Source organism: Hordeum vulgare, chromosome 3H (assembly GCF_904849725.1).
Source record: "Hordeum vulgare subsp. vulgare chromosome 3H, MorexV3_pseudomolecules_assembly, whole genome shotgun sequence".
NCBI lineage: Eukaryota > Viridiplantae > Streptophyta > Magnoliopsida > Poales > Poaceae > Hordeum > Hordeum vulgare.
In genome coordinates, this window is record NC_058520.1 from 158,387,176 (window position 1) to 158,531,354 (window position 144,179).

Here is a 144,179-nt window from a genome sequence, read left to right on the forward strand (position 1 = left end):
TCCGTAAGGGGCTGATTTGGATCCTTGTGTTTAATGTTATGGTTAGAATATATTCTTAATACTTTCTTATAGTTGCGGATGCTTGTGGGAGGGTTAATCATAAGTGGGAGGCTTGTTCAACTAACGATAGCATCCAAGCACCGGTCCACCCACACATCAAATTATCAAACTACTAAACGCAAATTAGCCCGACATGACGTAAGTGACTAGATGAAATTCCATGTGCCCTCAAGAACGCTTTGCCTATTATAAGAAACTGTTCCGTCCTGTCCTTTTCCAAAAGAGGATTGGGCTACCTTCCTGCATTTATTGTTACTATTGCTACTCGTTACTTGTTATGTCTTGCTACTACTATTTTAGTGCTTGCACAAATTACCTTGCTGAAATCTACTTGTCATTTCCTTCTGCTCCTCGTTGAGTTCGACACTCTTACTTATCAAAAGGACTATGATTGATCCCCTATACTTGTGGGTCATCACGGAACAAAAAAACCGTTTGATGAGATGGGATGGGACCACCAAAAAAAACATCAGTGAGAGGAACGATTGTGACCCAAGCCCGTGTTGATAACAACCTACAATCCGATAGCTTAGTTTTATAGCACATTCCTTAATGTCTCATAATTAATTACCAATTTATTATATGTTCTTGACAGGTAAAATTATGCGAACGCATGCCATATGGTTGTGGTCAACTCGGGTGTTCACGAAATACGACATCCACATGTGCAAGGGAGGCGCGCGGGGACCACTCTTATTCTCAACTCTAATAGCATGTTGAAACTTAACTCTTATAAAGGGTGTCCACTCTCTTGCACTCATGAGGTGGGATAAAGCTTCCCACCAACATGTCATGAGACATATATGGGCCTTGAGATTTTTCAAAATTATTTCATATATGTGCCCTTGGTGAAAGTACGTGAATGTGGCCTAGAGAGCTGGCGGTGGTGTTGAATAGGCACTTAAAAACATTCTCGTTTAGGCTTGAACAAATGCGGAATAAAACTATTGTTTAATTTGTCAAGAACAAAATCTAAATCAACTAGGCTCACCTATGTGCACCAACAACTTATACTAAGCAACATAAAAACCCAAGTGATATCAATTTATATAACATGGAACACTCTCGCAATCACATAGTAAAGTGCATACATAAAGAGACTAAGATAACTGATGCACACGAAGACGATGATGTATCCTGAAATTCACACCCTTGTAGATGCTAATATCCTTTGAGGCGGTTTGGAGGCAGAGTGTTTGCCAAAATGCCACCAGGCCACCGTAATACCCTCATGCCCTCGCACAATGCAAGATGTCATGATTCCACCAAGGAACCCTTGAGGGCGGTTATCGAACTTGTACGAGTGACGACACTTCGGGGTTGTCATCGAACCGGTGTAAGTTGCATGGGGTAATGTCCACAACTTAATTGGACACCCTGACGCTTGCCCGGAGCTTTAAACCACAATGATTGAGCTCCAATACACCACTAACTGCCTAAGGTGCCCAAGTACCAAGATGCAGAAGCTCTAGGGTGCCCAAACACCCAAGAGTAATAAGCTCCTCAAGTTTGCACTTCCATGTATCACTCTGGAGAACTCAAATCGAAGCAACTAGTGCAATGAGAAGAACACACCAAGTAATCAAGTCCCTCAATACAAAATACCACCACAACAAGAAAATCTATGGAGGAATGTAAGAGGAAGAACAAGGATAACTCAAAGGAACTCCAAGATCTAGATCCAAAGGGTTCCCACTTAGAGGAGATATGGATTGGTGGAAATATAGATCTATGTCTCCTCTCTCTTTTCCCTTAAATAGAAGCGAGAATCATGGGAGGAATATAGAGAATGCAAGCTCCAAGAGGTCAACAATGGCCGGGAAAACCTTGCACAAGGACCTTGGGGGCAATGGGGGGAGGGGGGAGAGGACCCACTTTTATAAGAATCCACAAATCTTCCTGTTATGCTGCAGAAATACACAACAACAGTAGAACTGGTCCCGGGAGCGATACACGTGCTATTTGCGAGATACCAAGGTGCCAAGAACACGGTGGTACAACCTTCGGTAGCACTCATAGTACCAATGAGATGAACTCAGGGGGAACTACCGGTATGCCACCGCCAAGTAGCATAGTGGTACCCGAATTGTGGCAACCCACCACCGGTACTAGACCGGTATTTGGTGTGGTATGGACACCATATGCATACCATGGTGGTGGCTATGTCTGGAGCGGTATAACCGCTCCAAAATACTGGTACTGTTGGGTTGCCGAAGCCATACGAGAACTATGAGGCCACCAGTGCTGAGTATCACACTGGTACCTAAAAGGTGGTCACTTTTAACGGTACCAGGGCGGTAGTTTGACGGGTACTACATCCTCGTAGTACTCGTGTTGGTGGCTAAGTCCTCGGTGGTACAACTGCCAAGGACCTCGTGGTACAACCACCCTGCAAGCACCTCAAGCACTATAGCTAGAGGGAATCACCCCTTTGGCGGTAATTACACCGAAAGGACCAGACAAGCCTGTACTATGTTTCGTGCAAGCGATATAACCACCTCAATAAAATAGGGAAGAGCAAAAATACCATAACTTCTGCAAATCAACTCCAATTTTCAAAAATTAAAGCTTGATAGAAAGCTAACGACAAGAGCTGTTAAATTCAGAAGTGTGAAGAGAGAATTTCCGATGATATGGAGGTGAAAAACCTCCATCAGTAAAGTACAAGCAAAAACTCCGACATTGAAAACACAATAGATGATGCATCCGAGATCCATTTTCGATGAACTCGAAATTATCATGAAGATGATCACAAGATCCAAACTCACTTAGATAAAAAGGCAAACAAGAACCAAGAAATATGATTATGCCAAAAAGTCAATGGTTCGATCTCTCTATGAACCATACGATCAATCTACTCTCTTGTTTCATGTGGCATGTTTTGCAAGTCTCAAGTGATTCAAAATCAAGCGAGTCCAAACGATACATCTCTATGGAGTTTTTTCATGCATTTAAACCAACAGGTATGCTTTACATGTCTCAAGCGTTTCAAAAATGAGTGAGTACAAAGATCCATCAGCATGGAGCTTCTTCATGCATTTTATACCAACATGACTCAAGTGGCATTGCCACAACTAAGTGGTACTATCATTATTAGTTTGCATCTTTTGGCACCAATATTATGAACATGTGTAACACTACGATCGAGATTCAATAATCCATTGAGGGTATTTATTCAAGCAAATAGAACAACTATTATTCTTCTTTAAATGAATAATCGTATTGCAATAAACACGATCCAATCATGTTCATGATCAACGCAAACACCAAATAACAATTATTTAGGTTTTACCACCAATCCCGATGATAGAGGGAGCGTGCTACGTTTGATCATATCAACATTGGAAACACTTACAACACGTATCGTCACCTCGTCTTTAGCTAGTCTCCGTTTATTCCGTAGCTTTCATTTTGTGTTACTAATCACTTAGCAACCGAACCGGTATCCAATACCCTCGCGCTACTAGGAGTACTAGTAAAGTACACATCAACATCATATATATCAAATATACTTCTTTCGACTTTGCCAGCCTTCTTATCTACCAAGCATCTAGGGTAGATCCGCCTTAGTGACCGTTCCCCTCATAACAGAAGCACTTAGGCTAGGGTTTTGGTTTAATCTTGGGTCTCTTCATTAGTGCAGCAACTGTTTTGCCATTTCACGAAGTATCCCTTCTAGCCCTTAACTTTCTTAAAACTTAGTTGTTTTACTAACCATCAACTATTGATGCTCCTTCTTGATTTCTACTTTCGCAGTGTCAAACATCGCGAATCACTCAAGGATCATTGTATCTATCCTTGATATGTTATAGTTCATCACGAAGCTCTCACAGCTTGGTGGTAGTGACTTTGGAGAACCATCACTATCTCCTCTGGAAGATTAACTCCCACTTGATTCAAGCGATTCTCGTACTCAGACAATCTGAGCACACGCTCAACGATTGAGCTTTTCTCCTTTACTTCGTGGACAAAGAATCTTTCCGGAGGTCTCATACCTCTTAACAAGGGCACAAGCATGAAATCACAATTTCATCTCTTTAGAACATCACTTTTGTTCCATGATGTTTCAAAACGCCTTCTGCGCCTTGTTTCTAAGCCATTAAGTATTTTGCACTGAACTATCGCGTAGTCATTAGAAACGTGTATGTTGGATGTTCAAAACATCCACAGACGACGCTCGAGGTGTAGCACAACGAGTGGTGCATTAAGGACATACGCTTTCTGCGCAACAACGAGGACAATCCTCAGTTTTACAGAATTAGTCCGCAAAGTTTGCTACTATCAACTTTCAACTAAATTTTCTCCAGGAACATATAAAAACAGTAGAGCTATAGCGCAAGCTACATCATAATTCGCAAAGACCATTAGACTATGTTCATGACAATTAGTTCAATTAATCATATTACTTAAGAAATCCCACTCAAAAAGTACATCTCTCTAGTCATTTGAGTGGTACATGATCCAAATCCACTATCTCAAGTCCGATCATCACGTGACTCGAGAATAGTTTCAGTGGTAAGCATCTCTATGCTAATCATATCAGCTATACGATTCATGCTCGACCTTTCGGTCTCATGTGTTCCGAGGCCATGTCTGCACATGCTAGGCTCGTCAAGCTTAACCCGAGTGTTCCGCGTGTGCAACTGTTTTGCACCCGTTGTATGTGAACGTTGAGTCTATCACACCCGATCATCTCGTGGTGTCTCGAAACGAAGAACTGTCGCAACGGTGCACAGTTGGGGAGAACACAATTTCGTCTTGAAATTTTAGTGAAAGATCACCTCATAGTGCTACCGTCGTTCTAAGCAAGATAAGGTGCATAAAGGATTAACATCAGATGCAATTCATAAGTGACATGATATGGCCTTCATCATGTGCTTCTTGATCTCCATCACCAAAGCACCGGCACGATCTTCTTGTCACCAGCGTCACACCATGATCTCAATCATCATGATCTCCATCAACGTGTCGCCATCGGGGTTGTCGTGCTACTCATGCTATTACTACTAAAGCTACGTTCTAGTAATATAGTAAACGCATCTGCAAGATCAAATGTTAGTTTAAAGACAACCCTATGGCTCTTGCCGGTTGCCGTACCATCGACGTGCAAGTCGATATTAACTATTACAACATGATCATCTCATACATCCAATATATCACATCACGTCGTTGGCCATATCACATCACAAGCATACCCTGCAAAAACAAGTTAGACGTCCTCTAATTTTTGTTGCATGTTTTATGTGGTTGCCATGGGTATCTATTAGGATCGCATCTTACTTACGCAAACACCACAATGGAGATGTATGAATTTCTATTTAACCTCATCCAAGGACATCCTCGGTCAAATCCGATTCAACTAGATCTAGAGAAACCGACACTCGGCAGTCATCTTTGAGCAACGGGGTTGCTTGTAGCGATGAAACCAGTCTCTCGTAACCGTACGAGTAATGTCGGTTCAAGCCGCTTCGATCCAACAATACCGCGGAATCAAGAAAATACTAAGGAGGGCAGCAAATCGCACATCACCGCCCACAAAAACTTTTCTGTTCTACTCGAGAAGACATCTATGCATGAACCTAGCTCATGATGCCACTGTTGGGGAACGTCGCATGGGAAACAAAAAATTTCCTACGCGCACGAAGACCTATCATGGTGATGTCCATCTACGAGAGGGGATTTCCGATCTACGTACCCTTGTAGATCGCACAGCAGAAGCGTTAAGAAACACGGTTGATGTAGTGGAACATCCTCACGTCCCTCGATCCGCCCCGCGAACCGTCCCGTGATCCGTCCCACGAGCCGCTCCGATCTAGTGCCGAACGGACGGCACCTCCGCGTTCAGCACACGTACAACTTGACGATTATCTCGGCCTTCTTGATCCAGCAAGAGAGACGGCGAGGTAAATGAGTTCTCCGGCAGCGTGACGGCGCTCCGGAGGTTGGTGGTGATCTAATCTCAGCAGGGCTCCGTCTGAACTCCGCAGAAATGCGATCTAGAGGAAAAACTGTGGAGGTATGTGGTCGGGCTGCCGTGGCAAAGTTGTCTCAAATCAGCCCTAAAACCTCCGTATATATAGGTGGGAGGGGAGGGGCCTTGCCTTGGGGCTCAAGGAGCCCCAAGGGGTTCGGCCTAAGCAAGGGGGGAAGTCCTCCCCTTCCAATCCTTGTCCAACTAGGATTGGAAGGTGGACTCCTTCTCCACTTTCCAACTTCCCCTTTTTTTCTTTCTCCTGCGCATAGGGCTTCTTGGGCTGTCCCACCAGCCCACTAAGGGCTGGTGTGGCACCCCTAAGGCTATGGGCTTCCCCCGGGTGGGCTTGCCCCCCGGTGAACATCTGGAACCCATTCATCATTCCCGGTACATTCCCCGTAACTCCGAAAACCTTCCGGTAATCAAATGAGGTCATCCTATATATCAATCTTCGTCTCCGGACCATTTTGGAAACTCTCGTGACGTCCGTGATCTCATCCGGGACTCCGAACAACATTCGGTAACCAACCATATAACTCAAATACGCATAAAATAACGTCGAACCTTAAGTGTGCAGACCCTGCGGGTTCGAGAACTATGTAGACATGACCCGAGGGACTCCTCGGTCAATATCCAATAGCGGGACCTGGATGCCCATATTGGATCCTACGTATTCTACGAATATCTTATCGTTTGAACCTCAGTGCCAAGGATTCATATAATCTCGTATGTCATTCCCTTTGTCCTTCGATATGTTACTTGCCCAGGATTCGATCGTCAGTATCTGCATACCTATTTCAATCTCGATTACCGGCAAGTCTCTTTACTCGTTCCGTAATACAAGATCCCACAAGTTACACTAAGTCACATTGCTTGCAAGGCTTGTGTGTGATGTTGTATTACTGAGTGGGCCCCAAGATACCTCTCTGTCATATGGAGTGACAAATCCCAGTCTTGATCCATACTAACTCAACGGATACCTTCGGAGATACCTGTAGAGCATCTTTCTAGCCACCCAGTTACGTTGTGACGTTTGATACACACAAAGTATTCCTCCGATGTCAGTGAGTTATATGATCTCATGGTCATAGGAATAAATACTTGACACGCAGAAAACAGTAGCAACAAAATGACACAATCAACATGCTACGTTTATTAGTTTGGGTCTAGTCCATCACATGATTCTCCTAATGATGTGATCCCGTTATCAAGTAACAACACTTGCCTATGGTCAGGAAAAATTGACCATCTTTGATCAACGAGCTAGTCAACTAGAGGCATACTAGGGACATTGTTTTTGCTATGTATCCACACAAGTATTGTGTTTCCAATCAATACAATTATAGCATTGATAATAAATGATTATCATGAACAAATAAATATAATAATAACTAATTTATTATTGCCTCTAGGGCATATTTCCAACAAGGGGCTGCCCAAGGGAGAGGGTGAAGGAATTGGTGTGTGGATGCTACCACCCTTCCTCTATTGATAGGATCAAGGGGGAGGGGTGCAACCCCCTTTTCCCCACCTCCAAGGAGGCGACGGTGCCCCCCCTAGGGAGGAGGAGTGCCCTCCAAGTCAAGTGGAGGGCCCTCCCCCTTTGGTTTTCCCTTGTGGGGCTGGAGCCCGTGGCCAAGGGCGCCCCCATACAGCCGATGAACACTCTAGGGGCTTGAGGGACCCTGTTGGACTCCTCTGAAATGTTTGGAACCTTCCTGAACCTTCTGGAAGCTTCCCGATACAATACCGAGAAAACATGAAACTTTTTCGGTAGCCATAATATGACTTCCTATATAAATCTTTACCTACAAAAATTTTTGGAGGTCCTCGTGACGTTGAGGATCTCATCCGGGACTCCGAACAACTCTCGTTTCCCAATGTACATATCCGAATACTATAGCATCACCGAATGTTAAGCATGTGGACCGTACGGGTTCGAGAATCATGTAGACATGACCGACACACCTCTCCGGTCAATAACCACTAGCGGGAAATGGATGCCCATATTGGATCCTACATATTCCCTGAAAATATTTATCGGTCAAACCATGATGTCACGGATTTAGTCAATCCCATATGTAGTTTCATTTGTTCAACTTTATGTTACTTGCCCGAGCTTCGATAGTCAGTATCTCCATACCTAGCTCAATATCATGACCGGCAAGTCTCTTTACTCATTCGATAATACAAGATCCAGCGACTAACTCCTTAGGCGCATTGCTTGCAAGCTTCTTGTGATGATGTATTACTGAGAGGGCCCAGAGAAAACTCTCCGTCATACGGAGTGATAAATCCTAGTGTTGATCCACACCAACATAGACCCTAGGAGATACCTGTAGAGCACCGTTATGATCACCCAGTTACGAAGTGACATTTGATAGCGCACAAGGTGTTGGGGATGTTCCCCACCATAATGACCCGACACAACACATGACCCAACATAGATGTATAGAATGTTGGGCCACTCCTTGGCCTGGGTTAAGAGAAGTGATACCAAGTTTAAGATAAGGCCCCATTGAGGGGCCGACTCAACGAGGAGTTTGTGGGCCGGCTTGAAGAGAAGGCCCATATGAAGAATTTTTTAATTCGGAGAAAGATGAATAAGATTTAGACTAGGATACGGGTTGGTAATATGCAAGGTTGTCAGAATCACGATTCTGAATCGGATCTGAGTTCCGTTGGTAGGATCGGGAATCGTAGAATGATAACTACTAGGATCGTAGAAACTTAGATTCTATGAGCAAAATTGTAGAATCGGAGGGGCTTGTTTGGATCGTAAAGTCGTAAGATTCTAAGACTTGAGTAACGGTTCTGAAAACTTTGGTAGTATGACCCAGAATCTCTTTTAACCCTAGGGGCTCAGACTATTATATAAAGGGGACTCCCTTGGACGAAAGGAGGAAGTTGCAATCTCTCGAGAGCTAGGTTAGCGATTCTTAACCCTTGTAATTGAGAATACAATCAATATCAATCAAGCAGGAAGTAGGTATTTACCTCCACCGTGAGGGGCCAAACCTGCGTAAAATTGTCTCCTTCATTCCCGATCAACCCCGTTCAAGCGACTACCTAGTTGCGATGGCTTCCAGACTTGTTCGGTTCTTGGAGGGTTCTTGGAGGGATCCCTTCATGAGGATATCTGCCATGAAAAAACTACGACAGTTGGCACTACCAGGGGGCCTACGCACAGTGTTGTTCGGTTCTTGGAGGGATCTCTTTCAGGGATCAAGAAATACATGATCGCCCAAAGAGCCGTCGCGGCAAGCTCTACATCGACGAATCTTGATGGGGCCCCAAGACAGACACAGTCGCTTAAGTTACCCGGTCCCCTTCACCAAGATCCACGTATTCATTGGCAAGTTCGACGAATCTGAGCTCGAGCTAGACACCTTTATCGCCCGGTCGACCCGGGTCACCACTCTCAAGCCGTCCTGGCATAAGCTGGTCGGAATCACATCTTCACCAGCCTCACTCCAGGGATCGATCTGCCAGGAAATTCCAAATTTAGTGGAGTTACCCTCGTCTACTTTGATTGTGAATCCTCGATAGGCGAAACTGAGTTGATTCTACCACTCTTTGATGATAGGCTTGGGGGCTATACCGATGATCACCTCGACCTGGAGGCCTACGAGTCGCCCGCCACACATTTTTCTATATGGCTGGAGGAGCTGGCACTATGGCGGCTCAAGACACTACGATGTTTTGTATAGTAGGGACGGGCGGCCCGTGAGCGGCTGCTCATGACGCGACCGGCACAAACCAGACATCGTATCAAGCTCTCATGAGCTTGGAAACTGCTCTACGTGCTCTCTTGGCAGACCCAGTAACCATGGAGAACATCGTCGAGTGTAACACGAAAGTGGCCAAATTACGTAGTAGATGGATAATGTACATGAAGATATCAATGCGGAAAACAATCGTATGATAGAGCTACAGGGTCGCATCCCTTGCAAGACGGAGCATCTACAAACTGTAACACCCTGTGTTTAGCTTTCTTGACTAATTAACTTATTTCAAAAACTAGGACCAATTAATTTTTTTCTGAATGATTCTCATGCTTGAAGTGACTATTGTTTGCTTGATTGCTTGTATGCTTGTGTTTGATTCTCAATAAATCTTGTTACTCTCCAGACTTACCTCCTTAGCCCAAAACTCCTGCCTAATGATCATGCCATGTGTTTAGGACCAGGAACTATTTTTACCAAATATTATTTTCACCAAAAATCATTTCTTTGAATTAAGCTTTCAAAATCCCTTAGATGAGATTTGTACTACAAGTCCTCAAATTAGGGAATTTATTTTGCACCAATTATTTTATTTAAAACCCATTATCAAAATTAATTCCCAAACCACAATATTATTATTTTAAAGGTTATTTTACTATTTTAATTAAATGCCTTCCTGTGAGGCGAGAAATGGTCTCTTATGAAGGAAAGTTATTTTTATTGCTTTCAAAATATTTGAGAAAGTTTAGGGAAACTTAGTGGGCATATATATTTCATATATCTGAGTTTCAACACATTGTCATGTTCAAAATATTGGGCAAACCTCTTCAAGCCCTTCCTACCTATTTCAAGCTTTTGGAATATTTCTATAAGAAATATTCTCAATAAATTCATGTAAAATTCTTGCATGTTACATATGATATATTGATGATCTTGCCAAGTTTAATCTCAATCCATGTTGATTTGATTCCCCTAATTATTCTAAAACCCTATCTGTCTAGATCCATATTTGAGCAACTCTACATTGCCAAGTGTTTCCAATTGTGCTCAAATTTGGTAGTCATGTTCTGATACTCTATTAATGCATCCACACCAAGTGGTGCATCAAGGATAATAGAAGAACTTGTCCCAAGGCCCTCAAAACTCTCTTTGTTGATTTTTGACTTTGGGAAACTTTACATTATAAAGTTTCTCCAATCGACCGCAAACTTTTTGGGCATGCCTTAATGCTCAAATAATGTCCCCACACCAAATATTGGATTTGTGGGAATTGCTTTGAATGGTTTTGTAGGCAGAAAGCCATTTCTGCCCATTTCATGGTTTTTCGAGGTCTACATTGGAAACCTTCTCCACCAAATCCCAAATTTGGTGTCCAAGCTTATTTTTGTCTATTATTTGATCCTGTTAAGTTTCATTACCATTGAAGTCCATCTGATTGCCCTGCCAATCATCAAACACCTTGTGTGCACTCACCAAATTGGTCAGTTTGACCCCTTCCACTTTTACCCTTGAGCTCAACTTTCTACCACATCTCTCTCTAGTTACCTTTTACATATAGTAACATTTCCATGACCACCGGTCTATTATTGGAGAGAGACCCCTTGTAGCTATTCCTCATTTTTACCCTAGGATCAACATCTTTACCCCTCTTGCCCCACCTCTGCTTAAGCTAAGGCCCCCAATTATTTCCAGAGCCTCTCTAGTATGCCAATGCTTCATTTCAAACCAAGCGATGGCATGTTCATGTGGAGAAAATGAGCAGCACATCTACAACTAGATTTCTGGCTGAAATGTAGCTTTGTACAGCAAGTACTAGCTACCCTCCTTTTCTTGAACTCAAACTTGGCAGTGTTGTAGTCCTTGCAATGTAACACTGCCACACATTTATTTTCCCCAAGACTCTAAGACCCACTTTTATTAGCTCTAAGTTTGTTGTTACAAACTTAACCCCAGTGAAAGACCATTCAAACTAACTCCACTAGAGATCAAACTCCTCACTCACCCTCCAGATATCATGCCCCACATCTGAGACACCTTTGACTGGTCAAGGTGCTGGTGTAGGCACAGGTGGCCATGGTGACCACCACCCTGGCATGAAAAATTGGTGCTCTGTACCCTAACCTTGCCCCACAGCTCGAATAAGGCAGCCACGCCTTGTCCCAGCATGCCACAGCCCTTCCTCTTTACCGTTCCAAGCGCTTCCACCCACCAGCTAGCTTCCAAGTTCCCTCTGGGGTGCGTGGAAACCATGCACTAGGAAGCTCCAGAGAGCTCCCGAGCTCTCTCTCCCTCTCCCCCTCTTACCTCCTCTTCGCCGAGCCTCTCTGGCTCCCACTCAGCTTGTCCTCCCTCCCAAAAACCTCCTAAGCATCTCTCCTTCTCTCCCAAGATTCCTCCTCTCCTCCCATGACCAGGTTCGGCCTTGCTCAAGTTCTGGCGCCCCCAAGCCCCTTCTCTCCCTTGGGGATCGCCAGGACCTCCCTGGGATGGAGCTGACCTCTCCCCCCGCGCCATTTCTCCTTCCCAACGGCCGGTGCGCCATCACCCCGGCCGCTAGCACTAGATCCTCCACGGCCAAGAACTCGCGCGCCTCGGAGCTCCCCGACGAGGGCAAACGAGCCAGGCGGACAGGCCTCCTCGCCCCGCACGAGCCGGTGGCCGGAGCGGTGTCAGGGACGGCCTTAGCCACCACGGACTGCGCCGGGCGCTGCTCTGCCCCGCCTCCCCTGCATCTCCCTATCGAGCGGGAGGTTGGGGATGATCCTGATGGGTGGGCCCCGCCTATCACTGACCAGCCGCCAGGCCCACGCAGGATAAGTGGAGACGGGCTCCTGTCGTAGTCATTTTCGCATGCGGGAAGCGCACTAGCGGAATACGCCTTTGGCGTGGCCTCCTCCGGTGGCGCCAGCAAGCGAATGTGCTGGCCTGCGGCCTATCTAGCGCGCTGAGCGCAATATAACCCCCCGGTAGCCCTTCTTTGCTTTATTTCTTTTCTTTGAAATTTCAAAAATCTATAGCAAATTCATATGAGCCCCAAATTTAATTATTCAAATCCCGTAGGTTCCTAAAATCAGGGACTATCCAAAGATGTGCTTTGCACATTTTTCCAAGCAAATTTCTGTCATGTTATTATTCAAATACAGATTTGAATACTCCCACCTTCACCTTTCAAAATTCCTATAGCTTTCAAATCAACTCCAAATGGAGTGATTCCAATTTCCAGGGACTTATTATATCATACCCTGTTTTTAGAGCCTTAGCCAACATTTTTATGTGGCATATTTCTGTTGCAATAAATAAATGTCCCTCTTTTCCTATTTATCCAGTATTATAAAATCCCTAGAATATTCAAATCAACTCCAAATCTCGTGAAACAACGTCCAAAATATTTCTAAAATTATTCTCTATTAAATGAGTGCCTCCACTCATTTTTATCATGATATTTTCTGTAGACTTCCTTTAAGATAACCTATTCCTCCCTTCGTCCAGAAAAAATTCTCTGATGACCCACACCTCCTATAGCAAGCTTCAGGTATTTTTCTTATGACCAAAGAGGTCCAAGAAAAATAAAACTACAATTTATGTAGCACTTCTGTTTCTGCTTCCTGTATAGCTTACCGTGTTGTTTTCGATGTTAGTTTACGTAGTACTCGGAGTTGGACCGGAAGAACTCGAATACCCCAAGAACTTACAAGAGCAAAGGCAAGCAGCCCTTTGACCATGTCTGAGCATATGTTATATTGCATGCTAGTAAAGAAAATATTTCCATTGCATGTGATCATAAAAGATTCGGTAAATCATTGAAGTGATGTTACAGATGGCTCCTCTGGAGCACTTGCACTTTGAGCATGATCCTACCACCTATTAGGATCACGCTAACATCATGTTGACAAGTAGAGCTAAGCATAGTTGAAGCATGAGCATGATGATGGTAAATATCAAAAGTTTATGAAAACCTCGTCAGGTGCCACTAATGCCCGAGGGTGACGATGAGTTAGGTGGCTACTTTTGGTGAAGTGGCACACTGGGTATTTTGGTTCGAGTGGTTTCGAAAAGTGGATTAGAATTATGATGTGTCGATCGTCCCAACCTTACATGTGCGACCACGTTACCCTTTGTGGGACGGGGCTTTCTTGATTACTGTGGTTGGTGCTAGGAAGGAGCCACATTACTAGTGGCGGGAGTGATATGTGGTCACTCTCGTGACAGTGTCATGCCAGGTAGGACGAATATGCCGTTTTTACGTGTTCCGGGATGGGTACCAATCGAGTGGACCTCTTTGTCTAGGATCGTCAGGGCAAAGGCAATGATCGGGTACTTACCTTGGGCATGTTATATACCGCGAGTCGTGGATGACACGGAAGTTTCCCACATCTTGTGGCTACAGTGTACAACCTCTGCATAGTGTAAAACTATTCTAATAGCCGTGTCCACGGTTAAGAACAGTTGGGTAATCCCGCTTAAACTACGTCCAGTCGTTTCCGCATAAACCAATTGTGTGTGTGTTTTATGGTGTTATCTGAGAAAGGGTGGATATGACCAAGTTTGGTGACTTGACTTATCGGGTGAACCCGGAGTGTTCAGCCCCTAACAGATATATTGATATCTATAACCCGTTCTTCTACATACCATCTAGCTTATGTTGCACATCCATAAACATGTTTATTTACAGTTAAGCTGCTATCCACCGAAACTGCATATTACTTGTTATCCTACCAAATGCATTATTCATATCATGGGTTGTTTGCGAGTACATTCAAAGTACTCATTGGATTGCTACTAGTTATTTCATTGATCAGGTATGAGAGAACATGATATGGTGAAGAGTAACTTGGTGACATTCCTACGAGCCAGGCCGCTTCCCAGTTAGAATGCCTATAGGTTAAGGCTCATGGCATGAGTTCATGCTTTCGACCAATATTTCTGCTATTGGTCAAGTGTGGTGTGTTGGCCCTCAAGGCCCTATATATGTAAGATTTGACCGATAAGGTCAATGATTGTATCAAACGATATGTATCGATGTAAGACTCTTGTTATTCAGTATCTGGGTGTTCGGTGAGCATTGATCTCTGGGATCACTAAGCACGTTCATTCGGCGATCCCGACCCATAAGTCGGGGTCCCCACACAAACAGAGGCAGTTCATCTTGGTTTCCGTCAAAATGAGAACACCATTATCCATAGAAGAAGGCATCAGAATCGCATGCCATCGACTTTTAAGCCAACTCATCTATTCCATACATCTTTGAGTGCAACTCGCCAAAGGTGGCGACACTGGTGCACCAGGAGGAACCTTGTCATACCTCAGTTCACTCATCGGCAGGCTCGACAAGATCAGTCGGCATCATCCCTACAACATTTCCCCATCGTATCCATACTCCATCGGGTCATTATTCTAACCTCGTGGATAATATGATGACTGCGACCCACAACCTTGTTGTGATCCCAATCACGAGTTATAGCCTAGTCAATATTGAGGCTAGGAGAGCCATCGAAATGCTCAAAACTACGGCTATTTAGCAGGCCATCTATTCCTACAACACACACCGACTTCATTCCACCCCTCACCAGAGTCGAACCTGGCACACAGAGTCACCGGAGTCGAAGTTGGCACATAGAGTCACCCGACTCTGCCGTAGTCGGCTGGTCTAGATAACCAAGCAATTGTCAACGCCACACCTTCTTTTTGAGAAGGAAGCGATAAAACAACACATGCTCAACCGCTGCCCTACCACCAACCCCCCGTAGCTAGCTGACTTCACTAAGAACTGGCTTATCTAGTAGGACTTCAGGGATGTCGTGTTTAGGGCCACATCTACGCAACGAGAGTATGCCTCCTGATTTCAAGGGCCTTCGAAAGGTTCCTAATTATACATCACATCTCGAGCCAGCAGGGTGGACTGAAAGCTATGAGCTGGCCATAGACAGGTTGGAGGTTAGTGATGCGGTCTATTCGAAATTTCTAACGATGAGGTTGGAGGGGCCTGCACACACGTGGTTGAAGAACATACCCCCAAACTGAATCAACACTTGGGAAGAGTTGAAGGAGCATTTCATCAAGAATTTCCAAGGAACATGCAAACGTCCAACCACGATCGCTGATATAGAGCATTGTGTTCAGCGTAACGATGAGTCTTTGCAGCACTGATCACGTCATGTTGTGGAAATTATACACTCTTTAGATAATATCACAGTCGTTCAAGCCGTCCTGGTTTTGGGAAGGTACTGTCACTTCCAACCCCTAGTTTAGAAGGTTGGGCATTCGAGGAGGAAAGTTAAAGACAAGGGTGATCTCATGGCCGTCCATACTAGGTACGTCGAGTCAAACATTTCCAAGGACCCGTCCTCCGACAATAACAAATCTGGCAATGGATAGAAAAATGGTGGGGGGAAAGTCACCAACACAACAATCAGGGTCCCCACAATGACAATGGCAACACTGGTGGGAATAAGCACGAGAATACCGATGGATCTTCAGAATTTGTCGCCAACACCAACACCAATTTCAAAAACCAATTTCGGAATAATGGTTTTGGTTGCCCATACAATGGATATTGCTCCCGTAATTATGAGGAAGCCCTTAAATGCCCCTGCCTAAGCATTGTGTGGATGGTAAGCCATCAAATCATTCTTGGGAAAACTGCTACATCATGCATGGAATTCCGGAACCAAGTCTTTCAGAGTAGTAACAATAACGGTGGCAACAGACCTCCCTGGAGCTCTAAAGCCGAAGGTTCAGGAGCCGGATTCCCTGGAGCCAGCTTTCACGGGAACTACCCTGAACCGTATTTCAAGAACTTGGTGGCTCAGGAGTTGGCTTCTGAGGAACGGGTCATAATACCAATGGGAACCATCGATCCGGGAAAGAAAATCCAAATCAGGGAAATCGGAACCAAGGGAATCATTATGGATTTCGAAGTAACCAAAAATAGCTGAAAATTGGACAATACCATGTCTTCACCACGAGCACTTGCAAGCGTGAGCGAAAAGTGCATAAATGGATAGTCAACATGGTTGAGTTTTCAATCGAGAGTACTTGCATTGGTCAGATCAACCAGTGGTCTGGAGTCATGAGGATCATTCCCCTCGGATTGACAACCCAGGTAGTCTTGCTCAGGTGGTGGCACCTCATGTTGATGGATGTAAGCTCACCAAGATACTCATGGACGAGGGTAGCAAAGTCTACATTCTTTATTATAATACTTTTAGATGAATGAATCTACCAGAGATCCATATTAAACCTTTCTCCACGGTATTTTATGGAATAGTTCCTGGAAAGTCGAAATATTCCATCGGCAGGATTTTCTGGAGGTAGCTTTTGGCGATGGGATGAACTAGAGTTCCGAGTTCCTTTCATTTGAGGTGGTAAGAATAAAAAGTCCTTATCACGCGCAGTTTGGACGGCTGGCTTACGCTCGATTTATGGCTCGCCCTTGCTATGTTTACCTTAAAATCAAGATGTCATGATCGGGAGGAGTAATGACTGTCAATAGGCAATCCATTTTATTTTCTCCCGTCGTATTTAGTTGTTCCCGTGTGAAACTCAAGAGGGTCACGTCGGGATCACAAGCATCATACAATGGGTCTTCAAGTCTAGCTCGAGTTGCGCCAGCTTGGGCTCCTCTCTAGAAACAGATCTGTCCTTATCGTCCTCTTGCAAAGAAGGTCTCGCACATGTGGGTCTCGCATGGCTGAAATTAGTAGGGACGAATAATGTGGCATGTTCGTGTATTCTCCGTCATGTCCGACCTCTCCTTTGCCAGGTCCAACCTCTTCTACGCCATGTCCGGCGCCATTTCCTATACCGTCTTATTTGGGCCCATTTTTTATCATCTCTTCATCTAGGCGCATGTCGTTATTTCCTGCCCCATCCTCATCATCATTGTTTTCACTTATCCATCCAGTATGGCTATCCAAGAAACCATGCACGAGCAGATGCACCTTGATTTGCTAGCCTTAAAGGGGTCCAACCATACTCCTTCTTTGCATGTACGACACAGACATAAACCTTCCGTCATTTGTTTTCATACATGTCGTCCACCACGGATTGCCAGTATCTTTCAAACTTCCTTCCATTCACCTGCATGATTGCCTGTGCGAAGCAAAATAATTATAACCACATACGCATGCATGCATGCAACAAACTCATACAAAATTTTGACATGACCTTCCCAAATCATAGGACATATCGAGTTTGCCGGAAATTCGTTGAAACACAAATCAATCGACATTTGGGAAAAACATAGGCCATTCATGATACACACATTTCAACAAATACAAAATATAGGCAACTCATATGCCATACACACAATTCGGTATCATCAAGTATATATAGCTCAGTCCTATCATGCGCACGCACAAACACGTACACATATTTTCATTCTTGCACGTTAACTCTTCTTTTTTCCTCACCTATGTTGAGAGGGATCAAGCACGATATGAAGATATTCAATTATCCTTCTCAATTAGCTAGTAGATCTAGAGAGCGAGGTAACTAGACAGATCTAACAAGGGAGATATATAGAGAGAGAACAAGCTAGTGTTGGGTTAAGATATTACAGAGAGGGGTTAGGGAGGTCAATAATTAATGGAGGTGGTGGAGGGCATTAATTAATGGAGGTGGGAGGGCAAAGACAGAGAGAGGGAGGAGGGAGGGTATTAATGGAGGTCATGGAGGGGAAAATAAGAGAGAGGGAGGAGGTAGAGCATTGAAGGAAGAAGCAAGTGGAAGAAGAGGTGGGGAGAAGGGGAATAAGGGGGAAGATTTGTCTTGTTTTCAATGGCGTGAGGATACCTTATGCAGAGGATTACAATGGTGTGTGAGATGTATATCGACAGTCCATTTTTAGATTGTCTTGGTAATGAGTACTTAGGCCTCCATTTATATAGCCAAGAGTGGCCTAGGGTTTACACATGGCGGGAGGTCAGATCAGTTCTCCCGCCGCCATCTATCGCTGGGAAGATTCTCATTGCCTTTTCCTTCTTCGGGTTCCCTCGTAATCCTTGGGTCCTTTGGGACCTAGTCAAGGCTGAGGCCGGGCTCCCTTATGTCAGCTACCCCCGGGTCAAGGAACCCGTCAGTGGACAAACCTTTAACTATAAGTCAAAGCAACCATTAGTCCATAGGGATCGTCATCAATTTCTAAAACCAAAATGTGGGCACCATGCTATTTCACTAGTCCCACCTATAATTCAACATCTCCATAAGCACTCGCTACCAAACCTTTTACTGATTTAATTTTTAGATGAACATGGCTAATCTCCTCTGGTACATTAACTCGTATGAAACCATCCATTAGATCAGAACAAAGGTAGCAAAATATAAAAACACAAAGCCCAGAAGGTATAACAAGTTTAGAGAGACAAAATGGGACAAACAAGATTGATGGCGCACGCAAGTTCCTGGGATAAATACCATACTCCAAAAGTAAATAAGATGATAAAGTCACACTTGTTGTAAGAGATCTTATTGCCTCCCATGGGAGTGGGGGAGGGGTGGGGCGTCTGGGCCAGCGACAACAAGGTGATGTTGATGACAGACTCTAGGCTTGTAACAACATGAAATTCCAGCTTCTTCATCACGTGTCTTACCCTAGGTGCCAACATCGACCATCGATCTTGAACTTGTCTGAAGCTCGGGAGAGATTGTCACGAGTCACCCACAATAGTAGTCTGAATCCTCCCTATCACCAGCTTCATGTTTGACCATGAGTGTTGTTAAAGGTCATGGAATTTCGAAATTTCATGAAACACCACATTGTAGAAGAACAAGTTGTTGGCGTTCTGGGAATGAGGATACCCAGACCTGCCTCCATGTGGCCCAGGGCCGGCCCACTTCGTCAAGCAACCAATGGGATCTGCATAACTCAAGGCAAGGCCCTCGTGAGGGACCAAGCCTCATTAGGAGGTATTGGAAATATGCCTTAGAGGCATAGATAAAATAGTTATTATTATATTTCCTGTTTCAAGATAATCGTTTATTATCCATGCTATAATTGTATTGAGTGAAAACATAAATGCATGTGTGGATATATAGACAAAACTATGTCCCTAGTAAGCCTCTAGTTGACTAGCCAGTTGTTCAAGGATGGTTATGGTTTTTCAAACCATATGCAAGTGTTGTCACTTGGTGACTGGATCACATCATTGGGAGAATGATGTGATGGACAGGACCCAAACTATAAACGTAGGATGTGATCGTGTCATTTTGTTGCTATTGTTTTCTGCATGTCAAGTATTCATTCCTATGACCATGAGATCATGTAACTCACTAACCCAGGAGGAATACCTTGTGTGTATCAAATGTCGCAACATTACTGGGTGACTATAAAGGTGCTTTACAGGTATCTCCGAAGGTGTTCGTTGAGATAACATGGATCAAGACTGGGATTTGGCACTCCATGTGATGGAGAGGTATCTCGGGGGCCACTCGGTAATACAACATCACATATAAGCCTTGCAAGCATTGTTTCTAAAGTGTTAGTCATGGGATTTCGTATTACGGAACGATTAAAGAGACTTGCCGGTAACGAGATTGAAATAGGTATAGGGATACCGGCGATCAAATCTCGGGCAAGTAGCATACCAAAGGACAAAGGGAATGGTATACGGGATTATATGAATCCTTGGCACAGATGTTCAACCGATAAGATCTTTGTAGAATTTGTAGGATCCAATGTGGACATCCAGGTCCCGCTGTTGGATATTTACCGAGGAGTGTCTCAGGTCATGTCTTCATAATTCTCGAACCAGCAGGGTGTGCACACTTAAGATTCGGTGACGGTTCGGTATAGTTGAGTTATAGGTGTTGTTGACAGAAGGTTTTTAGGAGTCCCAAATGAGATCGCGGACGTCATGAGTGTTTCATGAATGGTCCTGAAACAAAGATTGATATATAGGATTGTTTCATTTGGCCGTTGGAAAGATTTCGGGCATTGCCGGCAGTATATATACCGGGAGTGACAAATGGGTTCCGGGTTTTTACCGGGAGGGGGCCACACACCCGGGAGAGAACCTAAGAGCCCATGGGCGACGCACCAGCCCTTGGTGAGCTGATGAGGCCAGCCCAATACGGCTATTTCGGCTAAGGGAAAAATCAAAGGAGAAAAAAGGAAGGAAGTGGGAAGGAAGGAAGGGACTCCACCTTCCAAACCGAATTGGAGCAGGAGTCCCTCCTCCTCCCTTCGGACGATGCCCTAGGGGCTCCCTTGAGCCCCAAGGCTAGCCCCTCCCCTCCTCCTATATATACTAGAGGTTTTAGGGTTTTTGATAAACAACTTTGCCACGTGCAACCCTAAACCTCTACTTCGTAGTTCTTCCTCTAGATCGGTTTTCTGCGGAGCTTGGGCCGAGCCCTGGTGGAATAGATCATCACCATCACCGGCGCGCCATCAAGCTGCCAGAGAACTCATCTACTTCCCCATCTCTCTTGCTGGATCAAGGAGGCGGAGATCGTCATCGAGCTGTGCGTGTGCTGAACGCGGAGGTGCCATCCGTTCAATGCTAGATCGGGACAGACCGTGGGACGACGGTGATTTGAATCACAAAGTTGTTCCACTACATCAACCGCGTTTCTTAACGCTTCCCGCTTAGCAATCTGCAAGGGTATGTGGATCCGATCTCCCTCTCATAGATGAACATCACCATGATAGGTCTTCGTGTGCGTAGGAAATTTTTTGTTTCCCATGCAACGGCCCATAACCCATAGTGGCATCATGAGCTAGGTTCATGTGTAGATGTAATCTCGAGTAGAACACCGAAGTTTTTGTGGGCGTTGATGTTCGATTTGCTGCCCTCCATAGTCTTTTCTCGATTCGGCGATATTGTTGGATTGAAGCGGCCCGGACCAAACTTACTCATACGATTACAAGAGACCGATTTCATCGACTAACATGCAACTTGTTGCATAAAGATGACTGGCGGGTGTCTGTTTCTTCAACTTTAGTTAAATTGGTTTTGACCGAGGCGGTCCTTGGAGAGAGGTTAAATAGCAATTTGCACATCACAGTTGTAGTTTTGCGTAAGTAAGATGTGATCATACTACATACCCATAGCAGCCACGTAAAACATGCAACAACAAATTACAGGACGTCTAACTTGTTTTTGCAGGGTATGCATGTGATGTGATATGACCAAAGACATGATGTGATATATTGGATGTATGAGATGATCACGTTGTACAAGTTAAATATCGACTTGCACGTCGATGCTACGGCAACCGGCAGGAGCCATTGGGTTGTCGTTAAACTAACGTTTGTGCTTGCAGATGCGTTTACTATATTTCTAGGTTGTAGCTTTAGTAGTGATAGCATAGATAGCACGACAACCTCGATGGTGGCACGATGATGGAGATCATGATGATGGTGATCATGGTGTGGCGCCGGTGACGATGAAGATCATGCCGGTGCTTTTGTGATGGAGATCAAGAAGCACAAGATCATGGTCATATCTTTCTTAGAACGACGGTAGCATTATAAGGTGATCCCTTACTAAATTTCAAGATAAAATTGTGTTCTCCCCGACTGTGCACCGCTGCGACAGTTCGTCATTTCGAGACACCACGTGATGATCGGGTGTGATAGACTCAACGTTCACATACTAAGGGTGCAAAACATGGCCTAGCATGTACAAACATGGCCTCAGAACACAAGAGAACGAAAGGTCGAGCATGAATCGTATGGTTGATATGATTAACATAGAGATGTTTAGCACTGAAACTACACTCAACTCACGTGATGATCGGACTTGGGATAGTGAATTTGGATCATGCGACACTCAAATAACTAGAGGGATGTCTTTTTGAGTGGGAGTTTATTAGTAATATGATTAGCTGAACTCTAATTATCTTGAACATAGTCTAAGTACACTTTGCATTATTTTATGTTGTAGATCAATGGCTCACGTAGTAGCGACCCTGAATTTCAATACGTTCCTAGAGAAAGCTAAGGTCAAAGATGATGGTAGCAACTTTGTAGACTGGGCTCGTAATCTGAGGCTTATCCTAAAAGTTGGAAAAGTATTATGTCCTTGATGCAGCGCTAGGAGATGAACCACCCGCTACGTCTGAACAAGATGTTTTGAACGCTTGGCATGCACGTAAGGAGGACTACTCAGTAGTTCAATGTGCAGTCTTGTATGGCTTAGAACCGGGACTTCAACGACGCTTTGAACGCGTGGAGCATATGATATGTTCCAGGAGTTGAAGTTTATCTTTCAGAAGAATGCACGGATCGAGAGGTATGAGACCTCTGATAAATTCTATGCTTGCAAAATGGAGGAGAATTCCTCTGTCAGTGAACATGTGCTCAAAATGTCTGGTTACTCAAACCGTCTAGCTAAGTTGGGAGTTGAAGTCCCACAAGAGGATATCACTGACAAAATTCCTCAATCACTGCCACCTAGCTACAAGAGCTTTGTGTTGAACTATAACATGCAAGTGATAAGTAAGTCATCCGACGAGTTATTTCCGATGCTGAAAGTCATAGAGTCAGAACTCCCGAAAGAACATCAAGTGTTGATGGTCAATAAGACCACTGGTTTCAAGAGAAACGACAAAGGCAAGAAGGTAAACTCCAATAAGAGCGGCAAAACTGTTGCCCCTCCGACGAAGAAACCTAATGTTGGACCTAAGCCGGAAACAGAGTGTTATTATTGCAAGGGGATGGGTTAGTGGAAGCACAACTACCCCAAGTATTTGGCTGATAAGAAGGCGGCCAACGCCAAACCAGGTAGATGTGATATACATGTTATTGATGTGTACCTAACCAACTCTCGTAGTAGTGCGTGGGTATTTGATACCGGTTCTCTTCCTCACATCTGCAACTCGAAGCAGGAACTGTGGAATAAACGAAGGCTCGCGAAGGATGAAGTGACGATGCACGTGGGAAATGGTTCCAAGGTTGATGCAATCACCGTCGGTACGGTCTCACTTCAATTACCATTGGGATTAGTTATGAACTTCAATAATTGTTATTTAGTGCCTGTGTGAAACATGAACATTATATCTGGATCTTGTTTATTGTGAGACGGTTACTCATTTAAGTCACAGAATAATGGTTATTCTACTTTTATGAGTAATACCTTTTATGGTCATGCACCCAATGTGAGGGGTGCTGCGGCAACAAAAGTCCTTCCCTGGCACGCAGGAATTATTCTTGTTACTTCTCTGGTTTGTGTCGGTTTTTCCCTTGAAGAGGAAAGGGTGATGCAGCATAGGAGCAGTAAGTATTTCCCTCAGTTTGAGAACCAAGGTATCGAACCAAAAGGAGGGACTCGTCAAGTCCAACGTACCTGCGCAAAAACAAACAAGCTTGCACCCAACGCTTCAAAGGGGTTGTATATCCCTTCAAGATTGTTTGCAAAAGTGAGATCTGAAGGCGGAAAGTGCAATGAAGTGAAAAGTCTAAGGCTGAAAATATGGTGTGGAGTAGACCCTGGGGGCCATAGTGTTCATTAGAGGCTTCTCTCAAAAGAGCAAATATTACGGTGGGTGAATAAATTACTGTCCAGCAATTGATAGAACCAGCAAAGTCATGACGATATCTAAGGCAATGATCTAGCATACAGGCATCACGTCCGAGACAAGTAGACCGATACTTTCTGCATCTACTATTATTACTCCACACATCGACCGCTATCCAGCATGCATCTAGTGTATTGAGTTCATGACGAACAGAGTAACGCTTTAAGCAAGATGACATGATGTAGAGAGATAATCTAAAACCAATGATGAAAACCCCATCTTTTTACCCTTGATGGCAACAACACGATACGTGCCTCGCTACCCCTTTTGTAACTAGGTGAGGTCACCGCATGGTATGAACCCAAAACCAAGCACTTATCCCATTTCAAGAATCATAGATCTAGTTGGCCAAATAAAACCCACAACTCAAAGAGAATTACAAGGATATGAAATCATGCATATGAGAGATCAGAAGAAACTCAAATAAGATTCATAGATAATCTGATCATAAATCCACAATTCATCGGATCTCGACAAACACACTGCAAAACAAGATTACATCGGATAGATCTCCATGAAGCTCATGGAGAACTTTGTATTGAAGATCCAAGAGAGAGGAGAAGCCATGTAGTTACTAGCTATGGACCCGTAGGTCTATGGTGAACTACTCACGCATCATCGGAGAGGTCATGGTGTTGATAGAGAAGCCTTCCGTGTACGAATCCCCCTCCGGCAGGGCACCAGGACGTGCCCCAGATGGGATCTTGCAGAGACAGAAGCTTGCGGCGGCGGAAAAGTGATTACGATGCTGCCCTAATTTTTTGGGAATATTTGGGAATTTATAGGCGCAAGATCTAGGTGAGGGGACCTCCAGGGGGCCCACAAGCCTACATGGCGCGACCCCCCGGGCCGCGGGATGGGGTCTTGTGGGGCCCCTGGGGCTCTTTTGGCATGGCCCCCCAAGCTCTCCGATCTTCTCCCGTTCCAGAAAAAATCTTTTCGGGGATTTTCTTCCTTTTGGACTCCGTTTCCAAATCTCCTCTGAAAGGGGTCAAAAACATGGAAAAAAATAGGAACTGGCACTTGGCACTAAGTTCATAAGTTAGTCCCAGAAAATAAATAAAAGGCATGCAAAACATCCAAAGTTTGACAAGATAATAGCATGAAACCATCAAAAATTATAGATACGTTGGAGACGTATCAAGTGGTTTGTTCATATTGAATCTTGATTGTGATGACACACATATCGATAACACTGAGACCAAGAGATGTTCAGTTAAGAATGATAGCACCACCTTTTTGTGGCACTGCCGCTTAGGTCATATTGGTGTAAAGCCCATGAAGAAACTCCATGTTGATGGGCTTCTGGAGTCACTTGATTTTGAATCAGTTGACACGTGAGAACCATGCCTCATGGAGAGGATGACTAAGACTCCGTTCTCTGGAACAATGGAGCGTGCAAGTGACTTGTTGGAAATCATACATACTGATGTGTGTGGTCCAGTGAGTGTGGAGGCATGCGACGGATATCGTTATTTTCTCACCTTCACTCATGATTTGAGTTGGTACGGATATATCTACATGATTAAGCACAAATCTGAAAAATTTGAAAAGTTTAAACAATTTCAGAGTGAAGTTTAAAATCATCGTAACGAAAAGATCAAGTTCCTATGATCTGATCGAGGGGGCGAATATCTGAATTTTGAGTTTGGTGCTCACTTAAGACAATGTGGAATCATTTCACAGCTGACACCGCCTGGAAAACCACAACGCAAAGGTGTGTCCGAACGTTGTAATCGTACTATGTTAGATATGGTGTGATCTGTGATGTCTCTTACCGATTTGCCATTATCGTTTTGGGGTTATGCATTAGAGACAACTACATTCACTTTAAATAGGGCACCATCAAAATCCGTTGAGACGACACCATATGAGCTATGGCATGGGAAGCGACTAAAGTTGTCGTTTCACAAAGTTTGGGGATGCGATGCTTATGTCAAAAAGCTTTAGCCTGAAAAGCTGGAACCCAAAGCGGAAAAGTGCGTCTTCATATGTTAGCCAAAAGAGACAATTGGGTATACCTTCTATCTCAGATCCGAGGGCAATGTGTTTGTTGCTAAAAATGGAGCTTTTCTAGAGAAAGAGTTTCTCTCGAAAGAATTAAGTGGGAGGAAGATAGAACTTGATGAGGTTGTGGAACCTCTGCTCCAACAGGATGGTGTGGCAGGGTAGAGGGAAATCTCTGTCGACGCAACACGAGTTGAGGAGGAAGCTAATGATGATGATCATGAAGCTTCGGATCTAGTTACCGTCGGACCTCAAAGGTCGACAAGCTCACGTACTGCTCCTGAGTGGTACAGGAATCCTGTCTTGTCTATCATGTTGTTAGACAACAATGAACCTTCCAAATTTGAAGATGCAATGGTGGGCCCAGATTCGAACAAATGGTTAGATGCCACGAAATTTGAGATAGGATCTATGTATGAAAACAAACTGTGGACTTTGGAAATATTACCTGAAGGTCGCAAGGCTATTCAGAACAAATGGATCTTTAAGAAGAAGACAAACGCGGACGGTAATGTGACCATTTATAAAGCTCGAGTTGTCGCAAAGGGTTTTTCACAAGTTCAAGGAGTTGACTACAACAAGACGTTCTCACCGGTAGCGATGCTTAAGTCCGTCCGAATCATGTTAGCAATAGCTGCATTTTTCGATTATGAAATCTGGCAGATGTATGTCCAAACGACATTCCTTAATGGTTTTCTTAAGGAAGAGTTGTATATGATGCAACCCGAAGGTTTTGCGGATCCAAAGAATCCTAACAAAGTATGCAAGCTCCACTGACCCATTTACGGACATGAGCAAGCATCTCGGATTTGGAATAAGCACTTTGATGAGGTGATCAAGGCGTTTGGGTTTATACAAGCCGTTAGAGAATCTTGTATATATAACAAAGTGAGTGGGAGCTATGTAGCATTTCTACTATTATAAGTGGATGATATATTGCTGGTTGGAAACAATGTGGAGTTTTTAGAGAGCGTAAAGGATTACTTGAACAAAAGTTTTTCAATGAAAGACCTAGGATAAGCTGCTTACATATTAGGCATTAAGATCTATAGAGATAGATCGAGGCGCATAATAGGACTTTTACAAAGCACATACCTTGATAAAGTTTTGAAGAAGTTCAAAATGGAGCAATCCAAGAAGGGGTTCTTGCCAGTGTTACAAGGTATAAAGTTGAGTAAGACTCAGTGTCCAGTAACTGCAGAACATAGAAAAAGATGAGTATCGTCCCCTATGCTTCAGCCATAGGGTCTATCATGTATGCAATGCTGTGCACAAGACCGGACGTCAGCCTGGCCATAAGTATGGCAGACATGTTTGAAAGTGATCCAGGATTAGAACACTGGGCGGCGGTCAAGAATATTCTAAAGTACCTGAAAAGGACTAAGGAAATGTTTCTCGTTAATGGATGTTACGAAGAGCTCGTCGTAAAGGGTTACGTCGATGCAAGCTTTACACTGATCCGTATGACTCTAAGTCTCAAACCAGATACGTATTTATTCGTAATGGGGGTGCGGTAAAATAGTGTAGTTCCAAGCAAAGTGTCGTAGCAGATTCTACATGTGAAGCGGAGTACATGGCTGCCTCGGAGGTGGCTAAGGAGGGTGTCTGGATGAAGCAGTTCATGATGGATCTTGGAGTTGTGCCGAGCGCACTAAATCCAATAACTCTGTCATGTGATAACACTAGTGCCATTGCTCTAGCCAAGGAACCAAGGTTTCACAAGAAGACCAGACACATCAAACGACGCTTCAACCTCATCCGCGACTATGTCAAAGGAGAGGACATAAATATTTGCAAAGTGCACACAGATCTGAATGTTGCAGATCCGCGGAATAAACCTCTTCCACGAGCGAAGCATGATCAACACCAGAACTGTATGGGTGTTACATTCATTCCAATGTAAATGCATAGCAATGTGAGACTAGATTATTGACTCTAGTACAGGTGGGAGACTGTTGGAAATATGCCCTAGAGGCAATGATAAAATAGTTATTAATATATTTCCTGTTTCAAGATAATCATTTATTATCCATGCTATAATTGTATTGAATGAAAACATAAATGCATGTGTGGATATATATGCGAAACTATGTCCCTAGTAAGCCTCTAGTTGACTAGCTAGTTGATCAACCATGGTTAAGGTATTCTGACCATATGCAAGTGTTGTCACTTGATGACTGGATCACATCATTGGGAGAACGATGTGATGGACAAGACCCAAACTATAAACGTAGCATGTGATCGTGTCATTTTGTTGCTATTGTTTTCTGCGTGTCAATTATTCATTCCTATGACCATGAGATCATGTAACGCACTAACACCGGAGGAATACCTTATGTGTATCAAACGTCGCAACATTAATGGGTGACTATAAAGGTTCTCTATAGGTATCTCCGAAGGTGTCCGTTGAGTTAGCTTGGATCAAGACTGGGATTTGTCACTCCGTGTGACGAAGAGGTATCTCGAGGCCCACTCGATAATACAACATCACATATATGCCATGCAAACGATGTTCCTAAAGTGTTGGTCACGGGATCTTGTATTACGGAACGAGTAAAGAGACTTGCCGGTAACGAGATTGAAATAGGTACAGGGATACCGATGATCAAATCTCGGGCAAGTAACATACCGAAGGACAAAGGGAATGGTACACATGATTATATAAATCCTTGGCACAGAGGTTCAACCGATAAGATAGTAGAATATGTAGGATACAATATGGACATCCAGGTTCCGCTGTTGTATATTGACCGGGAAGTGTCTCAGGTCATGTCTGCATAGTTTTTGAACCCGCAGGATCTGCACACTTAAGGTTCGGTGACGTTTCGGTATAGTTGAGTTATAGGTGTTGGTGACCGAAGGTCTGTTTGGAGTCCCGGATGAGATCACGGACGTCACGAAGGTTTCCGGAATGGTTCGGAAACGAATATTGATATATAGGATTGTTTCATTTGGCCTCCGAAAAGATTTCGGGCATTGCCGACAGTTTATCGGGAGTGACGAATGAGTTCCGGGTTTTTACCGGGAGGGGGCCACCCACCCGGGAAAGAACCTAATAGCCAATGGGTGGTGTACCAGCCCTTGGTGGGATGGTGAGGCCAGCCCAATAGGGCTATTTTGGCTAAGTGAAAAATCAAAGGATAAAAAAAGGAAGGAGGTGGGAAGGAAGGAAGGGACTCCACCTTCCAAACCGAATTGGAGGGGGAGTCCCTCCTCCTCCCTTCGCCCGACGCCCTAGGGGCTCCCTTGAGCCCCAAGGCTAGCCCCTCCCCTCCTCCTATATATACTAGAGGTTTTAGGGTTTTTGAGACACAACTTTACCACGTGCAACCCTAAACCTCTACTTCGTAGTTCTTCCTCTAGATCGGTTTTCTGCGGAGCTCGGGCGAAGCCCTGCAGGGATAGGTCACCACCATCAGCGGCACGCTGTCACGTTGCTAGAGAACTCATCTAGTACCCTGTCTATCTTGTTGGATCAAGAAGGCAGAGATCATCGTCGAGATGTACGTTTGTTGAACGCAGAGGTGCCGTCCATTCGGTACTAGATCGGGACGGATCGTGGGACGCGGTGATTTGAATAACGAAGCTGTTTCACTACATCAACCGTGTTTCTTAACGCTTCCCGCTTAGCGACCTACAAGTGTATGTGGATCTGATCTCCCTCTCATAGATGAACATCACCATGATAGGTCTTCATGTGCGTAGGAATTTTTTTGTTTCCCATGCAACGTTTCCCCACACGAGGAACGACATAGAGACCTGCGGGGGGCCTCCTCAGGACCCTTACGGAGCGACGGATATTCCGAGGCTAGGCCCGGCCTCAGGATGCAAGGATGACGCAAGGGAAGGACATGTGAGCAGGAGACATCAGAGCAGAGAAGTTTCCCCTTTTGTGCAAAGATGGGCAAGGACGTACCATGGTCCCAAAGGCACCTTCCAAAGGTTTCCCATCTGGTGCAACAAGGCCGTCGTAACCCGCTAGCAGGACAGACGTCATCACCAACCCCGTCCCTGCAGCACGGGCAGCCACTTTGCAGTCGAAGACCACCTTTGGGTAGGGGAGCATGTTCCCCTGTTCCCCTTCAAAATTGGCCGCTGTGGGATCCCTTCCCGCCAAAACGATAAGGGAAGAGGACCGGGGCCATCACTATAAATAGTGGATAGGTTGCTTCGTAGAGGGGGATCCGATCCCCGAACCATTCATTCACCCACTAGCATCACGCAAGGTCACCCAAACTCCGGAGGCGCCCAAGCACTGTACTAGTTCATCCACGAACCTACGTGAGAGGCAATCCACAAAAGCAGGAGTAGGGTTTCACGCCTCACAACGGCCAGAACCTGGGTAAATTTTTGTGTCCTCTGTTTCCTTCACCATCGAGTGAGTTTCCTTCCATCCAAAGTGAGTAGCAAGCTTGGTGAGGCGAATCAGTAAGAGATCTTCGTACACGCCCGTGAGTTCAAATTTTAGGGTTTAGCGGAACCCGAAATCCGACACAAGTAACATTAAGGACAAAGTTCTTTTTATTAGCTATCCAAATATAGAAATAGAGAAATAATCAAAACCCAAAATAGTTCCGAAATGCTCATTGATGAATGTACAAATGTATCTAGCTACAACATAGTCAAACAACAAGTGATGGATTGATTCACCTCAGAGCAAAAAACATAGTTGAAGGGTTTTATTATATGTCTTTTCCCAAGCTTATCCCAAATAATGGTTTTATTATATGTATCTTAGGAGGTACAAGAAGTTTCGAAACAACATGAATGAATACTGGTTGCGCCCCCTAAATTTAATTGCATATACAAGGAGCTACTGGAGCATTTCGCATTGCTAGCTATCCCCCAAACTAACGAATCAATGTTATCAATACGATTAATAGATTTGAAAATCTCATCAACTTTGTGAGAGTCTGGGATTTGTGTCCCCAAGCTTCTTCAGGAACGAGGTTCAAACACTTGGGCTTGGCCTGTGACCTGCAACACAACGACAAACACAACAAGGTTGATGGAAAACCTACTGCTCATCACCAGAAACAACCGGAACACACGAGATACCCAGCTTCGTGCAACCGATGGTGTAAAACCCTACTCCTGCGATTTTGTTTCCTTCAAAAAGGAAGAGCTTGAGTCTCCAGTACATGGGGTGTTGGGGGGAGAGAATGGCTCGATCCCCTTACATGGACGTCCTTCCCCCCTTTGTAGTGCCCTTGTCCTCTTTCCTAAAATGTCGATGAGAATGGGTGGCCAAAGAGCGACAATTCGAAGGGGGATAGGAGATATGCCTATCCTGACTAATGGTGGTCTTTGCGTGGTAAAGTAGTATTTATGACGCATCTGTGGGCTGAGCGATCACTTCCATCCTGCAACACTGATCCGCTTTGATCCCCTATCACTGAAGTAGTAACCTTTGGTTGCCTGCATTCGGATGAGCAGTTGGCGTTGCCTCCCAATCAACACAGGGGAAATCGTCCATGTCTGTGTCGACCAACACGGTGCCTGCTGCCCTTTTCCACGCAAGCACGCCACTCATGTGGTGGGCGCGGGCCGTGCGATTAGCACCGTGTCCCAAGCCTCGCGAGGGCGGGAGGGGGGTGGGCTCATGAGGCTACCTGGGGCTTGAAAGCCTCATGGATGCATGAGCCAACGACAAGGGGAATGATGAGACTCACCCCTCATGAAGCGGCCTTCTCTGTAGTGGCCGGGGCATGGCGATGTCCCTCAGATCAACCCATGCGTCGTCCTCTAGGCCAGCGACGGACGGGTCGTGGTACCCTAGTTTCCACTAGACCAATAGTAGCCCCGGGCCCGCGGTGCGCATATTCCATGAGTGAAGCATGAAACGACGCGGGCCAAGATGCCATGGGCCCTTACGAACTATGTGGCGAGGAGGTGGCGCGTGTCATCCATGATGGGACGGGACGTTTCCACTTCCCCACGATGCCCTGGGAACTGCGCCCACATAGAAAACTAATGTGTGCATGTGGCGAAACTTTCATTGCTTGACTTCCCCATACGCCTTCCATATGCACCACTCCTCCTTCCTCTCTGCATCCTCTACTGCTTTCCATCCCAATGGTGCTGAAGAGGAGCTTCACCGTTGTTGGAGCATAGATGGAGCCTGCGCTGCCACCTACCTCCCCTAGAAGCGGGGGTGACGTCCCTCTCGATGCAGAGGCGTTGTGCTCCTAGAAGCAGAGACAGCCAGCACCCTCCGTCTCTCCCGGCGCAGACGATTAAGTTCATTAGTCTTCACCATTTATCACCGCTCGCCGCCAATGAGGATAGTGGACTGAATTACTAGCCGCTACAAGGCACCCGCGCACAAAAGGCAAAGGGTCACCTCATCCACTCCGCCCTCACTAATGTGACCCGTCAAGGAGACCCTTGCACCGTGCGGCAACCATGTTCTGGGAGTGACTGGCTTCGAGGGCGCCGACCGGGGAGCCACGGCCAGCCCCCAACTCAAGGCTGGCGGCGTTGCCCCGGCCAAGGGAAAGGGGCATGCGAATGGAGAGACTCCCGCGGTTACCTTAGCCATGCGTGGGGCCTTCCTAAGTGATGCACCACGCTTGACATGCTCGAGGCCGACCTCCGGGCGGAGGGCGCCCAACGCCGGGACGCCGAATTCCACACCCGTAGGGCAGACGAGCAAGGCACCCTCCATGTCCAGGAGCTCCGGGCATTCGAGGATGCTGCCGCCACACGCGAGCAGCAGTGCACCGCACGTGAAGGGGAACTGACTTACTGGGAGGACGCCCTCAGTGGCCAGGAGGCCGACGTGGCCCTTCTCGAGCGAGAGGCCATCCAAACTGCTTACAATCAGGAGTGGAGCGCTCCACCTCCTAACCATGGAAGGTCAGGCTCTTGCTGAAGGAGCTTCCCTCGAGGCAGCGCGTGCTGCTGCCAACACTGAGGTTGACGCAAGGGTCACCAGAGAGAGGGAGGCTGCCCTGGAGTAGTACCATGGTAGGCTAGAGCTGCAGTAGGCTCGCTTGCAGCTCAAGCATGATGACCTCTAGAAGGAGGTTGATGAGCTGAAGGCCCAACTTCAAGACGCTGAGAGCGACCTCCATGCAACCCTCAGGGGCAAAGGGTTGCTAAGGCAGAGTTGGTGTCGCTCCAGGCGCAGGTTTGGGAGGGCTATGACGCCATGAAGAGGACCCTGAACAACAAGACGCTGGCACGGACGATGTAAGTGAGGCGTGCCAAACTGTTTCTGGGCCTCATCATGCGCGCCAACGACGCGTTCATCTGCTTCTTCAAGGATGTCTCAGCGCTGCCCCACGCGAACTCCGACGGGGGCTACCTCGACTTCTTCGTGAAAGTGGTGGAGGTACTGGAGGCGTAAGTCTCCAAGGTGGACAAGGCGATCAATGGGGGCGCCCATGAACTCGTGGACTGCATGGTGACATGCATCTTGTCCAACCTTCGCCGCCATGATGCCTCCTTCGACCTCTCCCTCGTGGTGGAGCCGGTGCCCATGGAGCCCCACGTCCCACTCAGGGACGTGGTGCATGAGCACGTGGACTCCATGATCGAGCAGTTCACGAAGGTCGAGCCATCTGAAGAGGCAGGCAGCCTTGCAGAGGACCTCGTGAGTGAGCATAAACGACGTGACGCCTCCTCCGCTTGAGATATTATTTTCTTCCTTTCATGTTGTATAGTGGACCACTCGGCCCCAAGGCGGCGTAAAGACATTCATACTGAACTTTTTCTCTAAAGGCTAGATGCCTAATATGTTTAATGTGCTTCCGCCCTCCCTCTGAGATTTCCTTTTTCTTTTCACATTGCCTTTCTGCCCTACATCGCTCGGAACCCCAAGGCAGGCTTCACTATCACTCGTATGCTTGAAGCAAGGGCTCACCAAGGCCACATAGTCTAGGGCTCTTAGGGCTGGTAGGAGACCCTGGAGCATGATGCCCAACCCCCCCCCCTATGACATATAGGCGCCTCGTGTGAAGGAAGTTGCGATGCCTGGGGGAGTGTTGGGGATAATATCCCGCTGTATGACCCGCCCTGAGAGGCCGAGTCAAGATGATGGTGGCTCAGCGTTCTTACTCAAGATGGGTCGTGACTGACAAACCATAAGGCGCAAGGCAGTTCACCAAGGAGAGCCGGCGGCGGCCCAAGATACTAACAGGGCGACTCTTGGCCCACAAGGAAGAAGTTCGCCCAGAGTTTCGTTGCCTAAGGAGTAAGGCAAGTTAGAGACATAACGGGTCACAGATCATAATGTGACCTGGACTCTTGTAAACCTAGGGTCTTGACGTGTATATAAAGGCGAGTCTCTAGGGGTGGTAGACTTAAGTTACAATACATACGCTTGTAATCGATTCCATCATCAATACACACAAAGAAAAACGTAGGCTTCTACCTCCATCAGAGGGACCGAACCTGGGTAAACTCGTGTGTCGTTCCCGATCAAATCCTTTGAGTCTGCCCATGGTTGTGATGGCCGCACCTCTACGTCCTTTCTCGAGGACATCTGCCGTGATAAAACCACGACAGTTGGCACCCACCGTGGGGCCAGCGGATGGTGGAGTTGAGTACTCAATGGGAGGCCCTCCAGGTTTCGGGAGCTACGCGGTTGGTCTGATTACTAAGAGCCGCCATGGAAAGTACTACATTGACAATTCGAGGTGGGGTCCCGAAGCCGGTTCAGTCGAATCTAGTTACCCGGTCACCTTAGAAAAGATTCACATTTTCATCGGCAAGATCGGTGTGCCCGTTCCCGAGGCAGCCATCTACACCGACATCGTTGAGCCGGCTCGGTTCGCCCAACCTGCCAAGCGTCAGATTAGGAAGCGTCACGTCTTTGTTGGCTTTACGCAGGGGGTCAGCCTCCCGGAAGAGCCATCGACTGATGGAGACACCCGCGTCAACTTAATCGATGAGTCGTCCATGGGGGACACATACTCGATCTGCCCTCTCTATGAGGGAAGGATCGGGGGCTTTCGTGAGGCGGTGATCTCTGAAGGTCCGCAAGAGCTGCCTCGCCAGGTCGCCATCTACATGGTAGGGGCGGCGGTGGCTCAAAATTAGCCAGATGCGTGGATTGAGAGTTACGAGCTTGCCATTAATATGTTCGATGGCGGAGATATAGTATGCGCCAAATATTTCACGATAATGTTGGAAGGACCGGTTCGCACGTGGTTGAAAATTTTACCACCCAACTTCATCAACACCTGGGCAGAATTGAAGGAGCGATTCATTAAAAACTTCGAAGGAACTTGCAAATGCCCAATGACGATTGTAGACACGCAACATTGCATTCAGCGTGCGGATGAGTCGGCCCACCATTGGACGCGAAGGGTTGGAGAGATTATCCACTCGTCGGATGGCATTACGGCGGCTCAAGTTGTGCTGATCTTGGAGAAGAATTGTGACTTTAACCCTATGGTATTGAAGCTTGGTCGTCTTAAGCGGAAGGTCCACGATATGGGCGAGTAGATGGACACCCTCACCAGATATGCCGAGTCGGATGGCACGAAGGATGCCGGATCAGATGATGATAAACCCAGTGAAGTCAAGAAAGGATATGGAACCAAGGGTCATCCCCAAGCTCATGGACGCAATGGTAACGAGGGAGGTCAAGGAAAGAGAAGGCAGCAAGATGTTGTGTCAGATTTGTTGCCAATACAAGCGTCGGGCCAAGAAACCAGCATCGGAATACTGGTCAAACTCGGGGTTATAGTGGGAGAAAACCACGTAATTATGAGGAGATGTTCAAGGGACCCTGTCCTAAGCACAATACCCCAGATACCCCATCTAACCATTCTTGGGAAGACTGCTTTGTGATGCAGGAGTTTCGTCTTCAAGCGTCCAGGGACCACCAAAGGGGGAACGGTGGTGCACATCCGGGTCAGTTTGGTCCTGGCGGATCACAAGGGGGATCGTTCGGTGGGTTCCCTGATTCCGACCCTCATGGGCAAGGCGGCTCTAATACTGGCGGCGGACATCATTCCTGCGAGAGTAACCAGCAGTACAACAATCAAGGCGGCTTTTACCAGCAGAACAACCAAGGCGGTTTTCAGCAGCCGAAAAACCAGGGTGGCTTTCAAAGCAATCCTAAGCAGCTAAAAAGTGGTTAGTACCATGTTTTCACCATCAACACCTGTAAAAGGGACAAGAAAATCAAACAAAGGGTGATCAACATGGCTGAGCCAGCGGTTCCCAGATATCTCAATTGGTCTGAACAACCCATCACATGGAGAAGAGTTGATCACCCGCCCCTGATAATCCCGGCGACTTAGCATTGGTGGTGGCGCGACAGGTTGGGGGATACACCCTCTCCAAGGTTCTCATGGATGGAGGCAGCAACATCAACAACTTGTACTATGATACCTTCCGGCGGATGAATTTTTCCAAGGGCGACTTGATGCCTTCGACCACGGTCTTTCATGGCATTATCCCACGCTAGTCAGCGTATCCAGTTGGGCGGATCAAGTTAAATGTCGATTTTGGTGATGAATCCAATTATAGGAGCGAGGCTCTGATGTTTGAGGTGGTCAAGATCAAGAGCCCTTACCACGCTCTGTTCGAGCGGCCGGCTTACGACCGCTTCATGGCCTGGCCCAGCTATGTGTACCTGAAACTCAAAATGTCGGGTCTTAAAGGTACCATCAATAGGGTCTTAAAGGTACCATCAATAGTCAATAGGGGACCGAAAGATAGCATATGAATGCAAAGAAGGAGACGCTGCCTACATTGAGTCGGCATGCGCTATTGAAGGGTTGAACTTTCACAAGGCCAATGTGGACCCAGCCGACATGAGTCTGCTAAAAAACAAACTGTTTATTCTCAGCCTCCCCTCAAGTTCAAGCCGGCAGATGACACCAAACAAGTTGATTTCACCCCATGCGACTCTTGTAAGCAGTTCACCACTTGGACAGTCCTGGATCCCAAATAGGAAAGCGCGCTCATCGAATTTATCCATGAGAATTGGGACATCTTTGGATGGAAGCATTCTGACATTCCAGGAGTACCGAGAGAATTCACCGAGCACCACCTCAATGTGGATCCTAAAATGAAGCCGGTTCAACAATACCTTCGTTGTTTTAACAAGGAGAGATCTCAAGCAATTGGGGAAGAAGTCGCCCATCTCTCGGTCGCTGGGTTCATCATCGAAGTTTTTCATCCTAAGTGGTTGGCTAACCTGGTCTTAGTTCTCAAGAAGAACGACACTTCACATGTGCATCGATTATATAGATCTCAACATAGCTTGCCTGAAAGATCCTTTTGCCCTCCCCCTATCGATCAAATCATTGACTCTACGATGGTTTGCGAGCGTTTGTGCTTTCTAGATGCGTACTATGGTTACCACCAGATCAATATGGCCAAGGAGGATCAGGAGTAGACGGCTTTCATAAGTCCCTTTGGAGCTTTCTGCTTCATCTCTATGCCCTTTGGGCTTAAGAGCGCGGGGGCGACTTATCAATGCCGTATTTAGAACTGTTTGCACAGTCAGATTGGCCGCAATGTTCATGCCTACGTTGATGATATCATGGTGAAATCCCAGAAGAAGGAAACACTTTTAGATGATCTCAAGGAGAGGTTCGACAACCTTCACGTGTACCAGATGAAGCTTAACCAAGACAAATGTGTTTTTGGTGTTCCTGCAGGCAAGTTATTGTGCTTCTTGGTGCCAGAGCGAGGCATTGAAGCTATAACGGATAAAATCAAGGCAATAACCTCGCTTGGTAAGCCGGCGAACATCAACCATGTCTAGTGCATGGCGGGTCATATTGCGGCATTGAGTCGTTTCATAAGTCACCTCGGTGAGAAGGCCATCCCCCTTTACAAGTTGCTCAAGAAAACGGATCATTTTGTTTGGACGGATGCAACTAACGAAGCTTTTGAAGCTGTCAAGAAACAACTTGCTGAACCGCCTGTGTTAGCCGCCCTGAGTGATAAGGTACCTATGCTCCTATACATTGCTGCTAATTCAAAGGCAGTAAGTGTGGTGGTGGTTGTTAATCACAAGGAAGAAGGCAAAGAATATCCGGTTCAGCAGCCGGTGTATTTTGTTTGTGAGGTGTTGACTTTGTCTAAGCAACGGTACCCGCATTGGCAGAAGCTGGTCTTTGGGATTTTTATGGCAAGCCGGAAGTTGAAGCATTACTTTTCAGGAGCACCCAATCACTTTGGACATCATACAGAACCGCGAAGCTACTGCGCGGATTGCTAACTAGGAAATTGAGCTTGGTCCCCACCATGTGAAGTATATGCCTCGCATGGCCATCCAGTCTCAGGCTTTGGTTGATTTCATCAATGATTGGAACGAGTTGCAGATTACACAAGATAGGCCTGATAACACGTACTGGACTATCCACTTCAATGGTTCTAGGCAATTGGAAGGCTCGGGGGGTGGCATGGTGTTATCTTCTCCACAAGGTGACAAGTTTTCTATGTTTTGCATCTCATGTTTCCTTGCACCAACAATGCGGCTGACTATGAGGCTCTTCTCCAGGGGCTCAGAATAGCTAAGGAGATGAATCTTAGTTGGGTCAGATGCTTGGGCGACTCATATTTAGTGGCTCAACAAGTCTCTGGAACTTGGGGCTCCAAAGATCCACTATCTGCCCTTTGGGAATTGTGAGAGACGTAGAAGTCCTGTGTGGTAAGACGAAGTATCCTACTGATTTCCTCGTCCTTGATACTACACAAGATAGCTTTTGTCCCATCATATTTGGTAGACCCTTTCTCAACATTGTCAATACTCACATTGATTGCATTAAGCAGACTGTCATAGTTAGTTTCGAGGGTGTGTCTCATGAATTTAACTTCTCTAAGTTTGGAAGACAACGCCATGAAAAAGAGTCGTCTGGTAGAGATGAAATCGTTTCTCTTGCCTCTATTGCCGTACCTCCTACGGATCCCTTAGAGCAATATCTGCTTGAGAATGAAAATGATATGCATATGGAGGAGAAAGATGAGTATTCTCAAGAATAATCTGCCTGTTGAACTGCTTGGGGATCCTCCTCCACCAAAGGGTGATCCTTTTTTCGAGCTTAAACAGTTGCCTGATACTCTTAAGTATGCCTATCTTGATGAGAAGGAGATATATCCTGTCATTATTAGTGCCCTCCTCTCAGAGCACGAAGAGAAGAAGTTACTAAGAACTCTGAGGAAGCATCATGTTGCTATTGGATATACTCTTGATGATCTTAAGGGTATTAGTCCTGCTCTATGTTAGCACAAGATTAAAACCGATCCTGACTTTAAACCAGTTGCTGATCATCAAAGGAGATTAAATCCTAAGATGAAAGAGGTCGTTAGAATAGAAATATTAAAGCTTCTGGAAGCAGGAATCATTTATCCTGTTGCTCATAGTGATTGGGTAAGTCCAGTACATTGCGTACCTAAGAAGGGAGGTATCACCATTGTTCCTAATGATAAGGATGAACTAATCACACAAAGGATTATTACCGGCTATAGGATGGTGATAGACTTCCGGAAGCTGAACAAGGCAACCAGGAAAGATCATTATCCTTTGTCGTTTATCGACCAAATGCTAGAAAGGCTATCAAAACACACACACTTTTGCTTTCTAGACGGTTATTCAGGTTTCTCGCAAATACCTGTTGCACAATCTGATCAGGAGAAAACCACTTTCACCCGCCCCTTCGGTACCTTTGCTTATAGACGTATGCCTTTTTTCTTATGCAATGCACCTGCCACCTTTCAAAGATGTATGATGGCTATATTCTCTGACTTTTGTGAAAAGATTGTTGAGGTTTTCGTGGATGACTTCTCCGTTTATGGGTCTTCATTTGATGATTTCCTCAGCAACCTTGATCGAGTCTTATAGAGATGCGAAGATACCAACCTCGTCTTGAATTGGGAGAAGTGCCACTTTATGGTTAATGAAGGTATCGTCTTAGGACACAAAATTTCTGAAAGAGGCATTGAAGTTGATAAGGCTAAGGCTGATGCAATTGAGAAAATGCCTTGCCCCACTAATATCAGAGGTATACAAAGTTTCCTAGGTCATGCTAGTTTCTATAGGAGGTTCATTAAAGACTTCTCTAAGATTTATAGGCCCCTTACCAACCTTTTGCAGAAGGATGTTCCTTTTGTTTTTGATGAGGATTGTGAGGAAGCTTTCGAAATACTTAAGAAGGATTTGATAACCACACCTATTGTTGAACCACCTGACTGGAACTTGCCCTTTGAAATCATGTGTGACGCTAGCGATTATGCTGTTGGTGCTGTTCTAGGACAAAGAGTTGATAAGAAGTTGAATGTTATTCACTACGCTAGTAAAACTCTAGAGAGTGCCCAAAGAAACTATGCCACTACGAAGAAGGAGTTTTTAGTAGTCGTGTTTGCATGTGAAAAGTTCAGATCTTATATAGTTGACTCCAAAGTCACTATTCACTCTGATCATGCTGCTATTAAGTACCTTATGGAGAACAAGGACGCTAAGCCTAGGTTGATCAGATGGGTTCTCCTGCTACAGGAATTTCATTTGCACGTCGTTGACCAAAAGGGTGCTGATAACCCTGTAGCAGATAACTTCTCTAGGCTCGAGAATGTCCTTGATGACCCACGACCTATTGATGACAGCTTTCCTGATGAGCAATTAAATGTCATTCGCACTTCACATAGTGCACCGTGGTATACTGATTACGCAAACTATATCGTAGCCAAATACATACCACCCAGTTTCACCTATCAGCAAAAGAAGAAATTCTTCTTTGATTTGAGACACTACTTTTGGGATGATCCTCACCTTTATAAAGATGGAGTAGATGGTGTTATTAGACGTTGTGTGCCTGAACATGAACAAAGACAGATCTTGCAGAAGTGTTATTCCGAAGCCTATCGAGGACACCATGCTGGAGATAGAACTGCCCATAAGGTATTGCAATCAGGTTTCTATTGGCCCACTCTCTTCAAGGATGCCCGTTAGTTTGTCTTGTCTTGTGACGAATTCCAAAGAATAGGGAACATCAGTAAGCGTCAGGAAATGCCTATGAACTATTCACTTATCATTGAACCATTTGATGTCTGGGGCTTTGAATATATGGGACCCTTCCCGAGTTCCAGTGGGTACACTCACATCTTAGTTGCTGTGGATTACGTCACTAAGTGGGTAGAAGCTATCCCCACTAAAAATGCTGATCACCACACCTCTATTAAGATGCTTAAAGAAGTCATTTTCCCAATATTTGGAGTCCCTAGATAGCTGATGACTGATGGCGGTTCACACTTCATTCATGGTGTTTTCTGTTGGAATTATGCCCTAGAGGCAATAATAAATGTATAGTTATTATTATAATTCCTGTATCAAGATAATAGTTTATTATCCGTGCTATAATTGTATTGAATGAAGACTCATTTACATGTGTGGATACATAGACAAAACACCGTCCCTAGCATGCCTCTAGTTGGCTAGCCAGTTGATCGATGATATTCAGTGTCTTCTGATTATGAACAAGGTGTTGTTGCTTGATAACTGGATCACGTCATTGGGAGAATCACGTGATGGACTAGACCCAAACTAACAGACGTAGCATGTTGATCGTGTCATTTTTTTGCTACTGTTTTCTGCGTGTCAAGTATTTATTCCTATGACCATGAGATCATATAACTCACTGACACGGAGGAATGCTTTGTGTGTATCAAACGTCGCAACGTAACTGGGTGACTCTAAAGATGCTCTACAGGTATCTCCGAAGGTGTTAGTTGAGTTAGTATGGATCAAGACTGGGATTTGTCACTCCGTGTGACGGAGAGGTATCTCGGGGCCCACTTGGTAATACAACATCACACACAAGCCTTGCAAGCAATGTAACTTAGTGTAAGTTGCGGGATCTTGTATTACGGAACGAGTAAAGAGACTTGCCGGTAACCGAGATTGAAATAGGTATGCGGATACTGACGATCGAATCTCGGGCAAGTAACATACCGAAGGACAAAGGGAATGACATACGGGATTATACGAATCCTTGGCACTGAGGTTCAAACGATAAGATCTTCGTAGAATATGTAGGATCCAATATGGGCATCCAGGTCCCGCTATTGGATATTGACCGAGGAGTCTCTCGGGTCATGTCTACATAGTTCTCGAACCCGCAGGGTCTGCACACTTAAGGTTCGACGTTGTTTTATGCGTATTTGAGTTATATGGTTGGTTACCGAATGTTGCTCGGACTCCCGGATGATATCACGGACGTCACAAGGGTTTCCGGAATGGTCCGGAAACGAAGATTGATATATAGGATGACCTCATTTGATTACCGGAAGGTTTTCGGAGTTACAGGGAATGTACCGGGAATGACGAATGGGTTCCGGGAGTTCACCGGGGGGGCAACCCACCCCGGGGAAGCCCATAGGCTTTGGGGAGACACACCAGCCCTTAGTGGGCTGGTGGGACAGCCCCAAGGGGGCCTATGCGCCAAGAGAAAGAAATCAAAGGAAAAGAAAAAAAAGAGGGAAGAAGTGGGAAGGGAGGGGGACTCCTCCCACCAAACCAAGTCCAACTCGGTTTGGGGGGGGGGGAGTCCTCCCCCCCTTGGCTCGGCCGACCCCTTGGGACTCCCTTGGACCCCAAGGAAAGGTCCCCCTCCCTCCTCCTATATATATGGGGCTTTTAGGGAAGATTTGAGACGACTTTCTCACGGCTGCCCGACCACATACCTCCATAGTTTTTCCTCTAGATCGCGTTTCTGCGGAGCTCGGGCGGAGCCCTGCTGAGACAAGGTCATCACCAACCTCCGGAGCGCCGTCACGCTGCCGGAGAACTCTTCTACCTCTCCGTCTCTCTTGCTGGATCAAGAAGGCCGAGATCATCGTCGAGCTGTACGTGTGCTGAACGCGGAGGTGCCGTCCGTTCGGTACTAGATCGTGGGACTGATCGCGGGATTGTTCGCGGGGCGGATCGAGGGACGTGAGGACGTTCCACTACATCAACCGCGTTCTCTAACGCTTCTGCTGTACGATCTACAAGGGTACGTAGATCACTCATCCCCTCTCGTAGATGGACATCACCATGATAGGTCTTCGTGGGCGTAGGAAAATTTTTGTTTCCCATGCGACGTTCCCCTACAGTGGCATCATGAGCTAGGTTCATGCGTAGATGTCTTCTCGAGTAGAACACAAAAGGTTTTGTGGGCGGTGATGTGCGTTTTGCTGCCCTCCTTAGTCTTTTCTTGATTCCGCGGTATTGTTGGATTGAAGCGGCTTGGACCGACATTACTCGTACGCTTACGAGAGACTGGTTTCATCGTTACGAGTAACCCCCTTTGCTCAAAGATGACTGGCAAGTGACGGTTTCTCCAACTTTAGTTGAATCGGATTTGACCGAGGAGGTCCTTGGATGAGGTTAAATAGCAACTCATATATCTCCGTTGTGGTGTTTGCGTAAGTAAGATGCGATCCTACTAGATACCCTTGGTCACCACGTAAAACATGCAACAAAAAAATTAGAGGACGTCTAACTTGTTTTTGCAGGGTATGATTGTGATGTGATATGGCCAACGATGTGATGTGATATATTGGATGTATGAGATGATCATGTTGTAATAGAAATATCGACTTGCACGTCGATGGTACGGCAACCGGCAGGAGCCATAGGGTTGTCTTTATACTAACATATGTGCTTGCAGATGCGTTTACTATTTTGCTAGGATGTAGCTTTAGTAGTAATAGCATAAGTAGCACGACAACCCCGATGGCAACACGTTGATGGATGATCATGGTGTGGCGCCGGTGACAAGAAGATCGTGCCGGTGCTTTGGTGATGGAGATCAAGAAGCACGTGATGATGGCCATATCATGTCACTTATGAATTGCATGTGATGTTAATCCTTTTATGCACCTTATTTTGCTTAGAACGACGGTAGCATTATGAGGTGATCTCTCACGAAAATTTCAAGACGAAATTGTGTTCTCCCCGACTGTGCACCGTTGCTACAGTTCGTCGTTTCGAGACACCACGTGATGATCGGGTGTGATAGACTCAACGTTCACATACAACGGGTGCAAAACAGTTGCGCACGCGGAACACTCGGGTTAAGCTTGACGAGCCTAGCATGTGCAGACATGGCCTCGGAACACATGAGACCGAAAGGTCGATCATGAATCATATAGTTGATATGATTAGCATAGGGATGCTTACCACTGAAACTATACTCAACTCACGTGATGATCGGACTTGGGATAGTGTAAGTGGATCATGAACCACTCAAATGACTAGAGAGATGTATTTTTTGAGTGGGAGTTTAGCATATAATTTGATTAAGTTGAACTCTAATTATCTTGAACATAGTCTAAGTCCACTTTGAATATATTTGTGTTGTAGATCATGGCTCACGCAAGTGTCATCCTGAATTTTAATACGTTCCCAGAGAAAGCTAAGTTGAAAGATGATGGAAGCAACTTTGTAGACTGGGCTCGTAATCTTAAGCTAATCTTACAAGCTGGAAAGAAGGATTATGTCCTTAATGCTGCGCTAGGAGATGAACCACCTGCTACGGCTGATCAGGATGTTAAGAACGCTTGGTTAGCGCGTAAGGGGGACTACTCAATAGTTCAATGTGCAGTCTTGTATGGCTTAGAACCGGGACTTCAACGTCGCTTTGAGCGTCATGGAGCATTTGAGATGTTCCAGGAGTTGAAGTTTATCTTTCAGAAGAACGCCTGGATCGAGAGGTATGAGACCTCCGATAAATTCTATGCTTGCAAGATGGAGGAAAACTCGTCTGTCAGTGAACATGTGCTCAAAATGTCTGGGTACTCAAACCGTCTAGCTGAACTGGGGATTGAACTCCCGCAAGAAGCTATCACTGACAAAATCCTTCAATCACTGCCGCCAAGCTATAAAGGCTTTGTGTTGAACTACAACATGCAAGGGATGAACAAGTCTCCCGGCGAGTTGTTTGCGATGCTGAAAGTCGCAGAGTCTGAACTCCGTAAAGAGCATCAAGTGTTGATGGTGAGCAAGACCATTGGTTTCAAGAGAAACGGCAAAGGAAAGAAGGGCAATTCGAAGAAGAGCGGCAAGCCTGTTGCCAATCCGCCGAAGAAGCCCAAAGCTGGACCTAAGCCTGAAACAGAGTGCTTCTATTGCAAGGGTATGGGTCAGTGGAAGCGCAATTGCCCCAAGTATCTGGCAGATAAGAAGGCGGGCAAAGAAAAATCAGGTATATTTGATATACATGTTATTGATGTGTACTTAACCGGCTCTCGTAGTAGTGCCTGGGTATTTGATACCGGTTTTGTTGCTCACATTTGCAACTCGAAGCAGGAACTGCGGAATAGACGAAGGCTGGCGAAAGACGAAGTGACGATGCGCGTAGGAAACGGTTCCAAGTTTGATGCAATCGCCGTCGGCACAGTGTCACTTCAGCTACCATCGGGATTAGTGATGAACTTAAATCATTGTTATTTAGTGCCTGCGTTGAGCATGAACATTATATCTGGATCTTGTTTATTGCGAGACGGTTACTCTTTTAAGTCTCAGAATAATGGTTGTTCTATTTCTATGAGTAACATCTTTTATGGTCATGCACCGAATGTGAGAGGATTGTTCATATTGAATCTTGATAGCGATACACATATACATAACATTGAGACCAAAAGAGTTAGAGTAAACAATGATAGCGCCATATTTTTGTGGCACTTCCGCTTGGGTCATATTAGTGTAAAGCGCATGAAGAAACTCCATGCTGATGGACTTTTGGAGTCACTTGACTTTGATTCACTTGACACGTGCGAACCATGCCTCATGGGCAAGATGACTAAGACTCCGTTCTCCGGAACAATGGAGCGTGCAAGTGACTTGTTGGAAAACATACATACCGATGTGTGTGGTCCAATGAGCGTGGAGGCACGCGACGGATATCGTTATTTTCTCACCTTCACTGACGATTTAAGTAGATATGGTTATGTCTACTTGATGAAGCACAAGTCTGATACATTTGAGAAGTTCAAGCAATTTCAGAGTGAAGTGGAAAATCATCGTAACAAGAAGATCAAGTTCCTGCGGTCTGATCGTGGGGGTGAATATCTGAGTTTCGAGTTTGGTGCTCACTTAAGACAATGTGGAATTGTTTCGCAGTTAACACCACCTGGAACACCACAGCGTAATGGTGTGTCCGAACGTCGCAATCGTACTTTGTTAGAGATGGTGCGATCTATGATGTCTCTTACTGATTTGCCGTTATCATTTTGGGGTTATGCATTAGAAACAGCTGCATTCACTTTAAATAGCGCGCCATCAAAATCCGTTGAGACGACACCATACGAACTGTGGTATGGCAAAAGACCAAAGTTGTCGTTTCTTAAAGTTTCGGGATGTGATGCTTATGTCAAAAAGCTTCAGCCTGAAAAGCTGGAATCCAAAGCGGAAAAATGCGTCTTGATAGGTTACCCAAAAGAGACAGTTGGGTACACCTTCTATCTCAAATCCGAGGCCAAAGTGTTTGTTGCTAAGAACGGAACTTTTCTCGAGAAGGAGTTTCTCTCGAGAGAATTGAGTGGGAAGAAAATAGAACTTGATGAGGTTGTCGAACCTCTCATCCCTCTGGATGGTGGCGCAGGGCAAGGGGAAACCTCTGTCATTGCGACGCCGGTTGAGGAGGAAGTTAATGATGATGATCATGAAACTCCAGTTCAAGTTTCTGTTGAACCACGCAGGTCGACGAGATCACGCGCTGCTCCAGAGTGGTACGGTAATCCCGTCTTATCAATCATGTTGTTAGACAACAATGAACCTGCAAATTATGAAGAAGCAATGGTGGGCCCAGATTCCAACAAATGGCTAGAAGCCATGAAATCCGAGATAGGATCCATGTATGAGAACAAAGTGTGGACTTTGGAGATACTACCTGAGGGCCGCAAGGCTATTCAGAACAAATGGATCTTTAAGAAGAAGACGGACGCTGACGGTAATGTGACCGTTTATAAAGCTCGACTTGTGGCAAAGGGTTTTTCACAAGTTCCAGGAGTTGACTACGATGAGACCTTCTCACCCGTAGCGATGCTTAAGTCCGTCAGAATCATGTGAGCAATAGCTGCATTTTTCGATTATGAAATCTGGCAGATGGATGTCAAAACGGCGTTCCTTAACGGTTTCCTTAAGGAAGAGTTGTATATGATGCAACCCGAAGGTTTTGTCGATCCTAAAAATGCTGACAAGGTGTGCAAGCTCCAGCGATCCATTTATGGACTGGTGCAAGCATCTCGGAGTTGGAACAAACGCTTTGATGAGGTGATCAAAGCATTTGGGTTTATACAAGTGGTTGGAGAATCTTGTATTTACAAGAAAGTGAGTGGGAGCTCTGTGGCGTTTCTAATATTATATGTGGATGACATATTACTGATTGGAAACAACGTAGAGCTTTTGGAGAGCATAAAAGGTTACTTGAATAAAAGTTTCTCTATGAAGGACCTAGGAGAAGCTGCTTACATTCTAGACATTAAGATCTATAGGGATAGATCGAAACGCGTGATAGGACTTTCACAAAGCACATACCTTGATAATGTTTTGAAGAGGTTCAAAATGGAACAATCCAAGAAAGGGTTCTTGCCAGTTTTACAAGGTACGAGATTGAGTAAGACTCAGTGCCCAGCAACTGATGAAGATAGAGAGCATATGCACTCCGTCCCCTATGCTTCAGCCATAGGTTCTATTATGTATGCGATGCTGTGCACTAGACCGGATGTTAGCCTAGCCATAAGTATGGCAGGTAGATTCCAGAGTAATCCAGGAATGGATCACTGGACAGCGGTCAAGAATATCCTGAAGTACCTGAAAAGGACTAAGGAGATGTTTCTCGTGTATGGAGGTGACGAAGAGCTCACCGTAAAAGGTTACGTCGATGCAAGCTTTGACACAGATCCGGATGACTCTAAGTCACAAACCGGATACGTATTTATTCTTAATGGGGGTGAAGTAAGCTGGTGCAGTTCCAAGCAAAGCGTCGTAGCAGATTCTACATGTGAAGCGGAGTACATGGCTGCCTCAGAGGCGGCTAAGGAGGGTGTCTGGATGAAGCAGTTCATGACGGATGTTGGAGTGGTGCCAAGTGCACTGGATCCAATACCCTTGTTCTGTGACAACACTGGTGCCATTGCCTTAGTAAAGGAACCAAGGTTTCACAAGAAGACCAGACACATCAAACGACACTTCAACCTCATCCGCGACTACGTCGAGGAGGAGGACGTAAATATATGCAAAGTGCACACGGATCTGAATGTAGCAGACCCGCTGACTAAACCTCTTCCACGGCCAAAACATGATCGACACCAAAACTGTTTGGGTGTTAGATTTATTACAATGTAATTCACATGGTGATGTGAGGGCTAGATTATTGACTCTAGTGCAAGTGGGAGACTGTTGGAATTATGCCCTAGAGGCAATAATAAATGTATAGTTATTATTATAATTCCTGTATCAAGATAATAGTTTATTATCCATGCTATAATTGTATTGAATGAAGACTCATTTACATGTGTGGATACATAGACAAAACACCGTCCCTAGCATGCCTCTAGTTGGCTAGCCAGTTGATCGATGATATTCAGTGTCTTCTGATTATGAACAAGGTGTTGTTGCTTGATAACTAGATCACGTCATTGGGAGAATCACGTGATGGACTAGACCCAAACTAATAGACGTAGCATGTTGATCGTGTCATTTTGTTGCTAGTGTTTTCTGCGTGTCAAGTATTTATTCCTATGACCATGAGATCATATAACTCACTGACACCGGAGGAATGCTTTGTGTGTATCAAACGTCACAACGTAACTGGGTGACTCTAAAGATGCTCTACAGGTATCTCCGAAGGTGTTAGTTGAGTTAGTATGGATCAAGACTGGGATTTGTCACTCCGTGTGACGGAGAGGTATCTCGGGGCCCACTTGGTAATACAACATCACACACAAGCCTTGCAAGCAATGTAACTTAGTGTAAGTTGCGGGATCTTGTATTACGGAACGAGTAAAGAGACTTGCCGGTAACCGAGATTGAAATAGGTATGCGGATACTGACGATCGAATCTCGGGCAAGTAACATACCGAAGGACAAAGGGAATGACATACGGGATTATACGAATCCCTGGCACTGAGGTTCAAACGATAAGATCTTCGTAGAATATGTAGGATCCAATATGGGCATCCAGGTCCCGCTATTGGATATTGACTGAGGAGTCTCTCGGGTCATGTCTACATAGTTCTCGAACCCGCAGGGTCTGCACACTTAAGGTTCGACGTTGTTTTATGCGTATTTGAGTTATATGGTTGGTTACCGAATGTTGCTCGGACTCCCGGATGAGATCACGGACGTCACGAGGGTTTCCGGAATGGTCCGGAAACGAAGATTGATATATAGGATGACCTCATTTGATTACCGGAAGGTTTTCGGAGTTACCGGGAATGTACCGGGAATGACGAATGGGTTCCGGGAGTTCACCGGGGGGGCAACCCACCCCGGGGAAGCCCATAGGCTTTGGGGAGACACACCAGCCCTTAGTGGGCTGGTGGGACAGCCCCAAGGGGGCTTATGCGCCAAGAGAAAGAAATCAAAGGAAAAGAAAAAAAAAGAGGGAAGAAGTGGGAAGGGAGGGGGACTCCTCCCACCAAACCAAGTCCAACTCGGTTTGGGGGGGGGAGTCCTCCCCCCCTTGGCTCGGCCGACCCCTTGGGACTCCCTTGGACCCCAAGGCAAGGTCCCCCTCCCTCCTCCTATATATATGGGGCTTTTAGGGCAGATTTGAGACGACATTCTCACGGCTGCCCGACCACATACCTCCATAGTTTTTCCTCTAGATCGCGTTTCTGCGGAGCTCGGGCGGAGCCCTGCTGAGACAAGGTCATCACCAACCTCCGGAGCGCCGTCACGCTGCCGGAGAACTCTTCTACCTCTCCGTCTCTCTTGCTGGATCAAGAAGGCCGAGATCATCGTCGAGCTGTACGTGTGCTGAACGCGGAGGTGCCGTCCGTTCGGTACTAGATCGTGGGACTGATCGCGGGATTGTTCGCGGGGCGGATCGAGGGACGTGAGGACGTTCCACTACATCAACCGCGTTCTCTAACGCTTCTGCTGTACGATCTACAAGGGTACGTAGATCACTCATCCCCTCTCGTAGATGGACATCACCATGATAGGTCTTCGTGGGCGTAGGAAATTTTTTGTTTCCCATGCGACGTTCCCCTACAGTGGCATCATGAGCTAGGTTCATGCGTAGATGTCTTCTCGAGTAGAACACAAAAGGTTTTGTGGGCGGTGATGTGCGTTTTTCTGCCCTCCTTAGTCTTTTCTTGATTCCGCAGTATTGTTGGATTGAAGCGGCTTGGACCGACATTACTCGTACGCTTACGAGAGACTGGTTTCATCGTTACGAGTAACCCCCTTTGCTCAAAGATGACTGGCAAGTGACGGTTTCTCCATCTTTAGTTGAATCGGATTTGACCGAGGAGGTCCTTGGATGAGGTTAAATAGCAACTCATATATCTCCGTTGTGGTGTTTGCGTAAGTAAGATGCGATCCTACTAGATACCCTTGGTCACCACGTAAAACATGCAACAAAAAAATTAGAGGACGTCTAACTTGTTTTTGCAGGGTATGATTGTGATGTGATATGGCCAACGATGTGATGTGATATATTGGATGTATGAGATGATCATGTTGTAATAGAAATATCGACTTGCACGTCGATGGTACGGCAACCGGCAGGAGCCATAGGGTTGTCTTTATACTAACATATGTGCTTGCAGATGCGTTTACTATTTTGCTAGGATGTAGCTTTAGTAGTAATAGCATAAGTAGCACGACAACCCCGATGGCAACACGTTGATGGATGATCATGGTGTGGTGCCGGTGACAAGAAGATCGTGTCGGTGCTTTGGTGATGGAGATCAAGAAGCACGTGATGATGGCCATATCATGTCACTTATGAATTGCATGTGATGTTAATCCTTTTATGCACCTTATTTTGCTTAGAACGACGGTAGCATTATGAGGTGATCTCTCACGAAAATTTCAAGACGAAATTGTGTTCTCCCCGACTGTGCACCGTTGCTACAGTTCGTCGTTTCGAAACACCACGTGATGATCGGGTGTGATAGACTCAACGTTCACATACAACGGGTGCAAAACAGTTGCGCACGCGGAACACTCGGGTTAAGCTTGACGAGCCTAGCATGTGCAGACATGGCCTCGGAACACATGAGACCGAAAGGTCGATCATGAATCATATAGTTGATATGATTAGCATAGGGATGCTTACCACTGAAACTATACTCAACTCACGTGATGATCGGACTTGGGATAGTGTAAGTGGATCATGAACCACTCAAATGACTAGAGAGATGTATTTTTTGAGTGGGAGTTTAGCATATAATTTGATTAAGTTGAACTCTAATTATCTTGAACATAGTCTAAGTCCACTTTGAATATATTTGTGTTGTAGATCATGGCTCACGCAAGTGTCATCCTGAATTTTAATACGTTCCCAGAGAAAGCTAAGTTGAAAGATGATGGAAGCAACTTTGTAGACTGGGCTCGTAATCTTAAGCTAATCTTACAAGCTGGAAAGAAGGATTATGTCCTTAATGCTGCGCTAGGAGATGAACCACCCGCTACGGCTGATCAGGATGTTAAGAACGCTTGGTTAGCGCGTAAGGAGGACTACTCAATAGTTCAATGTGCAGTCTTGTATGGCTTAGAACCGGGACTTCGACGTCGCTTTGAGCGTCATGGAGCATTTGAGATGTTCCAGGAGTTGAAGTTTATCTTTCAGAAGAACGCCCGGATCGAGAGGTATGAGACCTCCGATAAATTCTATGCTTGCAAGATGGAGGAAAACTCGTCTGTCAGTGAACATGTGCTCAAAATGTCTGGGTACTCAAACCGTCTAGCTGAACAGGGGATTGAACTCCCGCAAGAAGCTATCACTGACAGAATCCTTCAATCACTGCCGCCAAGCTATAAAGGCTTTGTGTTGAACTACAACATGCAAGGGATGAACAAGTCTCCCGGCGAGTTGTTTGCGATGCTGAAAGTCGCAGAGTCTGAACTCCGTAAAGAGCATCAAGTGTTGATGGTGAGCAAGACCACTGGTTTCAAGAGAAACGGCAAAGGAAAGAAGGGCAATTCGAAGAAGAGCGGCAAGCCTGTTGCCAATCCGCCGAAGAAGCCCAAAGCTGGACCTAAGCCTGAAACAGAGTGCTTCTATTGCAAGGGTATGGGTCAGTGGAAGCGCAATTGCCCCAAGTATCTGGCAGATAAGAAGGCGGGCAAAGAAAAATCAGGTATATTTGATATACATGTTATTGATGTGTACTTAACCGGCTCTCGTAGTAGTGCCTGGGTATTTGATACCGGTTTTGTTGCTCACATTTGCAACTCGAAGCAGGAACTGCGGAATAGACGAAGGCTGGCGAAAGACGAAGTGACGATGCGCGTAGGAAACGGTTCCAAGTTTGATGCAATCGCCGTCGGCACAGTGTCACTTCAGCTACCATCGGGATTAGTGATGAACTTAAATCATTGTTATTTAGTGCCTGCGTTGAGCATGAACATTATATCTGGATCTTGTTTATTGCGAGACGGTTACTCTTTTAAGTCTGAGAATAATGGTTGTTCTATTTCTATGAGTAACATCTTTTATGGTCATGCACCGAATGTGAGAGGATTGTTCATATTGAATCTTGATAGAGATACACATATACATAACATTGAGACCAAAAGAGTTAGAGTAAACAATGATAGCGCCATATTTTTGTGGCACTGCCGCTTGGGTCATATTAGTGTAAAGCGCATGAAGAAACTCCATGCTGATGGACTTTTGGAGTCACTTGACTTTGATTCACTTGACACGTGCGAACCATGCCTCATGGGCAAGATGACTAAGACTCCGTTCTCCGGAACAATGGAGTGTGCAAGTGACTTGTTGGAAATCATACATACCGATGTGTGTGGTCCAATGAGCGTGGAGGCACGCGACGGATATCGTTATTTTCTCACCTTCACTGACGATTTAAGTAGATATGGTTATGTCTACTTGATGAAGCACAAGTCTGAAACATTTGAAAAGTTCAAGCAATTTCAGAGTGAAGTGGAAAATCATCGTAACAAGAAGATCAAGTTCCTGCGGTCTGATCGTGGGGGTGAATATCTGAGTTTCGAGTTTGGTGCTCACTTAAGACAATGTGGAATTGTTTCGCAGTTAACACCACCTGGAACACCACAGCGTAATGGTGTGTCCGAACGTCGCAATCGTACTTTGTTAGAGATGGTGCGATCTATGATGTCTCTTACTGATTTGCCGTTATCATTTTGGGGTTATGCATTAGAAACAGCTGCATTCACTTTAAATAGGGCGCCATCAAAATCCGTTGAGACGACACCATACGAACTGTGGTATGGCAAAAGACCAAAGTTGTCGTTTCTTAAAGTTTGGGGATGTGATGCTTATGTCAAAAAGCTTCAGCCTGAAAAGCTGGAATCCAAAGCGGAAAAATGCATCTTCATAGGTTACCCAAAAGAGACAGTTGGGTACACCTTCTATCTCAAATCCGAGGCCAAAGTGTTTGTTGCTAAGAACGGAACTTTTCTCGAGAAGGAGTTTCTCTCGAGAGAATTGAGTGGGAAGAAAATAGAACTTGATGAGGTTGTCGAACCTCTCATCCCTCTGGATGGTGGCGCAGGGCAAGGGGAAACCTCTGTCATTGCGACGCCGGTTGAGGAGGAAGTTAATGATGATGATCATGAAACTCCAGTTCAAGTTTCTGTTGAACCACGCAGGTCGACGAGATCACGCGCTGCTCCAGAGTGGTACGGTAATCCCGTCTTATCAATCATGTTGTTAGACAACAATGATCCTGCAAATTATGAAGAAGCAATGGTGGGCCCAGATTCCAACAAATGGCTAGAAGCCATGAAATCCGAGATAGGATCCATGTATGAGAACAAAGTGTGGACTTTGGAGATACTACCTGAGGGCCGCAAGGCTATTCAGAACAAATGGATCTTTAAGAAGAAGACGGACGCTGACGGTAATGTGACCGTTTATAAAGCTCGACTTGTGGCAAAGGGTTTTTCACAAGTTCCAGGAGTTGACTACGATGAGACCTTCTCACCCGTAGCGATGCTTAAGTCCGTCAGAATCATGTTAGCAATAGCTGCATTTTTCGATTATGAAATCTGGCAGATGGATGTCAAAACGGCGTTCCTTAACGGTTTCCTTAAGGAAGAGTTGTATATGATGCAACCCGAAGGTTTTGTCGATCCTAAAAATGCTGACAAGGTGTGCAAGCTCCAGCGATCCATTTATGGACTGGTGCAAGCATCTCGGAGTTGGAACAAACGCTTTGATGAGGTGATCAAAGCATTTGGGTTTATACAAGTGGTTGGAGAATCTTGTATTTACAAGAAAGTGAGTGGGAGCTCTGTGGCGTTTCTAATATTATATGTGGATGACATATTACTGATTGGAAACAACGTAGAGCTTTTGGAGAGCATAAAAGGTTACTTGAATAAAAGTTTCTCTATGAAGGACCTAGGAGAAGCTGCTTACATTCTAGACATTAAGATCTATAGGGATAGATCGAAACGCGTGATAGGACTTTCACAAAGCACATACCTTGATAATGTTTTGAAGAGGTTCAAAATGGAACAATCCAAGAAAGGGTTCTTGCCAGTTTTACAAGGTACGAGATTGAGTAAGACTCAGTGCCCAGCAACTGATGAAGATAGAGAGCATATGCACTCCGTCCCCTATGCTTCAGCCATAGGTTCTATTATGTATGCGATGTTGTGCACTAGACCGGATGTTAGCCTGGCCATAAGTATGGCAGGTAGATTCCAGAGTAATCCAGGAGTGGATCACTGGACAGCGGTCAAGAATATCCTGAAGTACCTGAAAAGGACTAAGGAGATGTTTCTCGTGTATGGAGGTGACGAAGAGCTCACCGTAAAAGGTTACGTCGATGCAAGCTTTGACACAGATCCGGACGACTCTAAGTCACAAACCGGATACGTATTTATTCTTAATGGGGGTGCAGTAAGCTGGTGCAGTTCCAAGCAAAGCGTTGTAGCAGATTCTACATGTGAAGCGGAGTACATGGCTGCCTCAGAGGCGGCTAAGGAGGGTGTCTGGATGAAGCAGTTCATGACGGATCTTGGAGTGGTGCCAAGTGCACTGGATCCAATACCCTTGTTCTGTGACAACACTGGTGCCATTGCCTTAGTAAAGGAACCAAGGTTTCACAAGAAGACCAGACACATCAAACGACACTTCAACCTCATCCGCGACTACGTCGAGGAGGAGGACGTAAATATATGCAAAGTGCACACGGATCTGAATGTAGCAGACCCGCTGACTAAACCTCTTCCACGGCCAAAACATGATCGACACCAAAACTGTTTGGGTGTTAGATTTATTACAATGTAATTCACATGGTGATGTGAGGGCTAGATTATTGACTCTAGTGCAAGTGGGAGACTGTTGGAATTATACCCTAGAGGCAATAATAAATGTATAGTTATTATTATAATTCCTGTATCAAGATAATAGTTTATTATCCATGCTATAATTGTATTGAATGAAGACTCATTTACATGTGTGGATACATAGACAAAACACCGTCCCTAGCATGCCTCTAGTTGGCTAGCCAGTTGATCGATGATATTCAGTGTCTTCTGATTATGAACAAGGTGTTGTTGCTTGATAACTGGATCACGTCATTGGGAGAATCACGTGATTGACTAGACCCAAACTAATAGACGTAGCATGTTGATCGTGTCATTTTGTTGCTACTGTTTTCTGCGTGTCAAGTATTTATTCCTATGACCATGAGATCATATAACTCACTGACACCGGAGGAATGCTTTGTGTGTATCAAACGTCGCAACCTAACTGGGTGACTATAAAGATGCTCTACAGGTATCTCCGAAGGTGTTAGTTGAGTTAGTATGGATCAAGACTGGGATTTGTCACTCCGTGTGACGGAGAGGTATCTCGGGGCCCACTTGGTAATACAACATCACACACAAGCCTTGCAAGCAATGTAACTTAGTGTAAGTTGCGGGATCTTGTATTACGGAACGAGTAAAGAGACTTGCCGGTAACCGAGATTGAAATAGGTATGCGGATACTGACGATCGAATCTCGGGCAAGTAACATACCGAAGGACAAAGGGAATGACATACGGGATTATACGAATCCTTGGCACTGAGGTTCAAACGATAAGATCTTCGTAGAATATGTAGGATCCAATATGGGCATCCAGGTCCCGCTATTGGATACTGACCGAGGAGTCTCTCGGGTCATGTCTACATAGTTCTCGAACCCGCAGGGTCTGCACACTTAAGGTTCGACGTTGTTTTATGCGTATTTGAGTTATATGGTTGGTTACCGAATGTTGTTCGGACTCCCGGATGAGATCACGGACGTCACGAGGGTTTCCGGAATGGTCCGGAAACGAAGATTGATATATAGGATGACCTCATTTGATTACCGAAAGGTTTTCGGAGTTTCCGGGAATGTACCGGGAATGACGAATGGGTTCCGGGAGTTCACCGGGGGGGCAACCCACCCCGGGGAAGCCCATAGGCTTTGGGGAGACACACCAGCCCTTAGTGGGCTGGTGGGACAGCCCCAAGGGGGCCTATGCGCCAAGAGAAAGAAATCAAAGGATAAGAAAAAAAAAGAGGGAAGAAGTGGGAAGGGAGGGGGACTCCTCCCACCAAACCAAGTCCAACTCGGTTTGGGGGGGGGGAGTCCTCCCCCCCTTGGCTCGGCCGACCCCTTGGGACTCCCTTGGACCCCAAGGAAAGGTCCCCCTCCCTCCTCCTATATATATGGGGCTTTTAGGGAAGATTTGAGACGACTTTCTCACGGCTGCCCGACCACATACCTCCATAGTTTTTCCTCTAGATCGCGTTTCTGCGGAGCTCGGGCGGAGCCCTGCTGAGACAAGGTCATCACCAACCTCCGGAGCGCCGTCACGCTGCCGGAGAACTCTTCTACCTCTCCGTCTCTCTTGCTGGATCAAGAAGGCTGAGATCATCGTCGAGCTGTACGTGTGCTGAACGCGGAGGTGTCGTCCGTTCGGTACTAGATCGTGGGACTGATCGCGGGATTGTTCGCGGGGCGGATCGAGGGACGTGAGGACGTTCCACTACATCAACCGCGTTCTCTAACGCTTCTGCTGTACGATCTACAAGGGTACGTAGATCACTCATCCCCTCTCGTAGATGGACATCACCATGATAGGTCTTCGTGCGCGTAGGAAATTTTTTGTTTCCCATGCGACGTTCCCCTACATTTTCCGCAATATGCTCGCTAAGTATGATGTCAACCATAGAGTTGCATCTCCTTATCATCCTCAGTCTAGTGGTCAAGTGGAGTTGAGTAATAGGGAGATCAAGTTGGTCCAACAAAAGACCGTCAATAGATCTCGAAAGAATTGGTCTAGCAAACTTGATGATGCACTATGGGCTTATAGGACTGCTTATAAGAATCCTATGGGCATGTCGCCATATAAAATGGTTTATGGTAAGGCCTGTCACTTACCTCTTGGAACACAAAGCTTATTGGGCAATCAAAGAGCTCAACTTCGATTTCAAACTTGTCCGTGAGAAGCGGTTGTTTGATATCAGCTCGTTAGATGAAGGGAGGGCCCAGGCATATGAGAATGCCAAGTTGTTCAAGGAAAAGGTTAAGAGATGGCACGATAAACAAATACAGAAACGAGAATTCAATGTAGGTGATTATGTCGTGCTATACAATTCTCGTTTGAGATTCTTTGCAGGCAAGGTTCTCTCTAAATGGGAAGGTCCTTACGTTATCGAGGAAGTATGTCGTTCCGGTGCCATCAAAATAAGTAACACGGAAGGAAATTTTCCTAGAGTGGTAAATGGGCAAAGAATCAAGCATTACATCTCTGGTACTCCCATAAATGTTGAGACCAATATCATCAATGTCATAACTCCACAGGAGTACATAAGGGATGTTTATCAGCCAGTTTCAGACCCTGAAAATGAAGAGGTATCTGTTTCGGTAAAAATTGGACTCCGACGCTTTTCCAATAGGAAATTTCCTCCGTTTTGGAATTTTTGGAAAATTAGAAAAATAAAAAGCAGTCTGGAGAGCGCACGAGGAGGCCACAAGCTTGGACGCCGCCCCCTACCCCCTGGTGGCGGAGGGAGATCTTGTGGAACTCCGTTTTCTTGCGGAGCACCCCTTCTGGTCCAGAAAAAATCAATATATATTCACCCGAAGGTTTTTATCTTCGTATCATGCAGTCCTCCTCTGTTATCGTTTTGAGCCTGTTTCTGTGGCAGATCTAGATCATCATGACTTTCCCAAACACTCCTAAGGACAAGATCTTCGAGAAGGTCATCAATCCCTACCTCATGGAAGTGCTGAAACACCCTCAATCTATCAAGATGAGCGAGGGGATGTTGCACATTCATGATGTTGAGGGGCCTAAGAAAACCGGAAGCATGGAGACGAGGCTCGAAGCAGTGGAGCAACAAGTCTTCAAGTGCCAAGGGATGGTGGAGTGTGGACTCAACGCCAACCACATGATGATCACGGAGTTCACTAGCAATCACAAGAGGGATGCCATTGACATTGGGAAACACCTCTCCAGGCTCTATGACAGGGTTGATCAACTTCAGGGCCACATCTATGACCTGCAGAACCAAAACTGTGAGTATGAGTACAGATTTAAATCAATAAGGTTGGCTGCAGATTTGAGGATTCCGGCGACTCATTCATCCTGCCATGATGGAGCACCTATGCCTTGGAAGACGGAGGATCACACTACTCCAACAACTCCACCACCATCACCACCAAAGGAAGACAACTAAGCATTGGTATGGGCAATCCCCTTGGCTTCTGCCAAGCTTGGGGGAGTTGCCCTGGTATCGTATCACCATTATATCTGTTGCTTTTACCTTTGTTTTAGTTCTTTCCTTTTTAGTTTTTATTTTCTTCTCTTAGAGGAATAAGTCTTTAGTATTTAGTTTGAGTCTTTTGCTTTTGTCTCTCCCCCGATGTATTCGAGCTCACAAGCTATATAATAAAGAGTATCTTAGTAAAGGGCTTTGCTTTGTGCCATGATCAAAAGTATGGAAAGAACGATAGCATGAAAGATCATGAGACGATCTTATGGAAAGTGATAACTTCACATATGACACGTATGATGATCGAAACTTGTTGAGAATAAATCAACATAGACCTCAGTCATTGTTGCAATTAATAAGAAGTAATAAGGAAAGAGAGGTTCACATATAAATATATCATCTTAGACACTTTTTACAATTGTGAGCACTCACCAAACTATTACATGCTTAGGAGTAGATGTTGGACAAGGAAGACAACATAATAAATTGTGTTTGCCTTGTTCCAAACAATGTTATATGATTAGAGATCCCTTAGCATGTGACGATTGCTTCCACCTGATGTTAGCCAAAAATCCCGCACCAAGTAGAGATACTACTTGTGCATTCATAAACCTTCAACCCAGTTTTGCCATGAGAGTCCACCATACCTGCCCACGGATTGAATAAGCTACTTCAAGTAAGTTGTCATCGGTGCAAGCAATAAAAATTGCTCTCTAATATGTATGATCTATTAGTGTGTGGAAAATAAGCTTTGTACGAACCTGTGATGAGGAAGACATAAAAGTGACAGACTGCATAATAAAGTTCTTCATCACAGGAGGCAATATAAAGTGACGTTCCTCCGCACTAAGAGGACACACATTCAAACCTCAAAAGTGCATGACAACCTCTGCTTCCCTCTGCGAAGGGCCTATCTTGCACCTTTACTTTTTACCCTTGTAAGAGTCAAGGTGATCTTCACCAATTCCCTATTTTGCCTTTGTCTTGGCTACCGTCACATGCTTGGGAAAGATCTATATTCATATATCAACTTGGAGTTGAGTGCTCATGCTTTATTATTGTTGACTTTACCCTTGAGTTAAATCGTTGGGAGGCAAAACTATAAGCCCCTATCTTCCTCTGTGTCCAGCTGAAACTCTGATACCATGAGTACCACGTGAGTCGTAACAATTGATTTGGACTATTGTTGGTTACTTCTCGGTAAGGTTTTTGCTTCATGCTTTGCTTTGTGAAGGAATTGTTACTTTCCCATAAGAATCTTTATGATGTATTGCTGTCCTATGTGTGATCATGATGCGCTCATGTCCGTATTATGTTTTATCGACACCTTCATCCCTCAACATGTGGACATGTTTATGGAACTTGGTTTTCGCTTGAGGACAAGCGAGGTCTAAGCTTGGGGTAGTTGATATGTCCATTTTGCATCATGCTTTCATTTTGATATTTATTGCTTTATGGGCTGTTATATTACTTTGTGGTACCATATTTTTGTCTTTTCTCTCTTATTTTGCAAGGTTTATTTGAAGAGGGAGAATTCAGGAAGCTGGAAATCTGGACTAGAAAAGGAGCAAATCTTAGTCCACTATTCTGCAAATCTCTGAATGCCTTGAAAAGTTAAGTGGATTTTTTTGGGATTATATAAAAAATACTGGGCGAAAGAAGTACCAGAGGGGGCTGCCAGGGCGCCACAAGCCCTACCACCGCCACCCCCTGGTGGCGGAGGGCAAGCTTGTGGGCTCCTTGACGGCCCACTAGCCCCCAGTTTTGCTATATGAAGGGTTTCGGTCCATAAAAATCAATCGGGAGCTTTTTCGTAGTTTCGCCGCCGCCACAAGGCGGAACTTGAGCAGATCGAATCTAGAGCTCTCACACGATGATCCAGCCGGGGAAACTTCCCTCATGGAGGGGGAAATCGTCGCCATCGTCATCACCAACACTCCTCTCGTCGGAGGGGAGGCATCTTCATCAACATCTTCATCAGCACCATCTCCTCTCCAATCCCTAGTTCATCTCTTGTAACCAATCTCCGTCTCACGACTCCGATTGGTACTTGTAAGGTTGCTAGTAGTGTTGATTACTCTGTGTAGTTGATGCTAGTTGGATTACTTGGTGGAAGAGTTTATGTTCAGATCCTTGATGCTATTCATTACACCTCTGATCATGATTATGATTATGCTTTGTGAGTAGTTACTTTTGTTCCTGAGGACATGGGATAAGTCATGTTAATAATAGTCATGTGAATTTGCTATCCGTTCAGTATTTTGATATGTTGTATGTTGTTTTTCCTCTAGTGGTGTTTTGTGAACGTCGACTACATAACACTTCACCATATTTGAGCCTATAGGAAGGCATTGGGGAGTAGTAAGTAGATGATGGGTTGCTGGAGTGACAGAAACTTAAACCCCAGTCTATGCATTGCTATGGTTAGACGTTGTCTTAATTCTTCTTTTGTAGTTGCGGATGCTTGCGAGAGAGGATAATCATAAGTGGGATGCTTTTCCAAGTAAGGGCAGTACCCAAGCGCCGGTACACCCACATATCAAACTATCAAAGTAACGAACGCGAATCATATGAACATGATGAAACTAGCATGACAGAAATTCCCGTGTGTACTCGGGAGCGTTTTTCCTCCTATAAGACTTTGTTCAGGCTTGTCCCTTGCTGCAAAAGGAATTGGGCCACTTGCTCCACCGTTGCTACTACTTGTTACTTGTTACTTTTCGCTTGCTACATTTCACCTCACTACACCATCACTTGTTACCGCTACTTTCAGTGCTTGCAGTTATAACCTTGCTGAAAACCGCTTATCAGAGCCTTCTGCTCCTCGTTGGGTTTGACACTCTTACTTATCGAAAGGACTACGATTGATCCCCTATACTTGTGGGTCATCAGTCTTGAGAGTGAAGATTGTAGAAGTGCAGGGCGTCTCGAAACAATTTTGATACAGGGAGTAAAAGGCCTCGTTCAAGGTGATCGGTGAAGACCACAACCTCTCCTTCGGCGGGTTGCGGACGTACTTCTCCAGTGGCGGCTCGCCATCTGATTTCTTCCTTAGGTGGCAAGACCCCTAAGGTCACGTATTGCTTAAGGGAGACGTCAGAAATTTCCGACGGCATGCAGTCGCATTTGGAAGGCTTTGACATAATGACAGGTTCAGGACAGAAAAGAGCTGGAGAAATATGGTTGGTTGGTTATCTTGATGAACGGATTTGTTCTGAAAATGCAAGTAATTCGAGAAAGAAGGTAGCCTACAATGTTCAAGTCACCCTAACATAAAGAATAATACCAATATGGCGAGTTACAATCCTATTAAAGAAGACGGTATGAGCATAAAGGCGGCTTAAGGAAGAATGGTGGCCTCAAATTCTACTAAGTGTGGGACAAATAGATTTCTACCAAAGGGCATAAAAATATAGATCTACCAATGGTTCCATAGAAATAAAAAATTCAGTGGAGCTTGGATGACAATACAATGTGGAGTAGGAGTAGTTCATTATTTGAATTAAGATTCCTCAAGGCATTTCAGAAGAGTTACAGGAAAATGGATCCCTACATCGTCCGCAATACAAACCGTGGGGAAAGCTTCATCGACGAACTAACCAAGTCTGCAATGGCAACAGACACGGATGATCTTCGATGAACCCGACTAAACTATGGTGGATTAACAACCGGACATGGGAAAGAAGAGAACTTACCTCACAACGCTAATGGAGGAGGAGAAGACCCGCGAATCGAATGAGAAGTTGTCCGACGAGGGGCGCCTGGATCAGATTGTGTGATGAAGGGGGTTGCACGAAGGCGGCGTGGTGAAGGTACGGGCTCAATCAAGAAGGAGATGGAAGCGAGGTAAAAATAAAAAGATGCCCTCATGAGTACTTAAAGGCCAGAGCTGAAGTGAAAACGGTAGGCGCGAGAATCCAGGACGCGCAATAAAACTCGGAACTGATGGTGCCTTGATTTTTTGGCTAAATGGATAAGCCAAGAGATCGGAAGATCCTTGAAATCTCGTGGCGGGTGACGTCACTTACAAATAGAGCAACAGCCTCAGGGGACATATGGAGCTGGCATTTTGTGCCTTGGAAGACGAAACTTGGGTTGCATATGAGCCGCCAAGATTAAAAGTAAAGTCTATTGACACGAATAAATTCAAGATAATCTAGGGACTAATGTTGGGGATATTATCTCGTTGTATGACCCACTTTGAGAGGTCGAGTCAAGAAGGTGGTAGCTCAACATTCATACTCAAGATGGGCCATGACTTATGAAGCATAGGGCTCAAGGCGGTTCAACAAGGAGAGCCGGCGGCGACCCAAGATATGAAGAGGGCGTCTCTTGACCCACAAGGAAAAAGGTCGCCCAGAGTTTCCTTGCTTCAGGAGTAAGGCGACTTAGAGACATAACGGGTCACGGATCTTAATGTGACCCGGAATCTTGTAATCCTAGGGTCTTGACGTGTATATAAAGGCGAGTCTGTAGGGTTGGTAGACTTAAGTTACAATCAATCGAGAGCTAGGTTAGGTGAATACACACCCTTGTAATCGATTCCATCATCAATACACACAAAGCAGGACATAGGCTTTTACCTCCATCGGACGGGCCGAACCTGTGTAAACTCGTCTCTCGTTCCCGATTAACCCCTTTGACTCGCCACATGGTTGCGATGGCCTCACCTCTAAGTCCTTTCACGAGGACATTTGCCGTGATAAAACAACGACAAGGAGTGAGAGGAGGAAAGCCTGAGAGGCAAACTTATACATGGCTTATTTAGGGTGTGCGGCTCCTCGCAAAGCATCCCTTCTGCAGGACGCTCCTTAGGAGACCTCCGGGGGCTTGTGAGCTCTCAAAAATCCTACATCAGGGAAAAGAAACTGCCAGGCGATGGTGCGGGGCGCGCTAGGTGGGTCGCCTATGGGTATCATGCGAGGTTGTAAGAGCACCAATGACCTGGTGAGGTGACGTACACGGAAGCAAGCCCACGAACCAGATCTTGATCACCTGGATTTTGCAGCGCTGCGGGGATTGAACCGAGCAGAGTTGATGTCTACTACAAAAATTATTCTTGTAGACATTGTTGGGCCTCCAATTGTACTGTTTTGTAGGACAACAACTAATTTTCCTCAAGTGGATGACCTAAGGTTTATCAATCCGTGGGAGGTGCAGGATGAGGATGGTCTCGCTCAAACAACCCTTCAATCAAATACAAGAAATTGCTTGTGTCCCCAACACACCCAATATAATGGCAAATTGTATTGGTGCACGAGTTTGGCGAAGATATGGTGGTACAAGTGTAGTATGGATAGTACAAATAGATTTTTATAATCTGAATGAATAAAAACAACAAGGTAATAAATGGTAAACAACATGCAAAATGTTCTATAAATGCTTGGAAATATGGCCTAGGGTTCATATTGTCACTAGTTCAATCTCTCAATAATGCTAATATAATAGAATAATATGATCATCTCTCAATGTGTAACAAAGGATCACTCCAAAGTTCATAAGTATCAGAGAACATAAGATGAAGTCATTGTGGGCAGTGAACTACTTCAAAGTTATTCTTTGTGTTCAATCTTTTGGGGTATTCCTATAGGTGTCACAAACATCCCTAGAGTTCATACTAGAATAACACCTATGATACATATCAATCAACCCTAATGTCACCTAGATACTTCAATATCACCTCAAGTATCCATGGGTTTGTTATTCGACATGCATCAAACAATTTCAGATTCATCATATTCATGCCAACACAAACAACTTCAAAGAGTACCCCAATATTTTTATCACGGAACATATGATGAAACGTGCAATCAACCCCTATGGATATATCCCTAAGGTCACCAAAATTCGCAAGTTGATGCCATAACATATATCAAGTGAATCAATAGAATACCCCAATGTCACTATGTGTATCCGCATGGAAAACGTACATCAAGTGTTCTCGAAGCCAAAATATTAAATCCAACATAATGAGATCTCAAAGGGAAAGATTCAGTTCATCACAACAAGATAGCAAGGGACGAACACCATATGATTCAACTACATTAACAAAACCCATGTGTAACATCCCAAATTTTCGAATGTTCATATAATTGTTAGAATGATTGTTTGTTTACTTGAGTGATTGAAAACTTGAGTGAAATTCGAAACTTTTCAAAAACTTTTGAATGAGAGGGAATAAAATGACTTTCCCCTTCTCCGGTAAATTCAAATTCAAAGGCAATGAGAGAAGCTGACATGACTTCTTCAACTATAAAGAATTTGAATCATGGTGGCCGTTGAATTTCTTTCGGTATTTGATTTCGAATTCATTTCGGCAGAAGATTTCAATCACAAAAAAAATAATCTTTCTGACGATATTCTTGCCAAGCAAGAAGGAGAGGAGGTAACATGACACCCCAAAATAAATAAAAGTCAGAAGAAAATAGTGCCAAAAATTTTAAAGGCAAAATTTGTATTTTATTTGGATTTTTTAAAAAAAATAAATTTTTATGAAGTTTTTCTTTTGTGAAAAATGATATGCCCACGTGGTGGGAATTATTTTTTTGAAAATCTCGATATATAATACTTATATATTTGGAATTTTATTTATTTTCTTTTATACGTTTTTCTTTCCTAGTTTTGATAAATAGGAAACAATCTTTTATTAGGAAACCTATCTCGGCCATATTAGGAAAACTGTGTGGCCCATAACACAGCTTCTTCTTCCTCACGACGTTTCCTTCTGTAGCCATGGAAGAAGCTTCGAGGAAGGTCCCTCCCCTGATTTCGCGAGCTTTACTGCCTCCCCACACCTCCCTCGCCCATCCCAGGAGTGCCCCCCTCCTCCACCGGCCCCCTCCCAGGAGATCCCCCCCCCTCGCCGGAGTGCCTCCACACCCTCGCCGGCACAGCACCATCGCGAGGAGCAGCTCTGCTGCGTTTCAGCCATGGGAGGTAACCCCTCCTTCCCTTTTTTTTCTTTTGCTTGTATTGTTTTTTCTTGTTTTGTTAGCCTACCGTTAGATCTAGATCCAACAGATCCCATTAAAAGAAACTTACCCCTTCGGTTCTCGTAAAAGAACCGGTGGTTTTTCTTGTTAGCCGACGTGGATTGGTTAGTTTATGGCCGTTTTCTAGATAGCCAAAAACGTGGAGACGTATTAGCCAATCAGATCTCGCCATGTCACCGTTTTCGTTTTCAATTTAATTCTGTAATAGATTTAGTTCCGTTCTTGTTTTGCTTATAACTTTTGATCTAGAAGTCCAATGATGTTGATTTCTTTTGCGTTAGATCACAATTTTCTTGTAGGTTCTGAAAATATATAATTGAGTTAGATCAGATTTGAATTAAAGCTTGTTTTGCTTATTCCGGGAGTTTAAAAATAGCTTTTAATTTGATTCTTTTTGATACTGATCACTAGTGATCCTATCTATCAGTGGTAAAAATTTCAGAATTGTTTGAGTAATTTAACTCATTATTTGTTGTGAAACAGTTTATGTTCATTTCTTTTAGGATTATGACTATATTTCTTTCTTTAGTTGTTTTTAAATTATTTTTCTTTCATATTTCAGAAATATTATGTTTTGTTTCTGTTAGTTAACAGTAGGTTTGCAACAAGTTTTGGTTTTATTTTTATATGTTATCATGAAATCAATTCTAGTTCTCTAATAACTTGCAATTGGTTTCTCTACTGTTTCAAATCCCGTTTGGAAATACTTTCAAATATTTTTGTGAAAAATACTTTATTTTATCTTGATTAAATTTATATCTTAGTTATCAGTTATGTTAATGTTTTATTTTTCAGTTAGAACAAAAACTATTTAGTGTTTGATGTAGTAGAAGACTCCCTAGTTTATTTGAAGTTTCTTTCGGATTCTTATTCGCTCTCTCTTATTGTTTTGATTGCTAGAATGATTGCTAGTATGAGTGCTTATGTGAATGATATGTTTGTTATATAGATTTCATCGGAGAGTGACGAATAGTCTATCAAGTTATTTCTCGAGAACGATAATTCTTCTTCGTCAACATCACCAGACAAGTCATTTGATCATGTATCACCTATGTTTTATGCATCGTAGTTCTACCATCCTATGCCCAATTGCATGATGAGTAGGTACTTAGAAATTATGGTTACATATTGTAGTATCATGTGGTAGGCACCCAACAACCCCGTTACTTGGCCCGGGACGACAAATTTCATATTGCTATGCTTGAGTAGACGGGATTATGGTTGAGAGTTTATCATGAGTGATGCGAGAATAATTTAATAACCAAGACCGGTTAAGTCAAGACTTTTCAAGACCTCGTGATGCAATGCAACTCTGGGTGAAGGACGGTTGATCGGCTCCCTGGAGAAACCAGTGGATGACCCGGGATGCTGGAGACGTGCCATGACATCTTGCGGAAAGCTTCACCCAGGCTCAAAGATACGGACGGATATTTTCAAGACCCAAGGCTTACCTGCACAGCAACAAGTCATTATGGGCACTGGCTTGGTTCGACAACGCGGCGACTCTGGACAGGCGGCGCCAGCAGATGTAAAAGAACGGTAGGATTTGGATGGGTACCGACAAGGATTCAGAGGGACCCGTTGAAAGACCATGTTTTGATCATCCGGTCTTCAAACACCCTGAAGTGCAAGGACATACACGGAAGCGATCAAATCTTGTGGGGAACGTGTGCAAAACTCTGCAGAGTACTCAAATCTAATCGATTAGCCGTGTCCACGGTCATGGACAATTTGAGCCAAAGGTACTGAAGTTATCTGGAATTCTCAACACCATTTATATATATTTGATGTGGGTAATATTGATAACCTGGTTATGAGAACTGGTTGGCGGAACCATCTCATTAACAACCAACAACATAGTAATATTTTGCTTTTAGCCCCTCTTGTTGTAGCAGAAAATTTGCTTTACGCTAAAACTTACAACACCACCTGCCATATATCCATATTGTATAAATGATATTTTACCCCCTCTCATATGTGTTGCGAGCATATTCAATATGTTGACCTACACGGCTGCAACGTCTTTTGTTGCAGATATTTTTCTTACACGAGTAAGAGTACGATTCAGGGTTACGGTCTACACTCAACTTGCCGTTGGTGTATATTGGGACTCCACTCCCTTGACTGCTTCCGCTGAGATATTTAAGGTATATATCGGTTTTACGCTATTTCCATGTGATTGCACTTTGATATATACACTGATGTACTGTGTGTGCCAGCATACTGATCCAGGGATGGCACAGATACACAAAGGCTTGACTCCTTTTGAGTCGGGTCGCTACACCATGATACATCAAGATCATGTCATCTCAAGAACACGATAAAGAGAGAGAGAGAGAAATTGAACACATAGCTCATAGTACATACCTTCAGCTTAGAGGATGTACTACTCCCTCCTCGTCATGGCCTCCGCTGGCTTAACACCTCGAGACAGACGCTCCAGAAGATGCCCTTTTTATTTTTTTATCGCCATGTGATTTCTTTGGTTGTCGCCTTCATCATCGTACTATTCGCATAGCATCGGCACTCCGTTGCCGTCATTTTTTCTAAACATGCATCCGTTAGTAGTGGCTAGTACTCTCCGTTTTTGTTGTTAACTGTTTGATGACCAACCACACAAGCACGGCCCCTGACATCTCTAAAATGTTGTTTTTAGAAGTGTGTATAAAATTTCCTTGGTATGGGTCGAAAGTTGGTGTGCGGTCTTAATTTAGTGTAGGTAGACTCCCTGGATAATTTCATCGCATTCACAGGTCGTTTGTTACCCGAACCGTAAAACATATAGCGGCACTATAGTCGTTTAATTTGCTAACATTTTATATTTGTTAAATTCTGTCATGGGCCTCCCACTTCCCTCTCTTCTCATATCAACCCCCTCTACGCATCCCACCTAGGCCAAGCTGCCATATCCTCGCGACCGGAGCCGTCCGATTGCGATTGAAGAACTCGAAAACAGAGTAACGCCTCCTAAACCTAATTACCCCGCCTATATAAGGGAAATTATTCCTTCCTACTGGCCTAACCCTATCCCTAACCCTTCACCTAGCTGTTGCCAGAGTCACCTCCTCGAAATCCGTGTTGTTGCTACGTTTCCACCATCTGTCCCATCGGGAGCCAGCCACAACAGCCACATGAGCCGCGATCCAGGCCGCCCGCGGCTAAATTTGACGGCGAGAGATCGACCACCTAGTCATCCAGTTCCCACCAACTATAGCTAACTCCGCCGTGCTGCAACCCGCCCAACCCCAGGGCAGGCCCGCTTGGCCCGTTCCCCTCGCTGCCAGGACCCGAACACCCCGTATCCCGAGCGGACACGTCGCCCGAGAGGCTCGTCAGAGCTCCACCGGAATGCTCCACCACTGAACACCCTGCGCCTCACTTTTCCCTTCCCCCACATGCCACCTCACCAGCTCCCGTCGCCGCCTTGCCCAGCACCTATAGTGCACCCACTCGTCTTCGTGCTCAACCGCGCCGCCCGACCTCCTCACACAGCTCGCTGGAGTGCAATGGCTGTTGGAAATATGCCCTAGAGGCAATAATGAATAAGTTATTACTATATTTCCTTGTTCTTGATAATCGTTTATTATCCATGCTATAATTGTATTGATCGGAAACTCAAATACATGTGTGGGTAGATAGACAACACACTGTCCCTAGTGAGCCTCTAAGGACTAGCTCGTTGATCAAAGATGGTCAAGGTATCCTGACCATAGACATGAGTTGTCATTTGATAATGGGATCACATCATTAGGAGAATGATGTGATGGACAAGACCCAAACTTTGAATGTAGCATATGATCGTGTGAGTTTATTGCTATTGTTTTCTACATGTCAAGTATCTGTTTCTATGACCATGAGATCATGCACTCCCAGGCACCGGAGGAATGCCTTGTGTGTATCAAACGTCACAATGAAACCGGTGACTATAAAGGTGCTCTACGGGTATCTCGAAAGATCAAGACTGAGATTTGTCACCCCATATGACGGAGAGGTATCTCTAGGGCCCACTTAGTAATACAACATCACAACAAGCCTTACAAGCAATGTGACTAAGGAGTTAGTCACGGGATTTTGTATTACGCAATGAGTAAAGAGACTTGCCGGTGAAGAGATTGAACTAGGCATGGAGATAACGACGATCGAACCTCGGGCAAGTAACATACTGATGGACAACGGGAATAGTATACGGGATTAACTGAATCCTTGACATAGAGGTTCAACCAATAATTAATTCGTAGAATATGTAGGAACCAGGATGGGCATCTAGGTTACGCTATTGGTTATTTACCGGAGAGTGTCTCGGTCATGTGTGCATAGTTCCAAACCCGCATGGTCTGCACAATTAAGGTTCGGTGACGTTTCGGTATAGTTGAGTTATGTATGTTGGTGACCGAAGGTTCTTCGGAGTCCCAGATGATATCCCGAACGTCCCGACAAGTTTCGAAATGGTCCGGAGATGAACATTGATATATAGGAAAGAGGTATAGGGGTTCCCGAAAGGTTTCAGGCACTATCGGTAAAGTACTCGGAGTGACGAATGGGTTCCACGGGTTCATGGGGATGGTCCACCCACCCCGGGGGGCATATAAAACTAAGAGGTGGTTCACCAGCCCCTGGTGGGCTGGGCGGCCATCCCCTATGGGACTATGCACCCAAAGTGAGAAGATGTAGATGAGTGTGAAAAGGAGAAGGACTCCTCCTAGCGTCATGGCCCCAATTTGGTCACGGAGCGCGGCCCGACCCCAAGAAGGCCATGGCGCGCGGTCGGACCCAATTAGGTCATGGTGCCACCCCTTTCCCTCCCTCCTATATATAGTGGAGAGGAGAGAGGTAGACGACCCTGAAAAAGTCATTGCATGCAGCCAACCCCAATTAGGTAATGGCACAACTTTCTCTCCCTCCTCTAGTTCGTTCCACCTCTAGATCGCTTCGGCAGTACACGTCGAAGCCCCGCCGGATCAGCTCCACCACCATCGCCGCCACACCGTCATGCTGGCGGAGAACTCATCTACCTCTCCATCCTTTCTTGCCGTATCAAGGAGTTGGAGATCTTCATCGAGTTGTACATGTGCTGAACACGGAGGTGTCGTCCGTCCGGTACTTGATCGGGATGGGATCGCGGGACAGATCGTGATGAGATCGCAAGATGGACTGCGATTTGGATTCGACTACATCAACCGCGTTATATACGCTTCTACTTAGCGATCTACAAGGGTATGTGGATCCGATCTCTCCTCTCGTAGATGGTCATCACCATGGATAGATCTTATGTGTGCGTAGGAATTTTTTTGTCTCCCATGCAACGTTCCCCAATAGTGGCATCATGAGCTAGGTCTATGCGTAGTTGACATCTCGAGTAGAACACAAAGGAGTTTGTGGGCGTTGATGTTCAAATTACTTCCCTCATTAGTCTTTTCTTGATTCGACGGTATTGTTATTTGAAGCGGCCCGGACCAACCTTACTCATACGCTCACGAGAGACCATTTCCATTGATTGACATGCAACTTGTTGCATAAAGATGGCCGGCAGGTGTCTGTTTCTCCTACTTTAGTTGAATCAGATTTGACAAACGCGGTACTTGGAGAAGGTTAAATTGCAACTTGTGTATCACATTGTGGTTTTGCGTAGGTAAGAATCGTTCTTGCTGGATACCCATAGCAGCCACATAAAACATGCAACAACAAACTACAGGATGTCTAACTTGTTTTTGCATGGTATGCATGTGATGTGATATGGCCAACGACATCATCTGATATATTTGATGTATGAGATGATCATGTTGTAATAGTTAAATATCGACTTGCATGTCGATGCTACGACAACCGGCAGGAGCCATAGGGTTGTCTTTAATTACTTTGCGCTTGGTGTTGCTTTGCTTTATCGCTAGTTTAGTAGCTTTTGTAGCAACAACATAGTTAGCGTGACAACCTCGATGGTAGCACAATGATGGAGATCATGGTGTGGCGCCGGTAACGATGGAGATCATGCCGGTGCTTTGAAGTTGGAGATCAAAAGCAAAAGTTTATGGGCATATCATGTCACTTATGATTTGCATGTGATGTTAATCCTTTTATGCACCTTATTTTGCTTAGGATGACGGTAACATTATAAGGTGATACCTCACTAGAATTTCAAGATAAAATTGTGTTCTCACTGAGTGTGCACCGTTGTGAAAGTTTGTCATTTCGAGACACCACGTGATGATCGGTTGTGATAGACTTTATGTTCACATACAATGGGTGCAACACAGTTGCACACGTGGAACACTCGGCTTAAACTTGACGAGCCTAGCATGTACAGACATGGCCTCGGAACACAAGAGACCGAAAGGTCGAACATGTGTCATATAGTAGATATGATCAACATAGAGATGTTCACCATTGAAGCCAACTCAACTCTCGTGATGATCGGATTTTACTTGGTGAATTTGGATCGTGTGTCACTCGAATGACCAGATGGATGTCAATTTGAGTGAAAGTTCTTAAGTAATATGATTAAATGAACTCATTATCATGAACATAGTCTAAATATCTTCGCAAATTATGTTGTAGATGATTAGCTTGCGCCGTAGCTCCCCTGTTTTTGATATGTTCCTAGAGAAAACTAAGTTGAAAGATGATAGTAGAAATTATGCTGTCTGGGTCCATAAACTAAGGATTGTCCTCATTGCCGCATAGAAGGCTTATGTCCTTAATACCGCTCGGTGTGCTACCCCCCGGGCATCGTGTGTGGATGTGGCGAACATTTGATATACACGTTTTTGATGACTACTTGATAGTTCATTGCGTCATGCTTTATGGCTTAGAATTGAGGGTCCCAAGACATTTTGAACGTCACGGGACATATGAGATGTTCCAAGAGCTTAAATTAGGATTTCAGGCTCGTGCCCTTGTTGCGAGCTATGAGACCCCCGACAAGATTCTTTGCCTGCAAGGTAAGGGAGAAAAGCTCAATAATTGAACATGTGCTTGGATTGTATGGGTACTACAATTACTTGAATCAAGTGGGAGTTGATCTTCTAGATAAGATAGTAATTGACATAGTTCTCCAAAGTCAGTGCCATCAAGCTACTGAGCTTCGTGATGAACTATAACATACTAGGGATAGACATGATGATCGCTAAGCTATTCGCGATGTTTGACACTGCGAACATACAAATAAAGAAGGAGCATCAAGTGTTGATGGTTAGTCAAACCAATAGTTTCAAAAAGGGCAAAGGGAATGAAGAGAAACTTCGAGAATGACAAGTCAGTTGTAACTCCAATTAAGAAACCCAAGGTTGAACCCAAACCCAAGACTAAGTGCTTCTATGATGAGGGGAATGATCACTGAGGTGGAATTGCCCTAGACACTTGGTATATAAGAAGGCTGGCAATGTGAACAAAAGTATATTGGGTATATGTGTTATTGATGTGTACTTTACTAGTATTCCTAGTAGCACATGGGTATTAGATACCGTTTCATTTGTTGAGTGTTAGTAACTCGAAATAAAAGCTACGGAACAAACGGAGACTAGCTAAAGGCGAGGTGATGATGTGTGTTGGAAGTGTTTCCATGGTTGATGTGAGCACCATCGCACGCTCCCTCTACCTTCACGGATTAGTGTTAAACCTAAATATTGATTGGTGTTTGTGTTCAACATGAACATGATTGGATCGTGTTTAATGCAATACGATTATCCATTTAAAGAGAATAATGGTTACTCTGTTTACTTGAATAAAACATTCAATTGTCATGCACCTAATATGAGTGGTTTATTGAATCTCGATCGTAGTGGTACACATCTTCATAATATTTATGCCAAAAGATACAAAGTAGTAAGGATAGTACCACTTACTTGTGGCACTGACGCTTGAGTCATATTGGTATAAAACACATGAAGAAGCTCCATGCTGATGGATCTTTGGACTCACTCGTTTTTGAATCATTTGAGACATGTGAACCATGCCTAGTAGCCTAAACGCTTGAAGAAACTCCGTGCATATGGATATTTTGGTCTCACTTGATTTTGAATCACTTGAGACATGCAAATCATGCCACATGGGCAAGATGACTGAAGGTCTCGTTTTCCAATGAGATGGAACGAGAAAGTAACTTATTGGAAATAATACAATTTGATGTATGCAATCCAACGAGTGCTGAGGCACGCAGTGGATATCGTTATGTTATTACTTCACACATGATTTGAGTAGATACTGGTGTATTTACTTGATGAAACACGAGTGTAAATTTTCTAAAAGTTCAAGCAATTTTAGAGTGACGTTGAAGATCGTTGTGACAAGAGGATGAAATGTCTATGATGTCATCGTAGAGCTAAATATGTGAGTTGCTAGTTTGGTACACATTTAAGCCAATGTGGAATTTATTTCACAACTCATGCCACCTGAAACACCATAGTGTGATGGTGTGTCCGAACATCGTAGCTGCGCCCTCTTATATATGGTGCATACTATGATGTCTCTTATCGAATTACCACTATTGTTTTGGGGTTATGCATTAGAGACAACCACATTCACTTTAAATAGGGCACCATTTAAATCCATTGAGATGACATCGTATGAACTATGGTTTGGAAAAACCTAAGATGTCGTTTCTTAAAAGTTTGGGGCAACGATGCTTATGTCAAAAGGCTTCAACCTGATAAGCTCGAACCCAAAGCGGATAAATGCATCTTCAGAGGATACCCAAAATAGTTGGGTATACCTCCTATCTCAGATCCGAAAGCAAAGCGTTTGTTGCGGAAAAGGGCCCTTTCTCGAGAAAGAGTTTCTCCCAAAATAATTGAGTGGGAGGTTGGTGGAACTTGATGAGATTGTTGAACCGTCACTTCAAACAGATTTTAGCCGGGCGCATGAAGTTGTTCCTGTGGCGCCTACACCAAATTGAAGAGGAAGCCAATGATGATGATCATGAAGCTTCGAATCAAGTTACTTCCAAATCTCGTAGGTCGACAAAGGGCATGTACTGCTCTAGAGTGGTATGGTCATATTGTTGGACAAGAATGAACCTACAAGCTATGGAGAAGCGGTGGTGGACCTGGATTCTGACAAATGGTTGGTCGCCATGAAATCCTTGATAGGATCCATGTATGAAAACAAAGTGTAGACTTTGGAAGAACTACTTGATGGTCGTAAGGCTATTCAGTAGAAGTGGAACTTTGAAAGGAAGACAAACGATGAAGGTGAATGTCACCATTTAGAAAGCTCGACTTTTCGCAAAGAGGTTTCTAACAAGTTCAAATAGTTGACTATGATGATACTTTCTCACTCGTAGCGATGCTAAAGTCTGTTGGAATTATGTTAGCAGTTCATGCATTTTTCAATTATGAAATCTGGCAGATGGATGTCAAAACATAGTTTCCACGATGGTTTCCTTGAGGAACGGTTGTATGGGATACAACCAAAAGGTTTTGTGGATCCTACGGATGCTAACAAGTATTCCAGCTCCAGCAATCCTTCTTTGGACTGGAGCAAGTATCTCGGAGTTGGAATATACACTTTGATGAGATGATCAAAGCTTTTTGGTTTATACAAAGTTTATGAGAAGCTTGTATTTACAAGAAAGTGAGTGGGAGCACTATACAGTTTCTGATAATTATTTGTGGTTAACATATTGTTGATCAGAAATGATGTAGAAATTCTAGAAATCATACAAAGCTGTTTGAAAGGATTTTTTCGAAGGAAAACCTGAATTAAGCTGCTTGAAAATTGGGCATCAAGACCTATACAGATAGATGAAGATGGTTGATAAAACTTTCAATAAAGACATGCCTTGACATTTTTTTTGAAGGAGTTCAAAATGGATCAGTCAAAGAAAGAGTTCTTGATTGTATTGTAAGGTGTGAATTTGAGTAGGACTCAAAGCCCGACCATGGCAGAAGAAAGAGAAAGGACGAGGGTCGTCCACTATGCCTTAGCCATAAGCTCTATAGTACGTCATGCTATGTACCACACCAGATGTGTGCTTTGTTTTGGAAATATACCCTAGAGGCAATAGTGAATTAGTTATTGTTATATTTTTTTGTTCATGATAATCATTTATTATCCATGCTATAATTGTATTGATTGGAAACTCAAATACATGTGTGGATACATAGACAACACAGTGTCCCTAGTGAGCCTCTAGTTGACTAGTTCGTTGATCAAAGATGGTCAAGGTTTCCTGACCATAAAAAAGTGTTGTCGCTTGATAACAGGATCACATCATTAGGAGAATCATGTGATGGACTAGACCCAAACTATGTACGTAGCATACTTATCGTGTCATTTTATTGCTATTATTTTCTGCTTGTCAAGTATTTATTCGTATGACCATGAGATCATGTAACTCACTAGCACCGGAGGCATACCTTGTGTGTATCAAACGTCAGAATGTAACTGGGTGACTATAAAGGTATTCTACAGGTATCTCCAAAGGTGTCCGTTGAGTTAGTATGGATCAAGACTGGGATTTGTCACTCCGTGTGACCGAGAGGTATCTCGGGGCCCACTCGGTAATACAACATCACTCACATGCTTTGCAAGCAATGTGACTAAGTGTAAGTCACAGGATCTTCTATTACGGAATGAGTAAGGAGACTTGCGGTAACGAGATTGAAATAGGTATGCGGATATCGACGATCGAATCTCGGGCAAGTAACATACCGAAGGACAAAGGGAATGACATACGGGATTATATGAATCCTTGACACTGAGGTTCCACCGATAAGATCTTCATAGAATATGTGGATCCAATATGGGCATCCAGGTCCCGTTATTGGATATTGACCGAGGAGTGTCTCGGATCATGCATACATAGTTCTCGAACCCGCATGGTTTGCACACTTAAGGTTCGATGATGTTTTTGTATAGTTGAGCTATATGTGTGGTTACTGAATGTTGTTCGGTGTCCCGGATGAGATGACGGACGTCATGAGGGTTTCTGGAATGGTCCGGAAATGAAGATTGATATATAGGATGGTTTAATTGGTCACCGGAAAGTTTGAGACAGTTCCGACCGTGTACCGGGAGTGACGAATGGGTTCCGGAATTTTACCGGGAGGGGCCCACCCACCCGGGAGTGAGCCCAAGGCCCTAGGGTGGCGCACCAAGTCCTTAGTGGGCTGGTGGAGTCAGCCGAAGAAGGCTATGGCACAACAAGCAAAAATACCAAAGGAAAGAGGAAAAAAAGAGAGGGAGGTGGGAAGGAAGGAGTGGACTCCTTCCCCACCAAACCGAATTGGGGTAGGAGTCCAACTCCTCTGCCTTGGTCGGTGCACCGTTGAGGGCCTTGAGCCCCAAGGCTAGCCCGTCCCCTCCTCCTATATATATTGGTGTATTTGGGCTTTTTGAGACAAAACTTTGCCACGTGCAACTCTAGCCAATTCCACATAGTTTTACCTCTAGATCGGATTTTTGGACAGCTCGGGTGGAGCACTGCAGGAGTAGATCGTCACCACCACCGGAGCGACGTCATGCTGCCGGAGAACTCATCTACTTCTCCGTCTTGCTTGCTAGATCTAGAAGGACAAGATCATTGTCGAGCTGTACGTGTGCTGAACGAAGAGGTGCCGTCCGTTCGGCACTAGATCGGAACGGATCGTGGGACGGATCGCGAGACGGTTCGTGGGACGGATCATGGAACGGTTCGAGGGACGGCTCGTGAAGACGTTCCACTACATCACCGCGTTTCTTAACACTTCCCACTGAGCGATCTACAAGGGTACGTAGATCTAATCTCCACTCGTAGATGGACATCACCATGATAGGTCTTTGTGTGCATAGGAAATTTTTTGTTTCCCATGCAACGTTCCCCAACAACTTGCCATTAGAATGTCAAGTGGTACAAAGAGTGATCCAGGAATGAATCACTGAACAGTGGTCAAAGTTATCCTTAGTAACTAGTGGACTAAGGAATTTTTTCTCAATTATGGTGGTGATAAAAGAGTTCGTCGTAAAGGGTTACGACAACACAGGCTTTGACACCAGTCCACATGACTCTGAGTAGCAAACCAGATTTGTATAGTGGAGTAGTCATTTGAAATTGTCCCAAATGGCGCGTGGTAGCAGCATCTACATGATGGCATCGAGATTTGTAAAGCACACATGGATCTGAAAAGTTCAGAATCGTTGACTAAAACCCCCTCACAAGAAAACATGATTAAACCCCAAAACTTATTGGGTGTGAATCACATAGTGATGTGAACTAGATTATTGACTCTAGTGCAAGTGGAAGACTATTGGAAATATGCCCTAGAGGCAATCATAAATGAGTTATTATTATATTTCCTTGTTCACGATAATCGTTTATTATCCATACTATAATTGTATTGATTATAAACTCAAATACATGTGTGGGTATATAGACAAGCCACTATCCCTAGAGAGCCTCTAAGGACTAGCTCGTTGATCAAAGGTGGTCAAGGTTTCGTGACCATAGACTTGAGTTGTCATTTGATAACAGGATCACATCATTAGGATAATGATGTGATGGACAAGACCCAAACTATGACATAGCATATGATCATGTGAGTTTACTGCTACTATTTTCTGCATGTCAAGTATCTGTTTCTATGACCATGAGATCATGCAACTCCCGGGCACCGGAGGAATGACTTGTATGTATCAAATGTCACAACGTAACTAGTTGACTATAAAGTTGCTCTACAGGTATCTCCAAAGGTGTCTGCTGGGTTGGCACGGATCAAGATTGTGATTTGTCACTACGTATGACCGAGAGGTATCTCTAGGGCCCACTCAGTAATACAACATCACAACAGGCCTTGCAAGCAATGTAACTAAGGAGTTAGTCATGGGATTTTGTATTAAGGAATGAGTAAAGAGACTTGTTGATAACGACATTGAATTAGGTATGGAGATACCGTTGATCGAATCTCGGGCATGTAACATACCAATGGACAACGGGAATAGTATACATGATTAACTGAATCCATGACATAGAGGTTCGACCGATAAAGATCTTCATAGAATATGTAGGAACCAATATGGTCATGTCTGCATAGTCCTCGAACCCGCAGCGTCTACACACTTAAGGTTCGGTGACGTTTCGATATAGTTGAGTCATGTATGTTGGTTATGCGGAGTCCTAGATGAGATCTTGGACGTCAAGATGAGTCCCAGAATGGTTTGGATATGATTGATATATAGGAAAGAGGTATATGGGTTCCGGAAAGGTTTCGGACACTATCGGTAAAGTACCGGGAGTGACGAATGGGTTCTCGGGGTTCACCGGGATGGGCCACCCACCCTGGGAGGATAGACCCTATGGGCCTATACGCCCAAAGTGAGGAGGTGGAGAGGAGTCCGAATAGGAGAAGGACTTCTCCTAGCACCACGACCCCAATTTGGTCATGGCGCGCGGCCCGACCACGAAAAGGTCATGCCGCACGGTCCACCCCAATTAGGTCATGGCGCCACCCCTTCCCCTCCCTCCTATATATAGTGGAGTGGAGAGAGGTAGCCGACTCTGAAAAAGTCATGGTACGCAGCCAGCTCAAATTAGGTCATGGTGCAGCTTTCTCTCCCTCCTCTAGTTCGTTCCACCTCTAGATCGGTTCGGCATTACACGACGAAGCCCTGCCGGATCAGCTCCACCACCATCGCCGCCACGCTGTTATACTCGCGGAGAACTCATCTAACTTTCCACCATCACTTGCTGGATAGAGGCGATGGAGATCATCATCGAGCTGTACGTGTGTTGAACGCGGAGGTGCCGTCCGTTCGGCACTAGATCGGGATGGATCGTGATGGGATCGGGGGACGGATCGTGATGAGATCACGGGACAGACTGTGACTTGGATCGCGAAGATGTTCGACTACATCAACCACATTATATACGCTTCCGCTTCGTGATCTACATGGGTATGTGGATCCGATCTCTCCTCTCGTAGATGGTCATCACCATGGATAGATCTTATGTGTGCGTAGGAAATTTTTTATTTCCCATGCAACGTTCCACAACAATGGCCTCGCGTCCGACCATCACCATGCCCCACGGACATAGCCGAGCTCGCCGCTCGCCCAATACCGTAGTGCCATCACCGACCATTTGTGGCCAATATCCGCCCCGCGCCCCCATTCCCCGACCTCCTTCGGTGACCGTTGGCGTTGTCATCACCTCGACCGGTCGACCACATATGCCCCGTGAGAATTGCACGTCGCCGTCCCAATCTAGCTCATCCCTGGCCGGCTATCCAAACGGGATCGCCGGATCCACAGTACCGAGCCATCCCACACCCCATACTTAGTCATTTTTTCACAAAGTTATGAGCTTGCGAATTTATTCATGTATTTATTTTGTGTGGGTCATAACTTTGTGCATGTTAATCTGAGGCAATGTAATATATATGAACATTATTCTACTCTTCGTGATCTACATGCTGGCATCATTTGCATGTGTATTATAATTCATTTAAATGCTAAAATCTTTGTTGAAAAAGTGCATTCCGTCGTAATGGACGAAAATTGCTAAAACTTGTAAACTTTGGTGGATGATTGCATCTAATCCGTAGGTATTTTGCATGTGGTTCCTTCATGAGAGTTGTCCTATGTGATGTCTACATTGATGCCATGTTTGTGGTTGCCATGTAAATCATCATTAGGATGTTCATTTGCTGCTTTATAGGTGCTACCATGATAAAACTGATAATTTCTTAACGTTAAGTTCTATTTTGCGAAACTCGTCCTAAGCAAACCATGCCTCTTTTGAATGTGTGCCAACAGAGTGATTAGTAGTATGCCATGTTGAATTGTTGTTATTAGATTTTCCATGTCATGAATGTCATGTTTAGTTGTAGTTTTCATCATGTGAACTTGCCATAAAAATGTTGTAGTTTTAAGGGTCGAGAATAATTCCATGTGTGGAATCCACTATATTTTGTTGCTATGTTCCCATGTGAATTGCCATTAATCTACATCCCCTTTGTGGTTAGTCTAATGGAGTGAATTGTAAAGCATGTTATCATGTGTTAGCTTGCACCATTCATCTGCATGTATAGGTTTTGCATTCTAGTTCATTTTGCTGTCAAACATGTCAATCTGCTAAAACTGTTGTTCCTTGCACCGTGTTAATTTTTTCTAAGTGTGAGAAACTGCTTAGTTCAGATTGCCATGTTGGATGGATGCTAGCTATGATTGTGTGCATAATTAGGCCGTGCTAGTATGGAATGAAATGGAGTGCATCATGCCTAATATCATGTTGTGGATTTTCATGCCATGATAAGACTTGTAGCGTATGTCTTTCTTGCTTTCAATATGCCTTCATATTAAAATGTTTTTCTTAAAAACTGTTATTTTCACTAAGTCTGAGAGTGTATTCAAGTAGCCATCTTGTGAGCTCATTTCCTATTGATAGATGCTTCTCTTAAATTTGTTGTTATGAGATGAATTGTCGTGCATCATGTCAACTATCGCCCCATGTCTTGTTTGTTCAATTTAGATTCATGTAGCAGTTTTTTTGATGTTATTTTTTTGGACGGATTATTACTTTAACTTGTGTTGGTTGTATTTGTTGAACCATTGCTCCATTTTGAACATACCATACGTGAAACTTGCTTATAATTTCATGTAGTTTCGTAATATCTTGCTGCATCCAAGTTTTAACATATTTTTGTTTGTTATTTGTATGCATTTTATATTCATGTCATATTATCTTGTGTTAGTCATATCTTTTAGACCGTAACTCCGTTTTGAATGTTCTATATATGTAAATCGGCTAGAATGATCTTTAGAATCACATGGTGCATTTTGTTTCCTTGTTTAATAAATATAAAATATGACTAGGTCATATGTGGACAAATTTCGAAATTAACATATGGGGTGGTTTCAGAAATACTATATGTTGTTTACGACCTCATTAAAAATGCCAAGATAGTGTAGTTTCCTTATGCTTCACCTCTTGCCATGTGTAACAGAATTTAAAATTAATGAGTAAATAAAAAAGAGTGAACTAAATATTAAAATAGGGACTTTCGTTAATATGCAACTCGTTCCATATTGAGCTTGACTTAATGTGTAGAAGTTGATTGTTGTGCTTTGCCAGGTCATACATAACTAAATGGACATGTATCATATCTCGTTGTGCATCATGTCTTGATTATGTTGTGATGTTTATCGTGTGTTGACTATTTTTTCCGGATTTTTTCTTATCTATAGAGTTCCTAAACCGATTCGGAGTGTGAGGATTCTTTCAACTACGCCCGTTCATCTACTTCATCGATTCGTTTTGCTTCCAAGAGGGATTCTAGGCAAGATGACTATTTCCCTCGATACCACTACTATGAGTGCAATGCTAGTTGTTTTTCTTCCATCTTTATCTCTCTTTCGCTACCACTAGAATGTCAAGCCTCCCAACATTTTCAAGAAAAGTATCGAACCCCTCCACACCCCAGCAAACCATTGTTTGGCCATGTTACGGCTTTCTCAACCCTTCTAATAGCGTTGTTAGTTGTAGGTGCAGGTTGTTCAATGTGATATATGGTGAAAGCAAAATTGCTCCCTAAGGTGGTTTTCATAATTAATCACAACATATGCATCATTGGATTAATGCGTTTTTTCAAGTACATTTCAGAAAAGTTCAGAGATGCTTTGGCCTATACGATTGTGTGGAGATGCCCCTTTGATGCAAGGAAGGAACAGGATTGCCTCAAGATTCAAGCAACAAGACTCTTTATTTTACACTTTGTGAGAAATCACTTCGAGTCCATAGGTAGGCCAATACTATTAAAGGGGGATTAGGTATTAGATGATTTGGTTGCTCGAGTGCTTAGAGATAGCCACCAAAATTACTCAACCACTTTCCCACAAAATATATCTGTCCCAAGCCAAATATGCAAAATCGGTGTCACCAACATTTCCTACTCAGCCATACCGATTTTACACTTAGACAGATCCTATGACAGACCCACCATCTCGGTACAACCAACATTTCCATCGAGGCCACCGAGATTGGGTGACCAACATTATGTTGAGATAACTTCAAGTTTTGGCATTTCCGAGTTTGAAGTTAGTCTCACCGAGTTTGGAAACCACTCTAGGTCATCGTATTGGTACCACCGAGGTTCCTATATCGGTCTCAACGGGAATTCAAAATTTGCCACATGTAGTGCAACTCGGAACCACCGAGATTAATTTCGGTGTCACCGAGTTGGACAATAATGTTGTAATGGTTGGATTTGAGGAGATGCCTATATATACCCCTCCAACTACCTTTCATTCGTATTGGAAGCACTCAGAACTCACATACACTAGGACTTGCGAGGTCCATTTTTCAGAGAGAGATCCACCTACTCATGTGTTGAGATCAAGGGATTCCATTCCAACCATTTCAACCTTTATTTCTAGCGTCCCCAAGTTGCTTTCCACAACATCAATCTCTCCTACCCCTTCCAAATTTGAAAGAGAGTGATTGAGTTTTGAGGAGACTATCTTTTGAAGCACAAGAGCAAGGAGTTCATCATTCTACCACAGGTTAGGTGTCACTTGCGAGCCTCCTACTGTGTGTTGTGGAGTTGAACCAAGATGTTTGTAAGGGCAAGGAGATCGCCTACTTCGTGAAGATCTACTGTGAGTGGGGCTAGTCCTGCATGGACGGAAGCCGTTGTGGAATAAACAAGGCCGCTTCTTCGTGGTCCACTTGTGGGTGGAGCCCTATGTGGCCTCTCGCACCTGTTACCCTCCATGGGGTGATGTCTCCACTAACATGGACGCACGATAGCACCACCTATTGGAACCATGCCAAAAATCACCGTGTCAACCTTTGCGTTTGATCTCCCTACCTTACCCTTTACTTTACACTTGCATGTTTTTATTTCCACTTCTATATTCTTAGATATGCTAGTTTAGGGTGTACATGACTAGTCATAGTTTGTAAAACTGGCGCACACTAAAAATTGGGAAAATGCTAAATTTTTATCTTGTCAAGTACTCTAATCACCCCCCCTCTAGACATACTTTTGATCCTACAATTGGTATTAGAGCTTTGGTCTCCATTGCATTGGTTTCACAACCTAGGAGAGTAAGGTGTCTACTCAGGGAATTTATCACCATATAGGTCCATATTTTGATGGCACTAATTTTGCTAGTTGAAAGCGTAAGATGAAAATGCATATTCTTGGTCATAATCCTACCGATTGGGCTATTGTTTTTGTTGGTGTGCAAGGTGATTTCTTCGGAGAAGGAAGAGACCCATATCATGATGCCATAGCGGAAGAATTGAAGATGCTGCAATTCAATGCTCAAGCTTGTGACATCCTGTTCAACTGCTTGTGTCCTGAACAATTCAACAAAACCAGTCGTCTTGAGAATGCAAAGGAAATTTGGGATACTTTGATTGATATGCACGAAGGTAACAATTGTGTCACAAAATCTAAGTCAGATGTGCTTCGAAGTCAGCTTGACAAGTTCAAAATGAAGAATGGTGAAGGAGTCGCTGAGATGTATTCTAGGCTAACTCTCATCACAAATGAGATTGCCAGCTTAGGAAGCGAAGAGATAACCAACAAATTCATCATCAAGAAGATATTTAGAGGTTTGGATGCAAGATACGACATCGTGTGCACATTAATCCAAATGATGCCCAACTATAAGGATCTCTAGCCTACTGAAGTCATTGGAAGGATTCCTGCTCATGAAATGTCTCTCAAAGACAAAGATGAGCTGCACAGCAAGTCAAGCAGTGCTTACAAAGCTTCAGTCGATGTTCCCGCTACTTCAAGTGACAACCTTCTTACCAATGAAGAGATCAGCCTCATGGTTAGAAAATTCAACAAGTTCTACAAGTGTAGAGGAAAAGAGAGAAGCTCAAGCTTAAGATATGATGATAAACATTTGTCTAGTCGTGACCGAAACTACTACAACTACGGAAATCCCGAACACTTTTCCAATGAGTGCTGAGTTCCCCACAAACGAAGAGAAGAGTCACCTAGAAGAAGAAGCTCAAGAGATGAGTCACCTCGTAGACAGAGCTGGAGTAGAGAAGATCATTATGAACGAAGACACTCCCAGAGAGGGAGAGAATCGGGGAAGAAGGACAAGTACACCAAGAGTTGTTCAAGAAGAATACATCAAGCTCATATTGGTGAATGGGATTCCGGCTCCGAGTCTGACAACCACTCCGAGAGAAGTTATCACTCCAACTCTGACTACAGTCTAGATGAAGGTGTTGCTTGCATTGCACATGTTTCCTCCAACTCCTATGACTTATTTGATTTACCAAATGAAGGGATTGTAAACTGCTTCATGGCAAAAGGCCCCAAGGTATCACACCTGGAGTATTTTGACTTTCATAGTGACGAGGATGACTTATTAGGGGAAGATGACTTGCTCTTTGATAATACTAGTGATAAGATCGAAAATGAACTTGCTAATTATCACGATTGTCAAGAGAAATCGAATGATGATGATAAGAATGAGATTGAACGACTAACTGAAGAATTAGACACTCTTAAGTTAGCTCGTGAAACTACTCTAGAAGATCATACAGAGCTTGCAAGAACTCATGAGAAGCTATACTTTGTGAAGCTAAATTTAGATCAAGAGCACGAGTTCCTAAAAGCAATCAATAATGATCATCGAAATAAGATCCAAATGATTACTCTTGTCTACTTTTGTTCAACAAGTTAAACCTAAGAACGCTAGTAACAAAGGCAAGAAAGTTTCTTCATCTAGTAACAACAATGCTAAAGCTAAATCAAATGATGTTGTTGGTGGTAGCTCCCTTGATTCCACTAATGATTCTCTTAGAAAATTTATACTTGAGAAGGAAAACGATTTGTTGAAAGGGATTATAGAGAGAGGTGTCTTCAAGAGTCTCACCGGAAGTAAGCAATTTCTGGAAATTGTGCGCAACCAAGGAGGACAATGGAAGAAGCAAGGTGTTGCCTACTTAAATGTCAACAGAGATGTTTCACAAGAAGGTCCATATGCCATTCCCATGTTGGGTCCTCAAGAGGATAAGTATGATTCTAATTCTTCCAAGGGAACAAGCTCACAAGATGTTCTTCTACCACAAGACCACAAGAGCAAGGGAAAGCTTCAAGAGGACATTGACTCATTTGAAGAAGGACCCCAAGCCAAGGTTGACTGGGTTCCCAAGGACACTTGTAGCACTACCTCATCTAGTGCTACAAGAACTCCAAGGATCCCCATTAGGGTGGCGTGGGTCACCAAGAGGAAGAACTAGAAAGTTCTTGGGGGGTGACTCCGCCAATGAAATTCACTCTTATTCATTTGGGCAAGAACTATATCCAGTCAACCTCAACCATATGCATTAGTTCAAGGAGTCACACATTCCCTCAAAGGTGAGCAAGGAACAAGGTAATTGATGCATCTTTGGACATCACCTCCCATGTATTTCACTCTTTGTCGATAGATATCCTTGCATTTGTTCCTTTTGTATTCGGACTAACCCATGTAGGTGAGAAGAGTATGAAACAACAAGCATCCCCCACTACTTCACCTATTTGAAGTCTTCTACGACAAAACCCAAGGTTAGTTGATCCCTCTTAGGGGGATGTCATATCTAGGGGGAGATTTACACTAAGACTTGAGTACAAGTGTCTCCTAAATGATGTGAACACATTAATGAATTATGTAATAGTGGTAACCCCACCTGTGCTTAATCGATGAGTATAATCGATGATCAAGTACTCTTACTTGGCTCCTAAGTGAATATACTCATATATAGATGACTGCGTCCTCACCAAAGTGCTTGATAGATGCTAGATTGTTTGTGCATGTTCACCATATTTAATTTGACATCTTATTGCGTGAGCATGTTGGTATGCATATTTTTGCTCATTCGAGAATATCCAATTGTTGTTATTTGGCTTTCAATTTTATTTGGCCAATTGGATATACAAGAATCCTTTAGTACCATCCTCTAGCTATCTATGTTTTCTTGTCTCAAATTCAATTCATGCAACATAAAAAAATTTGAGCAAGCACTTTAGAGACACTCCGTGTGAGGAGCACTCGGACATCCTCTCGACAAGGGCCGGATCCTAAAACTTCCCAAAGTGCATCTTGGTGTGACGAACCTCAAAATCTCTGTTCCACCAAAGCCTAGGGTTGATCAATTTTATTCATCTTGGTCCCACCGAGTCTTGCTTTTTGGCCTCATTGAGTTTCCCTGTCAGTGACAGTTATGGAACTCAGTGCAACCAAAAATCACAACTAGGTGTCACGGACAATGAGGGGCTATATATACCCGCGGACCCGACTCTTGAAGAACTTCTTTCAAAGGTTGCCTCTCTGTATGCCTTGCTGTAGTGCCCTAGTCTCCGGACATCAAACTTGATCCTCCCATGCGCCCTCACCATTGGAGTCCTCGCGCCGACGTAAACTTCACCACTGTTGCCGCCGTAGCAGATCCAAACCAAGCTAGGGTATGGATTCGATCACTTTTTGTGCTCCCCATCTGATTCTTGCTCAAATTAAGTTCTGCCGTTTTCTATCAATGATTGCAAGTATTCTATCCAAAAGAAAATCCTTTAGAATAGCGAGCAATGAAGACTTTACGGTTAAAAGTCCTCTAGATTCAATCTTGTTGTCACCGAGTTGAAAAAGTCGGTTACCGATTTCTGTTTTAGGGATCTGAGAATGGTCTTGGTGGGACCGACTTCTTGTTTTTGGTGAAACCAAAAAGAAGTGACAAGTTTCTATTAAGGAGATCATGTGACTTGAAGGCTCTGACATTTTTAACTCATTGGAACCGAGATCCAATTTTGCTGAAAGTTAAAACTAAAATTTTCGAGTTCAAATTTGACAAAACTTCTGCAATTTTGTGATGCTCATATTTTCAAGATCTTCCATATCTTTTCATAGGGTTAGCCAGTGTGTGTGTCAGCTTGTTTGTTTGCTTTGCAAGATGTCAGGTTCCGATGACAGTCAAAACAACTTCAGTGAGCCTCATGCTAAGTCTGATTCAAGAACTATTCGTGAGAGAAACCCTTCTGATCAAGGTACCCCTAGCTCCCATGGCATGCCCAAGGGAGCTACCAGGTCAAAGAAGAAGTTAATTCTGATGAAGAAGATTCTGATTTTTTTCTGAAGTTCCTGGTCCCCAAAAGCCGAAAGAGATGGTTGATGTCAAGAATGTAGTGAGGAAGGAGTACGACAAACCTTCTAAGGTAAAGCTTACTAAAAACCCATGTGTGAAGAGTGCTAGGAAGAGGGTAATTCATGTTGTCGGAAGACAAAGCTTCATGTATGAAGATTGAGCAGAAACTGTTGTTGCTGATGATGAGGAGGAAGAGATACCAACTTAGGACCCTCTTTCAAAGAAGAAGAAGCTCATGGCTGATGCCATGCCCAAGAAATCTGCTCCAAAGCCTTTAGCTCCTAAGAAGCCTGTAGCTCCCAAGAGGACTGCAAAGGACATACCTGCAGCTGCTAAAGAGAAAGGGACTGCTTCCACAACCTTTGCTATAGAGGAAGAAGATGAGGATGCACCTATTCTCATGAAGCTGAGACCTCATTTTCCACTTCACAATGAGGCTCATCTAATTGTTGAAGACATCAAGAAGAGAAGAGATGCAGGGTTGAGGAAGTGGAGAGCTATTAATCCATATGTTGTGAGGAAAAGAACTACTGTTGGTCCTTGGTTTCACCCAAGGGAAGAACAAACTTCTAGGAGACACTTCTGTTTGACAAGAGTCCAGGAGTCAGTGACATGAGATATGTCGAGTGGAAATACATCAAAGCCAATAAAGATGTCTTTCCCCATGTGAGAGGAAACTTCAATCTTCTTGACATTGAATAGTTTGTTGGTAGAGAGATGACTGCATGGAATTATGAGATTGTTTCGCAATTCCACTCAACAATTCATTTCTATGCAGATGGCACAATTGTCTGGATGACTGATGGTCATAGATATTAAGCCACAATTGAAGAATGGGCTATTATCATTGGTTCTCCAAAAGCACATGAAGAAGACTTGGATATGTATTCAGAACCTAATAGGAATCACAACTCCATGGCTAATATGTACAAGCTAGTGCCCAATAACTATCTTCCGTCTCACAAGCTTGGCTTTGTCTATTTATTGCAAGTAGAAATAAACACTACCAACAATATCAGGCGATGACATACCCTGATGCCCAAATCAGGCGATGACAAAATGATCAGAGGTTATTCAATCAATATGCTGCATCATCTAGACACCGACACTTGCATCAAAGTCATGGATTTGATTGCTGAGACTGTCAGGAGAACTTCTGTAGACCAGAAGACTTCATGCCGATATGCACCATACATTCAGATGCTCATCAATGGCAACACTGGCAAGCATGCATATCAGCTTGATCATCCTCATTTGCCCCTTCAGCCAGAGTTTGACGATAATATAGTTGTGATGGTTTACACTCATCCTAGCTCAGCTACAGCTAGAGAGGCTGCTGAGGCAGCGGCTGCTGAGGCTGCTAGAAATGCTCAAGCTCCACCACCCTAGCTCAAAACCAGAGATGAACATATGTCTTTCTTGGTCAGCACCATCCGAGGGATGGAGAAGACTATTTGAGAGATCTTGTTGAACCTGAAGAACCTAGAGAGGATTTGGGAGATGAAATTCCATGACCTGGATGTGAAGGTGACAGAGTTGACCACCACTGTTGAGCAACTCCAGCATGAAGTTGACTAGGTGAAGATTCCATGCTAAGATGGTGAAGATGATGATGACGATGATGATGATGATTCACCTTTTTGTACTACCACATGGTTCACGACCTAAACCTGGACAACAGTTGTGCCAGTACCAGAAGGAAGACCATCTTCATCAACTCAAGCTTCAGCTCCTGCGCCATCACCTCCACTTTCTACACCTCCAGCTCCTGCTCCAGTGACATCTGCTAAAGCCTTCGTCAACGCTCTCTTTTCTACTCCAACTTCTGCTACCGGAGGAGATCGTTCCCAGAGAGAAGCTTAGATTAGACCTTTGAACATTTTGGTACTTGTTGCCAAAGGGGGAAGTGTATAAATCAATAGGGCTTCAAGAGAGGGTGATACGTCTCCGTCGTATCTACTTTTCCGAACTCTTTTGCCCTTGTTTTGGACTCTAATTTGCATGATTTGAATGGAACTAACCCGGACTAACGATGTTTTCTGCAGAATTGCCATGGTGTTGTTTTTGTGCAGAAATAAAAGTTCTCGATATGACCTGAAAATTTACGGAGAATTTTTCTGGAATTAACTAAAAATACCTGCGCAAAGAGCCACCGGAGGAGGTGAGCCAGTGGGCCACAAACCCACGGGCCGCGGCCACCCCCCCGGTCGCGCCATGAGGTCTTGTGGGGCCCACGTGGCTCCACCGCCTCCAAACTCAGCTCCATATATTCCGTTTCGCTCGGAAAAAAATCGGAGAGAAGTATTCATCGCGTTTTACGATACGGAGGCGCCGCCAACCCCTGTTCTTCATCTGGAGGGCAGATCTGGAGTCCGTTCTGGGCTCAGGAGAGGGTAAATCGTCGCCATCGTCATCATCAACCTTTCTCCATCGCCAATTCCGTGATGATCTTCATCGTTCGTGAGTAATCTCATCGTAGGCTTGCTGGACGGTGATGAGTTGGATGAGATCTATCATGTAATCGAGTTAGTTTTGACGGGGATTGATCCCTAGTATCCACTATGTTCTGAGATTGATGTTACTACTACTTTGCCATGCTTAATGCTTGTCATTAGGGCCCGAGTGCCATTATTTCAGATATGAACCTATTATGTTGTCGCAAATATATGTGTGTTTTAGATCCTATCTTGCAAGTTGTAGTCACCTACTATGTGTTATGACCCGGTGATACGTCTCCAACGTATCTATAATTTTTTATGGTTTCATGCTATTATCTTGTCAAACTTTGGATGTTTTGCATTCCTTTTATTTATTTTCTGGGACTAACTTATTAACTCAGTGCCCAGTGCCAGTTCCTGTTTTTTCCATGTTTTTGACCCCTTTTAGAGGAGATTTTGAAACGAAGTCCAAACGGAAGAAAATCCCCGAAAGATTTTTTCTCGAACAGAAGAAGATCGGAGAGCTTGGGGGCCAAGCCAGAAGGGCCCCAGGGGCCCCACAAGCCCCCACCCCGCGGCCAGGGGGGCCGCGCCATGCAGGCTTGTGGGCCCCCTAGAGGTCCCCTGACCTAGATCTTGCGCCTATAAATTCCCAAATATTCCCAAAAAAATCAGGGGAGCATCGTAATCACTTTTCCGCCGCCGCAAGCTTATGTCTCCGCAAGATCCCATCTGGGGCACGTCTTGGTGCCCTGCCGGAGGGGGGGATTCGGACACGGAAGGCTTCTCTATCAACGCCATGATCTCTCCGATGATGCATGCATAGTTCACCATAGACCTACGGGTCCATAGCTAGTAACTAGATGGCTTCTTCTCTCTCTTGGATCTTCGATACAAAGTTCTCCATGATCTTCATGGAGATCTATCCGATCTAATCTTCTTTTGCGGTGTGTTTGTCGAGATCCGATGAATTGTGGATTTATGATCAGATTATCTATGAATCTTATTTGAGTTTCTTCTGATCTTTCTTATGCATGATTTCATATCCTTGTAATTCTCTTCGAGTTGTGGGTTTTGTTTGGCAATGGGAGAAGTACTTGGTTTTGGGTTCATACCGTGCGGTGACCTCACCCAGTGACAGAAGGGGTAGCGAGGCACGCATCGTGTTGTTGCCATCAAGGGTAAAAAGATGGGGTTTATATCTATTGCATGAATTTATCCCTCTACATCATGCCATCTTGCTTAAGGCATTACTCTATTCATCATGAACTCAATACACTTGATGCATGCTGGATAGCGCATGATGTGTGAAGTAATAGTAGTAGATGCAGAAAGTGTCGGTCTACTTGTCTCGGACGTGATGCCGATATGTATGATCATTGCCTTAGATATCGTCATGACTTTGGCCAACTAGATCTATGATTCTTGCAATGGGAGAAGTGCTTGGTTTTGGGTTCATACCGTGCGGTGACCTCACCGAGTGACAGAAGGGGTAGCGAGGCACGTATCGTGTTGTTGCCATCAAGGGTAAAAAGATGGGGTTTTCATCATTGGTTTGAGTTTATCCCTCTACATCATGTCATCTTGCTTAAAGCATTACTTTGTTCGTCACGAACTCAATACACTACATGCATGCTGGATAGCGGTCGATGTGTGGAGTAATAGTAGTAGATGAAGAAAGTATCGGTCTACTAGTCTCGGACGTGATGCCTATATGCTAGATCATTGCCTTAGATATCGTCATGACTTTGCGCGGTTCTATCAATTGCTCGACTGTAATTTGTTCACCCACCGTAATATTTGCTATTTTGAGAGAAGCCTCTAGTGAACACTATGGCCCCCAGGGTCTACTCCACACCATAATTTCAGCCTTACACTTTTCACTTTGTTGCACTTTCCGCCTTCATATCTCACTTTTGCAAACAATCTTGAAGGGATTGACAACCCCTTTGAAGCGTTGGGTGCAAGCTTGTTTGTTTTTGCGCAGGTACTTTGGACTTCACGAGGCCCTCCTTCTGGATTGATACCTTGGTCTCAAACTGAGGGAAATACTTACTGCTCCTGTGCTGCATCACCCTTTCCTCTTCAAGGGAAAAACCAACGCGAATCAGAGAAGTAACAAGAAGAATTCCTAAGCGCAAGGGAAGGAGTTTTGTTGCCGCAACACCCGGCAACCCCGTAGTGACAATAGCCGGAACCAATCCCGGAGATGACCATAGTATAAGGAGTTCATGTATTCACCAAGTGTTAATGCGTTGGTCCAGTAATTTATTAAAAGGAGAACCTTAATATCCCGTAGTTTCCATTAGGACCCTGCTACGATGGGAGGGATGGACAATAGATGTCATGCAAGTTATTTTCCCTAAGAACGTATGACTACATACGGAATACATGCCTACATTAGGTTGACGAACGGGAGCTAGTTACATATCTCTCCGTGTTATAGCCGTTACATGATGAATCACATACGGTATACTCATCCATCACCGATCCACTGCCTACGAGTCTTTTACTACTGGTCCTTGCTACGTTACTTTGTTGCTACTTCTGTCGCTACTACTGTTACTCTGCTGTCACTACTGGTGTTACTTGCTGCTGATGTCACTACTGATGTTCCTTCCTGCTGCTGTCACTACTGCTGTTACTTGCTACTTTGTTGTTACCTGTTGCAAGAATTTTCTGGAGCCGTAGCCGGTGAAGCATTATTGTCATGAATAGTCCCCTGTCAACGTGCTATTTACTGGCGCAATTGATACAACTAGTTAGGAATAGTCTGCCGTCAACAGATCCTTTTCTGGCACCGTTGCTATCATACCACTTTGCTACTAATACTTTGCTTGGAGACACTAATCTTTCAGGTGTGGTTGAATTGACAACTGAGCTGCTAATACTTGAGAATATTCTTTCGCTTCCCCTTGTGTTGAATCAATAAATTTGGGTTGAATACTCTACCCTCGAAAACTGTTGCGATCCGCTACAGTTGTGGGTTATCAAGACTATTTTCTGGCGCCGTTGTTGGGGAGGCACATCTATATTCTCTGAGTCACTTGGGATTTACGTCTGCTGGTCACTATGAGGAATCCTAAAGATCCAAGAACTGAAATATTGCCCTCAACTACGAGGACATGTAAGGAACTGCCATCTAGCTCTGCACTTGATTCACCTTCAGTTATGAGTAAGTTTGCGACATCGCCTCGTGCTAGAAATCTTGATATGTCGCATGTGCTTGATGATGCTACTTCTGCTGCCCATGATGCTTAAAATGATGTTCTGCTTGATACTGCTTTGCCACTAGGTGCATTCCTTGATGCACAAATTGCTAGAGTTGCTGCTAGACGTGATGATACTTTTGAAACTGCTGATACTATTGAAGTAGAACCTGCTACTATGCCTGAATTGCCTGTTATGCCCGAGCGCTATGTTATGGAGGGAGAGATAGCTGAGGATTTTCTTGCATTTAAGTATAGTTATGATGTTGAGAAACTATTGCGCAAGTGGAAAGAAAAATCTCTAAACGCTAGGATAAAATATGACCCAAAGTTTGCTACTTCGCCTATCTTTGTGACCGATAAGGATTATGAATTCTCTGTCGACCCTGAGTTAATCACTCTGGTCGAATCTGATCCTTTTCACGGTTAGGAGTCTGAAACGGTTGTAGCCCATCTTACCAAACTGCATGATATAGCCACCCTATTCGCTAGTGAGGAAAAGATCCGCCACTACTATATCCTCATGTTGTTTCCTTTCTCGCTAAAGGATGATGCTAAGACGTGGTTCACTTCTCTTGCTCCTGGTTGTGTGCGTAGCCCCCAGGATATGGTCTACTACTTCTCTGAAAAATATTTCCCTACCCATAAGAAGCAAGCAGCCTTGTAGGAAATATACAACTTTGCTCAAGCCGAGGAAGAGAGTCTCCCACAAGCTTGGGGGAGGCTCATCCAGCTACTATATGCTTGATATCTTCTATAATGGACTTACCGATGCTTCCAAAGACCACCTAGATAGTTGTGCCGGTTGTGTTTTTAGGGAACAAACTGTAGAACAAGCTGAGATTCTACTGAATAACATCTTGTGCAATGAGAATGCTTGGACTATTCCCGAACCACCTCCTAAGCCAACTCCGATGAAAAGAGGTATTCTATTCCTCAGTCCTGAAGATATGCAAGAAGCCAAGAAATCTATGCGAGAGAAACGCATTAAATCATAAGATGTCAAAAATCTACCACCTATCGAAGAGATCCATGGTCTTGGTAACCCGATATAGGTAGTAGAAGTAAATTCTGTGCGTAGGTTTGATGAGAGTGGTATTCCTTTTGATAAACCTGCTAGCTTATGCCTGGATGAATTTGATAACTTTCTTGCCAAACAAAAAAGTTTCAATGATTATGTTAGCACACAATTGGAAAAGAATGCTCGTATGCTTAGTCATTTAAGTGCTTGTGTGGACAGAAATGTCAATGATCTTAAGCTTCTGAGTAAACATGCCTCTATGGTTACTACTCAGGTAGAAAAAGTACTTAAAGCTCAGAATGACTTGCTCAATGACTTGAATGACAATTCCGTTAGAGTCGTCACTAGAGGCGGTAGAATGACCCAGGAACCTATGTATCCTAAGGGTCATCCGAAGAGAATTGAACAAGATTCTCAAGGAGTTAGCACTAATGCACCTAGTCATCCTAGAAAGAAGAAGAAAGATGATAGGAACCTGCACGCTAGCAACCCTGTTGCTGCTACACCTGAGAGTCCAAACGATGCCTCTGTCTCTGATACTGAAACACAACCTGGAGATGAACACGAGCCTAATGATAATATCAATAGTGATGTTCATGAAGATGCTCAACCTAGGAATAATAAGGATGTAGAGATTGAACCTTTTGATCTTGATAACCCACAGCCTAAGACTAAGAGATATGATAATAATGACTTCGCTGCTAGGAAGCATGGTAAAGAAAGGGAATCATGGGTTCAGAAACCCATGCCCTTTCCTGCCAAACCATCCAAGAAAAAGGATGATGAGGATTTTGAGAAATCGTTGAAATGACCAGACCTGTCTTTCTGCAAATGCGTTTGACAGACATGCTCAAAATGTCTCCGTATGCTAAGTACATGAAAGATATTGTGACTAATAAATGGAGGATACCAGAGGTTGAGATTTCCACCATGGTTGCTAATTATACCTTCAAGGGTGGAACTCCCAAGAAACTAGGTGATCCCGGTGTGCCCACTATATCTTGCTCCATTAAAGGTAACTATGTTAGAACTACGTTATGCAATCTTGGAGCTGGTGTTAGTGTTATGACTCTCTCTCTTTATCGTAGACTTGAACTGGATAAGTTGACACCCACTAAAATCTCTCTACAAATGGCCGACAAATCAATTGCTTTCCCTATCGGCATTTGCGAGGATGTGCCTATTGTGGTTACTAATATCACTATCTTAACATACTTTGTTATCTTGGATATTCTTGAGGACGATGCCATGGCGGTAATCCTCGGAAGACCCTTTTTAAACACTGCAGGGGCTGTTATAGATTGCAACAAAGGCAATGTCACTTTCCATGTCAACGGTAATGAGCATACGGTGCACTTTCTGAAGAAAAAATATCGAGTACATTGCATCAATGCTATCGAAAAAACTTCATCGATTCTTATTGGGAGCTTTGAATGCCCTATTCCTCGTCTCAAGATGAAGTATGATTTACTTGTTGGGGAGATACACATCCCCATTGAGGCGATCTAGTGACTATTCGTAAATTCTCCGTTCTCTTTTGCGATTTGAAAAGGTTTGTCGAGGATACTTGATCAACCTAATTGACGGATTTCTTTCGATGACCATGACATGGATGAATCGAGGAGTCACAAACCTCTGTTCCAAGTTTTCAATTTAGGTTGCTTAGAAGAAAAATGATAGATTTAGTTTAGTTTTCCCTGTTTTCTGTTTTAGCGTCCGGTAGAAAAGTACCACAAAAAAAAACTCTCCGAACGTCGTGAAAATCAAGTATGATTTTTCTGGAATTTTTGAAAAATTCTGAGACAAAGAGCTTGTGTGGAGGCTGTATCAGTGGGTCACAAGCCCTGACGGCGTGGGCACCCCCTCCACTCATTCTTCCTCTCATCTGGTTCTCCTACCTCCAGAAAAAATCGTTTCGCAGCTTAAACCCGTGTTCTTGCTCCTCTTGCTGGGATTTTCGATCTCTTTGCCCAAATCTCTATTCTCCGAACTGTTTTGGGGAAATTACTCCTTGGTAAGTGACTCCTCCATTGGTCCAATTAGTTATTGTTCTTATGCCTTATACTTCGCATATTTTTGCTGCCTTGGTGACCATGTTCTTGAGCTTTGCATGCTAATTTTAGCTCGTCCCAAGTAGTTTTGATGCGTGATATGGACTCTAGGCACTTGTTGGAGTAGTTGCTACGAGTTTTGTTGAGCCTTGTTCACTTTTCCTTAGAGTCACTAAAAATTTCAGAGATAGAAAAGGGAAAAGATGAGGAGGTTGTTAAGAGGCTCGTCAAGCCGTGACCCCAGGGATGATGGGAGTGAGAAGAAGCCCAAATATCTAGTTCCTCGAGTCGCAGAAGTTCGAGCGTGTGGGTGGCCAAGCGACGTGTTTTTACGCGCCGCTGGAATTTATGAGGACTTTTATCACTTAGTGGAAACCGCAGGCCTTACCGCCTTCCTTGAATATAAGTGTCCGCAATACCTCCTCCACACTAATATCTTCGTACACAGCTTTAACTTCTATCCGAGGAAGAATCCTCCTATGGTTGAGTTCAAACTTTATGATATCCCCCAGCGCATGTCACTCCAGGATTTTTGCAATGTTTTCAAATTGCCTTTTGTTGGGGATATTCATGAACCTCGTCCACGGGACTTGGAAGCTTTCATTGGTACTATTGCTATAGGAGAGGAGAGAGGAGTGTCTTGCGCTAGAGCTGCTAGCATTCATTTTCCCGTGCTTCGGTACTTCTCATTATTTGTGGGAAAACATTTGATTGGCCGTGGGAAAGCTGGGTCACTTAGTTCCCCAGATCTTTCGGTCTTGCGCGAAGCCCTTTATAACGATAAAACTTATAGCTTGGGCGCTACAGTAGCTCAATGGTTGAACCTGAACTGTTCTAAAGGTGTTGTTTATGGAGGTATCTATGCTACTCATCTTGACAGACACTTTGAGATACCCATTAGACTGGAGGAGGAAGAAGAGGTTCTTCTTCCCGAGAGATATCTAGATTATGATAGCATGGTTCGCCATGACTTTCTTGATAGAGATATAAATAGAAGGATGATTTATAACGTGGTATTTAGTCAGGGTACTAGTGAGACTATTACTTCTCCTGCTCCTTCTTTGTTCAATCTTCATGCAGGCAGGTACATTATTGTGCCCTCGGACATCTACGCATATTGGGGCTTAGCCCAACCACAGGTACCCGTGCCCGAGCCACCAGTTGAGTACTAGACGCCGGTTTATCAGTGGGAGCCAAAGGAGCTCACACAGCAGTGGCATCCCCAGTCCAGTCCGGAGTACCCCGGAGCTGGTTATTTCCCTCCTTGGGAGTAGACCAACTTAGGCCAAAAGCTTAAGCTTGGGGGAGTACGTGTTCTCACCGACTTTACATTCGTGCTTATGCTTTCACTTTGTTCGTCGGTGTTCACACTTTGCCACTGTATCATCCATGCTAGTTCATTTCCTTTTTCTCGTTTTCGTTTAGTGTGTTTGTCTAGTTTGAGAAAACCCAAAAATATTTTCTTTATCTTCTTCTGCTTGTTGGGATCTTTCCCGTGTAAATAGTTTTCTTTTTCTTTGGGTCAAGGTAGAAGATATTGGTTACAATGTTTAGTGGCTCTTGCATGCATACCTGTTTAGCTTTCAAAGAGCCATATTACCTTTTCTTCTCCTTTGTGCTTGCCTGTAGATTCCAGCTTTAGTCCAATGCACGAGCACTCTTATTATTGTTCACATCATTCGGTCATGCAAGTGAAAGGCAATAATGACGATATATGATGAAGTGACTGAGCCTGGAAAAGCTGGTATGAACTTGATCTATTTTTTTTGTAAATATGACTAGGTCATCATGCCTGATTCAGCTTTGTTGTGAGGGAAACATGTTTGCAATGACAACTTAGAGATCATAGTTGCTTATGCCATGCTTAATTAGCTAGTAGCTTATAATTGTTTGTCTTGGATGCCCACATGAATGTTGAGATGACTATGATGTAGTATGATAGGATGGTATCCTCCTTTGAATGTTTCAAGTGCCTTGACTTGGCGCATGTTCACGCATGTAGTTGAAACAAAATCAACATGCTTGCACTCAATGTTAGTTAATCTCAATGCATTTTGATGACTGTTGTCACACTCTAGTTGGTCGCTTCCCAGTCTTTTGCTAGCCTTCACTTGTACTAAGCAGGAATACTGCTTGTGCATCCACTCCTATAAACCCAAAGTTGTTCCATATGAGTCCACCATACCTACCTATGTGCGGTATCTACCTGCCGTTCCAAGTAAATTTGCTTGTGCCACTCTCTAAACCTTCAAGAAATAATCTGTTTTGCATGCCCGAACCGCTCATGTGGTGACAAGGGGCTATTGGTATCTTCCATGCTAGGCGTGTTATCCTTGATATGTGTTTATTCACTATCATTCATGAGAAAGGGGCCGGTAATTGGAATTCCCAGTTCCATGCTCAAATCGAAAAGATAATTGCAAACAAAACTCCCCGAGGATTGATGTTGGTATGGACGGTACCCGAGGATTCGGCTAGCCGTGGAGTGTGATTGATTGGAGGTGGGGGAGTCAAAACTTTACTTTTCTGTTTGGGAACCGCCTATAGATGTGTAGCGTGGGAGGTGTTGAGAACTCTTAGTCACTGCGTTGACAATGAAAGCATGCCAATCAAAATTATTATCTCTGTTTTAAAAGCTTGAGCTATGGCACCTCTGCAAATCAATGCTTCCCTCTGCGAAGGGCCTGTCTATTTATGTTCCTGTTGAGTCATCCTCCTCTTATAAAAGCACCAATTAGAGAGCACCTCTATCGTTTTTATGATTTGTTTTTAACTGTGTTGAGTATGACTATGACTGGATCGTCATTGCCTTGAGTTACAATGTTCAGTCAGCCCTTGGTCTTCGAAGGTGCTCTGCATTTATGTTTTGCGGTCTCAGAAAGAGCTAGCGAGATACCATCTATTCGTACTGCTTCATTTTGTTTTGATTGAAGTGTTGACATTTGAGGCTTATTATTATTTGCTCGCTAGTTGATTATGCCATTGATATGAGTTTACCGTGAGACCTAGATGTCATTTGCTTTTGTGGTTTGTTTGTGATCTTGCTAAAATTCTGATTATGAGTTAGATATAGTTGCAACAACAAGATCAAACAGAGTTCGTCAAAGTTTTTCTTTTGTCTCTTTCAGTTTGTCAACTAAATTGCTAGAGGACAAGCAAGGCTTTAAGCTTGGGGGAGTTAATACGTCTCCATCGTATCTACTTTTCCGAACTCTTTTGCCCTTGTTTTGGACTCTAATTTGCATGATTTGAATGGAACTAACCCGGACTAACGCTGTTTTCAGCAGAATTGCCATGGTGTTGTTTTTGTGCAGAAATAGAAGTTCTAGGAATGACGTGAAAATTTACGGAGAATTTTTCTGGAATTACTGAAAAATACCTGCACAAAGATCCACCGGAGGAGTTGAGCGAGTGGGCCACAAGCCCAGGGGCCGTAGCCACCCCCCTCGCCGCGCCATGAGGGCTTGTGAGGCCCACGTGGCTCCACCGCCTCCAAATTCAGCTCTATATATTTTGTTTCGCCCGGAAAAAAAACGGAGAGAAGGATTCATCGCGTTTCATGATACGGAGGCGCCGCCACCCCCTGTTCTTCATCTGGAGGGCACATCTGGAGTCCGTTTTGGGCTGCGAAGAGGGGAAATCGTCGCCATCGTCATCATCAACCTTCCTCCATCACCAATTCCATGATGCTCTTCATCGTTCGTGAGTAATCTCATCGTAGGCTTGCTGGACGGTGCTGAGTTGGATGAGATCTACCATGTAATCAAGTTAGTTTTGACGGGGATTGATCTCTAGTATCCACTATGTTCTGAGATTGATGTTGCCACTACTTTGCCATGCTTAATGCTTGTCACTAGGGCCCGAGTGCCATGATTTCAGATCTGAACCTATTGTGTTGTCGCCAATATATGTGTGTTTTAGATCCTATCTTGCAAGTTGTAGTCACCTACTATGTGTTATGACCCGGCAACCCCGGAGTGACAATAGCCGGAACCACTCCTGGAGATGACCATAGTATGAGGAGTTCATGTATTCACCAAGTGTTGCGTTGGTCCGGTTCTTTATTAAAAGGAGAACCTTAATATCCCGTAGTTTCCATTAGGACCCCGCTGCCACGGGAGGGATGGACAATAGATGTCATGCAAGTTCTTTTCCCTAAGCACGTATGACTACATATGGAATACATGCCTACATTAGATTGACGAACGGGGGCTAGTTACATATCTCTCTGTGATATAACTGTTACATGATGAATCACATCAGGTATACTCATCCATCACCGATCCACTGCCTACGAGTCTTTTACTACTAGTCCTTGCTACGTTACTTTGCTGCTACTTCTGTCGCTACTACTATTACTCTACTGTCAATACTGCTGTTACTTGCTGCTACTGTCACTACTGCTGTTCCTTGCTGTTGTTGTCACTACTGTTGTTACTTGCTACTTTGCTGTTACCTATTGCAAGACTTTTCTGGAGTCGTAGCCGGGGAAGCATTATTCTCAAGAATAGTGCCCCGTCAACGTGCTATTTACTTGCGCCATTGATACAACTAGTTAGGAATAGTATGCCGTCAACAGATCCTTTTCTCGCACCGTTGCTATCATACCACTTTGCTACTAATACTTTTCTTGCAGACACTAATCTTTCAGGTGTGGTTGAATTGACAACTCAGCTGCTAATACTTGAGAATATTCTTTCGCTTCCCCTTGTGTCGAATCAATAAATTTGGGTTGAATACTCTACCCTCGAAAACTGTTGCGATCCCCTACACTTGTGGGTTATCACAGGGTGAGCTTTTGACTTATTTGCTCTCATTTGGTTTAGAAAACCTTTTTTGGTCTTTTAGATGACATTATCTTCTTAGATGTATGTTTGATTATACGCTTTGATTGTTTGATGCTACTACGTTATTACCTTTGAGCTATCTACGTCATGATCATCCACTTGTTTTTGGTCCTATGTGCATTGCTATTCATTCTTATCTTTTATGTGCACCTCAAAGTTGTATGTGACATGGAAGAGTAACCCATATTCCTAATCAATTGTGCATTTGCATTCAAACGCAAATTTAAAAATAATGCACAAATTTAGGGGGAGCTCTTGATTTTCACATACCTCTCAAAGCGATGATGCTAATCACTGATTATAACTTTTGTTGAAGCTTTGATCTATATGTTGTCATCAATTACCAAAAAGGGGGAGATTGAAAGCACAATTGCTCCCTAAGGTAGTTTTGGTAATTAATCACACCATATGCATCACTAGACTAATGAGTTTATCCAAGTACATTTTAGAAAAGTTGAAACATGCTTTGGCTATAATATTGAGTGGAGATTCCCCTTTGATGAAGGATGGAAAAGGATTGTCTAAAGCTTCAAGCAAAAAAACTCTTTATTTTACACTTTGTGAGAGATCACATTTGAGTCCATAGGAAAGCCAATACTATTAAAAGGGGATGAGGGTTATGATGAATTGGTTGCTCAAGTGCTTAGAGATAGCCACCAAAAATACTTAGCCACTATTTCAAAAATTATATCTTTCCCAAGCCAAATATAAAAAATCGATGCCACCAATATTTATCACTCGGCCATACTGAGTTTAGACTTAGACAGATCCCATCCAAACCATACCTTTTCGGTGCAAACGAGTTTAGGTGACCAACCTTCTGTTGCCTCAGTACACAAAAGCAGAATTTCCGAGTTGTTGAATTGGTGTCACCGAGTTGTCTCATCTCACCGTTAGTCACCTTTTCGATTGTACCAAGTTGTGTATATCGTTTACACCGAGATTCAAAGTTGCTACCATTTGAGCAAGTCGGTACCACTGAGTTTGTAACTTTGGTGTCACCGAGTTGGTCAATTATGGTGTAAGGGTTGGATTTTAGAGGGAGAGCTCTTGACTTTATTTGGTCTTGTTTGGTTTTACAACCTTTATTTTGTCTTTTGGATGACTTTATCAGTCTAGATGTGTGTTTGATCATACGCTTTGATTGTTTGATGCTACCACATTATTAGTTTTGAGCTATCTACATCATGATTATTCACTTTTTTGTTGGCTCTATGTGCATTGCTATTTATTCATATCATTTATGCGCACCACCAAGTTGTATGTGACATGGAAGAGTAACCCATAATCCTAATAGGTTGTGCATTTGCATTCAAACAAAAATTTAAAATAATGCACAAATTTAGGTTGAGCTCTTGCTTTTCACATACTTCTCAAAGCGTCGATGCTAATTATTGATTATATCTTCTGTCGAATCTTTGATCCATATGTTGTCATCAATTACCAAAAAGGGGGAGATTAAAAGCACAATTGCTCCCTAATGTGGTTTTGGTAATTAATCACAACATACCCATCGTTGGACTAATAAATTTTTAAATACATTTCAGAAAAGTTCAAAGATTCTTTGGCCTATAGGATTATGTTGAGATACCTCTTTGACGCAAGGAAGGAATAGGATTAGCTCAAACTTCAAGCAAGAAGACTCTTCATTTTACACTTTGTGAGAAATCACTTTGAGTCCATAGGGAATTGATGACCCACAAGTATAGGGGATCAATCGTAGTCCTTTCGATAAGTAAGAGTGTCGAACCCAACGAGGAGCAGAAGGCTCTGATAAACGGTTTTCAGCAAGGTAATAACTGCAAGCACTGAAAGTAGTGGTAACAAGTGATGGTGTAGTGAGGTGAAACGTATCAAGCAAAAAGTAACAAGTAACAAGTAGTAGCAATGGTGCAACAAGTGTCCCAATCCCTTTTGCAGCAAGGGACAAGCCTGAACAAAGTCTTATAGGAGGAAAAAAGCTCCCGAGGACACACGGGAATTTCTGTCATGCTAGTTTCATCATGTTCATATGATTCACGTTCGTTACTTTGATAGTTTGATATGTGGGTGGACCGGCGCTTGGGTACTACCATTACTTGGACAAGCATCCCACTTATGATTAACCCCTCTCGCAAGCATCCACAACTATGAAAGAAGAACTAAGGCAACGTCTAACCATAGCGTTAAACTAGTGGATCCAAATCAGCCCCATACGAAGCAACGCATAGACTGGGGTTTAAGCTCCTGTCACTCGAGAAACCCATCATCTGCTTACTACTCGCAAATTCCTTGCTCTAGGCCCAAGTATGGTGAAGTGCTATGTAGTTGACGTTCACATAACACCACTAGAGGAAAAGACAACATACAACATATCAAAATACCGAACGAATATCAAATTCACATGACTATTATTAACATGACTTATCCCATGTCCTCAGGAACAAAAGTAACTACTCACAAAGCATAATCATAATCATGATCAGAGGTGTAATGAATAGCATCAAGGATCTGAACATAAACTGTTCCACCAAGTAATCCAACTAGCATCAACTACAAAGAGTAACCAACACTACTAGTAACCTTACAGGTACCAATCGGAGTCGTGAGACGGAGATTGGTTACAAGAGATGAACTAGGGATTGGAGAGGAGATGGTGCTGAGGAAGATGCCTCCCCTCCGACGATAGGAGTGTTGGTGATGACGATGGCGACGATTTCCCCCTCTAGGAGGGAAGTTTCCCTGGCAGGATCATCCTGCCGGAGCTCTAGATTGGATCTGCTCAAGTTCTGCCTCGTGGCGGCGTCGAAACCACGAAAAAGCTCCCAATTGATTTTTTCTGGAACGAAACCCTTCATATAGCAAAAGAGGGGGGCGAGTGGGCCGTCAGGGAGCCCACAAGCTTGCGAACCGCCAGTAGGGGGGTGACGGTGGCAGGGCTTGTGGCGCCCTGGTAGCTCCCCTCTCGTACTTCTTTAGCCCAGTATTTTCTATATAATCCCAAAAAATTCCACGTAAATTTTCAGGGCATTTGGAGATGTGCAGAATAGTGGACTAAGATTTGCTCCTTTTCCAGTCCAGAATTCCAGCTGCCTGAATTCTCCATCTTCAAATAAACCTTGCAAAATAAGAGAGAAAAGGCATAAATATGGTACCACAAAGTAATATAACAGCCCATAAAGCAATAAATATCAACATGAAAGCATGATGCAAAATGGACGTATCAACTCCCCCAAGCTTAGACCTCGCTTGTCCTCAAGCGAAAACGAAGTTCCATAAACATGTCCACATGTTTAGGGACGAAGGTGTCGATAAAACATAATACGGACATGAGGGCATCATGATCATACATAGAACATCAATACATCATGAAGATTCTTATGGGAAAGTAACAATTCCTTCACAAAGGAAAGCATGAAGCAAAAACCTTACCGAGAAGTAACCAACAACAGTCCAAAGTCATTGAAGCAATTGCAATGTATCACAACATCAGAAAGAGTCAAATAAGAGCTTGTAAGGAAAACCCACATACTCAATCATCTCTTTTGTTTTCCACAATTGTTACAACTCACGTGGTACTCATGGTGTCAAAGTTTCAGCTAGACACAGAGGAAGTTAGGGGCTTATAGTTTTGCCTCCCAACTATTTACCTCAAGGTAAAGTCAACAACAATAAAGCGTAAGTACTCAACTCCAAGTTGATATATGAATATAGATCTTTCCCAAGCATGTGATGGTAGCCAAGACAAAGGCAAAAATAGGGAATTGGTGAAGATCACCATGACTCTTACAAGGGCAAAAAGTAAAGGTACAAGATAGGCCCTTCGTAGAGGGAAGCAGAGATTGTCATGCGCTTTTGAGGTTTGAATACGTGTCCTCTTAGTGCGGAGGAACGTCACTTTATATTGCCTCCTGTGATAAAGAACTTTATTATGCAGTCTGTCGCTTTTATGTCTTCCTCATCAAAGGTTCGTACAGAGCTTATTTTCCACACACTAATAGATCATACATATTAGAGACAATTTTTATTGCTTGCACCGATGACAACTTACTTGAAGGATCTTATTCAATCCATAGGTAGGTATGGTGGACACTCACGGAAAAACTGGGTTGAAGGTTTAAGGATGCACAAGTAGTATCTCTACTTGGTGCGGGAGTTTTCGCTAATATGAGGTGGAAGCAATCGTCACATGCTAAGGGATCTCTAATCATATAACATTGTTTGGAACCAAGCAAACAAAATTCATTATGTTGTCTACCTGGTCCAACATCTACTCCTAAGCATGTAATAGTTTGGTGAGTGCTCACAATTGTAGAAAGTATCTAAGATGATATATTTATATATGAACCTCTATTTCCTTATTACTTCGTATTAATTGGAACAATGACTGAGGTTTATGTTGATTTATTCTCAACAAGTTTCAATCATCATAAGTGTCATATGTGAAGCTATCACCTCCCATAAGATCATCTCATGATCATTCATGGTATCGTTCTTTTCATACTTTTGATCATGGCACAAAGCAAAGCCCTTGACTAAGGTACTCTTTATTATATAGCTCGTAAGCTCGAATACATCGGGGGAGACACAAGGCAAAAGAGAAGAAATAAACAACTGAAAAGGAAAGAACTAAAACAAAGGTAAAAGCAAAAGATATAAAGGTGATACGATACCAGGTCAACTCCCCCAAGCTTGGGAGAAGCCAAGGGGATTTCCCATACCAATGCTTTGTTGTCTTCCTTTGGTGGTGATGGTGGTGGAGTTCTTGGAGTAGTCTCATCCTCCGTCTTCCAAGGCATAGGTGCTCGATCATGGAAGGATGAACGAGTCGCCAGAATCCTCAAATTTGCAGCAACCTTATTGATTTAAATATGTACTCATACTCACAGTTTTTGTTCTGCGGGTCATAGATCTGGCCCTGAAGTTGATCAACCCTGTCATAGAGCCTGGAGAGGTGTTTCCCAATGTCAATGGCATCCATCTTGTGATTGCTAGTGAACTCCGTGATCATCATGTGGTTGGCATTGAGTCCACCCTCCACCATCCCTTGACACTTGAAGACTTGTTGCCCCATTGCTTCGAGCCTCGTCTCGATGCTTCCGGTCTTCTTAGGCCCCTCAACATCACGGTTGTGCAACATCCCCTCGCTCATCTTGATGGATTGAGGGTGTTTCACCACTTCCGTGAGGTAGGGATTGATGACCTTCTCGAAGATCTTGTCCTTAGGAGCGTTTGGGGAAGTCATGATGATCTAGATCTGCCACAGAAAGAGGCTCGAAACGAAAACAGAGGAAAACTGCGCGATACGGAGATCAAAACCTTCAGGCGAATATATATTGATTTTTTCTCGACCAGAAGGAGTGCTCCGCAAGGAAACGGAGTCCGGGAGGCACACGAGGTGCCCACAAGCCCTCCATCCGCAACCAGGGGGTAGGTGGCGGCTTCCAAGCTTGTGGCCGCCTCGTGCGCTCTTCGTACTGCTTTTTATTTTTCTAATTTTCCAAAAATTCCAAAACGGAGGAAATTTCCTATTGGAAAAGCATCGGAGTCCAATTTCTTACCAAAACAGATACCTCTTCGTTTTCAGGGTCTGAAACAGGCTGATAAACATCCCTTATGTACTCCTGTGGAGTTATGACATTGATGATATTGGTCTCAACGTTTATGGGAGTACCAGAGATGTAATGCTTGATACTTTGCCCATTTACCACTCTAGGAAAATTTCCTTCCGTGCTATTTATTTTGATGGCACGGGAACGATATACTTCCTCGACAACGTAGGGACCTTCCCATTTAGAGAGAAGCTTGATTGCGAAGAATCTTAAACGAGAATTGTATAGCAGGACATAATCACCTACATTGAACTCTCGTTTTTGTATTCATTTGTCGTGGCATCTCTTAACCTTTTCCTTGAACAACTTGGAATTCTCATATGCCTGGGCCCTCCATTCATCTAATGAGCTGATATCAAACAACCGCTTCTCACCCGCAAGTTTGAAATCGAAGTTGAGCTCTTTGATTGCCCAATAAGATTTATGTTTCAGCTCAGGCCTTACCGTAAACCATTTTATACGGCGACATGCCCATGGGATTCTTATAAGCAGTCCTATAAGCCCATAGTGCATCGTCAAGTTTGCTAGACCAATTCTTTCGAGATCTATTGACGGTCTTTTGTAGGATCAATTTGATCTCCCTATTACTCAACTCCACTTGACCACTAGACTGAGGATGATAAGGAGATGCAACTCTATGGTTGACATCATACTTAGCGAGCATCTTGCGGAAAAAAACATGAATGAAGTGTGAACCGCCATCAGTCATCAGATATCTAGGGACTCCAAATCTTGGGAAAAAAACTTCTTTAAGCATCTTAATAGAGGTGTGGTGATCAGCATTTCTAGTGGGGATAGCTTCTACCCACTTAGTGATGTAATCCACAGCAACTAAGATGTGAGTATATCCGTTGGAACTCGGGAAGGGTCCCATATAATCAAAGCCCCAGACATCAAACGGTTCAATGCCAAGTGAATAGTTCATAGGCATTTCCTGACGTTTACTGATATTCCCTATTCTTTGGCATTCGTCACAAGAAAAGACAAACTTACGGGCATGCTTGAAGAGAGTGGGCCAATAGAAACCTGATTGCAATACCTTATGGGCAGTTCTATCTCCAGCGTGGTGTCCTCCGTAGGTTTCAGAATGACACTTCTGCAAGATCTGTCCTTGTTCATGTTCAGGCACACAATGTCTAATAACACCATCTACTCCTTCATTATAACGGTGAGGATCATCCCAAAAGTAGTGTCTCAAATCGAAGAAGAATTTCTTATTTTGCTGATAGGTGAAACTCGGTGGTATGTATTTGGCTACGATATTGTTTGTGTAATCAGCATACCACGGTGCACTATGTGAAGTGCGGATGACATTTAATTGATCATCAGAAAAGTTGTCATCAATAGATCGTGGGTCATCAAGGACATTCTCTAGCCTAGACAAGTTATCTGCTATAGGGTTATTAGCACGCTTTCGATCAACGACATGCAAATCAAATTCCTGTAGCTGGAGAACCCATCTGATCAGCATAGGCTTAGCATCCTTCTTCTCCATAAGGTACTTAATAGCTGCATGATCAGAGTGAATAGTGAATTTGGAATCAACTATATAAGATCTGAACTTTTCACATGCAAACACAACTGCTAAAAACTCCTTTTCCGTAGTGGCATAGTTTCTCTGGGCACTGTCTAGAGTTTTACTAGCGTAGTGAATAACATTCAACTTCTTGTCAACTCTTTGTCCTAGAACAGCACCAACAGCATAATCACTAGCGTCACACATGATTTCAAAGGACAAGTTCCAGTCAGGTGGTTGAACAATAGGTGCGGTTATCAAAGCCTTCTTAAATATTTCGAAAGCTTCCTCACAATCCTCATCAGAAAAAAAGGGACATCCTTCTCCAAGAGGTTGGTAAGAGGCCTAGAAATCTTAGAGAAGTCATTAATGAACCTTCTATAGAAACGAGCGTGACCTAGGAAACTTCGTATACCTTGGATATCTGTGGGGCAAGGCATTTGCTCAATTGCATCAACTTTAGCCTTATCAACTTCAATGCCTCTATCAGAGATTTTGTGTCCTAAGACGATACCTTCATTAACCATAAAGTGGAACTTCTCCCAATTCAAGACGAGGTTGGTATCTTTGCATCTCTGTAAGACTCGATCAAGATTGCTGAGGCAATCATCAAAGGAAGACCCGTAAACGAAGAAGTCATCCATGAAAACCTCGACAATATTTTCACACAACTCAGAGAATATAACCATCATACATCTTTGAAAGGTGGCAGGTGCATTGCATAAGCCAAAAGGCATACGTCTATAAGAAAAGGTACCGAAGGGGCAGGTGAAAGTGGTTTTCTCCTGATCGGATTGTGCAACAGGTATTTGCGAGAAACCTGAATAACCGTCTAGAAAGCAGAAGTGTGTGTGCTTTGATAGCCTTTCTAGCATTTGGTAGATAAACGGCAAGTGATAATGATCTTTCCTAGTTGCCTTGTTCAATTTCCGGAAATCTATCACCATCCTATAGCTAGTAATAATCCTTTGTAGGATTAGTTGATCCTTATCATTAGGAACGATGGTGATACCTCCCTTCTTAGGTACGCAATGTACTGGACTTACCCAATCACTATGAGCAACAGGATAAATGATTCCTGCTTCCAGAAGCTTTAATATTTCTTTTCTAACGACCTCTTTCATCTTAGGATTTAATCTCCTTTGATGATCAGCAACTGGTTTAGAATCAGGATCGGTTTTAATCTTATGCTGACATAGAGTGGGACTAATACCCTTAAGATCATCAAGAGTATATCCAATAGCAGCACGGTGCTTCCTCAGAGTTCTTAGTAACTTCTTCTCTTCGTTCTCTGAGAGGAGAGCACTAATAATAACAGCATATATCTCCTTCTCATCAAGATAGGCATACTTAAGAGTATTAGGCAACTGTTTAAGCTCGAACGCAGGATCACCCTTTGGTGGGGGAGGATCCACAAGCAGTTCAACTTGCAGATTATTCTTGAGAATAGGATACTGTTCTAAGACAACTTTATCTATCTCATCTCTCTCCTCCATATGCATATCATTTTCATGCTCAAGCAGATATTGCTCTAAAGGATCCGTAGGAGGTACGGCAATAGAGGCAAGAACAATAATTTCATCCCTACCAGACGACTCTTTTTCATGGGGTTGTCTTCCAAACTTGGAGAAGTTAAATTCATGAGACTCACCCTCGAAACTAACTGTGGCAGTCTGCTTAATGCAATCAATGTGAGCATTGACAGTGTTGAGAAAGGGTCTACCAAATATGATGGGACAAAATCTATCTTGTGCAGTAGCAAGGACGAGGTAATCAGTAGGATACTTCGTCTTACCACACAGTATGTCTACGTCTCTCACAATTCCCAGAGGACAGATAGTGTCTCTATTAGCTAGCGTAATGGTGACATCAATGGGTTCTAGCTCAGCAGGTGCAATCTCATCTTTGATTTCATCATATAGAGAACAGGGTATTGCACTAACACTAGCTCCAATATCACATAAACCATGGTAACAGTGATCTCCTATCTTGATAGAAACAACGAGCAGGCCAACTACAGGTCCGTATTTGCCTTTCGCGTGAGGTTTAGCCATTCTAGCAGAGTCCTCACAGCATTTGATAACATGCCCGTCTACGTCTTCGGTTAAGAGATCTTTGATAATAGCAACACTAGGTTCAACTCTAATCTCCTCAGGGGGTGCAAGTGGTCTAATGTAACCCCTACGTATCACAGTTGGAGCTTTATAATAATCCTTTATCCTAGCAGGGTATGGTGGTTTCTCAGCGTAGGCACAAGGAACAACAGGATCACTAAAAGCAAGGACTTTCTCCTCAACTAGATTGGTTTTGACTATGTTTATTTCTACAGGAGGATGATACTTAAATCACTTCTCTTTGGGAAGATCAACATGAGCAGCAAAAGATTCACATAGAGAAGCTACTATCTCAGAGTCAAGTCCATACTTAGCGCTAAAATCTCTAGAGGTGTTTTTCTCAACAAAAGATTTAACGCAATCAAACTGGAAATTCATACCTGACTCCTTACCTTCCTCCAACTCCCAATCTTCAGAGTTACGTTTGATTCTTTCCAATAAATTCCACTTGTGGTCAATATCCTTCTTCCTAAAAGAACCGGTACAAGAAGTGTCAAGCATGGTACGATCTTCATGAGAAAGCCGAGCATAAAAGTTTTGAGTGATAATTTCTCTCGAGAGCTCATGATTGGGGCATGAATATAGCATTCATTTAAGCCTCCCCCAAGCTTGAGCTATGCTTTCCCTGTCACGAGGCCAAAAGTTATAAATAAAGTTCCGATCACGATGTACTAAATGCATAGGATAAAACTTTTGATGAAATTCCAATTTCAACCGATTGCAGTCCCATGATCCAGTTTCATCACATAGCCTATACCATGTCAACGCCTTATCCTACAAAGATAAAGGAAATAATTTCTTCTTTACCTCATCCTCGGGCAAACCTGCAAGCTTAAATAAACCACAAACTTCATCTACATAGATCAGATGCAAGTCTGGATGTGATGATCCGTCTCCTGTAAAAGGCTTAGCCAGCAGTTTCTCAAGCATACTCGAAGGAATTTCATAAAAGAAATTTTCAGTAGGTACCTCAGGTTGAGGAACAACTACTCGTGCTTTCGTTCGTGGTGAAGATACCCTGAACAAACTCCTCAAAGGAACAGTTTCCATAGTGACAAGTGACAATAAATTGCAGCACAATATATAAATGTTTCCTTACCAATTTCGACTTACCAAAGGCACTTCACTCCAAGGCAACGGCGCCAGAAAAGAGTCTTGATGACCCACATGTATAGGGGATAAATCGTTGCCTTTCAATAAGTAAGAGTGTCGAACCCAACGAGGAGCAGAAGGCTCTGATAAACGGTTTTCAGCAAGGTAATAACTGCAAGCACTGAAAGTAGCGGTAACAAGTGATGGTGTAGTGAGGTGAAACATATCAAGAGAAAAGTAACAAGTAGCAAGTAGTAGCAATGGTGCAGCAAGTGGCCCAATCCCTTTTGCAGCAAGGGACAAGCCTGAACAAAGTGTTATAGGAGGAAAAACGCTCCAGAGGACACACGGGAATTTCTATCATGCTAGTTTCATCATGTTCATATGATTCGCGTTCGTTACTTTGATAGTTTGATATGTGGGTGGACCGGCGCTTGGGTACTGCCCATACTTAGACAAGCATCCTACTTATGATTAACCCCTCTCGCAAGCATCTGCAACTACGAAAGAAGAATTAAGACAACGTCTAACCATATCATTAAACTAGTGGATCCAAATCAGCCCCTTACGAAGCAACGCATAGACTGGGGTTTAAGCTTCTGTCACTCTAGCAACCCATCATCTAATTACTACTCCCCAATGCCTTCCTCTAGGCCCAAGTATGGTGAAGTGTTATGTAGTCGAGTTTCACATAACATCACTAGAGGAAAAGACAACATACAGCATATCAAAATACCGAACGAATATTAAATTCACATGACTATTATTAACATGACTTATCCCATGTCCTCAAGAACAAAAGTAACTACTCACAAAGCATAATCATAATCATGATCAGACGTGTAATGAATAGCATCAAGGATCTGAACATAAACTCTTCCACCAAGTAATCCAACTAGCATCAACTACAAAGAGTAATCAACACTACTAGTAACCTTACAAGTACCAATCGGAGTCGTGAGAAGGAGATTGGTTACAAGAGATGAACTAGGGATTGGAGAGGAGATGGTGCTGATGAAGATGTTGATGAAGATGCCTCCCCTCCGACGAGAGGAGTGTTGGTGATGACGATGGCGACGATTTCCCCCTCCGGGAGGGAAGTTTCCCCGGCAGGATCATCGTGCCGGAGCTCTAGATTGGATCTGCTCAAGTTCCGCCTCGTGGCGGCGGCGAATCCACGAAAAAGCTCCCGATTGATTTTTTCTGGAACGAAACCCTTCAGATAGCAAAAGAGGGGGGCTAGTGGGCCATCAGGGAGCCCACAAGCTTGCCAAGAATTAAACCAGGGGTGGCGGCGGCAGGGCTTTTGGCGCCCTCGTAGATACCCTCTGGTACATCTTTAGCCCAGAATTTTTTATATAATCCCAAAAAATTCCACGTAAATTTTCAGCGCATTTGGAGATGTGCATAATAGTGGACTAAGATTTGCTCCTTTTCCAGTCCAGAATTCCAGCTGCCTGAATTCTCCCTCTTCAAATAAACCTTGCAAAATAAGAGAGAAAAGGCATAAATATGGTACCACAAAGTAATATAACAGCCCATAAAGCAATAAATATCAACATGAAAGCATGATGCAAAATGGACGTATCAGGAAGCCAATACTATTAAAAGGGGATGAGGTATTATGATGAATTGGTTGCTCAAGTGCTTAGAGGTAGCCAGCAAAAATACACAGCCACCGTGCCACAAAATATATCTATCCCTAGCCAAATATGCAAAATCGGTGTCACCAATATTTCCTACTCCGCCATACCAATTTTACACTAAGACAGATCCCATTCCAAACCCACCATCTCGGTACAACCAACATTTCCAGCGGTGCCACCGACATTGGGTGACAACCATTCTGTTGAGATAACTTAAAGTTTTGGAATTTCTGAGTTTGAAGTCAGTCTTACCGAGTTTGGACACCAGTCCAGGTCATCGTATTTGTACCACCGACATTCCTTTATCAGTCTCACCGAGAATCCAAAAGTTGCCACATTCAGTCCAACTCGGTACCACCGAGATTCATTTTAGTGTCACTGAGTTGGGCAATAACGTTGTAACGGTTGGCTTTTGAAAGATGCATATATATACGCCTCCATCTACCTCTCAGAAGACACTTTTACTTGCCAAATCCATTTTTCTGAGAGAGAGAGAGAGCCACCTACTCGTGTGTTGAGATCAAGAGATTCCATTCCAACCATTTGAACCTTGATTTCTAGCCTCCCCAAGTTTCTTTCCAGAAGATCAATCTCACTTAACCCTGCCGAATCTGAATGTCGTGGTAACGATTCCGACAATAGAAAGAGGGTAGGATAACGGAGCATGATCTATCAAGATGCACATGGGTGACATAGTGGTTTTAGCGAGTTCAGGCCTCTCACAGTGGAGATAACAACCCTACGTCTCGTGCTCCGGAGAGGCTTTGTTTTATCTGTCATGGAGATGAGTTACATGGTATAGAGAGAGCCAGAGCTCCAGGGAAGGAATGAGCCCGCTCGGGGAGAAGAAGAAGAATAATATGTCCCTAGCTATGTGGAGGGGGTGGCTTATATAGAGTGTGCCACCTCCTCACCTCTTATGTTACAAGATGGGGCGTTGATGCCATAATGTCAGCCCACTACAGATGTCTTGCCGACTGTTGGTATTTGCATGACCGAGTGAGTTATACGGGCGAGTGGTTGACTGTCATCCGAGTGGATGGAATGTACTTGTCTGAGTGGATCCGTACCGAGTGGATTAGATGTTGTCACAATCGAGTAGGAATTTCCCTTGTAGTCCTTAAACTAATAATGAGGTGCCCTTGGGTAGGACGTATTGGTCAGACCTATGACCCTACCCTAGGGCTATATCCCCGTCACTGAGAGTGATTGATTTAGTGTTAAGGAGACTATCTTTTGAAGAACAAGAGCAAGGAGTTCATCGTTCTACCACATCTATTACCTTTTGGAGGGTGGTACCTCCTAGATTGGTTAGGTGTCTCTTGGGAGCCTCCTACTTCGTGTTGTGTAGTTGAACCAAGATGTTTGTACGGGCAAGGAGATCGCCTACTTCGTGAACATCTACCATGAGTGGGGCTAGTCCTGTGTGCACGGAAGACATGGTGGAATAGACCAGGCCGCTTCTTCGTGGACCCCTTGTGGGTGGAGCCCACCATGTTATCTCGCATCCGTTACACTCCGTGGGTTCAAGTATCCACAAACATGGACGTACGATAGTGCCACCTATCGGAACCATTCCACCTAGATGAGTCTGGCAGAGGGTTTAAGACTTCCAGTGCTTGTCATGTTGAATGTTTGTTGAATCTACATTATATGATTTCTGGATCAAAGTCAAGTCTCCGAGTGTATTTTTTAACTTAGGCGATACGGGGTTGCAGCTAAGTTCCCGAGTGTGTAGCGTGTCTGTACTCGGAGTAGTTTTAACTTAGGCGATACAGAGTCGCATCTATGCCTCCGAGTGCGGTGCATGTCCGCACTCAGAGTTGTTTTTAACTTAGGCGATACGGAGTCGCAGCTAAGTCCCCGAGTGTGGAGCATGTCCGCACTCGAAGTTGTTTTTAACTTAGGCGATACGGAGTCGCAGCTAAGCCCCCGAGTGTGGAGCATGTCCGCACTTGGAGTTGTTTTTAACTTAGGCGATACGGAGTCGCAGCAAAGTCCCCAAGTGTGGAGCATGTCCGCACTCGGAGTTGTTTTTAACTTAGGCGATACGGAGTTGCAGCTAAGTCCCCGAGCATGTCCGCACTCGGAGTTGTTTTTAACTTAGGTGATACGGAGTCGTAGCTAAGTCCCCGAGCATGTCCGCACTCGGAGTTGTTTTTAACCTAGGCGATACGGAGTCGCAGCTAAGTCCCCGAGTGTGGAACATGTCCGCACTCGAAGTTGTTTTTAACTTAGGCGATACGGAGTCGCGGCTAAGCCCCCGAGTGTGGAACATCTCCGCACTCGTAGTTGTTTTTAACTTAGGCGATACGGAGTCGCAGCTAAGCCACCGAGTATGGAACATGTCCGCACTCGGAGTTGTTTTTAGCTTAGGTGATACAGAGTCACAGCTAAGTCCCCGAGTGTGGAACATGTCCGCACTCGGAGTTGTTTTGAACTTAGGCGATACGAAGTCGCAGCTAAGCCCCCGAGTGTGGAACATGTCCGCACTCGGAGTTGTTTTTAGCTTAGGCGATACGGAGTCGCAGCTAAGTCCGCGAGTGTGGAACATGTCCGCACTCGGAGTTGTTTTGAACTTAGGCGATACGGAGTCGCAACTAAGCCCCCGAGTGTGGAGCATGTCCGCACTCGGAGTAGTTTTGAACATAGGCAATACGGAGTCGCAGCTAAGCCCCCGAGTGTGGATCATGTCCGCACTCGGAGTTGTTTTTAACATAGGCTATTCGGAGTCGCAGCTAAGTCCCCGAGCATGTACGCACTCGGAGTTGTTTTTAACTTAGGCGATACATTGTCGCAGCTAAGTCCCCGAGTCTGGAACATGTCCGCACTCAGAGTAGTTTTGAACTTAGGCGATACGGAGCCGCAGCTAAGTTCTCGAGTGTGGACCGTGTCCGTATTCGAAGTAGTTTTAATTTAGGCGACACGGAGTCGCAGCTAAGCTGAGCGGTGGCGCGCGGGGCAGCCGAATGATGAAGCCGTGCCACATGGAGTGGCGATGCGCATGGCATCCGAGTGAGGTAGACGATTCTGGCTGAGTTGCAATGCGCGGGGCGGCCAAGTGATGTATGTCGAGGAGGTGTCCGACCCACCGACGGCACGCGGGGCGGCCGTGTCCACTACGTCATTGAAAGGACTTCCGAACACGTGAAAAATGCATGAATGATCGTTGCGGCGACTGAGCCTGAGCAGCAACGAGGATGGCGCACGGATGCGTCGAGTAACCTGTGTATGAAAAATAGCACAAGCCAGCATAAAAAATTATCACAGTAATATGATCTTTTCTGAAATAGTTTGTGTAAATTGCACCCATAGACACCCGCTGGGTGTGCCACGTGATTGTTGGTTCGGAACCAGCAAGAGTCTAAAAGAGTGAAGGATCCGGCTGAACTCGTTTGAGTACTGGACCCAAACGAAGCGGAAGTGAAGTGTTCCCACATAAAAATAAACAACCGAGTGCAGAGGTACACTCAGTGGCGTGGCCTCCGAGTGAACGTGATGTGCGACTTCCTCGACACTCGGTAATGTAGAAACGATTATTTAACAGAATCCAGTCTGTGAAAAAATGACTTAGCTGTGTGACGACACGCGGGGCGGTCGAGCAAAGTAGACACGTCCGGCTGAGTGGCGACGTGTTGAGCGGTCAAGCGATGAAGACGCGTCTAGCTGAGTGGCGACGCACGAGCCGGCCGTGAGACAGCGCACAGAGCAATAGAGTGATGAAGGAGTCTTCAGCCGAGTGACGGCGCGCGAAGCTGTCGAGTGATAACGACGCTGCCAGCAGAGTGACGATGGCATGTCTCGCCGACTGGCGATGCACGGAGCTGCCGAGTGATGACGACACATCCAACAGAGTAACAACGTGCGGAGCAGCCGATTGACGAAGGAGCGTCCAACCGAGTGAGGATGGCGTGTCTTGCTGACTCGCGATGCGCAAAGCTACCGAGTGCTGACGACGGGTCCGACTGAGGGACGGCGCGCAGGGCGGCCGAGCGCTGACGACGCGTTCGACACAGTGACAGCATGCAGGGCGGCCGAGTCACAGCATGTTGGTCATCTGTATGCAAAATTCATCTGAAATAATTTCTCCGTGTCATCGTGTTAGTAGCTCGAATGAACATTCCGTCTGAATAAACTATTGTTCGGAGACAATGACGGACGAGTGGCCATTAGTAGCAAACGTAGGTGTCGTTTATTTGGCTCATTTTATGAGGCGCTTAATGAGGCAGTCAAATAACTACTCGTGAAGTTATGTACAGATGCTATTTTGGCCCACTTGGTGAGGTGCTTAATGAGGCAACCAAATAATTCCTCGTAACGTTATGCATGCATGTAGGATTACCTGGTGACTCACCTGATGGGGCACTTAATAAGGCAACCGAATAACTCCTGGTAGAATTATTTACTCCCTTTTGTTTCTTCTCCTGCCACCTGGATGTGCCCTTAATCAATGGGGAGGTGACCCGCCCATGTTGCATGATAGAGGATGCACGAGCGAGAGGGACGGGTGGTTGGTGAGCTCGACATGCGTGATGCTCTCGATCCTTAAACACGTTTGCAGCGACGAGAGCTTTGCCAGCCCACGATCGAGCCCGAGGTAGGAGCCACCGCATGCGGGTGGGCGCTTTCCCTGCGCCTCCCTCGCAGAGTTTGCTGCTGAGACATTGATGCCAGAGGAAGGAGCCGCCGCGTGCGGGTCTATGTATTCTCTGCCGACAACCGAGAGGTGGCAATGAGGAGGATGAGCAGCTGGCCACAGTCCAAGCGCGGGAGTTGAGGGCCGACGCAGCTAAGGCCGAGGCCTACGCGACCGCTGATGGTCGCGTTTCACTGCTCGGGGAGCCGGAGTTGTGCGTCGTAGCCGTGCCTTATCACCCGAGGAACCAGGTCGACCGCCGGTCGTCGTGCTCGCTGGTCGAGGAACGAGACCGAGCGTTCGCGGCTGTGCATGTGAGGTCGCTTAGCGACGCCGTCACAGATGAGGCCGGAGATCACGACGAGCGGGCGGCGGAGTTTCATCATCCGGAACCAAGCCACCTAAACGGTGGCAGTGGAGGGGAACAGCGGCGGTGGCGGTGATGAGAGGAGCTTCATCGCCGGTCACCACCTTCCCTTGAGATTCAGTTGGGATCCCGCCGGCTTCTGCTCGTACCATCGGGAGCCCGCGCCCTGCCGACCTTCAGCCGGAGCCTCCTCACTGCAGCAGGAGAGCCGGGCGGCCGAGCTTCAGCCGTAGTCACCGCGCCTCCAGGATGTAGCAGGAGCGGTGGGTCACCGAGCTTCAGCGGAAGCCTCCGCCAAGATGGGGGCCAAGGTTCCATCGTCGGCATCCTGTAGGTTTGTCACTCCACTCTGCTCCAGGTTTGTATGAGCTCGTGTATATACAGAAGGAAACAAACCATCGTTAGATCATTGTTTGATTGTAAAGAGAACGAGATGAGATGAACAACTCCCTGATCCTTCTGTATGATGAATATTTTGTGCTCCCGTAGATGGAGTGATGTCTGGAACATCCTGGATCAAATTCTCCATCGATAATTGTTAATCAGCGGACGAAGATTGAAAAAATAAAACCATTTGCATCATGGCTCGATAGACGCCATGCCCCAAGGTGGGCGCCAACTGTCGTGATAACGATTCCGACAATAGAAAGAGGGTAGGATAACGGACCATGATCTATCAAGATGCACATGGGTGACACGGTGGTTTTAGCGAGTTCAGGCCTCTCAGAGTGGAGATAACAACCCTACATCTCGTGCTCCGGAGAGGCTTTGTTTTATCTGTCATGGAGATCAGTTACATGGTATAGAGACAGCCAGAGCTCCAGGGAAGGAATGACCCCCTGGGGGAGAAGAAGAAGAAGAAGATGTCCCTAGCTATCTGGAGGGGGTGGCTTATATAGAGTGTGCCACCTCCTCACCTCTTATGTTACAAGATGGCGCATTGATGCCATAATTTCAGCCCACTACAGATGTCTTGCCGACTGTTGGTATTTGCATGACCGAGTGAGTCATACGGCCGAGCGGTTGACTGTCATCCGAGTGGATGGAATATACTTGTCTGAGTGGATCCCTACCGAGTGGATTAGATGATGTCATGATCTAGTAGGAATATCCCTTGTAGTCCTTAAACTAATAATGAGGTGCCCTTGGGTAGGACGTATTGGTCAGACCTATGACCCTACCCTAGGGCTATATCCCCGTCACTGAGAGTGATTGATTTAGTGTTAAGGACACTATCTTTTGAAGAACAAGAGCAAGGAGTTCATCGTTCTACCACATCTATTACCTTTTGGAGGGTGGTACCTCCTAGATTGGTTAGGTGTCGCTTGGGAGCCTCCTACTTCGTGTTGTGTAGTTGAACCAAGATGTTTGTACGGGCAAGGAGATCGCCTACTTCGTGAACATCTACCATGAGTGGGGCTAGTCCTGTGTGGACGGAAGACATGGTGGAATAGACAAGGCCGCTTCTTCGTGGACCCCTTGTGGGTGGAGCCCACCATGGAATCTCGCAGCCGTTACACTCCGTGGGTTCAAGTATCCACAAACATGGACGTACGATAGCGCCACCTATCGGAACCATTCCAAAAATCACAGTGTCAACCTTTGTGTTTGATCTCCCTACCTTAACCTCTACTTTACACTTGCAAGTTTAACTTTCCACTGCTATACTCTTAGATATGCTTGTGTAGGGTGTACTTGACTAGTCATAGTTGCTAAAACTGGCCCACACTAAAAGTTGGGAAGAGGCTAAGTTTTAATCTTGTCAAGTAGACTAATCACCCCCATCTAGACATACTTTCGATCCTACGTATGGATTCCTTGGAAGCTTTGGCCTTTTTCTCGGTATTCTGTTCCACCTTTGCCCCCATAGTTAATTTTGTACCGGTGTTATGTTCCATACTGAGTACTCCTGACAAGCATGGGAATGTTATGGGGACCGCCTTGATTTTCGTTTTGGGATATAACTCTGCTGGCAAAGCCCAACATTGGTACTACGTTTGCCTAATAACTAATAAGATTTACATAGGGACTTTCTGGACCACGTGGATAATTAATCAACTCCCGGGCCAGTGCTCCTCATGAGTGCTGGTCCAAAACAAAGCCACTTGCGAGCCCACTGAAGGGCAACTGAGGTGATTTTTACACGCCGCCGTACAAACTACTCATTCGGTCATCTCCTGAGAAGGAGATATGCGGATCCCTATCAGGTTTGTCGACAAGTCAGGCGGCCTTGCTGGATTTGTTTTACATTTCTCTAACATCTTGTGCATCCAGATTCCGGGGATACTTTCAGCTATCTCGAGGTTGAGGTTTTCTACCAGGATTCCAAGGAGGCTATGGGGTTTTCATGTTGATGTTTTCCATGCAGCTTGTGTCTAGTTTGTGATGGATGAGTTGGAGCACCCATGCAGGGTTAAATCTTTCGGAAAACCGTGCCCATGGTTATGCGGCAACTTGGATATTTGTTTAACACCCGGTCATAGCAAAATTGAAGTAAAATCAAATAAAATGCACCAACCATGTGTGTAATCGTGACAGTCTCTTCTTGTGAGGTTTGAACCAAGAAGGGAACATGATGGGGTTTTGTTTGACTCGTAAGTAGGTGTTTAGCATCACTTCTTGATCATTATTAGTTCACAGCTATTTATGCTTAGATCACTTTTATTATTCTTATACTAGTAAGTTAGACACTCAAATAAATGCTTAGTGCTTGTTGTAGCCTCACCCATTAAGCTTTGCTAGTCTTAATACCTTTGGAAATGAGATTGTTGAGTCATGTGCCTCACAGATTACTACAACTAGAGTTGCAGGGACATGTAATGTGATGCTTTGACGTGAGAGTGATGCTTGTTTGATTTGGAGTTCTTCTTCTTCTTCATTGACCGAGGATGGGTTCCAGGGCGGTAGCGTGGGATAACAAGGATGGACGTCGATTTTATCGTATGATTTGTTCTATAGTCGGGTCCTGCTCTTCTACATGGTGATTGAATGTATTGTCGGGTCCCTTGGACCTGGGGTAACCAGGCCTGTTGGCCTGGCGTGCGGCCTAGGGCACGGCACATGCAGATAAGCCTCGTTCGGCTATCAATGAGCCCTGCAAGAAATACCCTTGCGAGGGCCCTCGCCTCGCAAGGCGAGCACTTGAGGATCAACGCCAAGAGTCTTTAGAGTGCGTTCGAAAAGAGGTTCCTCCCTGCGATGTTGGGGAATGTTGCATGGGAAACACAAAAATTCCTACACACATGAAAGACCTATCATGGTGATGATCATCTACGAGAGGGGAGGTCGGATCCACATACGCGTGTAGATTTCTAAGCGGGAAACGTTAAGAAACGCGGTTCATGTAGTCGAACGTCTTCGCGATCTGATCACGATCCGTCCCACGAACTCCGTCCCAATCAAGTACCGAACGGACAAAACCTCCGCGTTCAACACACGTAAGGCTCGATGATGATCTCCTCCTTCTTGATCTAGCAAGAAAGACGAAGAGGTAGCTTAATTCTCCGGCAGCACGACAGTGTGGCGGTGATTGTGGTGGAGCTACTACGGCAGGGCTTCGTCGTGTCGTACTGAACTAGCTACAGGGTGTCACGAAGTAGTGGAGGGAGAGAGGTCTACACAAAGGCTTGGGGTGCGAAACGCCTTGCAAACCTCCACTATATATAGGAGGAATAAGAGGGAAGGTGGCTTGCCTCCTACTCCAAGTAGGAGGATTCGCCCAAGCCAAGAGGGAGGATTCCTCCTCCAATTCGATTTGGTGGAGGACTCCTTCCCATCTTGTCCACGTCCTTCCTTTTCTTTTTAATATTTTTCCTTTGTTTTGCTTTCAGCCGAAATAGGCTTATTGGAATGGCCTCACCAGCCCACTAAGGGTTGGTGCGCCACCCATGGGCCTATTAGGTCCTCTCCTGGGTGGGTGGCCCTCCCGGTAAACACCGGAACCCATTCGTCACTCCCGGTACTTTATCTGTAATGCCCGAAATCTTTCCGGAAGCCAAATGCAACAATCCTTTGTGTCAATCTTCGTTTCCGGACCAACCCGGAGACCCACGTGACGTCTAGGATCTCATCCTCGACTCCGAACAACATTCGGTTACCAACATCAACAATTCAACTATACCGAAACGTCACCGAACCTTAAGTATAAAGACCATGCGGGTTCGAGAACTATGTATACATGACCGAGACACTCTCCGGTCAATATCCAATAGTGCGACCTGGATGCCCATATTGGATCCTACATATTCTATGAAGATCTTATAGTTTGAACCTCTATGTCAAGGATTTATTTAATCCCGTATGTCATTCCCTTTGTCCTTCGTTGTTTTACTTCCCCGAGATACGATCGTCGGTATCCTCAGACCTATTTCAATCTCGTTAGTGGCAAGTCTCTTTACTTGTTCTATAGTACAAGATCCCGTGGCTAACTCTTTAGTCACGTTGCTTGCAAGGCTTGTTTCTGATGTTGTATTACCGAGTGGGCCCCGAGATACCTCTTCGTCATACGGAGTGACAAATCCCTGTCTTGATCCATGCTAACTCAACGGACACCTTCGGAGATACATGTAGAGCACCTTTATAGTCACCCAGTAACGTTGCACTATTTGATACACACAAGGCATTCCTCTGGTGTCGGTGAGTTACATAATATCATGGTCATAGGAATCTATACTCGACATGCAGAAAACAATAGCAACAAAATAACACGATCACATGCTACGTTTATAGTTTGGGTCTTCTCCATCACATCATTCTCCTAATGATGTGATCGCGTGATCAAGTGACAACACTTTCCTATCGCTTGGAAACCTTAACCATCTTTGACCAACGAGCTAGTCAACTAGAGGCTTACTAGGGACAATGTTTTGTCTACGTATCCACACATGTATCTATGTTTCCATTCAATACAATTATAGCATGGATAATAAAATATTATCTTGAAACAAGAAATATAATAATAACTATTTTATTATTGCCTCTAGGGCATATTTTCAACATGCGACCCGTGCAGAGTGGGCTCACTCAGGGCGAATTTGCGGGGACCCATGACCGAGCTCCTTCATGTGGGTGAGGCAGGCTATGCAGGCGACGCAGGAACGGTGCCAGCGGACACATAAGGGGAGGGTTTCCCTTTCCGTTCCAAGTAAGCGAGGATAACTGCCATGTGACGCCCTCGATTTGATCGTACGCTAATCATACACGCAAATGCATACGACCAAGCTCAACGATTCACGGGAATATATCACAACACAACTCTAGACACAAATAAAGCATAGAAGCTTCATATTACAAGACAGGGGCCTCGAGGGCTAGAATACAAAAGCTCGATAAACACACGAGTCTGTGGAAGCAACAAATATCTGACTACATACATAAAATAGGAGGTTCCTTAGAGAAGGCTAGGACAAAAGATACAACGATCGAACGAGGCAAGGCCTCCTACCTGGGAGCCAACTAAATACTCCTGGACTTCAGCGACCTACACGTAGTAGTAGGCACAAGGATGTGCGCAGGGTGGACCCTCGGGTGGACTATTGGCTGCAGCTCTATCAACGCGTCGTAAATGCGAGCACGCGTGTCATACAGCTCCCTAGTCACAGCTCGAAAAGCACGATCCGGTGCCTCAGTGTACTGCACCAGAACCTGTGCGTCGTGACGCCGTGTCACGTAGGGGGCACAGACAGCGACGTAGCACCGGTCGTTGCACTCCCGAACGCGAGCAGTGTAGGTAGGGATACTAGACCCAGTCTCAACCCCAGCAGGAACATATGGGATGTATGTGAAAGCAGTCCCCTCCAGGTGAGGGTACGCTCCACGGAGATGGGTGATAGTGATATAGGCCGCATCATGGACGACCATCTCGATCGACAATCCAATACCAGAGAAGATGTGGCGCTCGCGGGTGGAGGTGCCCATCTGATCGAAGATGCCAACCTCAGCTTGGTACTGGTACTGGTTGAACTCGCAGAAGTCCTCGTACACAGTGTACTCGGGGTAACAGCGATATCCCAGCCTGGTCAAGATGTCGACCAAAATGGCTGGGAACCTAGTCGCCTCATCAACCAGTGTTAGGCATACATGCTGCCTTGCGAGACGCATGTGAAAAGGAAGATTCAAGGGTGTCAAATGACAGTGTGTGTAACATATTATCGGAAGAACAACAATAGATAGTCCAGCCCTCGGGGCGACGTGATTACGAGAACCTAATGTTAAGGTTAGCAAAAATCTTTAACCCAAGAGATAAGAGAGAGTGGAACCCAGAGCATAGAAAAGGAGTAAAATATACTAATACCACCCAATTGTTATCTGGGCCCATAACCCACAGGTCCCAGGATCGAAACCTCGCTCAGATACCAACTTGTGACACCCTCAATTTTATCGTACGCTAATCATACACGCAAATGTGTATGACCAAGCTCAAGGACTCCAGGGAATATATCACAACACAAGTCTAGACACAAATAAAACATACAAGATTCATATTACAAGCCAGGGGCCTCGAGGGCTAGAAACAGAAGCTCGATAAACACACGAGTCAGCGGAAGCAACAAATATCCAAGTACAGACATAAAACATGAGGTTCCTTAGAGAAAGATAGCACAAAAGATACAATAAACGAACAAGGCGATGCCTCCTGCCTGGGAGCCTCCTAACTTCTCCTAGTCTTCAGTGGCCTCCATGTAGTAGTAGGCACCGTCGGGGTAGCAATCGTCGTCGGCGGGATACGCCATCTCCTGGGCTCCATCATCTGGTCGCAGCAACGGATCAACGGGAAAAGGGGGAGCAAAGCAACGGTGAGTACTCATCCAAACCACTCGCAAGACTGACATCAGAACTATGCTAAGTATGCATCAGTATCAAGGAAAGGGGTTATATGTGGACTGACTGCAGCAATGCAAGAAAGAGAGAGAAGGCCTAGTCCTATCGAAGACTAGCATCTTCAGGGATCTTGCAACAATATATGAGAGTAGAACAGGTAACCCAAATAATAGTCATACTGTTGCAGAAATATTAATATAAGGTCACGCCCAGAGATTCTCCCTCGACTCCCTGCGAGGAAGCAATCCTGGAGCAACATTCCAGTTAATTAACAATTGTAGTTGTATAAGATCGGGGCACAACTCCGAGTCGTCGTGTAACCATGGACACAGCTATCTGAACAGTTAATTTTCATCCCTGCAGGGGTGCACCAAGTTTCACGTCACGCTCGATAAACTCTGGCCAGACACACTTTTCTGGGTCATGCCCGCCCTCAAAACATCGACACGTCGCAACCCCACCTAGACTCAACATAGAGGCCAACCCACCGGTTTAAATCCTAAGCTCGCATGGCTCATGGGCCGATCGCCCATTGCGCTCCTGCATTCTGCATGGGCGGCTGAGGTCAGTCTTGGAACCTCTTATACAAGAACAGTGATAATCCAGACGACTCGGTCCCGCGCCGCTCCATTGCTGACGTCTGAAGAGGTTCGACTGATACCACGACGTCGAGTACCCATAACTTCTCCCGCGTAGCCGGTTAGTGCGAAAAGGTCTCCGACCAACCCATATCAAATACTCAAATCCATTAACATTTTAATTAACTCATGGACACATTCATGCGGGAATCCACCCGCATAACATTTATTCATCAATGTTCCTAGTAACATGGTCAAGTAACTTTGTGGTTGTAACATCAGGGGGATCCGAGGTATCTCCCTCGTTGGATGCCGAACGATGTAACCGTCAAGGTGGACATAGAGGAATCACCCTCGAGGGTCTCACATTTGAGGGGTTGCACGATAAAGTCATCGTCGGGAGTGATGAAGGAGGAATCACCCTCAATAACCATGGCCGACTAGCTGCACAATAGATATATCATCACGTGTACTTTGCAAGGTGTCACCCTCGGTACCCGATAGTAGCTCTTCAGCGTCGTACAACTAAGGGGGGTGTAAGTTCTATGTCGGGTCTTGGCTCTTCGATCAGGGATCGAGACTTGACGATAACGCGGGGGCAATAAGACTAAGGTTCAGAGGGGATGATTCAGCCACCTACACTAAGCAGTTTAAAGTGCATTAGAATAATGTAGTAGTTCATCAAAATTAGGCTATGCATCAGATATAGGAGCTAACTTCAATAGTAGCAAAATTCTAATGCAAGCATGAGGGAGAAATAAATGGACGATGTAGGAGCTAACTACCGTATAATTTGCTTGCCTCGTTGCTCTGTGGCAAAGGGCTGGTCATGAGGGTAGCCGTACCCGGCAGTAGCGTCAGTCTCGGGGTCTACCGGTAAGAAGTGGGGGAATAAACAATAAATATAAACACACATGCAATCACTAAGCATGACATGTTAAGATGCAGGGCTAGGCATGAGCTAATGCAGTATCATCCATCATAGACGGATCGGGGAAATATCAGATTATATTTCCTGGGTCTCTGGCTACTGCTAGTCAGACGAAAACGATGGAAATGTTCCATGTTTGCTATGCTAGGGACATGTGACAAACGAACGGATAACGTATTTGGATTCGTCTCGTTTTCTAGATGAACTTTCATGTTCAAAATATTTTCATTTGACTTACGGTTTATTTTATATTAATTTTTATAGTTTGAATCGATATTAGGAGTTTAAATAGATTTAAGTAAATATAATAATTGAAAATGACATCACCATGATGTCACTATGACATTAGCAGTCAATAGTTCGTTGACTAGTCAAACTAGCTAGTGGGTCCCCGTTGTCATAGGCTCATTTTAATTTTGAGATTAACTAATAACTAATCAGTTTAATTAGTGGGGGGGGACCCCCGTGTCATACCGTCTACAACAAATAATTATACACATTAATTAATAGTTTCACTAATTAATCTATTTAATCTTAATCGTCATATTAACTAATTAACTCACCAATTAATCAATCAACTAATTAATTAAAGTATTTATTAATTATTATTTTCATATATTCCTTTTTCTTTCTATTATTTTGTACACGTTTTTAAGGGGGGGCACGTGTCATTTGCTAGCGGGTTGTGGGCCCCCATCGTCTATCTCATAGAGGGGGGGCTAATCCCTCCAAGATCGGATTGGCCTCAGGCGAGGACACGGGCGCAACCAGTGCCAGAAGGGGCTTGGGGCCAGCGCGGCTCGGGCTGGCAGCGTCGGAGGGCGCGACAGGGCGAGCGAAGCGGGGCTGGGTCATGCGGGGGAACGGGGCGCGGCGGCGGTGCAACAACGCCATGCTCGTGGGGTCGGCGAGCAACGGCAAGGGGCGGCGCCGGAATAGGGAGAGGAAAGAGAGGGTGGGAGGAGCCCGAATGGGCTCACCGCGTTGTAGACGGAGCAAAGCCTGGTGTAGAGGTGACTGGCGGAGGAGGGAAGGGACGATGGTGCGGTGAAGGGGAACTGGTGGTGAGGAGGCTGGCGAGGTGGTGCGGATCCGGTGAGGGTCACCGGAGGAGGGCCGGCGGTGTGGTCTATGCTCGGCGGAGGCGAGGCGTACGTGGTTGGCGAGGAGTGGCGATGGGGGTTCGGCCTCCCTAGCTCGATCCCTCCTCGAGGTTCGACGACGTGTTTCTTTTTTCTGTTTTCTATTTTATTTTATTTATTTTCAGTTTGTGTTTTAGTTTTTTTATATAAAATATGTTATTAGTTCCTAATTTAGTTTTAATATTTATGTCACTGCCACAAAAAGGTTTTCAACCCAAATAACAATAGTCTAGTATTTTATAAAATATAAAAGGCAATTATTTAATCGTTTTGTTGTTGTTTTAATTATTATAGTGCATCTAAAACACTTTATAAATAGGTAGTTTTCAACATGAAAATATCCACAGAATAATTGCCACACTTTGAGCATTTTTGTTTTGATCTTTGAAAACTTTATTCGCTTCACTTTATTTTAAATTTGAATATGAAGGGGGTTTGAACCAACGCGAGTTTAACAACAGTAATAACGGTGACGTGGCATCATTAGCATAAGATTGATGTATCTTTATTAGAGAGATCACTGTAGCAAAAGCTAAGTATGTCACATGCCGGGTTCCCAAAGTGACTCCAAAGGATTCCCGTTTGGTGCAAGGAGACTAAAGTCGGGGGCTCGGTAGGACGGAGGTCATCCCAGAGCCCACCAGTGCACGATGGAGAGAAGCTTTTGCATGCGAAGACCACCTTTATCTGGGCACATTGCAGTCGTGTCCCCTTTTGAAAATGGTTGTTGTGGCAACCCTTCCCGCCAATTTTTTTTTTTTGGGGGGGTGGGGGAAGAGGGCCAAGGCCAGTATATAGGAGAGGGTTGGCCTCCGTAGAAGGGGATCCAAGCTCATCCCCGGCTAGGGAAAAAACCTACCTTTGTACTTGTCTTCATCCTCAAGCAATCCCACCACAAGGAGGAGTAGGGTTTTACAAAACGAGATGGCCCAAACATGGGTAAACTACCATGTATTTTAGCTCGTCTTCCTAGTTCGTGCCACTAGAGAGTCGTCATAGAGCCGTGAGGTAGCCGAGGGTAGAAGAGCGAGCGTACCCTAGTGTTCAAATCTTGCCTTGGGTCCACAGAGCCCCAATTCCGACATTTGGCGTGCCATGTAGGGATGCGCAGCCACTCTCCCGCTCAGGTTTTGCTCCAGCTTCACCGACCCCATGGTTGACGCTCACCGCATGCGCCCTGGGAGCTCGGTGCCAGACGACCATTACGGGTCTGCCAGCGTTGTGTCAACCACCTTATTTGCTCCCACCGTGCGCGGGTAGTAGGGCTACGTGTGGCCACCGACGCATTAAGGAGGTCTCCCTGCCGCATCCCTCACGGCCTCTGCCTTGGCCTGCGTTCACGTGGGGGACTTGAACACGCAGGATGCGCTGCTCATGCCAAGTGAATTCCTTCGCCACCACCCGACGGATGGAGGACATGATGCGTGGGCGGACCATGTTGCCGTCGCCAGGAGGGCCTTGGCACCCTACTCCCCACTTTGGCCCCTGCCGTTAGAGGCAGGGGGTCGACCCACAAGTCGCCCCCGCATGGCAGCTCGCTCAGCCCGCAAACAGAGGGGCCCGAGCAGGACCCACCTCATGTCGTGCTCCTCCTCCTCACGCTCGTGGTGACCGGCTTCGGACCTTCGCCGGTCCCCTGTGGCGACGCACTTCGTAAGGCCGGTGGCTAGTTATTCGCCCATCACAACATGCACACCCACAACACACATGAATTGCACGCGGACAGTATCCTCAATAGCAAGCGCGCCACTTGGCACTGAGACCATGTTGTCCCCGCCGGCCACAGAGGAGACTTCGGTGACCTCGCCTGCCGACCCCGTGGCAACGGTGGAAGCGGCCATCCCCAACACGATGCTTGGGCGAGTGCGCGCGCGACGTGCGCCACCCGAGCGAAGCCACCATGTCGTGGTGTCCATGACCCCCGAGCAAGAGGGGTGTCGCACCGAGCGCTAGGGCCGCAGCCTACATGCCCCAAGACGGTGCCCGCTCCCTCACGGCGTAGGTGGTACGTCAGTCACCTCCACCGGAACAGGGTTAGGGGCTCCATCCTGGGGCCGTCGGGCATAGCCTGAGGGACCGAAGGGCGCCTGGGGCCCACGAGGGCGTTCCCCGATGTGTTCCCTCGCGGTCCAGGGGAGTGGGATCGAGCGCCAAGGGCATGGGAATTCGCCATTCACTAGCTCGGAATGCAAGAGACGTGGGGCGTGTGCGCCTCGCGAGGTGTCGGATCCCATGGGCTCGTGAAGCTCCAAGGGCCAGCAGCCTCAGGATCCGGCTGTCACTCGCCGGTGGGGTGAACTCCCGCGGTATGTGACGCCAGGTGGGCCGACACGGCCGCAACGATCAGGTCGTCAAGTCATTTTTTGGACCGACCGGATTAAAACAGTCCCTAGTATTTTGTACTACCCCGAACAAGTGTTTCGTGAATATGTAACGAACTTGATTGAATTTCACTTGGAATGGTGATGTTTGCCTTAAAATCTAAGCTTTAGTGCCGAGTTGTCGTCTTGCGGTCGAACTATTCAGGTCGTGTAGAGCATGATGGTCCTCACACGAGAGTCAAGGGAGCGATGAGCCGGCGTACAAGTTTCATCGCCGAGTGGTGGGAAGTGTTGGAGAAGAATCCCAGGGAAGGTCCCTCAAGGGGCACCCATGTCTCCACGTTGGACGTCGCGTGCCTAGAGATGGAGGATGGGGGCCCCAGCAGAATGTCACATATCCCGAGGCCAGACGTCACGCGCCTTGGGAGTGATAATGGGGGCTCCCAGAAGAATGTACATGTCCCGAGTCCCCACCCCACTTGCGTGGGGGACAGGAGATGGGAGCTTGGAGCCGGTAACCCGAAATAACGAGTGGGCTCTATACGCCCGGGGCCTCTGATGCGTAACACTACACCGAGCCGCGTCATGGTCATGGTAGAGGGCCCCTCCCATGTCCAAGTGGAAGTCTATATGCTTTGAGCTGGCACAATGACTGTCGAATCGTGACTATGCCCATGCTATGGTGGAAGCCCCTGCATCGCACCTGGGGCCGATCGAAGAATACTTATTGTGAGCCGTAGCTAACACTTCTTTTAGGTTGAGTATTGAATACGACAGCCTCCCTTTCTTTCTAGGTTGACCTGTACTGAATACGGCAAACTGTTTTTCTTCTTCCTTTTTTACTTGCAAGCAAGCTCACGAGGCTGACTCGTGTAGGAACGATAGTCATGGCTTCCCTTTTGGGCTTGCAAACAAGTTCATCTCTAGTTTTAATAAAGATCTCGCTCTTCTGGTTTTTTCGTTGGTTTTCTCTTTTCTCACCACGTGCACTCGTCACCTACCCCTTGAATGGTATGCGAGCGGGGTCTGGGGCACGGGGCCCAAGCCTGGGACACGGGCTCCGTCCAGAGGCCTGTCATGCTCCGCCAACGATCGTGTTACCGCGCGCGCCACCTTACCAAGGCTGTAGTGCCTAGTTTCCTCGTGTGGTGCACAAAAGCGAGTCGACAAGCGTATGTTATGCGTGTGGAGCATGGCTGTCATGCCCAGGATGCGACCCTATCCTCAATTTGGCACGGGGGCCTCGTCAGGGATAGAAGCGCATGTCGTCGTGTCGCAAGAATGGATATCGTTACAAGTACATGTACTGAAAAGAAGAGATATATAAAGAATTGGCTTACACTCGCCACAAGCTACATCAGAGTCACATCAGTACATTACTTAAACATCAAGAGTAAGAGCAGGGTCCGACTACGGACGAAAACAAACGAGAAAAATAAGAACGACGTCCATCCTTGCTATCCCAGGCTGCCGGCCTGGAACCCATCCTAGATCGATAAGAAGAAGAAGAAGAAGAAACTCCGAATGAACAATCAACACGCTCGCGTCAAGTAACCTTTACCTGTACCTGCAACTGGTGTAGTAGTAATCTGTGAGCCACAGGGGACTCAGCAATCTCATTTCCAAAGGTGTCAAGACTAGCAAAGCTTAATGGGTGAGGCATGGTTAAGTGGTGAGGTTGCAGCAGCGACTAAGCATATATTTGGTGGCTAACTTACGAATACCAGAATAAGAGCGGGAAGATCTACGCATAGCGGACGTGAACTACTGATGATCAAATGAATGATCCTGAAGACCTACCTACGTCAGACATAACCCCACCGTGTCCTCGATCGGAGAAGGAACTCACGAAAGAGACAATCACGGTTACGCACACAATTGGCAAGTTTTAATTCATTAACTTCAAGTTATCTAGAACCAGTGTTAAACAAAGTTTCCACATTGCCACATAACCGCGGGCACGGCTTTCCAAAAAGATTTAACCCTGCAGGGGTGCTCCAACTAGTCCATCACAAATTACCACAACCCCATAGAAATCCTCAATCACGAAGCTTGCGATCTCGTCGGATTCCCTAGTGGAAAACCTCAACTCTGAGATTACCCAAAGCATCACCGAAATCCCGATGCACAAGATATCTCGTCAAAGGTAAAACTAATCCAGCAAGGCCGCCCGGCGTGTCGACGATCCCGATAGGAGCCGCGTATATCGTTCTCAGGACACGACTGATAAGCGAAGCGTACGAGTGCCAAACCTCGAGTTTCTTCGCGGTGGCCCCGCACGATGCTCTGTTTTGGACCAGCACCATCAGCACTGGCCCTCCCTGTATTATGTGAAATTACTCCTCGGGTTCATGACGCCCTATGCTTTCAGTATTAACAAAGTTATTATGTTGGGAAAATGTAGTACCAATGTTGGGCCTTGCCAGACCGGCTTTAATCTAAAATGAATTATCAAGGGGGTCGCCATAACAACCCCGATCGTGTTAGGAGCGCTAAGTTATGGAACATAACACCGGTAGCCGAAACTAAGGGGGCAAAGGTGTAACAAAACACCAGGCTAGAAAGGCCGAGCCTTCCACCTTTTACCAAGTGTATAGGTGCATTAAATTAAATAGCATTAATATGGTGATATAACAAGGAACCCGTTCTTTCACATGGAAGCAATGCACCTGCAACTAGCAACGCTAACAACATGGTTAAGCAAGCAGTGACATAGCCAATCAGTGGTTTGCTAGGTTGTGAACAGATGAAGGTTGTCATGGCATTGTTGAGAGGCTCATATATAACATGTGGTAGGCAACGAGACATAATCGGTAGAAGCGGTAAACTAGCTTGGCAATGATAGTAATGGTATCTGGGGAAATGGTCATCTTGCCTGAGATCCCGCTTGGAAGAAGAATGCCTCCGTGAAGTAAACGAACCGACGTAGTTGAACGGGTCCTCACAATCCGATACGCTTGCGGAACTCTATCGAGACGAAGCCAACCGGAAACACAAATCAACACACGATATTCACCACACGATGCACAACACATATGATGCATGAGCAGCTGAATACATGCAAGACACGACATGACAAATCACACACTCAAACACTACACATTAAGTGAAGTTCAATATGCAACGAGTTGCATATTGACGAAACTCCACGTTAATTTATTTAGTTCTATCCCGATTAGATACACGGCAATATTAAACGTGGTTAAACATGGCAAGAGGTGAAGCGCAATTAATCTACCTATCTAGGCATTTTAAATGAGGTCGGAAATGACATATAGCACCTCCGAGACGACCTCACAAGTTAATTTACAATTCTGTCCAGATCTGAACTAATGCTTTTAATTAGTTGTTAAACAGGAAAACAAATAGGTTCACGTGATCCTACGTGTCGAGACAAGCAATTTACACTTAGAAATCATCTTCAACGGAGCTACGGTTCAAAAGATACAAGCACCGCAAGATATGATGGCATGAATGCAATATGTGTGCAACGACGGTCACGAGAACTTCAAAACATACAACCAGCAAGAGAAAATGAAACTACATGAGATTCTAAGCAAGTTTCATGTAGGACACAATCAAATCGGATCTACGGTTCAACAACAACGAGCAAAACAAGAAATCACTACAATCTGCAAAAATCAGCCACATAGCATCTTCTACGCCCCACATCTACGAGCTACACAACTCCGATAAACTCAAGCAAGGCATGACACGAAACAGGGCAAGAAGCACTACTACAAACATCTAACAACAACTAGCATGGCATCATGGATCACTAGAGAAAGAAGTCACAAAAAAGGCATCCCACTCACTATTTCAGACTTAGTGAAAATAGCACTTCATGAAAGTGCAGTTTTCGATCTGAAGCCATATTGACAGCAGAAAAACCTATAGCTGCAGGACGCCGGATGGCATGAAAATTTACAGAATGCTAGAGAAACACAAGGGGTAAAACTAACTCCATTGGACCAACCTCAAAAGAGCGACAGATCTCAAGATAGAAGCAAAACAAAACAGCAACAAAATATAACAGATTCCAGACTTGGAAGTATTTCAGCTCCTCCAAATCAGCACTATTTATAGCAACTTGAGGGCAAGAAAACCACACCTAAACATGCATTTCTATTGCAACTAAAAATACCAGGGGCTAGTCTAAACACCCAAGAACAACTCCCTAGTTGACAACTCCGTGAAACGAAGCACGGAATAAATCCTACGAATTAAACAAAAGGGCATCACGGAAAAATATCGCGCGAATTAACTTACTCAAAAGCTAAAACTAATTGCACAGAAAAATCCATGGGATTTTTCTACCCCGGAAACATATAAAATATGTGGGGTTGCACAACAATATAATGCCACACGAAAATGCGAGAAAAACCTATACCAGGGAAAAATAATCTACCGCAAATCCCTACACGCAAAAATACAAATGACTGCTCTAAATTACATGAAGAAATGGTCCCTAAAACAAGGACATTTAATCTACGGCAACCGAGCAATTCGATCCGACTTACGGATACTACACGAAATTCTACACCAAATCCTACACCAAATCCATATAAAGATCACCAAATCCATATAAAGATCACCTCGAACCGACTTACGGAATAAAAGTTACAAAGGTTTTAATATGTCTATATATCCTGAAATTTAGCTAATTCGAAAACCGTAGGAAAATACTATCGGGCCGAATTCCTAATCTGGGCCAAATCCACAGCGAGCAACACAGCTGTAAGGCGCCACGGGCGCTAGATAGAGGCAGGATCACCTTGGACCAAGGAGAGGCGAGGCGGAGTGGGTCGAGGCCTCCTGGCGGTGGAGATGGGCCGGGGCAAGGCCGGCTGCTGTTCCTCGTCTGGCCAGGCCGGCCCACGGAGGCGAGGAGGCATGGAGCTCCCGTCGGGCTCCTCCCGAGCGGGAACCAGAGGCGGCGGTGGCGGCGAAACGGCGGCCAGGCGGGGCGGCGCGGGAGGCGGCCAGCGGGGCTGCGGCGCAGGTCGGCACGACGGGAGGCCTGGATCTGGCGCGGGCGACGGAGGACGGCCAGCGACGGCTGCGTGCGCCATGGCGGCTCTGGCCAAGGGCTGCGGCACGAGGTGGTCATGGCCGGCGAGCTGGGGCCCGGGGGAACTCCGACGGACATCCGGCAGGCGGGCGGCGGCGCTAGCTCCGGCGAGCATCCGGCAGGCGGGGCAACTCGGGAGTAGGGCGGAACCAGCGGCGGCGCTCGGTCAAGGAAGGCTCGGGCACGGGGCTGGCTCGCCGCGGTTGCCGATCCGGGCCCGGGAGGGCCGGATCTGGGCCTCGGGCGGGTCGCGACGGCTGAGGGGAGAGAGAGCGCTGGAGTCGCTGCGGGAGAGAGGTGGCAGACGGCTAGGGTTTGAGGGGTGGTGCGGGTTTCGAGGAGGAGAGAGGAGTGGCTGCCCATTTATAGACGTAGGGGCTAGATTTATCCGAATCTGGCCCCGTTTTCGCCCACGCGATCATAAGCGAACGAACTCGAACTCGGGGTTGGTTAAATGACCGCATAGAGTAGGCTAGATGGGGAAGAGAGGGAAACAGTGCGGCGCGGCAACGAGTTTTAAAACACCGACAAACGTCCGACGGTAGACCAAAGACGGTGCCGCTACGGACGACCGTTCGGGTACCAGACGAACTCCGACCGTGACGAAATTTGAGAGGCGGTTTAACTAAAACAAATTATGACCGCATGCCAAGTTTCATCTCGATCAGAGAAACTTTAATGCACACTTTTAAAACAGGGTTTCAATGAGGCCGCGGGCGCGTGTGAGTGCGGTCTGGCTCAGAACGGACAATGATGAGAACCGGCAACTAACAACGGATGCAAGTTTTGAAAACTGGCGGCAACGAGATGTCGGTGCAATGCATATGATGCGCATGATGCGATGATGATGCGACAAAAGAAAATAGACACACGACGAAAACGGAATAGAAGGGAATCTTTTGGAACGTCAGCATCGGGCTGCCACAACTCTCCTACACTACAAGAGGATCTCGCCCCGAGATCCATGAATGAAAGGGGGGAGAGGATGAGAAAGAACAAGAGGTAAAAATTTAGTCGCTTCTTTGACAAACGAGTGAAACCAACGATCCTTGAAGGTTGCAAAGAGATGAGGAATGATATGGGAAAGAAGCAAGAATTCACGGAAAATTTCGGCAGCACTTCAGTAGGAAAATGGGACAAAAAAATCGATAAGAAGAGAGAATTATACAATATTCACAACAAGCAAGTAAAATAGAGCAAGGGACACCATGATCTTGATAGAACAACATGATAGACCCAAAAGAGCAACATCACAAAGCCTCCGGAACAATAGAATAGGAACTAGCTCAAACAAAAGAAGAGGATGAAGAAAAGAATGACAACAATCATCACAATAGAACTGAAGAGCCTCCGGACAGAGAATTGACGTAGCAATTGGAAAACCAACAACGAAAAGAACAAGGTAGTAGTTGGCTTATGAAAATCATCTCAACCAATATGAGGTGACAACCAACCACTAAAAGAAACAAGGATAGATTGGGAGAAACAAGATATGAACAATTTCTTACACCAAGAGGATACATTGAGAACTTGGATTAGTGACAAGCACCATAACAGCAACAATCCATAGGAAAAGCTTTAGGTGAAATCTAAACCAAGATAGCTCAATGAAGAAATCATGTGTTGAAAATATCACATGATCGTAGAATTGGTGGATTTAATTATCTCATTCTTGAAAGAAAATATCTTCGAGACTCCTACACTAACAAGAATGCTATAATACCACCTCAAAGGATAAAGGAAGAACAAATGCACTTGGAAATGCAAGAGAAGAAAACTTGAGGAACTCCAACAAGAATCTTGAAGAACACTTGAGAATGAATGACGGGGTTATAGTCCTAGGGTAGGGTCATAGGCCTGCCGTCCTACCCAAGGACTACCCCTCCTAAGGGACAAGGCCCTTAGTCAGTGCCGACTGAACTAAGGAGTTCCCATCGTCCAGTCGGTAACAGGTCCTTGACCATCCAGTCGGAGACTAGCATTCGGAGTATATCAAACTAACCGACTGGATTCCACTCTGTGCATCGTAACCCCCGTGGAGGGAAACGGTCAGACGTTTCCATATGCCTTTATTAGCATTTAAGACGTACATTACCTGTAACGTAGGCATTTAATCGCCACTACTCCACCCCTGTACACCGGACCGTTGTGGAGTGCAGCGCACTCTATATAAGCCACCCTCCCCCACTGGTGCAGGGGTTAGCAATTCACTGTATTCTATATTCCACTCGACAACAAGCTCCCTGAGCACTGAGACGTAGGGCTATTACCTCCACCGCAGAGGGTCCTGAACTCATACAACCTCGCCGTAGCTAAGGCTCTGCCCATCCCTTTCGTACCCTACACATGTACTGTCAGGCTTATACCCACGACAGTTGGCGCCCACCGTGGGGCAGGCGTCTAAGCGACTTCCGGTGAGTTTGCGACTACATCATTTCGTCATGTCGTCCGGTGGAGATTCAAGCATGGGTCACGAGATCCTCTTCGGCGCACTCTCCTTCATCGTCGATGATTCGGCATGGCTTCGGGACCCCCCTCTCGACGTCGAGGCGCTTCCCCGCCGCGGGGCTACGCATTTCCGTGCCGGCGCCCGCGGCATTCTTCTTCTCCAGCAATCGGCTCCGCTGTCGACCTACACCGCCGTCACGCGCCGCAACAAGCGGTCCCGTCGTCCGCGGCTACAGCGTTGGGTGCAACACGCCCCGGCACGCCAGAACGCATATGCACAAGTGGCGGTTCTAGAGTCGGTTGTGGTTGCCAGCGCTCGGACTCGGTACCGACTGAGTTTCCTTCCGAGCACACGGGTCGCGGGCCTGCAGCAGAAGTACACATTGCCAACTCCCATGAAGATCCCTGTCAAGCTGGCCGGAACGATCACGAAATCGGCGAAACGTCCGGCGCACGTCGTCCGCCTCGCCGTTCTGCCAGTAGGCACACTCGGCGGAGCAACGTGGAGTTGTTCCGCACACCCCTCCTCAACTTGGTTGCGGCTGCCAAGATAGCCGATTCCCTTCATCCGACTGATTCAGAAGCTGGCAGGGGGATCGAGAAAATCCGCGCCCTGTTGCACACGGCGCAACAGCAAAATTCGGAAGTCTCCCACTCGCACAATAGGATCCACAATAGTTCTGTTCATGCGAATAAGCATCGGTCAGTTCACAGCCCTATTCTCGTCAGCGACACAGGGGAGGCAGCCGTTCCATAAATCCCGAAGATCGTCGCCGTTCACGCACCCCTCCGCGGGGTGGGCCCTACGGGCCCCGACATCATGATGATCGGCGTTTAGTCGGTGACACTTACGACCCAAGGCCCGACGCGAGGGCGCTCGCCCAGCGGAGGGTCGATAGGGGCCGAGCCCACCGCGATGGTTACGATATTGATCGTCCGAGTGGAAGCAGGACCATCGTTTCTAGTCCCGAGTGTTTCAGTCTAGCCATCCGTTCGGCTGACATCCCTCCCAACTTCCGATTGGCGACGGGAATTAGCAAGTTTACAGGAGAGTCCAAGCCAGAAACATGGTTGGATGATTACCGAGTTGCAGTCCAGATCGGAGGAGGAGACGACCATGTCGCCATGAAGCACCTCCCTCTGATGCTCGACGGCTCGGCGCGAGCGTGGCTAAAACAGTTGGCCCCCTCAAGCATCTACAGCTGGGCAGATCTGGCCCGAGTGTTCATCAGGACCTTCGAAGGGACGTGCAAGCGCCCTGCTGGCCTCGTGGAGCTCCAGCACTGCGTCCAGAAGCAGAATGAGCCCCTGCGTGATTTCATTCAGCGTTGGACAACACTCTACCACACGGTGGAGAACGTCACAGAGCATCAAGCAGTCTGCGCCTTCAAGGCAGGCGTGCGGTACAGGGATCTATACCTGAAGTTCGGCCGAACAGGCGACATCTCCATGAGCAAGATGATGGAGATGGCAACACGCTATGCAAATGGCAAAGAAGAGGACCGCATCCGAAGCAGCAAGCACAAACCAGTCGCCGATGGAGATGGGAATAACACTCGGAAGCACAAGCAGAAAGCTCCGTCCACTCCGCAGGCAGCAGCTGCAGCTGTAACCAATGCCAAGTTCAAGAGCAAAAGGAAGGCTAAGTTCACCCCCAAGAAGAAGCAGTTCAATAACCCCATCCTGGACCAGCCATGTGCGGTTCATACGAAGATGGATGAAGAGGGCAACCCCATATATGCAAAGAATACCACTCGAAAGTGTCGCCTCCTGATCCAGGGGTTCAGCAAAGGGCAACCGAGTGAAAAGGACAATGAACAGGATGAGGAGGAGAAGGAGGATCCGTTCCCCCAAGTCCATGCAACACTGATGATTTTTGCTGACGTTCAGAGCAAGAGTCGACTGAAGCTGGTGAACAGGGAGCTGAACATTGCCACCCCTACCAACCCCAAGTTCCTCAAATGGTCTCAGACTGCGATCACCTTTGACCAGTTGGATCATCCAGCACATGTACCCACCCTAGGGAGACATGCTCTGGTCGTCGACTCGGTGTTGGAGGGAGTCCGACTGCGCAAAGTCCTCATGGACGGCGGCAGTGGCTTGAACATCATGTACGCCGACACTCTCAAGGGGATGGTCATTCCGATGTCCAAACTCAGCGAGAGCAGCATGCAGTTCCATGGAGTCGTCCCTGGACGAAAGGCCAAGTCACTCGGCGAGATCGCGTCGGACGTAGTTTTCGGCTCCGACAAGAACTTCCGCAAGGAAAAGCTGACGTTCTAAGTGGTGGACTTCCAGAGCGCTTACCACGCAATTCTGGGCCGCCCAGCGTATGCGCGTTTCATGGCCCGTCCGTGTTACGTATACCTGAAGCTAAAGATGCCCGGCCTGAAAGGTGTGATCACCATCACGGGCAATCGACAGCGGGCCGAAGAGTGTCCGTAGCAGGGATCAAGAATCGCCGACGAGCAGACGGCCGTCCTCGAGCTTGACGAGTACAAGAAAACAGTCGACCCCGCTGACTTGATGCGTTCGAAGAAACCAGCTTTGGAGTCTGCATTCCAGTCGGCGGGAGAGACGAAGAAGGTCAGCATCCACCCGACGGACGCCACTGCTGCCCCGACGAACATCTCCAACACCCTCGATCCTAAATAGGATGCCGAGCTCACCCAATTCCTCCGTGAGAACTGGGACATCTTCGCATGCAAACCCTCTGACATGCCAGGTGTACCTAGGGAGTTGTCTGAGCATCGACTGCATATGGATCCCACCGCTCGGCCTGTCCGAGAACGCCTACGTCGGTCCGCCGCGCATAAGAGGAAGGCAATCGGAGAAGATGTGGCCAAGCTGTTGGCAACCAACTTCATTCGCGAGGTTCACCACTCCGAGTGGTTGGCCAATGTTGTCATGGTTCCCAAGAAGGACAATCACTCCGAATGTGCATCGACTTCAAACACCTCAATAAGGTCTGCCCGAAAGACCATTTTCCGCTCCCTCGCATCGATCAAATCGTCGATTCGACTGCGGGTTGCGAGCATTTGTCATTTCTTGATGCCTACTCGGGCTATCATCAGATCTGTCTGTATGGCCCCGATGAATTAAAAACAGCCTTCATCACCCCATTCGGGTGCTTCTGCTACATCACTATGCCATTCGGTTTGAAGAATGCAGGAGCTACCTTTATGCGCATGATCCAAAAATGCCTCCTCGACCAGATCGGTCGGAATGTGGAGGCGTATATGGATGATATCGTAGTCAAGTCACGCAAAGGTGCCGACCTGCTGACTGACTTAGCACAAACATTCGCCAACCTTCGTAGGTACGATATCAAGCTCAACCCCGCCAAGTGTTCATTCGGCGTTCCCAGCAGAAAGTTACTCGGTTTCTTCGTTTCCGAACGAGGGATCAATGTCAACCACGAAAAGATCGGGACCATCGTCCGAATGGAGAGGCCGGTCAGAATACACGATGTTCAACGGCTCAGAGGTTGCCTAGCGGCTTTGAGCAGGTTTATGTGTCGACTCAGCGAGAAAGCACTTCCTCTGTACCGACTCATGAAGAAATCAGATACTTTCGAGTGGACAGACGAAGCCCAAGTCGCATTCGACGACCTCAAAGTCCTACTTTCCACCCAGCCGGTTCTTACTGCTCCGCTCAGTATCGCGGCTAGAAATCAAGTCGTCAACACTGTTCTTACAGTCAAACGAGAAGAAGAAGGCAAAGCATACAAAGTTCAGCGGCCAGTGTATTACGTCTCTGAAGTCCTGACTTCTTCCAAGCAGAGGTATCCCCACTATCAAAAACTTATCTACAGGATTTACATGACTGCGAAGAAGGTGGCCCATTATTTCCAAGATCACTCGGTGTTTGTCGTTTCTGATACTCCGTTGTCGGAAATCCTCCACAATCGGGACGCATCAGGCCGAGTGGCGAAGTGGGCAATGGAGATGTTCTACTGCGATATCAAGTTCGAGGCCAAGAAAGCTATTAAGTCTGAAGCTCTGGCTGACTTCATAGCAGAATGGGTAGAACAACAGCAACCGACCCACATCTACTTGGCTCATTGGACAATGTTCTTCGATGGGTCCAAGATGTTGAATGGCTCCGGCGCTGGCGTTGTGATGGTATCGCCAAAGGGCGACAAACTCAAATATGTGCTGCCGATACACTTTGATTCCTCCAACAATGAGGCAGAGTATGACGCTCTCCTTTATGGACTGCGTATGGCCATCGCACTCGGCGTCCGTCGCGTGATGGTCTATGGTGATTCGGATTTGGTGGTTAATCAAGTGATGAAAGAGTGGGACGTCAGGAACCCCACCATGACCACATACTGCAATGCAGTGAGGAAGCTCGAGAAGAAGTTTGAAGGTCTAGAACTCCACCATGTTCCGCGACTGAAGAACCAAGCAGCTGATGAGTTGGCAAAACTCGGATCCACTCGGAAACCTGTCCCGGGTGACGTCTGCTTCGAGCACCTCCACCTTCCCTCAGTCAAAGAAGATCCTTTCACAGAGGAACCAGTACAACCAAAGAGTTCGACAGATACGACTGAAGTCGACGTACCTGCTGTGGTTGATCTGATCATGGAGCTTCTTGCTGTCATCCCCGATTGGACTGTGTCGATCATTGCATATATCCTGAGGCAGGAATTACCAGAAGACGAAGTCAAGGCCAGGCAGATAGTCCGCAGGTCGAAGTTGTACAAGGAAAGCGTTTCAGGCGTTCTTCAACGATGCATCTCCCCAGAGGAGGGACAGTTAATCCTGGAAGATATTCACTCGGGAACCTGTGGTCATCACGCCTCTTCGACAGCGATTATCGCCAAAGCATTCAGAGCTGGTTTCTTCTAGTTGCAGGCAAACGAAATGGCTAAAGATATGGTCGATCGATGTGAAGGCTGTCAGTTCTACTCGAACAAGTCCCACAAGCCAACATCTGTGTTGAAGACAATCCCTCTTGTGTGGCCGTTTGGAGTATGGGGATTAGATACAGTCGGTCCATTCAGGATAGGCCAAGGAGGATACAGACATTTGTTGGTGGCAGTCGACAAGTTCACAGAATGGATTGAAGCCAAGCCCATCAAGAAGCTCGACGCCCTAACAGCCATCAAGTTTGTCCAAGACATCATCTCCAGATTCGGTGTACCTCACAGCATAATCACACACAACGGGACAAACTTTGACTCGGACGGATTCAAAGGTTTCTGTGCAAGCCAAGGTATCCGAGTGGATTTTGCATCCGTGGCGCATCCTCAATCCAATGGACAAGAAGAGCAGGCGAATGGACTTATTCTGCAAGGTTTGAAGCCCCGACTCCTGCGAGAGGTGGGACATGCCGCTGGCGCGTGGGTCACCGAGCTACCTTCAGTGCTTTGGGGTCTTCGCACAACCCCGAACAGATCTACAGGGCGATCACCGTTCTTCCTCTTTTACGGAGCAGAAGCAGTCCTTCCGAGTGACTTGCTTCACAATGCTCCACGAGTCGAACTCTTCTCCAAAGCTGAAGCAGAATAAGCAAGGCAAGAAGGAGTGGACTTTCTAGAGGAGGAGCGCGAGATGGCACTGACTCGCTCAACCATTTATCAACAAGATCTACGGCGTTTTCACGCACGACACGTCAGGAGTCGCACGTTCCAAGTAGGCGACCTGGTGCTCCGAGTGGATCAGCAAAGACCTCACAAGTTGGCTCCTACCTGGGAAGGACCCTTCATCATCCCCAAGGTTCTGAACAACGGAGCATACAGACTCTACAACATCGACAGGGAGACAGACGAGCCGCGAGCATGGAACGGAGATCTCCTGAAGCGCTTCTACACGTGAACGTCAACTGAAGCAATGTAAAGAACAAGTATTGGTGAAATAATATAAAGCAGATTGAGATTTTGCAGATCCAAAATTCTTCCACGGTCGCAGACTCCGATCACAAAAAAAAACTTAGCTGCGATCCAGAATCGCCTAAGTACTAACTTTCTCCGAGTGTGCACTATACGTCGCACTCGGGGACTCAGCTGCGATCCAGAATCGCCTAAGTAATAACTTTCTCCGAGTGTGCACTAAACGTCGCACTCGGGGACTTAGCTGCGATCAAGAATCGCCTAAGTACTAACTTTCTCCGAGTGTGCACTAAACGTCGCACTC